Source organism: Nicotiana tomentosiformis, chromosome 2 (genome assembly GCF_000390325.3).
Source record: "Nicotiana tomentosiformis chromosome 2, ASM39032v3, whole genome shotgun sequence".
NCBI lineage: Eukaryota > Viridiplantae > Streptophyta > Magnoliopsida > Solanales > Solanaceae > Nicotiana > Nicotiana tomentosiformis.
In genome coordinates this window covers 130,173,675-130,317,853 of record NC_090813.1, presented here as the reverse complement: position 1 = coordinate 130,317,853, position 144,179 = coordinate 130,173,675, and the positions used below count along the sequence as shown (strand labels likewise).

The 144,179-nt window shown below is 39.0% G+C and overlaps 2 protein-coding genes and 2 long non-coding RNA genes across 6 annotated transcripts; 2 read left to right on the top strand and 2 right to left on the bottom strand.

The window, feature by feature from the left end:
• The first annotated feature begins 52,807 nt into the window (after positions 1-52,807).
• LOC104085170 (protein TRI1-like) lies at positions 52,808-62,487 on the top strand. Of its 3 annotated transcripts, XR_683781.4 has the most exons (7): positions 52,808-53,253; positions 55,986-56,100; positions 56,197-56,371; positions 57,215-57,310; positions 58,619-58,785; positions 60,285-60,666; positions 62,040-62,487. XR_683781.4 is itself a non-coding variant. In XM_070196115.1 (6 exons), the coding sequence occupies exons 1-6, from the start codon at positions 52,898-52,900 to the stop codon at positions 59,215-59,217; spliced, it is 918 nt and encodes a 305-aa protein (XP_070052216.1). In that variant the 5' UTR covers positions 52,808-52,897; the 3' UTR covers positions 59,218-60,226. The 3 variants fall into 3 exon arrangements, 2 of the variants coding, with proteins under 2 accessions (XP_070052216.1, XP_009587440.1); XM_070196115.1 differs by lacking the exons at positions 60,285-60,666; positions 62,040-62,487 and adding an exon at positions 59,209-60,226; XM_009589145.4 differs by lacking the exon at positions 60,285-60,666 and having other exon boundaries at positions 52,809-53,253.
• Positions 62,488-86,238: 23,751 nt separating this feature from the next.
• On the bottom strand, positions 86,239-93,808 carry LOC104085171 (uncharacterized). Its single transcript, XR_011414242.1, has 4 exons — positions 91,188-93,808; positions 89,959-90,078; positions 86,730-88,308; positions 86,239-86,514 (listed from the first exon to the last, which is right to left on the bottom strand). It is a non-coding gene; the product is annotated as an uncharacterized lncRNA (long non-coding RNA).
• A 6,832-nt stretch (positions 93,809-100,640) lies between these two features.
• On the bottom strand, positions 100,641-103,775 carry LOC104102673 (uncharacterized). The gene is made up of 3 exons (XR_004508726.2): positions 103,279-103,775; positions 100,846-100,918; positions 100,641-100,687 (listed from the first exon to the last, which is right to left on the bottom strand). It is a non-coding gene; the product is annotated as an uncharacterized lncRNA (long non-coding RNA).
• A 7,217-nt stretch (positions 103,776-110,992) lies between these two features.
• Positions 110,993-111,565, top strand: LOC138905614 (uncharacterized). Its single transcript, XM_070194134.1, has one exon. It carries the CDS (start codon positions 110,993-110,995, stop codon positions 111,563-111,565), a length of 573 nt encoding a protein of 190 aa, XP_070050235.1.
• Positions 111,566-144,179: the final 32,614 nt, after the last annotated feature.

Here is a 144,179-nt window from a genome sequence, read left to right as displayed (position 1 = left end):
CACTTTGGTTCTTGACTCAACTTCCTACTCTCATGTTGAGGCAGCAGGTTGTGGCTTCGTCTAATAAAGTAAATTTCAGGATACACTTAATTTTGGGTACATAGCAAATCTAACTATCAAGAGTAGACGTCCATCCTTTAATGATGAAATATTCTTTTGTCTTACTTTATATGTCACTTAATCCTGATAAATTAACATAATTTAAGGTAAATTAATTTTCTAATTACAAACAAAAATATTCTATGCGGCTATCTCCAACGCTGCTGCATTTTGCCATAATGCAGACATGTTTTGGAAAAATTTGGCTCCAATGCTCCCCAATCTTTGGCTGCAAAATGTGGGATGATTAGTGATACTATTCATATCCTCCATTAATATCTCATATTAATTTCTTATTATTTTTATTATTTAACTCTTGCAATTTATCTCTTTATATATACCTAATTATATTTATGTAATATCTTTATAATATTAATTTTACATCTTAACTTTGGCGTATAATTTTAATAAATTAATTTTTGTGCATTTATTATTTTTATGTAAAATTGTAAGTTAATTTTATTATAGGTTATAATTGTACAAAAAATATATAATCATCTCAAAAAATGAATGGTGTAAATATAAAATATTATATATTGCTAAAATTGAAAGGTGCGAATATAAAATATTAGATGTTTCTAAATTTGAAGTGAAAATTGAAAATAAATTAAATAAAAATACATTAAAACTGGAAATACATTAAATTAAAATACATAAAAATTGAAACTATGTCAAATAGCATAATAATAGCATAAAATTGAATATACAGTAATGCACCAATTCAAGATGATTGGGAATGTCCGCCTCCAACGGTAGAAATGGTAGTAGATAAAAATCACCAATTTGAATAATTTTTAGCTCGACACAAAATAATTAAGGACAAAGATGCTCATTTTGCACTTCATAATGCATTAATAGATCATTTATTGGAGCATACTAGAGGTGAAAGTTGAATATTTATGTAGTATTTATTCTGAATTTGACCATAATATAATATGTCTTTAATTATCTTGTATCACAATGATTTCACTCTTATTTGAATTATCCATTAATATATATAACCTATAATATTTGCTTATAAATTATATTATTTAAAAAATTATGGTATAAAATAATTTTATATTAAATGATTATATAAGAAAGGAATATAAATTATATGTGATGAATATGTAAAAAAGAAAAAAAGATAGAATTTCTTTAATAGAAATAAGAAAATTAAAATTTAAAATAAAAGATAATAATATAATATTAAAAAGAGAGAAGAATATAAAATGAAATATATTTTTTTTGAGTAAAAAATGAAGTAATGGTTGGAGTAATTTTACTCCATGTTGGAATTTACTCCATTTTGGAGGAGAAAATGAAGGCAAGGGTTGGAAATGGCATGAATATGAACTTTTATCAGGCCAACTACATTAGAGACAATATCTTCAGTTTGACTATGCTACTGACGTAAAACATCTCCTTGGCATTTTAGTTTTTTTTGGTTAATTGGATATATATATATAAAATATCTTCAGTTTGACTATGCTACTGACGTAAAACATCTCCTTGGCATTTTAGTTTTTTTTGGTTAATTGGATATATATATATATATCACTATTAGAAACATTAATTTCCTTTCAAAAAATATTTCTAAGATGTCTGTCCACACTGCATCATCTGCAAACACCGGAGGAACTGCCAAAAATTGGGTCTTGTCAAAAACTTCCTTCCTAGCTCCTTCCTTTGCGAGTAGGTCCGCCACTTGATTCTGCTCCCTGTAGCTATGGCCTATGACTGGGTTCCCCAGCTGCTCCATCAGATACCTGCATTAAAAAATTATAGGGTTGTGAGTTAAGTTACCATGCTTTAACATTTCCAACACCACTTCAAAGTTAGTGTCAATCACAATAGGTGACAAACCTTGATGTAGAGCTATTTTAGCCCCTACCAAAGGGCTTGGAGCTCTTCCTTGAGACTACTAGTGTTTGGGAGCCCTCACATGAAGCCTTAAACCCAGTCACCTCTATTGTTTCTGAATACCCCCCTCCCCCCAAATACCCTATTTCTCTGTGTTAAGAGAGGCATCTCCATTAGGGTTCAACTTATAAAATTCCTTATTTGGTGGTTTTCACTTTAGGTATAAGGTGTTTGTTGTTATAACAGGCCTGGATGTGGCTGCTACATGGTGGTATTCAACAACCTTTGCTATTATTTGGTGTATATTAATGTGATTTCTTTTCTTTTCAAAGACATTAGAGTTCCTAGTGAGCCAGATGGCCCAGAGGCAGAAGGACAATAGTTGTTTCCATTTGATGCAAGCATTATATTCCATATTTTGAAGCCTATGCCATGTGTCTTCCCAGTTTGGCATAGAAAAAGGATTGACACTAAGGTTAGGCTTATGGTTGCACTGGTGCAACAATTATTGTCAGAACCCTTTGACATTAGCACATTCAAAGAAGATGTGGTTTATGTCTTCTATGGCATAATCATAGAAGTAGCAGTAAGGATTAATTCTCAAGCCAATGTGGTGTAAGTGATTCCCTGTAGGCAGCATGTTTTGCTGCATGAGCCATATAAAGAACTTAATCTTATTAGGGGTCTTTAGCTTCCAAATCCAGTTGAAGTGGTCTTTATTAGAATTGTTATTGTGCATTAGTGCATCAAGAAATGAGTAGACTGATTTGGTACTAAACAGACCATTGGGGTTAAGGTTCCAGATTAGCTTATCCTCAACAGAGGTGGAGGTGGGAATGAAAGTATTTTGGATTGTCATGTTGATGTCATGGGGGATTGGATAGGGAATGGAGCTGAAATCCCAAACTCCATTGGAGTACACTTTATTTATCCTGGTGTTCATGTCACTGTGGTGCCATGGACCATTAAGGATCTTATCCAATGGCTGCATCTTGGGAAGCCATGTGTTAGTAAGGAATCTAACCCTATCCCTTTATGAACCACCCATCTAGTGCAATTTATGCATATCTTCTAGCCCCCTGAACATTTTTCCAGGTTTTAGTCTTAGTCTTAACCCTGTTCTCTCGTCCACTACAGTATTTTCCTATGATCACCCTAGCCCAGATGGAGGTAGTATTATCGTAGAGTCTCCAAGTAAGACTGATGTGGCATATTTTGTTCTTTAGATGGGCATGTTGGAAGCCCATCCCTCCCTTGTTTTTGGTTTGGTGGCATAGGTCCACTTGACCATGTGTAGCTTCCTTTTTGTAGGAGTTTTACCCCAAATAAAACTACTTTGGATTTTGTCAATTTGGTTGGTAATTTGGGAGGGTAAATGGATGTATTGCATTGCATGGTTTGGAATGCTACTAAGGCAAGATTTGGCCAGAGTGGTTCGACCAGCCATGTTCAGGAACTTGGTTTTATACCCTATCATTCTACTGTTGAAGTTATCTATGATGAATTGGAAGTCACTATTCCTAGGCCTTCTGTTGAAGATGGGGAAACCGTGGTATTTCCCAAAGTCTTTAGCACCTTTGATTCCTAAAATGGCACTGCATGTTGTGGCACACTCTTCTTGGCAATTTGAAGAAAAGATCACTTTAGATTTTTGGAGGTTGACCTTCTGCCCAGATGCAACATTGAAATTACCCAAGATGGCTAAGATTGTCTCATAGTTTTTCCTATTGGATCTAGCAAACATAGTGAGGTCATTAGCAAAGAACATGTGGGAGATTCTAGTCCCTTACCTATTGATGATGCTGATAGTGAACCAATCCTTATCAGTTACAACATTGTCAATATCTCTAGAAAGCCTTTTCATGCATATGATGAACAAATAGGGTGACATAGGATCCCCCTACCTAATGCCTCTATTGGGCTTGAAGTAATCATTCTGGGTACCATTGACAAGGATGGAGATGGAGCTTGTAATGAGACAGGACATGATTAAGTTGGTTAGTTTAGTGGGGAAATTGAAGAAGAGAAGGGATTCTCTGATGAAAGACCATTCTAACCTATCAAAATCCTTCTCTAAGTCCACTTTTAGGATCTTATTGACATTCTTACCTTTCATGTTTTAGAAGTGGGTAATGTACTCTTGGACCATAATGGCATTATCAACAACTCTTCTATTGGCTAAAAAATTGGCTTGAGTAGGGCCAATGATTTTCTGAAGCAAGGGTTTGATTCTATTGACAATGATCTTAGTGATCAGCTTATACAGGGTGTTGTACAAACCTATTTGCCTGAAGGTTTTCTGTATTGTGGCATTAGGGAAATTTGGGATGAGGCATAGATTGGTTTTGTTTATTTCATGAGGGATAATGCAAGTGGAAAATACAGTGTGGAAGAATTAGATTACCTTGCCAGAAACTATGTGCCAGTACTTCTGATAGAAGAAAGGGTGGAGGCCATCAGGCCCAGTGTCACGACCCAAAATCCCACCTCAGGTGTCGTGATGACACTTAGTCTCAAAGACTAGGTAGGCCGATTTCAATTTTATTTCAAGCCATTATTTTTTCAAAAAAAAGATAATCGAAACCCACAACGAAAATAATTATAACAACCTCCCAAGACTGGTAATACAGAGTCACGAACTCTAACTGAATACATGTAATGATCTCAAGGATCTAATATACAATACTGTTCGAATAAAAATTGACAATACAATAAAATAGAAAGATTCCAAGGGACTGCGATGACCAAGCAGCTCTATCTTGAATCCTTGTGATCAACACACTAACGCTGCCCGAGTCCGATATCTCCAATACCTGGCCCCGCACAAAATGTGCAAGAGTGTAGTATAAATGCAATGCCGAGGGTCGAACGACGCGAACCATAGATGCATCTATCTGCTACCGAGGCGTTCGGCCCGCTCTACAAAAGAGAAAATACATTTACAACAATCATTTCAAGATTTATTAAGGGGCAATTATCCAAAGGAATACCGATTCTCATTAACGGTCAAGAAAATGAAGTTTAACCTTTTACAATTCCTTTATCAAGTTTCAATATGATTATGCAATTAAATTAACAAGTAGGGCACAAACATCACAAGTATAACATGATTTGTATCCTAGACTACCCGAACATAAGCATAATAGTAGCTACGCACGGACTCTCATCACCTCGTGTGTATGTAGCCCCCACAAACAGGAGCACATATTAAATCAATTCGCCTATGGGGTTAATTCCCTCTTACAAGGTTAGAAAAGAGAATTACCTCGCTCCGAAGTTCCATAACAGGCTCCAAAGCCTTTCCAACAATTCAAACCGATGCCCATCGCTCCAAAGCTAGTCAATAAATGTACAAATCCATAAATATATACTCTAATACTCATTATAATTCAATTTACAACAATTTCCAACTTTGTTCGAAAAGTCGATAAAAATCACCCTCGGGCCCACATGCCCGGATTCCGAAATTGTTTGGAGATAATCATTACCCATAACACTACAAACTCAAATATACTATTTATTCCCAATTCCATGCCCGATTTCGCAGTCAAAATCCAAAAATATAAATTTCTAGGTTTCTTCAAAAATCCCCAAATTTCTACTAGTTTTCATGTTAAAATCTATTATATAATCCAAGTATTTAACTCAAAATGAGAAAAAGTCACTTATCCCATAATAGAGGATGAAGATGGCACTCCAAACCTGCTCTAAAATCGGCTCCCATGGACAAAAATGAAGTGAAATTTAGCCAAAATTACTATTTAAAGACCACACTGCCCAACCACGACTTTCGCTTCTGCGGTGAGAAGGTCGCTTCTATGGCTCCAAGTCTCGCACCTGCGAGACACCACGCCAAGGTCGCTGGCCACTTCTGCGGCCCTCATGCGCATCTGCGCCAACGCTTCTGTGGCGACCACTCCGCAGGTGTGGCCCCGCTTCTGCGGCGATATGACCGCATCTCCGGTCTTAGCTCTGCCCAACAAAAATCCGCATATGCGCCTCCTCTTGGCCGCTTCTGCGGCTCCGCACCTGCGGCCAAAACCTCTGTTTTAAAAGGTGTTTCTGGGGCGAGCCCCAGGGCAAGGCGTAGCAAAAATGTCCCGGGGTGATGGTGTGGGGCGAAAGTCTCAAGAGGTGTGCGCCTAGAAATTTGGGGCGTACGCCTGGGCGTTCGAGGCGCGTTGTTTTAGTAAGGAGTAAGCCCCAAAGACTTTTTTAAATTAAAACAAAATTTGTTGAATTAGTCCTTCATATAATACCCAAATTCTCAAAAGTCAATTTGGTAATTACTCAAAAGGTTTAAAAAGGATTCAAAAGTATTACATTTAAAAGTAAAGACCTTTTTATTGATTTAAGCCCTTATTCATGGTTTTCTCAATTTTTTATCGTGTCCGCTATTCTGCTAATATCTCCCAAAAGCAACGAATATTTTTTTTTTTTTTACAAATACAAAGAGAACTACATTATTCTTCATAGCAGCAAATTCAAAGTTCAAATTGCAGGTTAATCATCCTTTTTGTTCCTCCATATAGAAAACTTTATATTTTTTGACTCAAATTACTTGTGCTTGTAAGTAACGTATAATAGATTGTTTTGATTAATTTTTTGTGGGGATTGAGCACACATATATATAGTTTTCTTTAATTTTTATGCAATTTTACCTGTTTATAAATATTTACTGTCATTATATTATTTTATAAAATATTAAAAATTAAATACCTATGGGGCTTACGCCCCGCTGAGGCATATGTAAAACGCCTCGCCTTACGCCCACGTCTTTTAAAACACTGGCCAAAACCTCGCAGGTGCGGTTACATCAGAAGACAGATGCTTCAGCTTTCCTTCCAAGTCCAAACTCGATCTGTTAGCCATCCGGAATCCACCTGAGGCCCTCAGGACCTCAACCAAATATACCAACACCTCCCAAACACATTACGAACTTAGTCGAGGCCTCAAATCACTCCAAACAACACCGAAACTACGAATCACCCTTCAATTTAAACTTAATGAACTTTAAAACTTCAAACTTCTACAATCGATGCCAAAACTTATCAAATCACGTCCGATTGACCTCAGATTTTGCACACAAGTCATAATTGACATTACAGACCTGCTCCAACTTCCGAAATCGGAGTCCGACCCCGATATCAAAAAGTCCACTCCCGGTCAAGCTTTCCCAAAACCCTTTAAACTCCCAACTTTTGCCAAATGACTTACGGACCTCCAAATCCACTTCTGGACGCGCTCCTAAGGCCAGAATCATCATACAGAGCTATTCCCAAACTCGGAATCCCAAATAGACATCGAAAACATTGAAATGCACTTCAACCCAAATTTATGAAATTCTTCCAAATGCCAACTTTCCACAATAGGCGCTGAAATGCTCCCGGGTCATTCAAAATCTGATTTGGACATACGCCCAAGTCCAAACTCATCATACGAGCCTGTTGGGACCTTCAAATCTCGATTCTGAGGTCGTTTACTCAAAAATAACCCTTAACTAACTCCTCCAACTTAAAGCTTCTGAAATTAGAATTTTTCTCTCCAAATCAACTCCGAACTTCCCGAATTTCAATTCCGACCACACGTATAAGTCATAATACCCGAAGTGAATCTACTCAGGGCCTCAAACCGCCGAACGATGCTCTAGATCTCAAAATGACCGATCGAGTCATTTCATTCTCTCGCACTTAAACATACGTTCGCCTCGAACATACTAAGAACTGCTCTAGAGTTGTCTGAAATCACTGTTTAACACCTCGTGCACCTACCCATGCTACCACAACCCAGTTGAGCACATTAGCTTGGGCCAGTCTGAAGATCCTCCCTTTTTTATTTAGTCAAATAAGCCTTAGAGCCAAATTCCAACATCCATAATTCTCCACCAGGCATGTTTCCAACATACGAACACTATATCAATCACTACGCGATGCATCAATACATGATTGCATACCTTTGCTGAATTCACACCATGTACCACGAAATTCACATGACCATAATAACATCCTCCGATAACAATAGTCATAATTCTATGAATTAGTTACCCACAACACACCTCATGAGACATATAAGTCTTGCTCTAATTCTTGCAATGCTGCTAAGACAGAAAAGATGTGCAGAAATTTATAACCAACTGCCGAGTCAACAAATCATTGAGTTTCTCCTCTTGACAAGAACCATTACCTCATTATGAACCCAATAATGATATTTGCTTTTTAATATGCTTCATATAAATCTGATCGCACTGATCCCAGGTCCAATAATCTCGTCTCACCCAGTATAAGCTGCTCAGGCAATAAGCCACCTCAGATACTGCCAAAATCTCATATGATGCCAGAATTTGCCCACAAGCTACCAACTCGAATGTGATACATAAGGAAACGAACTCTGAAAAGAACTACTCAACCCACGTAAATAAATTAACAACCAGAAGGATGTTACGAACCTTCCTCAGAAATAAGAAACAAAACACACAAGAATAGATATGGGGAACTATACTCAACATCACACTGTTGCTGTGTGCAACCCGATCCACGCATGATACCGTTGCGACGTGCAACCCGATCTAACCATGGTACCCGTGGAGGTGTGCCACCCAATCCAAACAATATACCCGTAGAGGCTTGCCACCCGATCCTCACATAAAAATCTATAAGGAATTACTTACCGAGCAAAATGCTCATAACTATGAAATACCCGAATGTCGACCACAAGCACGCCAAATGCATAATACCATCCTTGGGGAGATAGATAGCGCCATACGCTACATATAAATGACCTGCATCTCGAGAGCCATCCTGCTCATATAACATCGCAAGGTACACGGGACCACAACATATGTGCAAAAAATCAAGTCGTCTCACAACCAACATAGCACAATAAAGTATTATATGGAATAGCTTACGACAAAAATAGCATCCAAGGCCCGAAGACTACTTCGTAAACAACGTTATACTGAAATGAACACATCCGGCCTGATATAGAGGATCCACAATACCCATTTTACCTATGACACACAAGATTAACCGTCAAATATGGAACAAACTTCCACAGTTCACAACCAAATAAACCGAGCGCTCTTCGGGCACAAATTCCCATATTAGCGATAGTACCACAATCTCCATACTTGGTTTCAATCTTTGATCAGTTAAATGACTACATGTCACACTTATACAATCATCATGTGGAATATGCTTCCACGACCTTCCGCACCAGGTAACAAGTATGCACATCCATACCATCGGCCATACTAATGCTGTAAAGTGAATCAAGGATCCGCAAATCAGTTTACAAAGTCTCTTACACATGACACCGATCTCCGGTGACGCTGAAGACAATACCAGCTTACTCTAAACATCTAAATCCTTTTCTGCTTATTCGAGCTTATGACATTCTTGTCAACACCGAACCACAACATTGATCCTCAACTTCTAATTCTCATACTACTCACTGCATCTAATCATGCCAATACGCAAGAGTACAAGAATTTTATCATAACACCTGAACCACTAATAGAATAAATACTTCATCATATAGAAACCTTTCACTTAACTCATTTCAGGAGAACCATAGCAACACGCGACTGAATTCCGATAACCGCATAAAATATAATCCTCTAGTAGTGGTATAAACCACCATAACTCTTCCGGGATCCACCTACGCATAACATGCCATAATACTCGAATGCCTCCAAATAATTAAAAAAAATCAATTACGGTGGCCTTCATGCCTCGCACGTACCACCACAAGGCACATGTATAACTTAACACGCTGAAGGAACTGATTATTGCCACCATTATGCCAATTCAACCTTTGCCAACTGACTCCGCCAAATCCGCACTCGTCCTTAGTGACCCCATTTCACAAGACCACATTGTCTCAAAACCTACGAACCATCTCATACCCTCCTTGCGTGCACATTCGCATTTTCAACTGGTACACCCATTCTGATAATTTCTCTATAAGTCCGAAGTTACTTTATCTCATTCCTTCAATGCTACACCGCAGACCGAAGATAATATAGAACACTCCAATCCCCTCTTTCGTAAACCGCTACAATGCTCGATACTTAACCATATTACGGACTCGAAATCCTTAGGCACCGCACTTTAATATATTTTTTTTAATCCACTAGGACCGTTGTTGAGAGTCACCCACTCTGACTTGTTCCCAAATATGATCAAACTCTAAGGCCCTGCTACCACATGAACACCTTCTCAAAGAAGCACCCGACTGACTCAGTTTCCTTGTACATCACATCTACATGAAGCATAAACTCTGAGTCCTCCCAAAGCCTGAACATGAATCGATAAGACCAACTATAGCATACATTCCCCAAATTCTTTGCTTAAATGACCACCAATTATTTCTTTCCTTAGTCATAATAACCCACCAATACACCGATAACCAGAAACCTCATAAGTAGACAACCACGCAATTAAATCGTTGACGGTGGGCTCTCCCACTTAGCTTGAAGCTACCATTGCATAACCCTGGAGCCCACCAGTACTCCTTATTCCCTATTGACATGATCTTGCACAACCAATCCGCCAAATTTCTAGCAACCTTTTTGTTAACCATTTCATAAGCACTCTGAATCACTAGCCACATTCATATATTCGATCCCTTACCGGATAGACGGTATAATTCTTCGTAGAAGCTTCGCCAACTTCATGCAACCGCTAACCTGCTCATCAGAGATAACTCACCTGTGGAAATTCTATGCCGACATCTTCCAACAGCGCTGCACCGAGTACAATTACCACAAAACCAATAAACCATCCTGAGCTCATGCTTATTCACTAGCTGTACAAGTCTGTTCACTCCTCATGGACATTAACTAAAGGTGCGACAATATATTCCAATCCAAAGTCATATTGTATCCTTCTCCATATCATGCAACTTCTTTCCGTCGTATCCAACCTTCCTCCGTATAGTAGTTAATATTCCAAATTAAGCCCGTAGACCTAGTCATTGTCCATCATGAATCCCAAATCACTCAAAACTTTCCTCAACGCGTGTAGCTATCCTACCACAGAACCTATATGACACTCTGCTACTCTCTCACTTTGGTCAAATCCTCTCCTTTAAGCAACTACTCGACTTCTGTTTTGCTTACACTTGGCCTTCTAGAATTTTAACCACCACAAAACACCTTTCACATGTCCTTCCTCATCCTTCGCTGCCCAGTTGTTGCCTTAATCAAAATTCATCTCTGTAGTACCTGAATCAACAGATCGCCGCCAACTTTAAACCTCCCTGAAGATCATCTTCCTTGTGCCATCAACATTAGGATCACTAATTCGATCCTGAACCACGGCACACTGCAGCCTCTGACAACCGCTTCCCCGACACCATTCACAACACTCTTCCCTAAAGGCGATTTGAAGAAGGACATAACACTGACGAACTTAACACATTCAATCAAGGACGACGACACCACATCACAGATGAAGATTCCACCACGCTCGAAAATATCAATTCTTGTTACTCCATCAACCCAAACCTAAACATTCTTAGTCCGATTGTCTTTCCTCCGTTGGAAATAAAACACTGAACCTCTGAATCATGCATTAAGAAAAGTCTCCTTTCAAATCATTCACTGCCTCGATATGTAGACAAGCATCCTACCATTACACAAACATTAAAAGATAGCAACGCACGAATCGTCATAACAATCAATGCCAAATCTCAAAACCTTAGGTAATACTGATACTGAGCTGAAACGACAGAACGACCTTCCGCAAGGTGACGACAATAGCCCAATCAAATACGCAGGGAGAAACATCCTGCACCATATATGTAGTACCATTAAAATTCCTCGATTCCCAATTTTTAACAAGCGCTTCACGTCGCATAATATTGAATAGGAAAGGAATGAAGGCATAAGCCTCAAAGGGATCAAATCGCATGATGAGGAATCAAGAAGGGAAGTTCTCCTAACAGTCATGTAGCCTCTCGAAGATAAGTACAGACGTCTCCATACCGATCCACAAGACTCTACTAGACTCGCGAGACCTAAGTGAACCTAGTGCTCTGATACCATGTTGTCACGACCCAAAATCCATTAGAGGCCGTGATGGCGCCTAACGCCATTGTCAGGAAAGCCAACAATAATTAATTAACTTAATTACTCATTTTAGTATTTTTAAATCCTAATTTTCTTCAATTAAATAGTAAAAGATAGGACTTACAGAGTAAATGATAATATTTTCGCAACTAAAATACTGAACTACCCATAACCACTCCCAAACCCTGGTGTCACAAGTGCATGAGCATCAACTAGGAAGTAAAATAAAATACAACATCTGTCCGGAATACAAATTAGACAGGAAAGATATACAAGTAACTCTGAAGGAGACTCTGCTGGCTGCGGATCGTAACATGGGATGCATCTCACCTAAGTCCCCACAATAACCGCGCATATGCGCTCACAAGGCCACTAGACATATATATACCTGCACAAAAATGTGCAGCAAGTGTAGTATGAGTACGTAAATTAACGCGTACCCAGTAAGTATCCAGCCTAACCTCGAAGAAGTAGTGACGAGGGGTCGACTCTGATACTTACTATGGGCTAACAATAAGATACCGATATTATAATTAAGCATGGATTGTATAAAACAGCTGAAAACCCAATAACAAGAGGTAAGTAAACAATTCCTTTAATAATAGGAAGTTTTCCAGATTTATTTTTCATCATTTAACAATTTATATCTCAAGCCAATGAAGCAATATCAGTTATTATTAGTTCCAAAGATTTATCATGCGCAAATCATGCCGAGGTCATACGGCCGGATCCAACATAAATATTTAAATTGTGCACTACCGAGGGTCGAACGACGCGAACCATAGATGCATCTATCTACTACCGAGGCGTTCGGCCCGCTCCACAAAAGAGAAAATACATTTACAACAACCAATTCAAGATTTATTAAGAGGAAATTATCCAAGGGAATACCAAATCTCATTAACGGTCAAGAAAATGAAGTTTAACCTTTTATAATTCCTTTATCAAGTTTCAATATGATTTAAGCAATTAAATTAACAAGTAGGGTGCAAACATCACACGTATAACATGATTTGGGTCCTAGACTACCCGAATATAAGTATAATAGTAACTACGCATGGACTCTCGTCACCTCATGCATACGTAGCCCCCACAAATAGGAGCACATATTAAATCAATTCACCTATGGGGTTAATTCCCTCTTACGAGGTTAGAAAAGAGACTTACCTCGCTCCGAAGTTCCATAACCGGCTCCAAAGCATTTCCAACAACTCAAACCAATACATCGCTCCAAAACTAGTCAATAAATGTGCAAATCCATAAATATATACTCAAATACTCATTATAATTCAATTTACAACAATGTCCAACTCCGCTCGAAAAATCAATAAAATCACCCTCGGGCCCACATGCCCAAATTCTGAAAATATTCGGAGATAATCATTACCCATAATACTATAAACTCAAATATACGATTTATCCCAATTCCATGCCCGATTTTGCGGTCAAAATCCAAAAATATAAATTTCTAGGTTTCTTCCAAAATTCCCAAATTTCCACTAGTTTGCATGTTAAAATCTAATCATATAATCCAAGTATTTAACTCAAAATGAGAAGAAGTCACTTACACCATAATAGAGGATGAAAATGGCACTCCAAACCTGCTCCAAAATCGGCTCTCATGGACAAAATGAAGTGAAATTGAGCCAAAATTACGATTTAAAGACCACACTGCCCAGCCACGACTTCCGCTTCTGCGGTGAGAAGGTCGCTTATGTGGCCCCAAGTCTCGCACCTGCAAGACACCATGCCAAGGTCGCTGGCCACTTCTGCAGCCCTCATGCGCATCTGCGCCAATGCTTCTGCGATGACCACTCCGCAGGTGCAGTCCCGCTTCTGCGGCGATATGACTGCATGTGCGGTCTCAGCTCTGCCCAACGAAAATCCGCATCTGTGCCCCCTCTTGGCCGCTTCTGCGGCTCTGCACCTGCGGCCAAAACCTCGCAGGTGCGGTTACACCAGAAGACAGATGCTTCAGCTTTCCTTCCAAGTCCAAACTTGATCCGTTAACCATCCGGAATCCATCCGAGACCCTCGGGACCTCAACCAAAATTTACCAACACGTCCCAAAACACATTAGGAACTTAGTGGAGGCCTCAAATCATGCCAAACAACATCAAAACTACGAATCAAACTCCAATTCAAACTTGATGAACTTTGAAACTTCAAACTTCTACAATCGATGCCGAAACCTATAAAATCACGTCCGACTGATCTCAGATTTTGCACACAAGTCATAATTGACATTACGAATCAGAATCCACTCCTGGTTAAGCTTTCCCAAAACCTTTTAAATTCCCAACTTTCGCCAAATGACCCCAAAATGACCTACGGACCTCTTAATCTACTTCTGGATGCGCTCCTAAGGCCAAAATCATCATACAAAGCTATTACCAGACTCGGAATCCCAAATGTACATCGATAACATTGAAATACACTTCAACCCAAATTTATGAAATTATTCCAAATGCCAACTTTTCATAATAGGCGTTGAAATGCTCCCGGGTCATCCAAAACCTGATGTGGATATACGCCCAAGTCCAAAATCATTATACGAATTTGTTGTAACCTTCAAATCTCAATTCCAAGGTCGTTTACTCAAAAATCAACCATTAGCAAACTCCTCCAACTTAAAGCTTCTGAAATTAGAATTTTTCTCTCAAAATCAACTCCGAACTTCCCAAACTTCAATTGCGACTACACGTACAAGTCATAATACCCGAAGTGAAGCTATTCATGTCCTCAAACTGCTGAACTACGCGCTAAATCTCAAAACGATCAGTCGGGTCGTTACATTAATAAATGACAACAATTATCCAATTTTCTACACAAAAATGCCTAAGACTTTAATCCAATAAAATTTTGCACATATAAGGCCGAGTACATACTCGTCACCTCGCGTACATAGCTTTTCACACTTCACAAATCGCACATAAGACTCGATGCCTAAGGGGTAATTCTCCAACTCAAGGTTAGGCAAGATAGTTACCTTTTTGAAGTTAGGCTGATATTCCAAAATAGCTTTCTTGTTTGAATTGACCTTCGAACAACTCGAATCTATCCAAATTAATTGTATAACCTCATTAAAATTTATCGAAAATAATTCCGGATAATAAAATGTCGACTTACAATTTCACATTAAAAAGTCAAACAAAGTCAACGCGGGACTCGCCTCTCGGAACCCGACATAATTTTTATGAAATATAAACACTCATTCCGACACGAGTTCAAACATACCAATTTTACCAAATTTCGATAACAACTCGACCTCTAAATCTTAAATTTTCGTTCTTGAAAAGTTTTGTAAAAATCTTAATTTCTTCCATTTAAATCCAACATAAATGAAGAATATAACCAGAGAATCATGAAGTATAATCATTTTCGGATATAGAACACTTAACCCAATCCATATGATGAAAAATCGCCTAACAAATCTCTTCAACCCGAGCTCCATGGCTCCAAATACGTTAAAATGGCTGAAACCCTCATTTTTAGAATCTGTCCAGGCAAGTTGCATTTGTCATTTGAGACTTATAAATTGCATTTGACACGTGCGATTTTTGCCTCAATCCCAGAAATAATAGCATTACCAGCCTTCGATAAATCGATCATAACTTTCTGTATAAATGTCCAAATGATGAATGGTTTAACTTTCTGGAAACTAGACACCAAGGGCTACAACTTTCATGTTTTGATACTTTTCTAGATTCCTTACAGATTTCGAAACATAAGCTTCCAAAGTCAGCTCTGCGCATCAGAAATCTAGCGATGCTCACTGCTGTAGCCAAAATCTGCATTACTAGCCTTCAGACAATCGATCATAACTTTCTATACAAATGTCCAAATGATGAGTTGTTGTCTATTTGGAAACTAGAATCAAAGGGCTACAACTTTCGTGTTTTGTAAATTTCTAGATTCCTTATAGATTTCAAGATATAAGCTTCCAAAGTCCCAACGCGATTGCACCAGTTACAGCCAAAAACAGCTTCTGCCAACAGAAATTCCAACAGCTTCAACAAGACGCCAAAAGATCTGAACCCCATCCGAAATTCATCTGAGCCACTCGGGACCTTGTCCAAATATACCAATAAGTCCCATAACATAGCACGGACCTGCTCGAGGCCTCGAATCACATCAAACAATATCAAAACTATGAATCGCACCTCGAATCGAATTATGAGTTTATGCATTTTTCAAATTCTATAATTTGCGCCAAAATGTATCAAATCAATCCGGAATGACTTTAAATTTTGCACGTAAGTCTTGACTAAAATAATGGAGTTGTTCCAATTTCTAGAATTAAATTTCAACCCCGATATTAATTAAGTCAACTCCTAGTCAAATTTTCCAAAAATATTCTATTTTTCAACTTTCGCCAAAATGCGTTGAATTGTCCTACGGACTTCCAAATACAAATCCGAGCATACGCCCAAGTCTGAAATTGCCATACGAAGCTATTGGAATCATCAAAATTCTATTCCGGAGTCGTTTGCTCAAAATTCAAACTACGGTCAACTCTTTTCATTTTAGCTTCTAAAATAAGAATTGTTCTTTCAATTTAATTCTGAATCTTCCAAAAACCAAACTCGACGGCACACGCATATCATAATACATATTACCTTGGGATCTTAAGTCGCTTAACGAGGCATTAATTCTTAAAACTACAAATCGGGTCGTTACATTCTCCCCCTCTTAAAACATATGTTCGTCCTCGAACGTGCCAAGAATTATTCTGAGGACATTAAATTACTGAGTGTATTCTTACACACATATTCATGGTGATTCTACGTCATCGAAATTACAACATGGTCCGACCACACCATCTCAGTTGAGATTATTTATGATCATAATAGTTGTTCATAATTAATTCCAGCATCCTCAATTAATCTCATATTAACCAAAATCTCGTTTCAAATTTTTGCAACACTAACAGCAACACGCGAGGCATGAAGACCTCATAATTATTTATCCGAAGTAACAAGTCGCATTTAACACCACCTGAGCACCCACCTTGTAGGCTAAAATTCAATATTTACAGCATGAATATGGCTAAATATGCACTGAAAATACATGCAAAAATTACTAAATAAGCCTAACAGGCATGACTCCATATCAACACTATAGTACATTTTTTATTTCACAAAAAGGAAAATTTAAAACTCATAAACTTTTCACCACAATGACCTCGTCCTTATATAACTTCTATCGCGACTTGTAACCCGGTTTAAATATTTCACATCATATAAAAATGTAAGGATCTCGTCCTCAAATCTGAATCACAAGTATTTTGCACATTGTGCCGACTGAAAATTTTCTTTTTCCTTCATTTCCTCTTTTAAATAAATTCTGTAAATAATTTTCATAACACGTAATGAACCCCCATACCGGCAGGGCTTATAATTCATAAAATTATAATCAATTATCCCAAAATCACATCAAAACCCACTGTAGTGAGTAATAATAAGTCACCTTTTGGACTCATAGCCCATAATAATGTACAAAACAAATGATAGTCATGACTAACACCATCAAGTCTCCCAACAGGGATAAACATGGAAGTAGAGTACAAATTCACAAATTCACCATATAAGGAGCATGAAAGGAGTTCCCACCTCGATAATCGAATCAAAATAAGAATAGTGCTACTTTTATTATAAATTAATTCATACCTGTAACGACACCATCTGGTGTATCGGCCTCAGTCAATTCACATCAATTATATCAACAGGTCAGGCGTCCCCCTCTTGGGTGCCCTCTACCCGCCTGTCCTCCACCCTAACGGGTTGTGCACGTGGGGTATTAACTGGAATAAATCATGTAGCCTAAGTGTTTTGATGAAACTCGCCTCTCTCAAGTCTAGGACAATCTCTCATGATGTGCCTGGTATCACCACACTCATAACAACCCCTCTGAGGTCGCGGTTGCTCATACTGAGTCTGTGCCGGATAACTGAAATAACCACTGTAAGAACCTCATGTTGGTGCTGCACTAAAAGTATTAACTAGAGCACTACGAGTACTCTGAATTGCGGATTAGGCTGAGCGACTGCTCGAGCCTCCCCCATGATGGGTCATAGCTACAGAGTAGAATCTATTGAATCCTCCAGAGCTCCGAGACCTTTTGGTCTCTTTAGACTCATTTTCCTCACTTTGAACACGTTCTACCATCCTGGCAATCTCTACTACTTGCCAGAATGGAATGTCAGTCTGTAATTCTTGAGCCATGCTTATTTTAAAATCATAATCGTGTCATTCAATGAATCTGCGAACTCGTTCTCTAACTGTAGGAACCAAGATTCGTGCGTGTCGGGCTAACTCACTGAACCTGATAGCATATTCTGACAACGTCATGGTGCCCTGATGCAACCGATCAAACTCTGTGTGCCATGCATCCCGGAGAGTCTAGGGAACAAACTCTTTCAAAAGTATTTTCAAAAATTGAGCCCAAGTTGGTGGTGTTGCATCGGCTGGTCTGCCCTCTTCATAAGCTTGCCACCATCTATACGCTGCTCCTGACAACTGAAATGTAGCAAAGGCAACTCCGCTCACTTCCACAATACCCATGGTGTGGAGAATACGGTGGCACCTTCTAGAAATCCCAGGGCATCCTCGGTAGTTGTGCCACTAAAGGTAGGTGGACTATACCTCATAAATCTCTCAAGTCTCTTTTGTTCTTCTTCTAATGCCTCTAGCCTGACCTCAGGCTGAACCGGAATAACAGGTTGTACCGGTACTATACTTGGAACCTGACCAATGTGAACCTGCTGCTCTGGAGTACGCGCAGTCGGAGTCTGAACTCCTCCCCCAATCTGTGAAATATTTGGTTAAACGGAGATTAATCCCGCCTGAGTCAATGTACCAAACATGTTTAGGAACTGTGCTAAAGTCACCTGAAGTCCGGGGATTACAACAGGTGTCTCTGGTGCTTGTCCCCCAACTGGAGCAACTGGCGGCTCCTCAACTGCCCATCTAACTGATGTTCTAGTTGTAACACATGCCCTTCTTCGGTCTCTACCTCGGCCTCGGTCTCTTGCGGCCCTAGAAGTATGCGTGAGTGTCTGCTCCGCTGATCCAATAGCATATGCCCTCATCATCTGTGAGTGAATAGAGATACAAAGGCTCAAATTCCAAATTCAACAAATTTCGCACGACGGGAATGAAAGAAGAGGAAACTTCCTAACAGTTCTATAGCCTCTCGAAGATAAGTACAGACGTCTCTGTACCGATCCGCAAGACTCTACTAAACTTGTTCGTGACTCGTAGAACCTATGAACCTAGAGCTATGATACCAACTTGTCACCTCCCCAAATCCCATCTCAGGTGTCGTGATGGCACTTAGTCTCTAAGACTAGGTAAGCCGATTTCAATTTCATTTCAAGCCATTTATTTTAAAACAAAAAGATAATTGAAACCCACAACGAAAATAATTATAACAACCTCCTAAGACTGGTAATACAAAGTCACGAACTCTAACTGAATACATGTAATGATCTCAAGGATCAAATATACAATACTGTTCGAATAAGAGTTGACAGTACAATAAAATAGAAAGACTCCAAGGGACAGCGACGACCAAACAACTCTACCTTGAATCCTTGCGATCAACACACTAACTCTGCCCGATATCTCCAATACTTGGCTCTGCACAAAAATGAGTAGAAGTGTAATATGAGTACACCACAGTCGGTACCTAGTAAGTATCAAGACTAACCTCAGTGGAATAGTGACGAGGTACAGTCAAGACACTCACTAGTTTAATAACCTGGGCAATATAGTATACAAAAATAATAGAAAATAAATGGCAGTGATGGCAACAACAATCAACTAGTGATGTAAATATCAAGGCAGCAAGAACATCATAATTATTACTCAAACGAATAAGAAACACAAGTACAACCAATTAAACAAGTCCTTCAAATATAAATACTTCACATATAATTCTTTCGAATAAATACCTTCCGAATATATTTCTTTCGAATAAATATCCTTTGAATATAAAACTCTTTCAAATACAAATCTTGCAAATATACTCCTTTCAAATAAATATCTTTTGAATATAAAACTCTTTCAAATAAATATCTTTCGAATATACTTCTTTTAAATAAATATCTTTTGAATATACTTCCTTCAAATAAAAGTCACTCTGTGACACCTCGTTTCAAAATCATAAAATATGGGTCTGACCCCACTTTCATATTTTCACTGCACCTCATGTCCATACTTCTGTCAACACCACATGGACAACTCACGTGCCAATAATAAAAATTATTATATTTCCCCGACACCTCGTGTCCATATTTTATATCACATCTACACTGACAGTTCACGTTCCAATAACATAATTATTATATTTTCCTAACACCTCGTGCCCACATTTTATATCACATCTGTACGGACAGTTCACGTGCCAATAACATAATTCGCCCGGCAATAGCCACAGACTCACAATTTCAACATGAATCAGACTATTATCAAGTTACCAACAACAAGACAAGTTTAACAAGAGATAAAAATAAACACCAGGAAAAAGCACAACATCATATAAAAATCACCAATAAAGTAATCTCACATCATCATGTATCACCCCTGACAATAGCCACCCTTATCTCTCCTATAGCCACCCGTATCACTCTATAATAATAGCCACCCTTTTCCCTCCGCCATGACAATATCAATAGCCACCCTTATCGCTCATATATCCACCTTTGTCGCTCCTATTAATAGCCACTCTTATCACTTCGCCCAGACAATATCCCAACACACATAACCATAGTGAAATGCCACCCTTATACTCACATAATGTCAATAATGGAATGCCACCCTCATGTCCACATAATAATAACTAAAATCACACAACAATTTACACGAAATATTATCACGATAACACGATACAATAATTCATATCACAATTTGCCCGTAGGCCACAACCAATTCTAAAGACACAACAAATTCACTTAAATTAGCCCAAGGCTCCACACAATGTACACAAAATCTCAAAAAAAATAACAACAACAACAACAACAACAACAACAACAATAACAACAATAACAACAACAACAACAGAGATGGAAAATTAACTTAGTATAGGGCAACACCTTCATTAATCCAAATTCTTGATAATTATATTAACGCCTCAATTTAAACTTATTTAATTAATTATTTGCATTACCAGCATTATCATCTTTCGGTTAATCGATCATAACTTTCTATACAAATGTCAAAATGATGAATGGTTTAACTTTCTGGAAACTAGACACCAAGGGCTACAACTTTCATGTTTTGATAATTTCTAGATTTCTTATAGATTTTGAGATATAAGCTTCTAAAGTTAGCTCTGTGCATTAGAAATCTGGCGATGCTCACTGCTGTAGCCAAAATCTGCAGTATCAGCTTTCAGTCAACCGATCATCACTTTCTATACAAATGTCCAATTGATGAATGGTTTATCATTTTGGAAACTAGAATCAAAGCGCTACAACTTTCAAGTTTTGAAAATTTTCAGATTCCTTATAGATTTCGAGATATAAGCTTCCAAAATTCCAACGCGATTGCACTAGTTGCTGCCAAAAATAGCTTCTGCCAACAAAAAGTTCAGCAGCTTCAACAAGACGCCAAAAGATTTGAACCTCATCCGATACTCATCCGAGCCACTCGGGACCTTGTCCAAATATACCAGTAAGCCCCGTAACATAACACGGACCTGTTCGAGGCCTCGAATCACATCAAATAACATCAAAACTATGAATCGCACCTCGAATCGAATTATGAGTTGATGAATTTTTCAAATTCTATAATTTGCGCCGAAACGTATCAAATCAATCCGGAATTACTTCAAATTTTGCACGCGAGTCTTAAATGATATAATGGAGTTGTTCCAATTTCTAGAATCGAATTTCGACCCCGATATCAATAAAGTCAACTCTCGGTCAAACTTTCCAAAAATATTCTATTTTCCAACTTTCGCCAAAATGCGTCGAATTGTCCTACGGACTTTCAAATCTAAATATGAGCATACGCCCAAGTTCAAAATTACCATATGAAGCTATTGGAATTATCAAAATTCTATTGCGGAGTCGTTTTCTCAAAAGTCAAACTCCGATCAATTCTTTGCATTTTAGCTTCTAGAATAAGAATTGTTCTTTCAATTTAATTCTGAATCTTCCGAATATCAAACTCGATGGCACACGAAAGTCATAATAAATATTATGAAGTTTATGAGGATCTTAAGTCATTGTACGGGGCGTTAATTCTTAAAATGACAAGTTGGGTCGTTACACCTAGGTGCCTTCATGGCCTTGAAAGAGAACAAGGTACAGTTGATCTCAGAGAGCCTAAGGGTGGAGTTAATGGTGCTCTACTCCCTGGTAGTTAGGACATTAGCACTATCAGTAATGTGGATCTTGTTCAACATTGAGCTATGGTGTTCAGTGGTATAGATCTTGGTGAAGTAGTTAAGGATTGTGTCTTTAATGTCCTTGGGATCCTGAATATTGTTCCCCACCTCATCTTTTAAATACAAGATCATGTTCATCCTTTTGATGTTAAGTGTGGATATATGAAAGAATTTAGTGTTAGCATCTCCCTCACTTAACCAATTAATTCTGGATTTAAGCTTCCAGAAAACTTCTTCACTCCTAAGAATGATAGAGAAATCTTGCTGGAGCTTGGCTTCAAGCTCCTGAAGGAAGGTACTAAAGGGATAGGCATTGGACTTCTGAATGCCAAAAAGTCTAGTAAGGATCTATCTTTTCCTATGGAAAATATTACCAAAGACATGCTTATTCCAATCGGCCACCCTATTAGTAAAAAGAGGGGTAGCTTTCAAGATATCAATATTAGCAGCAAAACTATCCTCCACAAGAGGGAGGAAGTCAGGGTGGTTGCCCCACATAGATTCAAGCTTAAAAGGCTTGTTGGCCCTGCTCTGACTTTGCTGGATTAGACTTTAAAAAGAGGACAATGATCTGAGTGGGTCCTAGGAAGATGAGTAATAGTTAATTCATGAAACTCCTCTATCCAATCATCAGTTGCAAAACACCTATCAAGTCTTTCTAGGATTAGGTCTTGCTTATTGGAGTATCTTTTTTTAGACCAAGTATATTTTGAACGGGATCAACTAATTTGTAATTGTTCAAGCATTCCCAGAGTCTGTTGATTCTATTAGTGTTCAAGCTATTACCCCCAAACTTATCCCTGGCTTTTAGTAGCTCATTGAAACCCTACCCCCACCCTCACCCCCCAAAAAAAAAGCCAACTACCCCCATAGACATAAGCCAGATCCTCTAGTGTTCCAGAGCTTATTTCTATTATTAACACAACTACTAGCATATATAGCAGAAAAAAGCCATTAAGTGGAGGAGGGGAGTACCTTGACCATGACATACACTCCCTATGGTGTAGTAGCTACTTCCTATAACTTAACCAGATCATCCTTCCACATGAGCACAATCCCACCAGACTGTCCAACAATAGGGGATTGGAATTGAGCATCAAACTTAAGCTCAGCAGTGAGGTATTTGTGGTCTGCCATTCTAGTCTCCAGCAAGACGAGCATGACAGGGTTATGGAGCTTCACCATAGATGAACAGTGCCTACGACACTCTGCACTATTGCCCCCCTAGCATTCCATATTATGAAATTTATTAAGAGGGGGTTTTGGGTTGGAGCCTTCCTTTTGATTCCCTTTCCCTTGCTCACTGGGGTTTGTTTCACCATATCCACTAGAGGAACCAGAGTCACTGCTGAGTTTTTTGAGTTTGGAAATGAGTGCACACGGAGATCGAGTTTGCAACTTATGAGCTTTTTGGGGCACAAAGCAAGACGCATTTCTCCTGACTCCTCTTTGAACTCTATCTCCAGGAGTTCCTGCATGAGGAAGGCCTTTATCTTTAGCATCCCTAGTTTTTCTAGCATGTTCTCAAGGTCCGCATTGGACTCCCTGAGATAGTCCAATGCCATGGTGGTGCCCATTCTCAGTAGATTGATGGGTGGGAGTGGTTATGGTGGTGACTGGGGAACTTGGACTATTGGCGGCCGTAATTGGAAGGTTAGAGATGGGACTGGAGTCTCCAGGTTCATGAGAGGGAAGAAGGGCATGGTCTAGCAAAACTAGCCCATAAGTGTGTTGTGTTCCTCCGTAGATGAGGGTTGTTGGTGTCTCATGTACTAGTCTTGGAATAAGGTGGACATCCATAACTGGTGTCCAAAGTTTACTAGACCCTGGTGGAGGAGATGTGTGGCCAGTTGAGCTGGGTACCTGGGATTTTGGATGGTTATTTCCATCGGGGATAAACCCTACCATCATTTGTAGGTTCTGAGTATGTCCTTGGAGTGACATTTCCAACCATGACTCCGGCATGAGCTCTAGAGGCATTGGGGGTGATGGAGATGGTTAACAGAGTTATGGCTTGTGTTTGGGAAGGGGGATTGTTGTTTTCTATCGGAAAGATTAGAGTGAATGGGACTGTTGGTGTGGCTTGGGGTAAAGGGAGAACATTATAATTCATCTCTTCTTTGGGTTTCGTGTGGGACGATTTACCTTCTGCAATTAATCTTGAGGGATTAACATGGGGTGTCACCTCATTGATAGTATTGGTTATTAGGTTTGTAACAGACACTTGATTACCTTCATTGGAAGAGGCAAGATAGAAGAAGATATGGGGGCAGGTTGTGTGTTGCGCAAGTGAAAGCGTGTTAAAGTGGCCTTTCGTGAACGTGTGGGCCAATTTAGGATGGGATTGTGCTGACAAGAGATCCCTTTCCAAAAAAGAAGATACTCTCTATTTGTGTAAGGGTATCTGATTTGGAGGGAGCAGAGTAAAAAAGGGTGGTGGAATCTACAATCCCATTTTTGTAGATTGTATTTGGATTTTTGGGAATGGATATATTCCCTAAAGTGGCATCTTTTGGGATTGTGCCTGACTTAGGCAGATGTTGTTTCAGCCCAGTCAGCTTTGCTTGTGTGGCTTCTCTTGTTTTGACTTGGCCCACTTGTGAAGATGTGCATTTATCGGAGTTGGGCCTTAAAAACCTCAAGTTTTGTTGGTTCTCCGTATCCCACCCCATAAATACTAAGTGTTCACCTAGGTTAAGATGTTCGTGGGCTTTAGGATTGTTGCCGCCAATGGTGGTGGCAGCTAGGTCGAGGAACGTACCTGTGGCTTCATTGTACCACTTAACCTGGGTCGTGGGCTGCTCCGATGTTGCTCCTGCTGGCCTTTGTAGCGATTTCCTTTATGGATTCCTTTTTTGTTCCGCTTGAATAGGACTGTTTGCCACAGAGATTCTTCGCCAGGAACTGTACCAACATTTGTGGTTGTATGATTTGTGTTAGTTGGACTGTTGGTTTCATTGGCTTTGGGGGTGAATGGGCAGTAGCGTAGCGTATGGCCAATTCTCCCACATCCCTTAAATAGAATCCCTTCCCCCTCATATAAGATAGGTTGATTGTGGGTGCCGATGGTGACATCGGTGGTGACGAAAATGTCTAATGGAACATGGACACATATCCTAGCATACCTCCCCCTAAGGGTGGAGAAGGTATATATATCTATTTTCAGTAATTTGCCAACCCTATTGCCCACTTGATTGAGGATCACCCTATCATATAACTCCGTTGGGAGCTGTGGGAGTCTGATCCAAATTGTTGTAATAGCAAACTTGGATTCCAATCGAACAAAGTTTGCTTCCCATTTCCGTATAGATAGGAAGTGGCATGTCACAAACCAGTGTCCCTCTTCCAGGACTTTGTTCATGATTTCTTCTAGGTTGAATTTGACGATGAAGATGTCCCCACCCATATCGATTAACGTTAGGGGTTCAATGAGATTCCAAAGATGTGCAAGCTATTAGTGAGTAATTTTCCTCCCAAATAGTTTCACTATTTGTGAGTATCTCCAGGGCAGGTATAACCTATTCTTGTCCTCCATTGACAAAGGGATATGGATATTCCCCGCAAATAATTCGAACAGGGGAGGGGAGTGAGTTAGTTCATATGAAGTTGTGGATATCAGGTTCCTTTCCAGTAGGATCTCTTTGAAAGAGTTTTTTCAGGGGTGTCCTCTTCCATCTCAAATTGAGAGGCTTCCGTAAGGGGGTCCGGTGGGATTTTGGAGGATGGATCCTCTGCCAGGGGTGGGGATATTTCTATGTCAATGGTATTTAGTTAGAGAGTGGAGAGAGGTGTGATTTTTCTCTCCTTGGCATTTTAGTTGATCTGCTATGCCTACTTGGCTTTTTTGTCAAATATGATGAGTGTTTTGGTCAAATTTATTTTCTGAATAACTATCCATAAGTTTAATGGTTTCATAGTAATGAAAGAAGATAAGTAAGTGAAAATTAAATATTTTTAAAGTGAAAAAATAAGTTTAATAAATATTTCAAAAAAATCAATATTGTAGCATGAAACCTTGCAGCCCCGGACTTTGAGGATCGGGGCTCAATGTTGATCCAATTAAGCCCCGTCCAATTATGCTTTATGCAGGTTCAAGTTTCTGAAATCGCCAGTCCCTTATAGATTTAGTAATTGGTACTAAAAGATGACGTGGCATTTTTATATTGGAACTTTCAAAAATGACTATAATTTGATAGCTAATTACTCCACGTAGCTACAGTTTGCCTAATTATCATTCGTAGCTAATGTATCATTTTTGTTGTATCAAACGCATACAACCAAACTCAAATTTCGTCGTATCAATCTATTGTCAAGTTGTGTCAATGTATTTTGAATACAGTCAATACAACCTATAAGAGATTGGATACATGCTAGAAAAATGCATTCAATGTGTGAAAACTAGAAAATAATTATCAAATTGCTCAATCATACACTGTATCAAAAGGCAACAACATTGATAAATAAAGTAAAATACATCCAAATACAACTACATTCTCAATGTATATAGGCAGAGAAGAGAAGAAAGTTCGTCGGAGATGACATTATTCGGCCAAGCAAATTATTGTATACGCTGTATTTATACTCAAAATGAAAACAAACAAAAATTCGGCAAGATCAAATAATACACTATATACATTATATTTCTCATTTGAAAATCCAGTAATTTGAGAAAAAAGTTGCGAATTGAACAACAAAGGGTTGCAATTTGTCAAAAGTGAAAACCCTTTTTAACGAGATTTGACTGAAGAGTACATTGAATTTCACTATCTTGGAATTGTTCAAGAACGTGTTGCCAAGCTTCATCGACAACGAGGAAGAAACCCAATTCGTAGGTGATAAATTGAGGAATTCTCACAGCAAGTGAAATAAGAGAGAGTAGAAAGAAGAGAAAAAAAATTAAAAGGAGTCAGACAGGAGTGTTCCGGCGGGTTAGGACGGTGGTGGTTCTACGACGTGATTGTAACACCAAAGATAGTTATACCATGTAAAATTTTCACCATTGAAGTTTGATCACGGCGAACTATGCCTTATAAAAAGGACTAAGCGGTCATTGCAAATATAATCCGATTTACAAGTCCAGAGTCGAATCCCACAGAGAATTAAGGCTTAACTACAGCTGATCAATATAGCTAAGAAACACAAGTCTAAATAATTTTCTAATTATAAAAATTATAATATTTATTTCTAACTAATTAACTAACAATTATTATAAAGTAATAAAATTATCACTAACAAGGATGAAATTTGAGACAAGACTAATGAGGTCTGGAGTTATGATTTTTTCAATTGTCAAAATTCTTCCCGCTATGTTTTCTATAATTTCGCCTACGTATTCTCTACCGATCGTGAGTACTTCGTGTGTTGTAATTCTCTTTCGGGCAACTACAACAATTTACTAGACATATTCTTCCGAACTACGCTAGCTTCCACTAATTCATCGCTCACTAAGATCGCACTAAGGTTTCGTTATTCCTAATCCCACCTTTAAACCCTCTGTATTGATTCCTCACATACGTTAGGAGTGATGTTATTCAACAACTACCTAAATATGTACCCTTTTCCCAAGAAATACATACTAAATAGGCACAGTCAATTGATGGCCATTCAATCAACAACAATAAACACATCGTTAAATAAGTAGAGAAATCCAACGGCTCAATTATATAAAACGCAACAGAAAAATCATCCTTCAAAAGGTTCCATCAAACCCTAGATGAGAAAGTTTAGCTACTCATAACTATATTAACAATCATGATAATAATTGAAAGCATTAAAATACAGATTAAGAAAAAACGAAAGAGAAAACTCTTGTGATTCGTGCTTTCCGGTGTTCTCGTAGCCTTCTTGCCTCTCCAATAATGTCTCCCCTCTAAGAAATAGGTTTAGAACCCCTTTTATACAAGTTGGGGTGTGTAGTGTTGGAACTACCAAGTCCTAATCAAATTAGGATGAAATTCGCCCTTAGCCGTCTCGCTTGGCGCCTAGCGCCATTCAAGATACCTAATTTTCCACTATTTTGCCTTTGGCGTTTTGGTTGGTGCCTGGCACCAACCTGGGCACCAAAATCATATTCCCTCCAAATCTTTTGTTTTTACTTCACTTTGCATGCAAGCTTGCAAAATCACTTCAAATTGACTCCTACACATATAAACACCATTATTAAGCTTGAGTCACAAATATTTATACTAAAATTAACAAGATTGAGGTATAATACAAGGTAAATTACATGCGAAAACATGAATTTTTAGCCTAACATCATAACCCATACTTAAGCTCTTGCTCATCATTGAGAAACCTAAAACCTTGCTAACCAAACACTGCATGCAAGACATCATACAATGGAGGACCCTTTGGCAATTCAACACACTACACTTATGACCATGGTTGATATCTACAATTAAGCCCTTGCATACGCATTCATACCTTTCCCAACTTTTACATGCCGGAATATTAATGACCAATTAAAAACACTCAAATAACCTGCCCATAACTACCCAGCCTCAAAGATCGATTCGTCGCCAATAAGTACTCTCAACACGTGCACTCACCCAACAAGAGATGTTTAATAACGTCACCTTTCCGTCATGGACTCATGTGCCTCACCAAAGAATAAGAGGGTATTTCATCCATACATTCAAATATACATTCGAATATAATTTAAGGACATCACATAAATGAACAAAGAACCACTCACTCTCACAAAGAAATTCATGTGCACTCAATGGTTGTACAATAAGTGTAAGCACGTAATTTTTGACCCACACATTAGAATTACCTTTAATAGTCCTAGTATTTTTTGGAATATTTATTTGAGTTTATTTCTATAGGATTTCATTTTATAATTAATTTTAATTCTATTTTTTAAAGCACAAAAATTGAAAAAATACAAAAATAGTTTCATTTTCTCTATTTAATTTAGGTATTAGGTATTTTTAGAAAGATATTATTTTTATTATTATTTGAAAATACAAAAAAATAATTTTGTATTAATTAGTATATTTTGATAGTATTAGTATTTTTATTTTTATTTTTTTTCTCAATGAGTAAGAATTGAATTTGGGCCAATTGGGAGTTCATTTTCGTATTTTGGTGGCCCAGCAAGACAAAGGCCTATTCTTCCCAATCCCTTTTAGCCCAAACCCTTTTCTCACCCATCAAACCCCTCCCTTAATCATAGCCATTGATCTACTTTCATCCAAAGGCCAATACTCACTCCCCACTACCATATAAAAACCAAATTAACACCCAAAAACCCTAAGCTAATTCCCCCACTTCAGCGGCAAGAGAAAAAAAAAACAGAGACGCAAAAACAGAGTAGGGAGATCTGAAAAACGAAGGGAACAAAAACAACAAAAAAAGAGAAAGAAACGAAAAAGGAGAGAAAGAGAAAGCTTTCACCCAACAAAGCTGGATTCGACCCAATCTTCTTCACGTCCTTTCCTTCATTGAACACCATTTTTATAGCCATGTAAAGCTCCTCTCTCTTTACCCAAACCCAGCTACAAAAACAACTTAAAACCACCATGAATGAGCCTTGAAACTCCATAAAAACCAGCAAAAAAGAGCTTCATTTTTCCAGTAAAATAGCCGTCCAAACAGCCATGAAAGCAGCCCCTTTTCTTCATTAAAACTCCACTGTTTCAGCCCGACGACCAACTGCTAAACCATCCGAAAACAGTCACCAAATCATCGCCCAAGCCCATCCCAAAACCTCTCGCACAAACACGTCCAGAGGTTCTCAAAACAATAAGGTCTTCCATCGAGTTTTATCGTCGAGAAAGCTCCTATTCGAGATCTTTTCCAGTGAGGTTCTCGTTCATCCGCGATCCAGATCCGTCGAGGCTGTTTGAACTCCATCCGACGACCTATCTGCCTTCAAGTTGTAGCCGGCACCATCCTTCGGTAATTCAAACTTGGAGATTTTTATGTCAATAAAGTGAAAAGTTTATTCCAAAAAGGTCCGTCTTGTTCTTCTTTAACAACTCGTCTACTGATTTCCACGATGCTTCTTATGTCAATATTTTAGTTGTTTTATTTTGATTTATAATGTGTTGTCCTAATTGATATGTTTATCCATGTTAGAAAAACTATTTTTTTCTTAATTATTATTTTGAGAACAGTATCTCTCATGGTGGCCAGATGTAATTAGTTAAGTGGGCTTACGTCATTACTATTATTTGTTTCATTAGTATTTTTGTCGTTTTGATTTTCTCGTTAGATTTATCTTAGGAGCTATAAAATAATGATATGAAGGAACTAAGGTCAGATGATTACTTTCAAAGATTTTCTTAGAGTTTAACGGGCAACTTTGGGGCTGGATTCAATTCACTAGATTTTAAGTGCACATCCCATTATCCTGCTTTTGGATTGATTTTTATCATGATACTTTTAATAGAATTGGGTCAAATGAACCTTGCTAGACCATGTCTTTTTTTAGGATAAAGCTAGCCCACTTCTTCCATAATAGATAAATGCCTTGTAATTTCAAAGATTGAGTAGTAAGTTATAAAGTTTTCTAAGTGTAAATAACTTGTCAATACTCTAAGTAAATAAAATATTTCTTGACTTCCAAACAACTCCATTTCCATAATATGTGCCTCTGCAATAATCTCAAAGTTTAGATCTTAGGGAAATAATTTAAATATGCCAGTTTGCTTTAGGCGCGATTAATAAATCATCGTGACTATGGGTACGGTTCCCGTGGCATGGTCACGATACATGAATCCCAACTCAAGTGCGCGTTTCAAGCGACTTGACCGTAACTTCAAATGATAATAAAAATAAGCATGTCGTCAATCACGGGTGCTTTTCATGTGGCGCGGTTTGCGATGTGTGCTAAAACGATAAGTGTACGACATCGTGACTTATTCCAGAAATAATTCCATAAATAATTAAAAGCGTTTTAGAAGATAAAAATGCACACTAGGTTTTAAAACATGTATTAAATCAGATAATTAGGCCAATTATTAATAGTTGAGCGACCGTGCTAAAATCACGAAACTCGGAAGTGCCTCACACCTTCTCCCGGATTAACAGAATTCCTTACCCGGTCTTCTGTGTTCGCAGACCATAAATAGAGTCAAATTTCATCGATTTAGAATTTAAAATTAACCGGTGACTTGGGACACCATAACTTATTCCAAGTGGCGACTCTGATAAAATAAATAATTCCATTTCGAATATTGTCACTTTAATTGAAAAAACACCCCTATCCTTTCGGAAAAAATGAGGTGTGACAGCTCTGGCGACTCTGCTGGGGATCGAACCCAGAATCTCTGGTTCAGGGTTCAGAATTCGAGCTTAGAATAACTGTTATACTTGGTTTTTGTCTATTATCTGATTTTTACGTGTTTGAGCCTAATGTGCTAAATACCGCTTTTTACCGCTTTGATATTATTTGAACTGTATGTAAATTGCTATGAAACCCTCCTTCTCTCTAGGTCATCTAAATCTTCTGGGAAGCGTGCGCTTCATGTGGCTTCTTTTCTGTTAGAGTCATATCCTAATTTTAGAACGAGGTTCGGACAAGTTCCAAAGCCGGTGAAGCTTCTGTATTCCCGGTACGCTGCCCCCCCTCCCCCGCGGCTCGAGTTGTCCGCTCGGGTAAGCCAGGTCTAGAACAATACACCCAGAATTTAAAACTTAGAATAACACAGCCTCATGCCGGATCCCTAGTAGGCACGTTTTCTTGCATCACGTGCATTTGACTTAGGGGACTCAACACAGGGGTTGGGTCCGTCTAGGATAGGTGCACCCAAAAATCAAAAGACCATCCTGCTTGGCTTGTATGTTGACCAGCTTCTAGAGTAAGGAAAGAAAATTAAGAAAAAAAAGAAAAAGAAAAACAAAGAGTGAGGCAGGATAGAAAAATGCCCGGTTTTGATAATCCCAATATTCAAAAATCCCGTTACTCTGCCAAAATTTCAAAAAAAAAAGAGAATCATTTCAAAACAAATCATATTTTTTTCTGTGCATCAAAATTGACCGAACTACGCGGGTTTGATTCTCACCGGATGTGAGATACGTAGGCAACCCTCATCGGGTCCGGCCCCATTTTTGCAAAAATAACCAGAAAATATGAAAATGCGTCATTTTGTCATAAATAAATTTAGGGGAAGTCACTTTCTGTCCAAATAGCCAGAAATGTCCCGATGGGATGCAGGAAGTTTGTTTTACCAGAATAGCCACCTATGGCTCTTTTCCTAATTTTGGCCACTTAGCAAGCACAGCTTTAAAATCTTCATTTCTGAAGGGCTGAAGGGTCGTATTTGCAAAGGTGGCCTTGAGTTGTTTGAGTTTTATTTTGCACAAATAATCTTTCTTTTGGGATCAAAAATCAAAAATAAAATCAAAAATTACTTGTTTTTAACCAGTCGCCATAAATAAAAATGAGCAGGATGAGCACTATTGAAAATATACCTTTTCGAGTCGTAGACGAGATTCCACTAGGACTCCATATGTGGTGGAACGACCTGGGGGAGGTCAGCAAGCGTTCTGTGGCAAAGGCTTTAGGTGGGCTAACTGGTCTTTTGGAAATTAAACCAAGGATTGATATAATCGAAGCTTTGATACCGTTTTGGGACCCGACACACAATGTTTTCCACTTCTCTGATTTCGAGTTGACCCCTACACTAGAGGAGATAGCAGGTTATGCTGGTTTCGAAGAGAAGTTAAGGTATCAATATTCAGTAGCACCAAGAACTGTAACCCCTCATAAGTTTTTGGACCTCCTCAATATTAGCCGGCAGGTTAAAGATGAAAATTTAGCCGGAGGATTCTGCACATTCCGTTTCTTATACAGCCGGTATGGGGACCCCCACGGATTTGAGGCTCCGGACACTGGTTTGAATCATCAGGGAAATAAAGACAAATGGGAAGCACGCAGGGGTTTGGCCTTTGTGGTGGCATTTTTAGGCACTCTGATATGCCCAAGGAGTGACAGACATATAGAATTGGGGCTCGCAGGAGTGGCCGACTTTATGGTCAAAAAGGCCAATGGCACTATCATACCGATGATTCTCGCAGAAACTTACCGAGCTTTAACTGCTTGTCGAGCCGGGACAAAGTTTTTTGAGGGTTGCAACTTGTTTTTACAAATGTGGTTGGTAGAACATCCTTGTCATCACCCAGGTTACATGAACTACGGTCTGACCGGACTCAATTGCATCGAAGAATATGAAAACCAAGTAAACGGTCATGAGTTGCCAGAAGGTACTGAGGCATGGTTCGCGTATTGATTCTTTAAACGCAAATCGAATTGAGTGGACTTTCGGTTAGCTCCCGGTTGATGAAGTTATTTACATGTCCGCCGGAGTGTGCTTTCTTTTATTAATGGGTCTTCGGAGTATTCAGCCATATGCCCCGCATCGGGTCCTACGCCAATTGGGCAAATACCAAATAGTCCCCTATGACGAAGATTTGAGTCCACAGGTTATTGAACTATGCCCAAAAGCCACATTTCCAGAAGAAAGGGTTCGTCAGATTTGGCACCAATGTAGGTTCTTGGAACCACAGACTCAAGTACGAGATTTGTCCACGGGTGAAGTAGGATCCAACTACGCCATATGGTATGGTAAAAGAAGTCGGGTCGATCAAGAGCCAGAACAGGAATTCACCGATGGAGCACGAGAGCAATGGGTTTGGTTAGCTAAAGAAAAGGAATACCGGACTACTATAAACAAACTAGAATAACAAATTGAAAAAATCAAATTTGATAGTAGTTTGCAGGCAGCTGAAGATGAAGGGGAAACGAAGAGGTTGGCTAGGGAAAATGAAGCCCTTCGAGCCCAAATTCAGAGAATGAAAATAGTCGCCGAGACACCGGTAAGAAGTGAGAGAGATGAGAAAATTATAACCAACCTAAGGCGGAAAGTGCATGATTATGGTTTTGACTTGACAAAGGCCGAAAAGGACTTGTTAAATACTCAAGCAAAGTTGGCCAAAAGTGCAGAAGAACATGCTAGATTAGCCCACCAGTTGAAGCAGAAATATGACAAAGAAGTAGCAATTTTACAGAAAAAGCTGGTTGCCCTAGAAAATGAAATGGTCAAGCAAATAAAGGATTTCAAGACAGAAAGAGAGCATTGCTATGCATTGATTTACCAACTACAAGAAAGCCTGCAACAGTTACAAGACCAAATCAACACAGATACACAAGTGTTAGAAGCTCGGGCCCAGCAGATTGGACGTTTGCTTCAAGAAAAGGGTGTCATCAGAATGAGGATTAAAAAGATAGCTGATTATGTTGTAATGAAATGCCATAAATGTGAAGACATGACCAAGTCTATATTTTTTGCTTCTGTAATGACATTCGTTCGACAGGTGATGGTTGACCTAGATCACCTTCAAAAAGATATTGCCCGTAGGCCCGTGCGGAGACCAGCTGATGTCTCGCAAGCCCCCGGAGTACCAGTGGAGGCTCTTATGTATTTTTGATTTTTTTTTAAGTTAGTTTTTGAGTTTGTATTTTACTTTCTTCGAGTTTTGTTCGTCCTTGTCAAGGCTGCTTATTACTTTATTTTAAGTCTGTAGATTTTTCTTTTTTAGTCATCACTACTTTTAAGTCCTTGTAATAGAAAATCCAAAAAGATGTCTTTTATTAATGAAATATTGAAAAAAAATTCATTTTGCATTTATTTCCCTGAACTACGTAATGATCTGATTCATGCGGCGTCATGATACGTAGGCAATCCCCAAAGGATTCGATCAGTCTTAAAAGAAATTAGAGACAAAAAAAAGAGGAAAATAAAAGGAGGGAAGAAAGAAAAGAGGGGCCAAACAAAAGAAAAAAAGGAATGAGAATTAAAAGAGCAAAACACAGCAAAAGGAGAGAGGAAAAAATCAGGATTCAAAATTTGGGAAAAGAGCCGGGATGAAGCACATAAGCCGTCGCAAAGCATTTGGAAACGTTTAACTGCTCAGGTGCATTGCATCCCCAATATGTGATTCCCTATCTGTTAAATGCTTCAAAACTGACCAAGTTATTGTGTGTGCATAATAAGACAGGTTCTGTTCAGGTGGTTAGTTTGTTGGCATCCTGGCAAGTCACCCCTATAATACCAGATCAAAGCGCAAGGCAGTCATGACTAGCAAAGAGTCGGACACGGGTGTTGTTGACCCGCCGAGGGAGATTGTAGAATCAGAGTCTGAATTGAAAGAGGAGGTCCACAGTTTGAAGCATCAAATGGCTGAAATGTATCAAGCCTGGATCAGGGGGCATCCTCCACCTATATTTCCCGCTAACTACACAGAAAATCCCGCTTTCATCCCACCACTGGCACAAGCCCAGAATCCCACTACCGTTGATCTTTCCCCTCAGCATGCACCAGATTTTACCCCTTTCCACCACTACCCTGTCACCTCGTCCCAAACTTTCCATGCTCCACCAGCCAAAACAACCGCATACCCGGCTCCGATATCTGCTCCTGTTTTCGTAGCCCCTCCGCGAGCTACCCTCCACCGATCTTCTAGTGAACCCGCGTTCCAAGCTCCAGATACCCAATATTATGCTCCGGAACCAACTTTTAAAGTCACAGATCCTTATTCCTACACCCCTCACTTTGAACCTCCTGTTGAAACTGAGAAACCATCCCGGAACGTGGAGCAGGATGAGATATTCAGGAAAGTGAAGAGTCTAGAGCAATCTTTGAAGAACATGCAAGGGATAGGAAGCCAAGTAAGTGTGCCTTACAAGGATTTATGCTTATTCCCTGATGTCCAACTGCCCGCTGGGTTCAAGATGCCCAAGTTTGACCTGTACAATGGACATGGAGATCCCGTGGCCCATTTGAGAGGCTTTTGCAGCAAGATGAGAGGATCCAGTGGGAAAGATGAATTATTAATGGCATATTTCAGTCAGAGTTTGAGTGGGGCGGCTTTAGAATGGTACACCCGCCAAGACGCTAGCAGGTGGTACACATGGGACGACTTGGCTCAGGCCTTTGCTCGGCACTTTCAGTACAAAATAGACATTATCCTGGATCGCCTATCTTTGACCAAGGTAGAGAAGAAGCCCAGTGAGAGCTTTAGGGAATATGGTTTTAGATGGAGAGAACAAGTTGCACGGGTCAATCCTCCAATGGAAGAAGATGAGATAGTCGAGTACTTTCTTCAAGCCTGAGAACCTACTTATTTTGGCCATTTGATCTCAGCCATAGGTAAGTCCTTCAACGATGTGGTAAAGATGGGAGGAATGGTGGAAGAGGGACTCAAGTCAAGAAATATCATGAGCTACTCTGCCATAAAAGCAACCACACAAGCAATTCAAAGTGGCACCGGAAGCCTGTTAGGAAAAAAGAAGAAAGATGATGTCGCTATGTTTGTCTCTGGATCAGGGCGTGGCCCAAGGGGTTCGCCTCACCAGTACACCCAACCTCGACCCCAACCTCAAGCCTACACCCAAGCTCCATTTAATCCATCCCAACATTATTTCCCACTACAAGACCCTCAATATCCAGTCAGACCACCCCAATACCATGTTCACCATGCACAGTCATATGCGCAACCCCCTCCTTACCCGTAATGGCGTGCTCCAATTCCACAAAATCCTTATCCACCCCTACACCCATACCGAAACCCTACTGGTCCAAGATTTCGATCGAGGCCGGATTATAGAAAAGAGAGGCAGTAGCAGAAAGAAACCTTCACCCCTCTTGGAGAGTCGTATACCAGTTTGTTTCAAAGGTTGAGGCAGTTGGACGTTTTGAGGCCGATTGAGCTAAAGACACCAAATCCACATCCAAGGAACCTTGATTATTCCCTCAGATGCGCATATTGTTATGATGCCCCAGGGCACGACACAGAGAAGTGTTGGCATTTGAAGAGGGCGATCCAAGAGCTTATTGATACAAATCAAATTATGGTCCAGAGCCCGGAGGCGCCAAACATCAACCAAAATACTTTGCCGGCTCATGCAGAGACACATATGATTGAAATAGTTCATAAGGATGGGGAGCCCAAGAATTCTTCCAAGTCTGTCATGATGATCTGGGCTAGCGAAAGTAATCCATTTAAAGCTCCTGATTTTGCAAAAGCAATGCCCTTGACAGTTGAAGGGGTGTCGGAGAAGCTAAGCTTGCTCGACGTGAAGCCATCTGTATTGGTTATGAAAGGGCCTCTGATTGATGTTGAAGCGAACCAGGAAAAGCAAAAAGTGATTGTACCAGGGGTCCCGGGCAAGCCTGTCATAATCGTGGAAAGAGCTCGTATTACCCCCGTTATTATTAAGCCAGTGACCCAGTTACCAATGGTTGACACAATGGTCGTCCCGTGGAATTACAAACAGGTGATAGTAACATATAAAGGGAAAGAAGTAGAGGAAGAAGTCAATGAAACCGGAGGACTGACTCGTTCTGGGAGATGTTTTACCCCAGAAGAAGTGAGGAAAGCCAAGCCATTCAAGGATGGCCACATCTCAGTAAAGAAGCCGGTCACCGAAGAAGAGGCTGAAGAGTTCCTGAAAAAGATGAAAATGCAAGACTATTCCATTGTAGAGCAGTTAAGGAAAACACCAGCTCAGATCTCTCTTTTGTCTTTGTTGATACATTCAGATGAACACCGCAAAGCCCTGATGAAGATTTTGAATGAGGCCCATATTCCTGATAAGATCACGGTAAACCACTTGGAAAAGATTGCTAACAAGATTTTCGAAGCAAACAGGATCACTTTCTCAGATGATGAACTTCCTATGGAGGGTACAGAGAACAACCGAGCTCTTTATCTCACAGTGAAATGTGAGGATTCTGCTGTCTCAAGGGTACTGGTTGATAACGGTTCTAGTACAAATATCTGCCCTCTGTCCACTTTGCAAAAGTTGAAGATCGGCACTGAAAGGATCCACATGAATAATGTATGTGTTCGGGGCTTTGATGGAGGAGGGAAAGATTCTGTTGGTGATATAATGCTCGAATTGTCAATAGGGCCAGTTGAGTTCATTATGGAGTTCCTAGTGCTAGATGTGGTTGTCTCCTATAACTTGTTGTTGGGCAGGCCCTGGATACATGTTGCCAAGGCAATCCTATCTTCTCTGCATCAAATGGTGAAGTTTGAATGGGACAGGCAGGAAATAGTTGTGCACGGTGATGAGAACTTATCTGCTTACAATGACACAATTGTTCCATTTATTGAAGTTGAAGATGATAAAGGGCCTTGGGTTTACCAAACGTTCGAAACAGTGTTTGTCGAGAAGATTCCTGAAGGAGAATGCATTCCAGGTCCAAAGCTACCCTCCGCGTCCGTCATGGTAGCAAATGAAATATTGAAGAATGGTTTTGTGCCGGTCAAAGGCCTGGGTTCATCTATGCAGGGTATTGCACATCCGGTGTGTCCACGTGAAAGTTTCGGTACATTTGGTTTGGGATTCACACTCACAGAGAAGGGCATGAAAAAGGGTAAAAATTTGAAAAGAAAGGCATGGTCACTTCCTAAGCCTGTTCCACATATCTCCAAGTTTTTTATCAAGCCAGGGGTCGCAAAACGCCCAATATCAGCGGTCCCAAAACCTGTGGTCGACTTTGATGAAGAGTTGATCAAGAGGTTCCAGAGTCTGTTTGATGAGGTTAATATGGTAGAAATCGGGGAAGGTTCCAGTAATGTCGATGTGCAGCTCGTTGGGCCAAATGTGAAGCTTAGCAATTGGAAAGCTACTCCTCTCCCCACCCGGAAGGAGTTTTGGTAGTTTGCTTTCTGTTATCTGGATTATTCCAGGGTTGTAATCCAGATTTTTTATTTTTTGCTTGTTTTGATGTACAAACCCTTCTATCCTTTTATTTTCAATGAAATACAATTTCCCGTTTTCCATTATTCCTGATAGCGTTTCATTTTTGTTTTTTATTTTTTTCTGTACAGTTCTTTTTATGTTGGTTTCAATGACATGACATGCATGAGGAGTTTTTAGCCAAATCTTAAAAGCTAATCTAATTCTGAAACAACAATCCAAGAAGTAGAGTGTGATGATGAAACAGAATATGATGAAGAAGCAGCATTTCAGGAAATCAGTAGAGAACTAAATCACTTTGAAGAAAAATCCAAGCCTAATTTGAATGAAACTGAAGCAATCAATTTAGGAGATCAAGATAATCTCAGGGAAACCAAGATAAGTGTGCATCTGGAACCACAAATCAAGGAAGAAATAATCAAAGCACTGTTTGAATATAAAGATGTTTTTGCATGGTCGTATGACGACATGCCGGGTTTGAGCACTGATTTGGTAGTTCATAAATTGCCAACTGATCCGGCATTCCCTCCAGTCAAGCAAAAGTTAAGGAAGTTTAAGACTGACATGAGTGTGAAGATCAAAGAAGAAATCACAAAGCAGCTTGACGCAAAGGTCATTCGGGTCACTCGATATCCCACTTGGTTAGCTAATGTCGTGCCAGTACCAAAGAAGGATGGTAAGACCAGGGTCTGTGTTGATTATCGTGATCTCAATAAGGCAAGTCCAAAAGATAACTTTCCATTGCCGAACATCCATATTCTGATCGACAATTGTGCCAAGCACGAGATTGGGTCTTTTGTGGATTGCTACGCAGGATATCACCAGATCCTAATGGATGAGGAAGATGCAGAAAAGACAGCATTCATCACATCATGGGGAATATACTGCTATCGGGTAATGCCATTTGGTTTGAAGAATGCTGGGGCAACTTACATGAGGGCATGACTACCATATTTCATGACATGATACACAAGGAAATTGAGGTTTATGTAGATGATGTGATCATAAAGTCAAAGAAGCAGTCCGACCATGTTGGAGACTTGAGAAAGTTTTTCCAAAGGCTCCGCAGGTACAACCTCAAGCTTAATCCGGCAAAATGTGCATTTGGTGTCCCGTCCGGGAAACTGTTGGGATTCATAGTCAGTCGACGCGGTATTGAGTTGGACCCATCAAATATCAAAGCCATCGAAGAACTACCACCGCCAAAGAACAAAACCGAGGTGATGAGCCTTCTCGGAAGGTTAAACTACATCAGCAGGTTTATTGCTCAACTCACGACAACTTGTGAGCCCATCTTTAAGTTGCTGAAGAAGAATGTTGTGGTTAAGTGGACTAATGAGTGTCAGGAAGCATTTGATAAGATCAAGAGTTACCTGTCAAACCCACCTGTGCTGGTCCCGCCAGAACCTGGGAGACCTTTAATCCTCTATTTGACGGTCGTGGATAATTCTTTTGGTTGTGTGTTGGGTCAACACGACATCACGAGCAAGAAAGAGCAAGCCATTTATTATCTCAGCAAGAAGTTTACTCCTTATGAGGTTAAGTATACTCTTCTTGAAAGGACATGTTGCGCCCTGACTTGGGTGGCACAAAAGTTAAAGCATTATCTGTCATCCTACACTACTTACCTCATTTCTCGCATGAGTCCTCTAAATTATATCTTTCAGAAGCCTATGCCCACAGGAAGATTGGCAAAGTGGAAAATTTTACTCACAGAGTTTGACATCATCTATGTGACTCGGACCGCGATGAAAGCCCAAGCCCTCGCCGATCTCTTGGCCGAGAATCTGGTGGATGAAGAATATGAGCCACTGAAGACTTATTTTCCTGATGAAGAAGTGATGTATGTTGACGAGGCTGATCATGATGAAAAGACAGGTTGGAAACTCTTCTTTGATGGAGCTACTAACATGAAAGGTGTCGGAATAGGGGCTGTACTCATCTCTGAAACAAGGCATCACTACCCCGTAATAGCTCAACTTTGATTTTATTGCACTAACAACATGGCTGAATACGAGGCATGCATTCTGGGTTTGAGGCTAGCTATAGACATGGGAGTTCAAGAAATATTAGTTTTGGGAGATTCAGATTTGTTGGTTCACCAGATTCAAGGAGAATGGGAGACTCGTGATTTGAAGCTCATACCGTATCGACAATGTCTGCATGATCTTTGTCAACGATTCAGGTCGGTAGAATTCAGGCATATTCCTAGGATTCATAATGAGATTGCCGACGCCTTGGCTACTCTGGCATCAATGTTACACCATCCGGATAAGACTTATGTCGACCATCTGCATATCCAAATCCGTGATCAGCATGCCTATTGCAATGTGGTTGAGGAGGAACTTGATGGTGAGCCTTGGTTCCATGATGTCAAGGAATACATCAAATCGGAGGTATATCTGGTACATGCCACAGGCGATCAAAAGAGAACCATTTGACGTCTGGCTAGTGGATTTTTCTTAACTGGCGGAATATTGTACAAGAGAACTCCAGATCTAGGATTACTAAGGTGTATAGATGCTGAACAAGCCTCGACTATCATGGCCGAAGTGCATTCCGGGTTTTACGGGCCACATATGAGTGGGTATGTCTTGGCGAAGAAGATTCTTCGAGCAGGTTATTATTGGCTCACCATGGAACGAGATTGCATCAGCTTCATTCGTAAATGTCATCAATGCCAGGTGCACGGTGATTTGATTCATTCCCCATCATCTGAGTTGCACACAATGTCTGCACCTTGGCCCTTCGTTGTTTGGGGCATGGATGTCACTGGACCAATTAAGCCGGCAGCTTCAAACGGGCATAGGTTTATTCTGGTGGCCATTGATTACTTTACCAAGTGGGTCGAAGCTGTAACTTTCAAGTCCGTGACCAAGAAGGCGGTGGTAGATTTTGTTCATTCAAACGTCATTTGCCGGTTCGGAATTCCCAAGGTAATCATCACAGATAATGCTGCTAACCTCAACAGTCATTTGATGAAAGAGGTATGCCAACAGTTCAAGATTATGCATCGAAACTCCACTCCGTATCGTCCTAAGGCAAATGGAGCTGTTGAGGCTGCTAACAAGAACATAAAGAAGATACTTCGTAAGATGGTGCAAGGTTCTAGGCAATGGCATGAAAAGTTACCTTTTGCTTTACTGGGTTATCGCACTACTGTTCGCACTTCAATAGGTGTAACTCCCTATTTGCTGGTATATGGAACCGAGGCAGTTATACCTGTGGAAGTTGAGATTCCATCCCTGCGGATCGTTGTTGAAGCTGAAATTGATGATGATGAGTGGGTCAAAACTCGGCTAGAGCAATTGAGTTTGATTGATGAAAAAAGATTGGCAGCAGTATGTCATGGTCAATTGTATCAGAAAATAATGGCAAGAGCATACAACAAGAAGGTGCGTCCCCGAAAATTTGAAGTGGGTCAGCTGGTATTGAAACACATCCTTCCACATCAGGCTGAAGCTAAAGGCAAGTTCGCCCCAAACTGGAAGGGGCCGTTCATTGTGACAAAGGTGTTGCCCAATGGTGCTTTGTATTTAACAGACATAGAAGGTAAATGTGTGGATATGGCTATCAATTCTGATGCAGTCAAGAGATATTATGTATGATTTCTTTGCTTATCTTCAATCGTATTTTGTACTAGGCATGTTCAAAGTTGGAATGACGAAGGTATTTTATTATGCTATCCCAAACACTTTTATCATTTGTTATCCCTTTTTTAGCCTTATTTATTTTCTTTTATACCCCTCTTTGGAATCAGAAGAAGAGTTAGAAATATAAAAGAAAATAAAAAAAAAGAAAAAAAAGGAAAAAGAGAAGGAAAAGAGAAAAGCAAAGAAAGAAAAGAGAAAAGAAAAGCAAGGTAACAAAAATAAAACTCTTATGTTTGAACTACGTTCGACCTGATTCCTTTTAAGGATACGTAGGCAGACTTACACGGTTCGGTCCAATCAAAATAAAAATTTAAAATTCCCCAGATTCAAAGAAACTGGGGCAGAAGTTTTAGTTTTGTAAAAGGATGTGATTCCAAAAGTTGTAATTTTGAACCCCTTCATCTTAAATTATTTTGAGCCTGCATGCCACCCTTTTTTTCTAACCCTGTCCAAAACCTACACTACAGTCCAAAGAAAGACCTTCTGATCAACTTTGAGGATGCCAAGTCAAGTGAGATAGAGGTATTATTTACATCATGGGTAGCACCTTTGTTCATGGGCACAAGGAAAAGTGAATAAATGAGAGAGTCTTATTGGTGAAAAGCCTCACGGGCACCATATGGTGATGGTGAGTCAAGAGAAAATTCAAATGAGAGAGTCTTATTGGTGAAAACCCTCAGGGCACCATAGGGCGATGGTAAGTCGAGAGAAAATTCAAATGAGAGAGTCTTATTGGTGAAAACCCTTACGGGCACTGTAAGGCGAAAATGAGTTGAGAGAGGTTTGCTGGTGAAAACCCCTCTGGGAATTACAAGCCGAATGAGGTTCATGACTTTACAGAGAAATTGAATTATGGAAAACCCGATTTTGAATTATGAAGACATGGCATGAACTGAAATGTGATTAGTTGGATGTATTAGGCTGATCAGTCCGAAATGCATGTCATGATCATTGGAGCCAGTTGCTTCATTCAGATAAGTCTCTTTTCCATTTTTCTTCAAATAGTCATCTCTGTTTTTTCTTTTTTATTCCTAATTCTCGAAGTCACTTCGCTTCGTTTCTTTTGGGTCTATTTTTCTAAGTCTCTGTCAAATTAGTCTTTTGTTAAGAAAGCAAGAAAGGACTTCAAAGCTCATTACCAGCTTTTTATTTGCACCAAGCGAAATTCGGTCAGGCACATCACAAGGGACAAGATTTAGAATGAGCAATGCGGTGGTAACTGAAGTTCGGGTGGTCAAGTGATTCGTGAATTTGTAGGAAATGCAAAGGTTCAACAGTTGTCAGAATGAAAGTGCCATACGACGAGTTGAGTGTAAGGGATTTAAGTCATTCAGAGGTTTTGTGGTCGAGGTCCTATTGAAAGGTCAAACAATTCTTTGTAGCCCGAAGCATCTAATCAGAATGAAGCGGAATAGTGGCAGAAGCAGACACTTTCAGCAAGGATGCCACAAACTAACCGCCACATTTTCAAACTGACAAAATTTTCTTTGTTTTAAGCAGGGGCAAGAAATCTTTTTTGCTTTGCCAGGAAATCCCCATGAGGAAAGCATGTTCCAGATAAGTTCAGTCTTAAGTTTTCAGGACCCTCCTGGATAATGGGATCTAGTTTTAAGTTTTCAGGACCCTCCTGGATAATGGGATGCAACTAACAATCAATGAATGTTCCTGGTACAAACCGGGGCAGAAAATTTTCTCTGTTTTGTCTGTGTTGTTGTGATAGCAGGCGCCCACCTAGAGAATGAGGGAATTCATTTCAGCTTTAAGTCAAAATCAGGCGCCCACCTGGAGAATGAGGGAATTTATTTCAGTTTTAAGTCAAAATCAGGCGCCCACCTGGAGAACGAGGGAATTCATTTCAGTTTTAAGTCATGAGGCGCCCACTTGGAGAACGAGGGAATTCATTTCAGCTTTAAGTCAAAATCAGGCGCCCACCTGGAGAACGAGGGAATTTATTTCGGTTTTAAGTCAAAATCAGGCGCCCACCTGGAGAACGAGAGAATTCATTTCAGTTATAAGTCATCAGGCGCCCACCTGGAGAACGAGGGAATTTATTTTAGCTTTAAGTCAAAATCAGGCGCCCACCTGGAGAACGAGGGAATTTATTTCAAGTTTTAAATCAAAATAGGCGCCCACCTGAAGAACGAGGGAATTTATTTCAAGTTTTAAGTCATCAGGCACCCACCTGGAGAACGAGAAAATTTATTTCAAGTTTTAAGTCATCAGGCGCCCACCTGGAAAACGAGGGAATTTATTTTAGCTTTAAGTCAAAATCAGGCGCCCACCTGGAGAACGAGGGAATTCATTTCAGTTTTAAGTCATCAGGCACCCACCTGGAGAATGAGGGAATTCATTTTAGCTTTAAGTCATCAGGCGCCCACTTGGAGAACGAGGGAATTCATTTTAGCTTTAAGTCAAAATCAGGCGCCCACCTGGAGAACGAAGAAATTTATTTCAAGTTTTAAGTCATCAGGTGCCCACCTGGAGAACGAGGAAATTCATTTTAGCTTTAAGTCAAAATCAGGCGCCCACCTGGAGAACGAGAGAATTTATTTCAAGTTTTAAGTTATCAGGCGCCCACCTGGAGAACGAGGGAATTCATTTCAGTTTTAAGTCATCAGGCGCCCACCTGGAAAACGAGGGAATTCGTTTCAAATTTCAAGTCAGTTGCAGGCGCCCACCTGAAGAACGAGGGAAGTCATTTCAAATTTCAATTCAAGTTAGAAGTACATAAGGTCGCCTTAAGAATGCGAGCTGGCAGTCCGAGATGACCAAAGGAAGAAGTCTCAATCCAGAATAAAAGAAAAAAAAGTGAATTCAAAATGTAGAAGTAGATGAAAAGATATGGGTTGCTCAAGACATGACTGAAGTCGCAAGCTTTGCATGCCCCGTCTTGATCCGAAGAAGCTAAAGAGATGAATCTGCACCTGCAGCTAGCAAGCATCAAGGTTCAAATCAAAAGTTTGCATGAAGAACCATTCAAGACTCAAGATCAAGCTTCAGAAGACTTATAGATAGGAATCTTGTAACTCATAGCTGACAGGCTTAGTTAGTCTTTTTCATTTTTGATTTTGATGTAATAACAGGATCGCGGACTGGAACCTTGACGGAACGGTATCTCACTCGACTCTCTGATCCTCTCCACACACTCCATCACTTCTGAACTACACGTGGCCTGATTCCTTTATAGCCAAGGATATGTAGGCAGCTCAGATACCAGGGCTCGGTCACAATCTTTTTGAATAAGTGTCGGGTCAGAAATCAATTACGTCGCTTACTTGTTTCTTTGCTCAAAAACACTTTGTGTTTCCAAGCAAAGAGGGGCAGCTGTAAGCACGTAATTTTTGACCCACATATTAAAATTACCTTTAATAGTCCTAGTATTTTTTAGAATATTTATTTGAGTTTATTTCTATAGGATTTCACTTTATTATTAATTTTAATTCTATTTTTTAAAGCACAAAAATTGAAAAAATACAAAAATAGTTTCATTTTCTATATTTAATTTAGGTATTAGGTATTTTTAGAAAGATATTATTTTTATTATTATTTGAAAATACCAAAAAATAATTTTGTATTAATTAGTATATTTTGATAGTATTAGTATTTTTATTTATTTTTTTTGCTCAATGAGTAAGAATTGAATTTGGGCCAATTGGGAGTTCATTTTCGTATTTTGGTGGCCCAGCAAGACAAAGACCTATTCTTCCCAATCCCTTTTAGCCCAAACCCTTTTCTCACCCATCAAACCCCTCCCTTAATCATAGCCATTGATCTACTTTTATCTAAAGGCCAATACTCACTCTCCACTACCATATAAAAACCAAATTAACACCCAAAAACCCTAAGCTAATTCCCCCACTTCAGCGGCAAGAGAAAAAAAAATAGAGACGCAAAAACAGAGGAGGGAGATCTGAAAACCAAAGGGAACAAAAACAACAAAAAAGAGAAAGAAACGAAGAAGGAGAGAAAGAGAAAGCTTTCCCCCAACAAAGCTGGATTCGACCCCATCTTCTTCACGTCCTTTCCTTCATTGAATACCATTTTTATAGCCATGTAAAGCTCATCTCTCTTTACCCAAACCCAGCTACAAAAACAGCCTAAAACCACCATGAATAAGCCTTGAAACTCCATAAAAACCAGCAAAACAAAGCTTCATTTTTCCAGCAAAATAGCCGTCCAAACAGCCATGAAAGCAGCCCCTTTTCTTCATTAAAACTCCATTGTTTCAGCCCGACGACCAACTGCTAAACCATCCGAAAACAATCACCAAATCATCGCCCAAGCCCATCCCAGAACCTCTCGCACAAACACGTCCAGAGGTTCTCAAAACAATAAGGTCTTCCGTCGAGTTTTATCGTCGAGAAAGCTCCTATTCGAGATCTTTTCCAGTGAGGTTCTCGTTCATTCGCGATCCAGATCCGTCGAGGCTGTTTGAACTCCGTCCGACGACCTATCTGCCTTCAAGTTGTAGCCGGCACCATCCTTCGGTAATTCAAACTTGGAGATTTTTATGTCAATAAAGTGAAAAGTTTATTCCAAAAAGGTCCGTCTTATTCTTCTTTAACAACTCGTCTATTGATTTCCACGATGCTTCTTATGTCAATATTTTAGTTGTTTTATTTTGATTTATAATGTGTTGTCCTAATTGATATGTTTATCCATGTTAGAAAAACTATTTTTTTCTTAATTATTGTTTTGAGAACAGTATCTCTCATGGTGACCAGATGTAATTAGTTAAGTGGGCTTACGTCATTACTATTATTTATTTTATTAGTATTTTTGTCGTTTTGGTTTTCTTGTTAGATTTATCTTAGGAGCTATAAAATAATGATATGAAGAAACTAAGGTCAGATGATTACTTTCAAAGATTTTCTTAGAGTTTAACGGGCAACTTTGGGGCTGGATTCAATTCACTAGATTTTAAGTGCACAGTCCATTATCCTGGTTTTGGATTGATTTTTATCATGATACTTTTAATAGAATTGGGTCAAATGAACCTTGCTAGACCATGTCTTTTTTTAGGATAAAGCTAGCCCACTTCTTTCATAATAGATAAATGCCTTGTAATTTCAAAGATTGAGTAGTAAGTTATAAAGTTTTCTAAGTGTAAATAACTTGTCAATACTCTAAGTAAATAAAATATTTCTTGACTTCCAAACAACTCTATTTCCATAATATGTGCCTCTGCAATAATCTCAAAGTTTAGATCTTAGGGAAAAAATTTAAATACGCCAGTTTACTTTAGGCGCGATTAATAAATCATCGTGACCATGGGTACGGTTCCCGTGGCATGGTCACGATACATGAATCCCAACTCAAGTGCGCGTTTTACGCGACTTGACCGTAACTTCAAATGATAATAAAAATAAGCATGTCGTCAATCGCGGGTGCATTTCATGTGGCGCGGTTTGCGACCTGTGCCAAAACGACAAGTGTACGACATCGTGACTTGTTCCAGAAATAATTCCATAAATAATTAAAAGCGTTTTAGAAGATAAAAATGCACACTAGGTTTTAAAACATGTATTAAATCAGATAATTAGGCCAATTATTAATAGTTGAGCGACCGTGCTAAAACCACGAAACTCGGGGGTGCCTCACACCTTCTCCCGGGTTAACAGAATTCCTTACCCGGTCTTCTGTGTTCGCAGACCATAAATAGAGTCAAATTTCCTCGATTTGGGATTTAAAACAAACCGGTGACTTGGGACACCATAACTTATTCCAAGTGGCGACTCTGATCAAATAAATAATTTCATTTCGAATATTTTCACTTTAATTGGAAAAACTCCCCTATCCCCTATCCTTTCGGAAAAAAGGAGGTGTGACAATAAGCTTGCCCGTAGTGTATAATTCCACTAATCTAAGCTCGCAAAGTCTATGATCAATTAGGTCTTTAAGGGTTGTAATGTAGGTTAAGGGACGGGTAGGATATATTTTGGGTATAGTGACTAGCCCTCCTAAGCACTTTAATACACTATAATATACATTTTCATGACCAATTCAATCAATGCCACGAAACCATATACAACTTGGCGCTTCTTCTTTAAGCACAACTATGCATTCACTAGCCCGAATCACGATGAATATGAGGTATATTTTCTTCAACACTCTCTATAAATTTAGGTTGCCCAGCTAATGATCTTCCAAAACATACATGCACCTTTGGTCTTTCTATGGTTCCACTCAAAAGCTACCCCAACTCTCACCTTATTCTTCTAGCGAAAGTGCTTTCGGAGGTAAAGATTCGAAAAGATTTAATTAAGAATAAAATGGGAATCGACTTGTAATGTGGGTGCCAAATAAAAGGCTTATAGGCTCAAATGGGCTATCTATAGATCATTTTATATATGGTGGCTATTGTTCAATAGACAATCAAAGAAACACCTACATCATCTCTTAGACTCACAAAGCTTACTTATTTCGCTTCGACTAACACACAGGGCAAGTTCTAGACAAACACAGGATAACACATAATGTAATCAAAACCTCACATCACACATTGCACATGACCCCAGTCAGACGGTTCCATTCCAACTCTCAAGTTTAGAAAAGTTACACAAAGTCAAGAAGTATTAAACAATAAAGCACTACATGAACAATGAGTCAAGTAACTGAGAGAAGGCGTCACATACAGTCGATTCAATCTTTAACGGCATATCTTTCATTAAAACATGTTAGGAAGATAATTTGCATGCTATGGCCTAACAATGCTAGCATCAACAGGTCAAAAGGCATATAGAACACTCAAGTTTTCTTACCTCGGTTTCCTAAAAATAAAAATTATCCGGTTCAAGTTACATCCCCTGAAAAAGAATCGATACCAAAAAAATAATCAAGGGGGATTATTATCTACTTACGACTAACTAAAAATTAAAAAATAATAAAAACAAAATATTTTTGAAATTTTTTATTGAACCTTAATCCCTCAAGAAAGTTGTCCAAGAGATCCATCATCAGGAAAAGTCCAATTATTTTTTATTTTTTTTAGTCAAACTAACACAACTAAAATATCATAGAAAATCACCCAAACAATCTCTTCACCTCACACTTAAAATTGTGCATTGTCCCCAATGCAAACCATAAACAACAATTAAATACTAAAAAAAAAAGTTCAAACTTGAAACCTACCAATATGTACAACTACAACTACACCATTAGCTCTCCGGCAACAACACTAAAATTTGATCACACCCAACTATGCCTTATAAAAAGGACTAAGCGGTCGTTGCAAATATAATCTGATTTACAAGTCTGGAGTCGAATCCCACAGAGAACTGAGACTTAACTATTGTTGTTTAATATTGCTAAGAAACACAAGTCCAAATAATTTCTTAATTATAAAGATTATAATATTTATTTCTAACTAATTAACTAACAACTATTATAAAGCAATAAAATTATCACTAACAAGGATGAAATTTGAGTCAAGACTAAGGAGGTCTGGAGTTATGATTTTCCCAATTGTCAGAATCCTTCCCGCTACGTTTTCTTTAATTTCGCCTAAGTATTCTCTACCGATCGTGAGTACTTCGGGTGTTGTAATTCTCTTCCGAGAAACTACTACAATTTACTAGACATATTCTTCCGAATTACGCTAACTGACGCTAATTCACTGCTCACTAAGATCGCATCAAGGTTTCGTTATTCCTAATCCCACCTTTAAACCCTCCGTATTGATTCCTCACATACGTTAGGAGTGATGTTGTTCAACAACTACCTAAATACGTACCATTTTCCAAGCAATACATACTAAATAGGCACAGTCAACTGATGGCCATTCAGTCAATAATAATAAACACGTAGTTAAACAAGTAGAGAAATCCAATGGCTCAATTATATAAAACGCAACAAAAAAATCACCCTTCAAAAGGTTCCATCAAACCCTAGATGAGAAAGTTTAGCTACTCATAATTATATTAACAATCATGACAATAATTGAAAGCATTAAAATACAGATTGAGGAAGAACGGAAGAGAAAACTCTTGTGATTCGTTGCTTCCAAGTGTTCTCGTAGCCTTCTTGCTTATCCAATAATGTCTCCCCTCTAAGAAATAGGTTTAGAACCCCTTTTATATATGTTGGGGGCGTGTAGGGTTGGAACTACTAAGTCTTGGCCAAATTAGGACGAAATCCGCCCTTAGCCGTCTCGCTTGGCGCCTGACGCCAATCAGGACGCCTAATTTTCCACTATTCTGCCTTTGGCGTTTTGGTTGGTGCCTGGCACCAACCTGGGCACCAAAATCATATTCCCTCCAAATTCTTCTGCTTTTACTTCACTTTGCATGCAAGCTTGCTAAATCACTTCAAATTGACTCCTACACATATAAACACCATTATTAAGCACGAGTCACAAATATTTATACCAAAATTAACAAGATTGAGATATAATGTAAGGCAAATTACATGCGAAAACATGAATTTTTAGCCTAACATCAAAGTTATACCTACATTACACAAAATCTTACAAAGTGTACCTGCTCGAGTATGAAGTAGTTCAACCTCTTCAATGCAACTTCAGAAATCAAATCTGAAGTTTTTCTATATTTCAAATGCAACTTTAGAAATTTGAACATGAAGTAGTTCAATCTTTTCAATGGAAATTCAGAAATCAATTTTGAAGTTCTTCTATCTTTCAAATGTAACTTTAGAAATTCTAATCTTAAGTAGTTCAATCTATTGAATGCAACTTCAGATTTCGAATCTTAAGTACTGAAACATAAATTTGTTATTCGAATTAAATACATGATTCAATACCCAAATCTACTCCAAATTAGCTCAAATTTGAAACATAACTTTCAATATTATAAAGAACAAATCTTAATCATCAAATTGTCAAAATAACAACAAATTTAACAAACTCATTTTGCAACTAAGAAGCAGAAGAAGAAACTCTAAGCACAAAGAAGAAGAAAATAACATAAAGAAAAAGAGAAAAGTGTATGTATCTAAAACTATCCAAAAATTGGGTATCAGTTAAATTTTTTTGAAAAGTGGGTACAAATTCAATTGATCGTGCAAAATTGAGGGGCACATGAAAATTTTACAAAAGAGAATTATATATTTTTAATTGCTTCAAAAAATAATAGTCGATAAAATATATATTTTTTGAAGGGGAGTCTTGGAACAATGATAAAATTATCTTCACGTGACCTATAGGTTACGGATTCGAGCCGTGAAAATAATAACTAATTCTTGTATTTGGTTAAACTATCTATATCAAATTCCAAGCTTATATGAATGATAATACTTTGTACACAGAACTACTCTTTTATTAAAAATATATTTTATACATATATATTATATACAAATAATATATATATTTAATATACTTTTTGCTAGCAAACACGATTAATAATTTTCTATTTGGCCTTTAAAAAGCAACACTGGGTCGCTTTAAGAACACGTGAAATATCGAGCCCGTTGGCCCCACACTAAAGAAAGGCGAGGGTGAATTTGTCAATTGAGAATACCTCCGTAGCAGCGAAAATGATTACCACAAGTATATGATCACGATAATAGAAAAAAATATCTAATATCTAGTTTGACATAAAATTTAGATCATTAAAAATAAGTTTGTTATTTCTATTGTTATACTGTGTTAGTAATTGTGAGCTTAATACTAAAATATATTTTCAAACTTATTCTAACTTTCTCTCTATATTTTTTGTAAACAAGATGAAATGACGGTATAAGCTTAATCATGCTAATGTTTATATTCGAGCTATACCAAGTTATCATCATTAAATAAATTATATTAATTATAATTAAATAAAAATTCAATAATATAAACATATATTATGCTGCTATTAATTAGGTATAAATAAATTTTTACCATCAGGCTATACCCACTGATCTCATAAGCCTAATCCATTTGTACTTGGTAAAATCCATTAGAAAAGAAAACGTGTAACTTGCTAAAATAAGACAAATTTACACTGGACCGAAATGCCCTCGTTGTTGCTACCCGAGACCCACGTGTTAGACATTACCCCACCAAATCCACGGCAAATTTTCGCTTTACTCCACCTCAGCCCCAAAATTGCCATTTCATATCACCGAGTCATCCATCTTCCTCTCTCCTCTCTTTCTAAACATTCAAACCTAACTTTACCCAAACCAGAGGAAATGGTATCGGACTCGGAGCTCGTCGGCCGGCTGCGTGAGTTCCTAAGCACTTCCGACCTCACCACCACCACCACCACCGCCGTCCGACGAAAGCTCGAAGAGGACTTCGGTATCGATTTATCCGATAAAAAAGCCTTCATCCGAGAACAAGTTGATCTTTACCTTGAAAGCCAGTTTCAACTTGACCAGCAGAAAAATGAAGGAGAAATGCATGAAGAAGTTGATGAAGGACCGTCGGCGGAAGTGAGTGACGAAGAAGAAGATGCGGTGAATGAGGAGGTGGAAGAAGAAGAAGAAGAAGAGGAAGAGGAATCTGAAGCTGTTACTAAAATAAAACGAAGAAGTTCTAAGAAAAAGTATGTGAAATTTTGATATATGTTCATTTGATGTTCAGGTGATTTTTTTTATGCCTTGTTCAAATGTTAAATGATACATTCCGTTGCTTCTATTATAAGACGACATTGTTACAATCATGCATGAGATATTTCATTTCCTTTTGCATTTCTTCTGTGAAAAAAAGATATACTACTAGGTAATAGCTTAGAATAGCTGTTAGACGTGTACACTGCCTAAATAATTAAGGGATGTTTTTGCTAATGATATATATTTCTATATTCTTTTTTAAAAAACGGTGGTGTCCAGACCAATTGAGCGTACCTCACTAATTTACAGTGTACTTGCTACCTCCCACCAGCAGAAGTACCTGCCACTTGCTACTTCCCACCAACAGAAGTACCGCTTCCACTAAGGTTTAGACAGATGTGAAGAAATAATCTAGTGTTTTCTTCCACTGAAATTTGGATACATATCTAGAAATAGCACTTCAACAGTGCTGTTTTTAATAAAAGATATATTACGTTTCTGAAAAAGAAAAAAAAGATAGTACCCCGGGCTTCCTTTTTTGGTTGTTTTGGTTGTTCACATCAGCTCTGCCTATGTGAGTCTTGTATAGCTGGTTACATGCACAGATAAAGGAGAAAGATTGCATTTTACTCTTATCGGAAATAGCCTCTCTACCTTCCCAAGGTAGGGGTAATGTGTGCGTGCACTCTACCCTCCCCAGACCCCACTGTGTGGCATTACACTGGTTTTTTTTTTTTTTTTTTTCAAGAAAAAAAAAATAGGTAAAGGAGAAAGATTGCAGCAAGTTGCCATCATGTGAAAAGATAGTTATAATACATGAATTCTTAAAATTATTCTTGTCCTCTAAACATTAAATGTGAAGTTGGCCACGTAGAGCTGAACGGATACAGAGAATTTATATACTTGACCTATTGGTCTGGGATTGAGGCTTAGTTGATCTATTGATTGATTTTTGTATTCGTCTATGTTTTCTTTGGATGATTTTCAGTTTACTGGTGCCCGTATTTTGTCTTATGTTGGGCTGTTGAACCATTACTATGGTTCTTTTAGTATATTTTCTGCCTGATGGTGTCAATAGGCTCATGGACCACAAATTGCAATGAGTTCTTGAAAGGATGAAAAGATTCCAGGGTTGGTAGGGAGGTGGCCAGTTGGGGGGGAGGGGTTTAGAAAGTCGATATCTTGTGATTATCTGCTGCTGTCTCCTTTGGTTACAAATAGTTCTTGTTGTTGTCAAGGTTGTAGTCTTTGCTCAATTTGTCATCCTTATGTTTCTGTCACTTCCTGTTCTATTAACCAAATATGTTACAGTAGTTAGATTGTGTTATGATTTGCTTGAGGTGGTTTAAACATTTCACCGCTATTATTGATATATCGGCATTGCCTTTCAACTCATTCATTGTGTTCATTGTTTAATTGGATGTCTGAACTATGACCCCCATTTGCTATTGGGATTGTCAAAGTGAAGGGCACTTTTCCAGAGTGTAAAATAATACTAATTGGTGTTGGGCCAGGATATTAATGTTATTTAAAAAAAAAATTTAAAAGTAAACATAGTATTTCAGGATTCATTGGCCTGAAAGATTATTGCTTGTTCCTCCTCTTGTTTGCAGAGGCATTAGCTGCTTTTGCTATCATTCTTTCTCATGACTGCTACAGATATACTGCCAGAAACCAGCATAAGCATCTCCCGAAGAAGTTGTGCAAACTATAGCCAATCCATGCATGTGTTAATTGAAGAATGTATAAAATGAATGAACTAGAGAAATTTACTTGGTTTGTAATAGGCGAAGAGAAAATAAGATCAATTCCTCATATTAAGAGAGAAAGTAGATGCAAACCAAAAATTTAAGGAAAAAGAAGGGAATAGGGAGGAAAGGAATACATAAGAATTACTATCATGCTCATTGTTTCCATTCTATTTCCTTTCATCTATGATCCACCCAATTGACCCCTCAGGCAAAGTGCAAAAGAAGACGAATAGCAGTCTTAAATAAATTCTAAAGTTTGACATCTTACGAAACAGTTAGGAAGATCTAAAGTAGACACCGAATATAATAGTGACCAAAATCTTGCTTCTTCCTTCCAAATAGTCACAATCAGAAAGCTTAGGTAGATTGTATGGTCGGAACCTCCCTTTTATGACCTATGGCTTTATATTTCCTTTTCATGACTTGATAGTTTATCTTGGTGGAACTTCAGTTAGTTTTGCTGAGAGAATGCTCTTTCCTCTCCGGGAGAAGTCACTGCTATATAGCAGGGTATTGATCATGTGTGTGCATGTGATAGTTTACTTTGGTGGTTGTGTGATTTCTTCTCTCATGTTCGGATCTGCATTATACGGTCGTATTAAGTTTAGATGATATTTAAACTAATGAAAGAAAGTTTCTTATCAATAGAGAAAATTGCTAATAACAAAAGGTTGAGGTGGGTTCATCGCTCTTTTCGTTATGCACAGATCATGTCCTTGTTCTTCAGTACAACATTACCGATATCTGACAATTCTCACGTATCAAACACCCCGAACTTGCGAACTTTTAATGTTTGCAGCAAACAATAATTACCATTAAATTTCATCAGCTATGAATCTCATGATGACCCGGAGAGAAAATATGAGTATCTGAATGATTGTGTTTGAAAAAAGTTAATTGCTTAACTTATTGGGATCTCTTTATTTTAGTCTAGACAATACTGGTTGAACTAATGGTACACTAAATCCTATTAGGTCTGAGAAGAAAAATGAAAATGTCAAAAGGAAAGCTGGTGGATTTACCAAAGTATGTAGCCTTTCTCCACAACTTCAGAAATTTACCGGGGAAGCAGAACTTGCAAGGACTGAGGTATCACAAATTTGCATGCTTCTGTCTTCTTTTAAAGCCTCCATTGACATTGATATTATTGTGCATGAACTAAATCCTCACAAATGTTCTATGTAGGTGGTGAAGAGGATGTGGAACTATATTCGTGAAAATGATTTGCAAGAGCCATCAAATAGGCGGAATATAAACTGTGATGACACATTACGGGAGCTTTTTGGTGTGGATAAAATAGACATGTTTCAAATGAACAAGGCCCTGGCAAAACATATCTGGCCCTTGGATTCTGATGGTGGTATGGAGGCACTTCTCTTCATTCTTTCTTTTTTCCTTTGTTTTTTCTTTTTTTCCCTTGGTTTGCTGAATACTCTGTGGTAAACTTTTCTATGACACTTAATTCTTCCCATTTGGCAAATATTGTACATAAATCGGTTTTGTGTTGCTTCTTGCTAAATAATGCTGTAACTAACTTATCTTCAGTTCTTATAAAGTCTTGCTGCAACTGTTCTCAGATTAATTGCTTAGTTTCTGGAGAGGCTGCAATTCTAGATTTGTGTTTGTATGCTGTTGACTTATTAACGTTCTGCCATGTAATAGTGTATCGTGCTTTATGACCATGTAGAAATCAGACACTTTCAAGACTGTATTCTGATCCTTAACTATTGGAAGTAAGGTGGGTTTCTACAAGTTCCTGAAAAAGTACATTCTGTACTAGTTTCATGTCATATTGTGGCCACCTTATTTCTCCATAACCTTGTTCTCTTCATTTATCATTCTGTGCAATTATGAACCTTTTCCCTTTCCCTGTGTTGCAGCCCAAGGCTAGCTTGTAGTCAATAATAATATATGAGGAAACAGTAATCTTATGAACGCAATATTAGCTGGGATGAAGAATGATAGAATGTTTCCTCTTGTAGGATGTTTTGTCTTAATTCCAACTTGTGGTCTGCATGTACATCAATAATACTATTTGAGTAAACATTAATCTTATGTATGTAATATTAGCTGATGTTGCAGCTTGTTAGTTTTGGCCTTTGGGTTTAACAACTAAAATCCTGTTGAATGATTAATTCTTGGCATGTTTAAAGTCTTGCATTTCTAATTTTCCACTTGTCATCTCTATGTGACTATGAATCAGTTTCCACAATAACAACTTCTGGTTCGGTAAATTCTACTGCGAAGGAAAAAAGTTCTACAGCAAAGAAAAAGCGGCGGAAGCAAGAGGAGGATGAAGGTAATAACTTAGCTTCAGCTACTATTCAGACAAAATTTCCCAGCTGCGAAAGTTGTTTATGCTTACTGTCCTTATGCCAAAAAACTTGCTGTAATCTCTTAGACGGCCGTGGTAGTATTTATCCATGCTACTTTATTACAATTCATGATTTATATTTAAAAATACGGAAAAGGGCCAAAAATGTCCTTAAACTATTTGAAATAACTCCAAAATACCCTCCGTTTATTTTTGGTACCAAAAATATCCCTGCCGTCTATGTTTTGGACCACAAATGCCCTTTAAACCGTTAGTCTTGCCATTGAAGCTGACATGGCAGTCCAACTGGGTTAGATTTGCTTACATGGCTATCCACCCAAGCAATCCAGCATGGCAAAATTATTTTTTCGGAAATTTTTATTAAAATACAAATCAACACTTATTCCGAAAATAGTAAAAAAATTTCGGAAAAATTATTTATTTCGGATTTTTTTTATTAAAATACAAAATCAACACTTATTTCGAAAAAAGTAAAAAAATTTGAAAAATTATTCTTGATTGGGGTTATGATTTGATTAAAAAACTCCATTGTTCTCTTTTGTGAATTTATAATTAGTTTGATCTAAATTTTTAAATGCTTATCTGATATAGCTTCATAAAAGGTACACCTCTACTGTAAGTCTCAATTGGTTCATCCGAAGTTCTTATAATTTTTGGAGTTTTCAAGTTTTCAAAAATTCCGAAATTCAACTTCAAGTGAAATTTAAAATTTTCATGGTCAAACACTTATTTCGAAAAAATGAAAAAATTTCCGGAACAATATAATAAAGCACGTTCCAAAATAATTTATTTTGTATATTATATATATTATTTTAAGAAATAAATAATTTTTTCGATTTTTTTTTTACTTTTTTCGGAATAAGTGTTGATTTTGTATTTTAATAAAAATTTTCGGAAAAATAATTTTTCCGAAAAAATAATTTTGCCATGCTGGATTGCTTAGGTGTATGGCCATGTAAGCAAATCTAACCCAATTGGACTGCCATGTCAGCTTCAATGGCAAGACTAACAGTTTAAGGGCATTTGTGGTCCAAAACATAGACGGCAGGGATATTTTTGGTACCAATAACAAACGGAGGGTATTTTTGAGCTATTTCAAATAGTTCAAGGATATTTTTGGCCCTTTTCCGTTAAAAATATTAAAGGGTTGTTGTCTGTTCTACATTGTTTTTGTTGCTAATAAATTTTGATTCATACATAATTCTATTTTTGTCCATACGCCATGCACAATTTGTTAATAATATATTTGATCCCTCGTATATTTGATAATAGATTCAGATGAGCCAAAGAGAAAGGAAAAGCGGCACAACTCTGGAATTCTTGCTCCACTCCAGCTTTCTGATGCCTTAATAAAGTTCCTCGGTACAGGAGAGAGTGAACTGCCACGAGGCAATGTGGTTAAAAGAATTTGGGATTACATTAAGCAAAATAACTTGCAGGTAGACATTAATTTGTGGTATCTGTTCTAATTTCTCTCCGGCTGAATTAACCTTAACATATTCTTTTTCTTTTTATTCCTGAATTTTAAAACTAGCTTTAAGGTCAATATAGTGTGTGTTTAATATTGCGACTTTAGCTAGGTCTTTCTCTATATGGCTTGCGGTAGGTGCTCAACTTTTTCTGCCCTTAGTCGTATTCACTGTTGCTGGTAACAGATATATTCTTAAATGTTGCTTGATTTAGGCAGGTAAAGTTCTTTAATACTTTCATTTGCTAAACAAAATAGCTTTCTTGCAATACTTAGTGACAGGTTCTAAGCGCATGAAGCCAGTATAGGCGTCTACCGTCATTACCTCGCAAGATCTGATTTTTTTTTCCGGGTAAAATAAAACTCTATTACCAAATTTGTATTGTATGTACAGAAAAAGTGACTACTGCTGGACAACAAGCCCCAGCAGCAATCTCGCAGACTTCAGAAACAAAACAATCTATAAGCTATTCAGATGTGTACCTATTTATACAGGATAGAAGTTGAGTTCCTCCAGCCATGCACTAAGCTTCTTCTTCATAGCCCCTCGACAGTGCACTTTTGAACAATCTGCTTGACAATAGATGTGGTGCTCTGTTTTGTTGCTTGGAACAGCCGTTGATTCCTCTCTCGCCATATATAATACACCACAGCTGTTAGTGTCATCCTATAAACTTCTGCATTAGAAGATTTTCCCCTAGCATGTCCCTCTGCCCAAAATACTTCGGCTTCCCAAGTCATAGGATCTCTACTAATGCCTTGCCACCCTAGCAACTTCTTCCAGACCTGCTTTGAGACTTTACAATAAAAAAATAAGCGTGATACACTTTCTTCTTCAGCCTCGCACAAAGGACAGAGTGGATTAATATTCATCCCCTACTTCACTAATCTATCCTTTGTATATAACTTTCCCAATATAGCCAGTCTAAGAATAAAAACCCATTTGGCCATGCCCTGATTATTGCATACCAGCTTCCTCCAAGTAATCTTAGGGAATTCTCCCATTAGTTTTTGATAAACCTGTTTTATAGAGAACCTCTGCATCCTCGTGATATCGAGTATATGATAACCAGCCTCATTGAAGTATTTCTTAGCATTCAGAATCTTCTGCACAACCCATGAAGCCTGTTTTGGTGTTGCTTCCATGAAATCCCCCCTTATCCCATAATAAACATGAATCCATTTCACCCATAGTTTATCTTTTTTGACACATAAGTTCCGCAACAGTTTGCTAACTGCTGCTTTATTCCAAGTAGCTATCCAAAGAAATCTTCTACATGTAGCTTCAACGAGTTTAAACATGAATCCCCCAGCAGAAAGATCCGATTTTAGAAAGCTATAAGTCAGTTCCAAGTAGTTCTGGAAGAGAACCATTCTCAAGAATTTAATTTTCTGTCAAATTGTTAAGAAAATGAATTGTCCAAAACCATATAAAAGACTACAATTCATACCTTCAACTCTCCTCCCTAGGTGCAGGACTGAAGATTTGGAACACGGATAACCCAACATCAGGTTGGGTCTGGATTCATCAACAAAAAATCCAGTGTAATCCCACAAGTGGAATCTGGGGGAGGGTAGTGCGTACGTAGATCTTAACCCCTACCACCCTAGAGAGGCTGTTTCCTATAGGCCCTAGGCCCAAGGAAAGATGAAAAAAGAAGCAGGGATGGATTTGGATTGATACTAAATTATGAAATGGACATTTGGTCAGCTCAACCCAAAAGCTAGCTTATGAAGGGAGGATTATCCAAGAGCATATAACAAAATTACAACCCATGCTGTCAACCAATGTTGGACTTTAACAAAAAATTGGAATCTTTTGAAGGACATCAAAGAATTGTCACTCAATCAGGTAATGTTTGTTTTCAGAGTTTGCTCCCTACGTATCTCCAACATATATATTTTTTATTATATTAGTAACGCGGTGTCAGAGTCGGCTTGCGTGCACGTCCGCTATTCCCCCCGAGTACCTGGTACCTCCTATCGATAGAGTTAGGTAACTCTGTCCACCAAGGCTTATGCAAATAGGAAGAAATCACCCAGTGTTATGTGTCTTCGCTGTGATTTGAACCCTGATCTCCAAGGTTTAATTGATCACTAGGCAACCCTCTTGGGTGCCTCCAACATATTTACTATGTTGGGTTCAACAATGCCAAGAGTAGCGAATATGCTTCTTCATTTCTGCACGAGTTTGGTTACTTTCCCGTCGTGCTTCCTGACCAACAAGGGAATTCTCCGTTACTCCTCTTTCAATTCCACTTTTGTTATCTCCTCCTATCAGTCTATCAAAAAATTTGTGTTATTTAATTGTATTGCCATTTTGGCATGTAGAGAAGTAGTGATTTCTTTTGATCTGCCTAAGGTTCTGTGTTGGTGGGAGGTAGCCGTCATCCGGTAAAATAGTCTAGTGTGCAAAATTTACAAAAATCAGAAACGACAAAGTCATGCATGCTCTCATGCCCTCTCTCACATTACTTTTTCTTATCATATTAACAGTGGTCTGTTTTTGCTTAAAAATGTCGTAAATTAATTAATTTAAGAATGTTGCTTGAGCATTGATCTAAAATGTATAAATAATTGCCTAGGTACATTCTTTATGTTTGGCTTACATTTTCTTTTGGTTCTATCACCAACTTTAGTTATCAGAAGAGTAGATGAGGGTACTCTCTTCATGTGTTAAGCTCCTTCATTTAGACAGTGGAAGTATTTTATCCTGCCAGCTGACTTAATCAAACAATTTTTATTTTCTTTGGGTCAGTATATCATGAGAAGCAAGAGAGTCAATCCAGTAAGTGGAGGATTGCATCTCTTCTCATCCAGGGAACTTAACATTGCATCTAGAAGGAACTTTAGATGAACATGTAACGGGATGCAAATTTCTTATATACGAGGAAGGAACACTGACAGTTCGTTAGCACCTGACAACTTAAGCATTTAACATTTCCTTTTGAGTTCTCTTGAGAAAGATTCCAAACATATTTGGTTGAGGGACATCAGTTGCATTTCCAGATTCAATTCTATGAGATCGTCTGATTGATTGCCAGGTTTATTAAGCATTTAACATTTCCTTCTGAGTTTTCTTGAGAAGCCTCCAAACATGTTTGGTTGGGGGTCAGAAGTTGCGTCTCCAGATTCAATTCTATGATTTATGTTATGGTCTGATTGCTAAGCATAAACTTAATGGAAGTTTGGCATTCGCTAAAGTTTTCTTTGTTTATCTTGAAGGATCCGTCTGACAAGAGGAAAATAATATGTGATGAGAAGTTGAAAGAACTATTTGATGTTGATACCTTCACGGGATTTGGAGTATCGAAACTACTTACTGCACATTTTATTAAGGCGGAACGGTGATATGGTTGGCTTCATTTTGCAAAAAGCTCAAGGGCTTCAGAATTTTGCTTTATGTTTGAAGCTAGATACTAGATACTAACATCTTTGTTGTCTTCTCTGTTGTATATGTTTTTGGACACTACTGTGAACGACTATAGGGGAAGCTAACATTATTTTAAGTTGATTCACGGGTCTTCTCCTATGACAACTTAAAAGGTCGCTTTGCTCAAACTGATTAACTGAGGCACTGTACTTCTGATGAAAAATGTGAATACTCATGTCCTTCCTCATGTACTTTTTTGTGCCTCTGTTTTGAGGATATATGCGGACATCTTGGGGAGAAGATTTGAATGATTGTCCAACAATGTTTAAAGGTTTTGGTTGGTTTTTTCTTTAGTCATCTCTAATACATTTTTTGATGGACGATACTAATTAGTTGCGATTAAAACTTAGTCATGTTGGTATGCTTAACTAGGAGTTATGTTTAATAGAAAATGTAGATAGTTTTCAGTGTTGGAGAACCTAAGTTATTATTGAGACATGTCTAAATGGAACGATATGGATAGTGAAGATTTAATAGTTGGTTTTGACTAGCTTGAGATTGAGGCATAGATATTTTTGTAGTCTGGATCCTGGTTCAAAATGGTTTAGCAGTGCAAGAAGCTAATGAGAGTATTCAGTTATCTTAGTAAATGGAAACCTACAGAATTTGATTCAACTGGCGTTCCAGATTGATTCCGTTTTCTTGAAGATTACCGATAGACATATTCAGGCTGATTTATACGAGTGGTCTGAAGTCCGTAGGGAAGTGGCTACCAGGTTTGAAGTTTCAAATTCAGAACTGGCATTCAGACCATGAGTCTAAAGTTGAAGAAATGATCAACTGCTAACTACAAGGTCACCAGAGTGGCCACATGATGTGTGTATATATATATATATATATATATATATATATATATATATATTCCTTCCACAGTTTGGCCTTTTTGTAACCCCCATCGAACTGTGATTTTAAATATTGATCAACCTCAATTTCTTTCAATCACATGGCTAATTAAGGTTGATCCTTATAAAAAATCACTCACATGGCCAATCAAGTAATTCTCTTTTATTTTTTGTAAAGATCTACTTTTTACCTTAAAATTAAATTATTTTTGAAGAAAAATTAACAATAGAACTTAGGGCCTAAAGCCTTTGCTTCACAGGTTTAGGTTTCACGTGGCACTGGGTTGTGAGGCTTCTGATGCAAATATTTAAGGGCAAGTGTATATATAGCCATTCTCAGGGACATTATTTAAATATTAGCCAGTACATATTTTTTCATGATATTTTAAACTAAAAATTTTAAGTTTAAAATAATTCAAGATATTTTTGTCCTAAAAAAATGAACTGAAAAATTAAAATCTGGCTAATTCCTAAATAGAAGTCCTTTGGAGTGGTTATCCGATGTCATTTCTACCATATTTAAAAGGTTAGAGAAAACATCTTTGTTTACTTTTCTTTTACAATAATAGAAAAAAACAGAAAATAAGCATGGAGTAAAGGATCAGAAATTCCTTATTCAAGTTTGACAGATGGTTGTGGGTAAAAGAGTGAAGCATAGATAAAGCTGTGGGAAAATGTGGGTTTTGCCAGAAAAGGTTAGACAGGATATAGAGCATCAAAATCTCAGATTGGGAGCATGAGAAAGTTTGAATGAATAATCAATTCATTCATCACTTACTCTCATAAGTCTATATAGGCTATTTGGGAATGTGGTGTGTGTACAGTGTACTGCTTCCTTACTTTTATTGGAAATGCTATGTCCTATTCTTTAATGAGATAATGGGAATCAGAATCATTGCCCAAAAAAGACCATTCACAGTTTTATCATGCAAACTTCCTCGTATCAAAATGTTTAGGAAAATATGTACCCCTGCAAAATTGCCCGTCTTCTGTCTTTGTCATGTTGAATGGGAACTAAGAGGTAAAAATACAGTATAATACATAATGACCTGAACACTGTTTCTTCTCACTATAACGATTTTTGCCCAATAGCTACATAAACACATATTACATTTTTACCTTGTTGATTGAGAATCCTATCAACGACATAAGACTCGACTTGGATTTTTTCTTTTTATATTTCTTTTCTCGTTTTTTTTTTTTTTTTTTTGTGATGTTATTTGGGCCAGCCAATGCCCCAACAACATTTATGCACCTGATTAATAGCATATTCCAGCTGTATCTTGACTCATTTGTAGTGGTATTTATTGATGATATCATAGTGTACTCACGTAGCCAGAAGGAGCATCCACAACACTTGGCTATTGTATTGTAGAGGCTGAGAGAGGAGAAACTATATGCCAAATTCTCTAAGTGTGAGTTCTGGCTGAGTTCGGTGGCATTCTTGGGACACATAGTGTCAAGTGAAGGGATTAAGGTGGATCCGAAGAAAATAGAGGCAGTTCAGAGTTGGCACAAACCATCTTCAGCTACTGAGATTCAGAGTTTTTTCGTCTTGGCCGGTTATTATCATCGCTTCGTGGAGGGATTCTCGTATGTTGCATTGCCTATGACTAAATTGATCCAGAAAGGTGCTTCGTTCAGGATGTCGGATGAATGTGAAGAGAGCTTTCAGAAGCTCAAGACAGCTTTGACTACAGCTCCAGTATTGGTGTTGCCTACAGGTTCAGGATCTTATACTGTGTATTGTGACGCGTCGCATATTGGTCTCGGCGCAATGCTTATGTAAGACGGTAGGGTGATTGCCTATGCGTCCAGACAATTAAAGGTACATGAGAAGAATTATCCGGTCCACGACCTTGAGTTAGCAGCTATTGTTCATGCTTTGAAAATTTGGCGGCATTACTTGTACGGTATCCATTGTGAGGTTTATACCTTTCACCGGAGTCTACAACATCTGTTTAAACAAAAAGATATTAATTTGCGGCAGCGGAGATGGTTGGAGTTGCTTAAGGATTATGACATCACCATTCTCTATCATCCCGGAAAGGCCAATGTGGTGGCCGATGCCTTGAGTCGTAAGGCGGAGAGTTTGGGCAGCTTAGCATACTTACCAGTAGCAGAGAGGCCTTTAGCCTTGGATGTTCAGGCCTTGGCCAACCAGTTTGTTAGATTGGATGTTTCTGAGCCGAATCGAGTTTTGGCTTGTGTGGTTTCTCGGTCTTCTTTATATGATCGCATCAGAGAGCGCCAGTATGATGATCCCCATCTGCTTGTCCTTAAGGACACAGTTCGGCACGGTGATGCTAAAGAAGTCACTATTGGAGATGATAGTGTATTACGGATGCATGGCAGGCTATGTGTGCCTAATGTAGATGGTTTGCGTAAGTTGATTCTCCAGGAAGCTCACAGTTTGCGGTACTCCATTCATCCAGGTGCCGCGAAGATGTATCAGGATTTGAGGCAGCACTATTGGTGGGGGTGAATGAAGAAAAATATAGTTAGGTTTGTAGCTCGGTGTTTAAATTGTCAACAGGTAAAGTTCGAGCATCAAAGACTGGGGGGATTACTTCAGAGACTTGAAATTCCGGAGTGGAAATGGGTGCGTATTACCATGGACTTCGTAGTTGGGCTCTCATGGACTTTGAGGAAGTTTGATATTGTTTGGGTGATTGTGGATTGTGTGGCCAAATATGCGCATTTTATTCCAATTGATACTAATTAGTCTTCGGAGTGGTTGGATGAGATTTATATCCGCGAGATTGTTCGCCTACACGGTGTGCTAGTGTCTATCATATCAGATCGGGGAACGCAGTTTACATCACCGTTTTGGAGAGCAGTGCAGCGAGAATTGGGCACACGGGTTCAGTTGAGTACAACATTTCACCCTCAGACGGACGGACAGTCCAAGCGCACTATTCAGATATTGGAGGATATGCTACGCGCTTGTTTCATTGATTTTGGAGGTTCTTGGGATAAATTTCTGCCACTCGCGGAGTTTGCTTACAATAATAGCTACAAGTCGAGTATTTAGATGGCTCCGTATGAGGCTTTATATGGGAGACGGTGCCGGTCTCCGATGGGTTGGTTTGAGCCGGGTGAGACTAGAGTATTAGGTACTGATTTGGTTCAGGATGCTTTGGAGAAGGTTAAATTGATTCAGGAGCGGCTTCGCACGGCGCAGTCTAGACAGAAGAGTTATGCTGACCGGAAGGTTCATGATGTTGCTTACATGACTTGGGAAAAAGTTCTGCTCAAGATTTCACCCATGAAGGGTGTGTTGAGGTTCGGAAAGAAAGGCAAGTTGAGCCCTCGATATATTGGGCCTTTTGAGATACTTAAGAAGATTGGAGAGATAGCTTATGAACTTGCCTTGCCACCTAGTCTATCAGATGTTCATCCAGTGTTCTATGTGTCCATGCTCCGAAAGTATGTCGGGGATCCATCTCATATTTTGGATTTCAGTACAGTACAACTGGACGGAAATTTGACTTATGATGTGGAGCCGGTGGCTATTTAGACTGGCAGGTTTGAAAGCTGAGGTCAAAGAGCATAGCATCAGTGAAGGTACATTGGAGAGGCTAGCCAGTCAGAGAAGCTACTTGGGAGATTGAGCAGGAGATATAGAGCAAATATCCACACCTATTAAGTCGATTTTGGTTAGATTCGGTTTGGCGGCGAAGTTTAGAGGAAAGGCCTCGGTTGAGCTTTGATTTGGTTGCGGAGCGAGGTAAGTGTTGGGTCTAACCTTGATTTTAGGGAATTAGGAACCCTTGAGCTATATGTTATGTGAATTGCATGTGTAATGACGTATATGCGAGGTAACGAGTGTATATACGCAGTTAAAATAATTGTTTCCATGCTTTCTCGTATTTCATGAATTCTCTTATTCTATGCCTTAACTGTTACATGCTTTAATTGCTTTCTATGCCGTAATTTGCTACTTGTCATTTGTTATCCTTGTATTGAATTGTTCGTCCCTTCCATGACTTCGTGGTTAATTGTCTTACTTGCACACCTTAATTGTCGCGTACTTGACTTGTCTTGTTTCTTTTGTATTATTTGTAGCAATCATTTGATTAGTACGTGGTTCCTTTATTGCTTTATAGATCAGGTTGCACGTCACAACAGTTGTGATATGGTGGAATAAGGGAGGATTTTGATATTGATTATAATGATATGGTGAGATCGGGTTGTGCGTCGCAATGGTTATGTATGTAATACTTGTTATTGATAAATTATGACATGGTGAAATAAGGGAGGATTATGATATTGATTCTAATGATATGGTGGGATCAAGTTGTGTGCTGCAACGAATTTTTATATGTGATTCTTGATATTTATAAGTGATGTAATGGTGGAATAAGGGATGATTACATGTTTTCAGTGGGATCGAATTGCGCGCCGCAATGTGTTGTGTATATTGTATTCGTTGTTGTTACTGTTTTGGTTTCCAGCTTTGTAATATGAATTTATGAGTTCAGTTATTCTGGGCTCTCTGATTGCGAGGACAGAGCTCATTTTCATCAATTAACTGCCTTACTTTTATTTCATGTTTCTCCTTCCTTGTTATTATTATTATTATTATTATTATACTGCATACATGTTATTGTGAGTGACCCACCTTAGCCTCGTCACTACTTCGTCGAGGTTAGGCTCGACACTTACATAGTACTCATACTACACTCTACACTTCTTGTGCAGATTTCGGAGTGGGTCCTAGCGGCGTCTAGCAGATTGCTCGGATCCAGTGCTTGACGGAGACTTGAGGTACAATTGCACAATGTTCGCAGCCCTGAAGTCCCCTTCTACATTACCTTAGTTGTTTATTTCGATTCAGACAGTTATGCTTTCATTCAGACTATTATTTGTAGTGCTCTAGACGCTCATGTATTCGTGACACCAGTTATGGGATTTGTATTTGGATACCGCCGTTTATTAGTTTTATCCACTTTATTTTAATTTATTCAGCTTAATCGTTTTCATTTGTGAATTGTTAAAAATGTTTAATAACTATGTCAAACGTTGGCTTGCCTAGCAAGTGAAATATTAGGCGCCATCACGGTCCTGAGGGTGAGAATTCCGTGTCGTGACATCTTTGAGAGTATACTTCTGGTTATATTCTAATGGGGTGAAAGCTGGTTTAGAGGCACTTAGTCCCAGTTCTTCAATGAGTTCCAGTGAATATTTCCTTTGATTCATCAAAATGCCTCTCTTTGACCTGCTGAACTCCATCCCCAAAAAGTACCTCCAAGTCTCCAAGGTCTTTCATCTTGAAAGCTTGCTGCAATTTCTTCTTTGTTCCTTCTATCAACTGGAGATTATTCCTAGTGATTAACATACCATCCATGTAAGGAAAAATGACAATGATATTGGTCCCTATCTTTTGTGTAAAAAGAGAATGTTCAAGAGTGCCCTACATGAATCCCTGAGCTGTAAGTGCTTCTGTGAGTTTAACATTCCATTGTCTACTTGCTTTCTTCAGGCCGTATAAGGATTGAACAAGCTTTCATACTACTGGAGTCTCCCCTGGATTGTAAAACCCTCAGGCAGTTGCATGTAGACTTCATCAGGTAAGTCACCCTGTAGAAAATCATTGTACACATCCATTTGATGGGTGTGCCACCCTTCTATTGCAGCTAGTGACAAGATTGATCTCACAGTGAATATCTTTACAATTGGGGAGAATGTCTCATTGTAATCAAGCCCCTCTTGTTTATTATAGCCTTTAGTTACCAACCGAGGCTTGAACCTTTCAACCTCACCATTAGCTTTGTATTTGACTTTAAATATCCACTTGCAGCCAATAGGGATCTTCCTATTAGGTAAAGAAACCAACTCCCATATGTGGTTATCTTCGAAGGCTTAAATTTCAACTCTCATTGCCTCCACCCACCTTGGATCTTTGGAAGCCTCATGAAATGTTTTTGGTTCCACAATTGAAGTGAAAGTTGCTATGTAGTTCTTATATGATGGGTACAGAGAAGAGTAATTGACTGAGTGATCTATAGGATATGGAATGGTTGGAGAGGTTAGTAGGTATAGTGATGTAGTCTTAATGCCATCCTGGAGGTTTCTTTGTTCTGGTATACTTTTCGAAGTTTTGTCGATCTGTAGAAGCTTCAGAAGCTTAGTTATGGGATAAGTCTTGTAGTTCTTGCTGATCTTCAGAAGCTGCAGTTTGATCTTCATTCTGATGCATCAGTTCATCGTGAGAGTGACTTTCATGTTACTGTTTAGCAACATCTTCATGAATCTACTCATGGTTATCATTGGATTCCTCCTCTTTAATTGGTAACTCCTCCTCTTGAAATGTTAAGTCCTACTCTTGAACTTATGTCAGCTCATTTGTTGTGTACTCTAAGTTTGGATCACTGTTTGTTTTAACTTCTGAGAACAATGATGGTTGTGCAACTGGCTTGTGCTTGAAAGGAAAACTATGTTCCTTGAAATGAACATACCTATTGACAAAGAACACACAATTAGTGATGTCATATAGTATGTAACCTTTGCTGACTGTTGAGTATCCCATCATAACTGTTGTAGTTGCTCTAGATGCAAACTTGTCATGGTTATAGACCTTCTTCGCAAAGCACATGCATCATATTACTCTTAGATGATCTAGCTTTGGTTCATTTTATAAAAAACCTCATAAGGTGACTTCCCTTATAAAACAATTGATGGCATTCTGTTAATCAAATATACTACAGTTAGAACACAATGTCCCCAAAACTTCAGAGGAATACCTCCTTGAAACCTGAATGCTCTTGCAATTTCCAGAATATGTCTATGTTTTCTCTCAGCAATCCCATTCCACTGAGGAGTATAAACACATGTTCTCTGATATATTATTCCTAAAGATTTAAACAAATGAAAACATTTGGTGTTGATGAACTCTCCGCCATTATCAGATCTTAACATCTTGTCTGTTTTCCCAAATTGAGTTTTAACCAATGAGAAGAAAAGTTTGAGCATCACAATTACATCACTTTTAAGTTTAAGCAGAAACAACCAAGTATCTTGAACAATCATCCACAATAGTCAGAAATATTTTATTTCCATCAACTGTAGGTACATTTTAAGGTCTCCACACATCAACATGTAACAACTCAAAAACATCAGAAGACCTACTTGTACTGTTGTGAAATGGTAGTCTAGTATGCCTTGCTAAATGGCATATTGTACAACTATCTATTTCTACTTTACATTCTTCTTGTCCTAAACCTAAGATCTGCTTTATAGCTACTGCTGATGCATGTCCAAGCCTTTTGTGCCACAGTCCAATGTTCAACTTCTCCTTTATTCTAGTCAATCCTCTTGCTATAGTGTTGTTACTTTTGGTAGATTTTTGAAGAAACAGATAAAGTCCTTCACTTTCTCTACCAATTACCTCACCATTCTACTGTAGAGGTCCTAGAATATACAGAAATATGGAAATAAAAATACTGAGCACTGTAGCTCTTTGGTAATTTTAGAGACTAGCAGAAGATTATACCTAAACTCTGGTATATATAGAACATCATCTAATTCAATGTTATTAGCCAATCTAGAGAATCCAAGATGTGTCACAACTGTAGTCTCACCATTTGGCAGATATACCTTTTTTCTTTCATTCTTATCATTTTTCCTTTTTGTACTCAACATATTTAAGTAAGCTACAATATAATTTGTGGCTCCAGAATCAACAATCCAATATTTTATGTGTGCATCTGCTAGAAAAACATTAATAGTACTTGCCATGTTGTCCATGCCAACTGAATTTGAACCTTCACCTGTATCATCATTGCTGAGCAACGTTAGTATCTGATTATATTGTTCTGGTGTGAAGTATGATCCTTGGATCCCATATGTGGTGCTGAGTTTGTCTGCTCCTCCACTAGTATTTGCAATGCATCATGCCTTTTTTGATCCTCCACTACAACATTGTGAGCAACTCCAACACAAGGCTTCTTTCTCTACTTAAAGTCAGCAGGATATCCTATCAGCTTGTAGAATCCCTCTCGAGTGTGCGCTTTGAAATTGCAATAATCACAGTACAAGTTGTAGTTCATTTTCCCTTTCTGAGTAGGATTATTGGATCTTGTTGTTATGAGTGTTGTCACCTCTCCAGTATCAGCATTTTCCATGCTCCTCTGTCTTTCCCTTTTCATCAACATCGAGTAGGCTTAGTTGATTGTAGGCACCGGCACTATCATTAGAAGTTGGCTCCTTGATTGTTCATAAGACTCATTGAGTCCCATTAGAAACTCTAACAACTTCAGCCTCTCCATGAACACTACAAATTCACGTGATTTGGCACAATCACAGCCAAGAATTGGAGCTAGACTGTCAAACTTAGCCCACAACAGATACAACTTTAAAAAATAAGCAGAAATGGAACTGGTTCCCTGAGTTATAGTAGCAATCTCCTTATGTATTTGAAAAATCCGAGAGCAATCGATTATGTCAAATCGTTCCTTTAAATCTCCCCAAACTGAGAAGGCATTTGTTGAGTATACTATTCCACTGTACAGTTCCTTCGACATACAATTCATGATCCATGACAGAATAATAGCATTACATCTCTCCTAAAGATTAACTAAATTTGGCCCAAAATCCTCTCTTTTATAGGTGTCGTCTATGAATCCTAGTTTGTTCCTTCCTAGGATTGAGATTCTCATAGCTCGACTCCAAATAGAGTAATTTTCTGGCCCAGTCAATTGAAGAGAAATTAGTATTGTACCTGAAGTGTCAGTGGAGTGCAGGAACAATGGATGATTGTGACTCAATATTTCCGGCTTGGTATCATCAATCACCATGTTTCAATTTGTGATTGCTTCGAAGAAAATGAGATTTGAAGAATTATATCGTAGATACAACTACACTAACAGTCGTAGTGCTATGATACCATGTGAAATTCTGCACACTCAGCTCATACTCAACTCAAGCTTTCTACTCTACGTTAATGGAGGTGTAGAGAAGAAGAAGAACATTTGTGAAGCATCGAGAACATAGTAGAAAATGAAAATGAATGAGCTTAGATTCTCATTGATTTGATCCTCTCTTTATACAAGTAACAAACTCCTACATCTAACTGACAACTCATTGACAGTTGTCCAAACTACCACTAACTAATTAACTACCCTTCCAATAACTAGTTACAAAACTAACTCTAGTTTAACTCCTAACTGCTTCTACTTAACCCTGGTTCCCAGAACAACTTCAAGTTATTCCATCTCGAACAATGTCAATCCGAGAACATGTCAAATTGGAAGGCATGGAATGCGCTTCTTTGATTAACTACAATTTAAATAGAAGAAAATGATTCTATAAGAGTTTTTGTATTTTATTTATCAATTTTCTGCATTACTATTTGACCAAAAAGTATAACTTTCGCTTAAAACAATTGTATTTATGTAATGATGGGCTAAACCTAGTTAATAATAATATCTCTAAATGAGAATTCTGAACATGTGGATAATGTGGAACAAATCTGGTGGGAGACTAACAATAACGTGCATTAAATATTCCAAAAGTTATGAGCAATAATGGAGGAGTAACTAGCAATAAATAATAATAAATAATATTTAAATAAATAGGAGAAGTGGTTCACCCAATAATGATTGAACTAGATGATTATTCTTCCCGACAATGATGAGTGACAGATAAATCCTAGAATATTCGAACTATTCTCGGATCTAATGAAAAAGTGTGGAATAGTATGAATAAGAATCTTGATGAAAATGTAATCTTTGTATCTTTTACAAGGGATAAAATCTTTATCTGAAGTCTGTTCTTATCCTGTGAATATCACATGCCCCCTTTCATTATCTCTTTTCCTTTTTATATGGGATATCTCCCTAAAAAACCCTAATAGTACATAGTACATATGCCCAGAATATTCTTTAGAATATTCCCTTTATTATACTATTCTCAAAACTAGCAGTTACAATCCTTTCCACGGTGCTCGAACTCGGTCATTGTTGACATCCCGACCATGAGCTTCGCCATTTCCTGATCGACCTCGATTGACTTTTCCCTCGATTCTACCTCGCCCTAAATGTTCGGTGGTAGATTTTGACCTATACAGTTAGTCCCTCCGTTTATTGAGGTTGTCCTCATACGACCTCAATGAGCAGATTTTGTTAGTTATAGTTGAGTAGAGTAGACGAGTGGGTCGAGCAGTTAAGTTTGAGATGAGCTGGCAACGTGTACTTTTGGGGTTACGTCGTTTCTGCACTAGAATGACATCATGACATCATGCGTCATTATGGAACATTTTCCCGATGCTTTACGTCGTTTCCCGTGCGACTGTCAGTTGGGGCCGCCATTTCGATTTCAACCTTGGGTAATGATGGCATAATCTCTTGGTTTTGATGCTAGAATTCTTATAAATAGAGATGTGATGATATTCATTTGTTCTTTACGTGTTTTTCTCATCAAAACCTTGTGCCTTCTTCTTCTTACTCCATTGTTGTGTGTCTTCTTTCCTAGTTTTAGTGATTCCCGTTGCTTCTAATCCTTCTTTGCCTGAATATCCTTTCTCTCATCAAAATTATGGCTAATGTATCCTCTGGTTCTGGTGTGGGAATTGACCCTGTCCCTTTAGCGGTGCTTATGCCTCCTCACGCTGATGGCGTCTCTGTCGTCATCGAAGATGAGAACATTCCTATGGTGGAGGAAATAATTCCTCGTGGCGAGAAAGTTAGGTCTTACTTCTCAAAGGCGCCTGAAGACGAGCCCGAGGTCTCTGAGTCGGCGATGAAAGAGGTCGATCTAGCAGAGCTTAGGGCAAAATTCAACATTCTTGCCCCCATCGATTTGGTCCCAGCAGGGCGCGATATGGTACAAATCCACCGCCCCGGGTATTGCGTGTTCTATGCATATCCCTTCAAGGTTGGCTATGTTCTTCCTCTTCTCCCATTGGCAGAGGAATTCTATCACTACTATGGCGTGTGCCCAGCTCAACTTGCCCCATATATCTACAAGCTCATCAAAATGCTTACTAAATATGCAGAGTTGGCCGGGGTCGAGATCACACTCCGACATCTGATGCATCTCTTCTCCCCTAGTTTCTATAGGGGGACAATGTTGAACCTTCGCCATCGAGGATGCAAATTCAAGGTGGTGAAGATGGATGACAAGGCAAATCGTCCATTCTGGAACAATGTTTTCTTTGTCAGAACCGAAGATGTGGTGGCCAATGCGGATGGCTTCCCCGAGACTTGGAATTAGACTCGTAAGCGTCTATTCTTCTTTTTTTTTTTAAACATTTGATCTGTCTATTTTAGTTGTAGGCTCTGAACTTTTGTCCCCTCTTCGTGTAGCCAAGACTACGCCCCCTCCTCTAGTCAGGGACATTTCTGATTGGGTTGGCCGGGTTCTGCCTCACATCATGGGAATTCATGAGTGGATGGGCTTTTTTAAGAAGTTCGGCCATGCTCCTTCCTTGGCCAGTGAGTTTATCTACATATATTTTTGTTATTTTGGCCTCATGGTCGCCTACTTATTATAGTTTTCTCTTGGTGGTGGTAATAACCTTACTTTGATTTTTCTTTTCCAACTCGAGGATCTTCGAGGAGGCCGAGGGCTCCTCCTCCTGCATTTCGTAAGAGGAAGGTTGCCTCCTCTTCGGCGTCTACTCCCACTGTGACTGCAGCTAGGCCTGCTCGATTATCTACTTCTGTTCCTTCCTCAACCGCGGCCAGGTCTGCTCGACTGTCGGCCTCATCTACTGCTACCTCAGCATCAGTTTCTTCTCCGCATGCGGATATTTTGACAGCGGAGCTTTCGACTTCCCCCTTGCAACGTCTTGTGGATGATGAGGAGGAGGAGTCGCCAAGTGGTGGGAATTTGGTTCCTCGTAAGAGAAGATCGGTGAATGTTGGTGATGGGGTCTCCCGGTCAGTAGATTCAATAATGGATGATTTTGTCATATGTAAGATGGCGACCATAATAATTGAGGATGACGTCGAGCCGGCTTCTGATGTTCCAATATCGGCAGAGGCCGTTGAGGGCGTACCTCTTCTCTTTGCGGCTGTAGGATCCGAAGGGTCGGCCGTTGTGGTAGGAGGGGTCGTACTTTGCAGTCGGCTAACGATGCTTCTTCGCCAGCCGATGGGAGAGGCAAAGGCGTTGCCGAGGATGGATACGAGATGGGTTCTGATATCGATGGTGACGAGATGGGGATGATATATGAGGGATTTACCCAGCTGGAGGTGCGACTGGAGGGGTCCACGCGGACTATTGCGATACCCATGGATCGGGATTTGTTAAAAGACACAGAAACGTTCCTACCCTCGATCCCCTTTGCTCCGACATGGAGGGTCGAACTCTCCAAGAGCTGAAGGATTCTACCTTATCGAGGAGCATAGCCGGCCTCGCTCTCAGGGTAAGTTTTTCGACGCTTCTTATTTATGTTCGTTATGTTCAACATTTAGGCTTCGTTCTTACTCTGTCTGTTTTCTTTTTCTTTCTTTATTCAGACCGTGATCTTGGAAATTGAAAGCGCCCGAAGAGAGGAGAAGCGTAAGGCTATTTTTATGAAGTTGCAGCAAAAATACCGCGAGTACCGTGGAAAGCACCGGAAAAGTTGTAGGCGGTTTGGTGAGAGTGGAAATTTGAAGGCCCTTCGAGATGAACTGAAGGAGAAGGATGACGAGCTGGTGAGGGTCATCGAAAAGTGCAGCATCCTTGAGGGGACGCAAAGAAATAAAGAGGAAGAGCTCGAGGTTAGCAGGGTCGTGGAGGCTAAATGTGGCAATCTCTAGGCATAGGTGGTCGAGTTGCGCAGGCAGTTGGAGGAGTGTCTCCTGCAGATGGAGGTTCTTCACGGCGAGATTACTGAGAAGCAAAACGAGTTGGAAAGGGCAGAGTCTGCTCGTTCACCGGCTTTGAGGAAAGCGGAGTCCCTCGAGGTGGTGATCCGGATTCTCCATTCTGAGCGAGAGAATGATTTAGAGACGGCAAGACTTAAAGAGGAGCGACTCGATGAGAGGATTGGGGAGTTGGAGAAAGACAACTCCCTCCTTCAGGACCAGGTGGTCGCCTTAGAAGCTGACAAGGCTCAAATGCTTGCGCATCCGTCATCTTCTCACACTTCAGATTTCCCAAACGTTCCCCGGGGCCTATATGAAGAATGGATTCACGCTGAGACTCAGTTGGATGTGTTCCAAGATTTGCTTGTGGTGGGATCTGTTCCTGGGACCGCCCTTGAAGATGCTCGTGTCAAGGCCTGTGAAGCTTGAATCACTTGCGTGTATGATCCTGCTACGCCAGAGGCCAATGACGATGAGAGGGACGTGGGTGTGGATCAGATTGAAGAGGACGCCTGGTACGAAGACGCGTACCCTGAGGGAGGTGGTGATGGTGAGGGAGCAGATGGAGATGGACCAGATGGTCAAGCCGATGGTACTGATGGGCCTGATGGCGATTGGTAATTTTTCTTTTTACTTCTTATTTTTTCTGTGAACTTGTGCATATTTTGTAGGCGTCTTTACGAGCCTTTGTAAAAATATTCTAAGTATGAAATGTCAACTTTGTTATTTATACCTTATTCTCTTCATGCGGTTCGTACTTGTATGTTTTTTGATTTTGTCACTTGGTTGGCTTGATTTTCTTAGCCGTAATCACTTAGTTCGAATAAGGTCGAGCAAATCCTATGTTTAACTATGGCCGAAGGTCGGTAGATGTTGGTTCGAAGGTCGAACATATCATATGTTTGACTATGGCCGAGGGCCAGTAGGTGTTAGTTCGAACAAGGCCGAACATGACCTATGTTTGACTATGGCCGAGGGTCATTAGGCGTTAGTTCGAACAAGGCTGAAGATGACTTATGTTTGACTATGGCCGAGGGCCAGTAGGTGTTGGTTCGAACGAGGTCGAACACAACATATGTTTAGAAAGATATGCTTCTAGATGCGGAGTTTGTCGGCATCGTAAACTTTAAGCATTGTTGCCTTGGTTATACATTTGGAGAAAATAGAAATAAACTTCGTGCATTGTTGTTTTGTTCATACACTTGGAGAAATTTACAAATATTTGGGTGTTGGTTGACGTTCCAGTCCTAGTCTATCTAGTCCCTTCATTGGTTGCCCTGGAGAAGGCTTGAGAGGTCGGGCAATGAACTAGCCGTTCTGGGCCTCCAATTTTGCGTACTTCGACTTGAAGTGTCCCCTTCGTCGCCTCGTTAAAAACCTCCTTCAGAAAACCCAATTGGGACAAAACTCAAGTGAGGGAAAAAAGAGTACGACTGGGGGATGCCTTACCTCCTAAAAGTTGAAGTACTTGAGGTGGGTAATATTCCACTTGTTTGGTAGTAGCTTTCCTTTCATTGTTTCTAGTTGGAATGATCCTTTGTTCGCTGTTGCCGTGATTTTGTATGGGCCGTTCCAATTTGTTCTCAGTTTGCCTTCCCGTGGGTCCTTGCTTGCTTGTGTTTTGGCTTTAAGCACGCAGTCCCCGACTTTGAGCGGCCTGACCTTTTCCTTCTTGTTATAATAGTGTTCTGCTTGTTGTTTTTGGGTGATCATCCTTATGTAGGTCATGTCTCATCGTTCTTCGACTTCGTCGAGCTCCTGTCTTCTATGTTCGACATTCCTTGGTCCGCTCTCGTGGGAGTATCTTAGGCTGGGCTCCCCGACTTTGACCGGTATTACTGCATTAGTCCCATAGACTAAAGAATAAGGTATCTCTCATGTGATTGTCTCCGGCATTGTACGGTAGGCCCAAAGTACTTCTGGTAACATTTTCGGCCATAGCCCTTTGGCGTCTTCAAGTGTTTTCTTCATGATGTTCAATATCGACTTGTTGGAGGACTCTGCTTGTCCGTTGCCAGGGTTGGTATGGCATTGAGAATATTCTTTTGATATGCCACTTCTCAAAAAATTCAGTGACCTTCTTTCCTGTAAATTGGGGTCCGTGATCGCAACAGATCTCTTTGGGGAGGCCGAACCGGCATACGATGTTTTTCCATATGAAGGCGATCACTTCATGTTCATGTATTTGGGCAAATGCTTCTGCTTCTACCCATTTAGAGAAATAGTCAGTTAAAACTAAAAGAAATTGTATATTACCTCACCCCACCGGGAGGGGGCCCACGATGTCCATTCCCTATTTGTTGAATGGCTAAGGGGAAGTGACTGAGCGGAGGTGTTCTCCTTCTTGGTGAATCATTGCGGCATACTTTTGGCATTGTTCGCATTTTTCATGAAGTTCGCAGCCTTTTTGTTCATGGTGAGCCAGTAATACCCTGTCCGTACAAGGCATCTGACCAAAGCGCGATTGTCGGAATGAACTCCACAATGTCCTTCGTGGACCTCTTCGAGGACGCACCGTGTATGATTTGGGCCCAAGCATTTCACTAGAGGACCGCCGTACGTTCTCTTGTATAGGTCGTTATGGATGATGCTGTACCTGGTTGCTTGCATTTGCAATTTTTTCGCCTCTTTGTTATCACCTGGGAGTATGCCGTCCTGCAAGTATGTAACAATACGGTTGTGCCAGTCCCAAGTAAGGTTTATGGTTCTTACCTCGATTTGGTCTATCGATGAATTTAGAATGTGGACTATACTTCTGTCTCTGGTTGTAATATTTTTTCTAGATACGACTAATCTGGCGAGGCGTCTGCCTCGGTGTTCTGTGCTCGAGGGATCTGGTCAAGTTGACATTCGTCGAACTCGGGCAGCAGCTTGCATATTTCGATCTGGTATTTTTGCAACCTTTGTTCCTTGATTTGGAAAGTCCCTGCGACTTGGTTGACAACGAGTTGAGAATCGCAGCTTAGTCTTAACCGTTTTGCCCTGTATTTGAGTGCTAGCCTTAACCCTGCAATTACGGCCTCATACTCGGCCTTGTTGTTAGTCATATGCGGGCACCTTATGGACTGGAGAATCACTTCACCGGTCGGAACTTCGAGTACGAGTCCCAGCTCAGACCCGGACGCGTTGCACGCACCGTCAATGTACAGGACCCATAGGTCCTGTATTTGGGGAGAAGCGTGGTCGGCCTCTCTTTCAACTTCGGGCATTATTTATGCGCTAAAGTCGGCAATGAAGTCAGCAAGAACTTGTGACTTTATCATTGTTCGTGGTTGATATGTGATATCGTGCTCGCTTAGTTCGATGGCCTATTTGGCCAACCTGCCCGATAGCTCGGGTTTATGTCAAATACTTCTTAGGGGAAAATTCATAACGACCGAGATGGGATGGCACCTGAAATATGGTCTAAGCTTTCGTGAAGCTACGACTAAGGCCAGGGCTAGTTTTTCAAGGTGAGGGTATCTCGTCTCGGCGTCGATTAGTGTTTTGGTAATGTAATACATGGGAGATTGCGTACCTTTATTTTTTTGGACCTGGACGGCGCTCACAACTACTTCAGATACAGCAAGGTAGACGAGGAAGCGTTCCCATAATTCTGGTTTTGAGAGCAATGGTGGCGATGACAAATACGCTTTTAACTCCTTCAAGACTTGGACTCACTTAGAAGTCCATTGGAGGTCGTTATCCTTCTTGAGTACGCCGAAAAATTTGTGGCACCTATCTGACAATCACGAAATGAACCTTGAAAGGGTGGCGATACGGCCGATCAACCTCTAAACTAGTTTTTTGGTGGTCAAGTGCTCTGGTATCCCTTCAATGGCTTTTATTTGATCAGGGTTGACCTCGATACCTCGTTGTGATACCAGGAAGCCTAAACACTTTCCTGAGGCCATGCCGAACGCACACTTTTTGGGGTTCAATTTCATTCTGTATCGCCTGAGTATGTCGAAGGTTTCTCTCAAGTGGTTGATGTGATCTTCTTTCTTTTCGAACTTGACCAGCATGTCGTCTATGTAAACTTCCATCATTTTGCCGAGTTGGTCTTTGAACATCCTCATCACTAACCTTTGGTAAGTCGCCCCTGCGATTTTCAGCCCAAAGGGCATTACCCTGTAGCAGTATGTCCCCTGATGGGTGATGAAAGTGGTTTTATCCTGATCTTCTTCTTCCATGAGGATTTGGTTATAATCCGAGTAGGCATCCAAGAAGCTCATAGTTCATGTCTGGTCGTTGCGTCGATGAGTTGGTCGATATGGGGTAACATAAATCCTTGGGGCATGCTTTGTTCAAATCTGTGAAATCTACGCACATCTGCCATTTCCCATTCTTCTTTTCACCATGACCACGTTGACCAACCATTGGGGGTATTTCGACTCCCTGACGGAGCCATTTTCCAATAGGTTTTCCACCTCTTCGCGTACCGCATCATTAATTGCGGAGTTGAAATTACTCCTAACCTGCCTCGCCTGGGGGTAGAATGGATCTATGTTCATCTTGGGCGTGGCGATTTCCTTTGGTATTCCTAGCATATCTGCATGGCTAAAAGTAAACAAGTCCACATTAGCAGTTAAGAATTGACGAAATTTACATGGTTCCTGAAGTTTGCAGCCGATATAAGTTTTCCTGTTGTGGTCGTTGCTGTCTAATTGGACGGGGTCGAGGTATTCTATGTTCGATCCCGCGACTTCGACCGTATAGGGGTCTCTGATGACGTCCTCGCTATCATCACATATCGACCTCGACCCTGTTGATTTCTATGCCTCTTTTTCTTTTTCCTTCATTTGTTGAGTGATTATACAATCTAGGGCGATGCGGTAGCATTTCCGGGATGTGCGTTGTTCCCCTCGTAAACTGAATATCCCCCATGGAGTTGGGAATTTGACGTCCTGGTACAAGCTGGAAGGGATGGCTCTCATGGTGTGTATCCATGGTCGCCCTATTATGGCATTGAGCATTGTGTCTTGGTCCAAGATATAGAATGTGGTTTCCAGAGTGACGCCACCGGCCAGGACAGGGAGTGTGATTTCGCCGGATGTTCACTCAACTGTGTTGTTAAAACCCTTTAGTGTGATGCAACGCGGCACTATCCTATCTTCGAATTTCATTTGTGCAAGCACTTGAGGGTGGATAATTCACGCGCCGCTCCCATCGTCTACCATAATGCGTCTCACATCGATATCTAAAATTCATAAAGTGATAACAAGGGCATCATAGTGAGGGAAAACCAAACCGTTGGTATCTGAATTATCAAAGATGATACTTTCTTCGAGTTCAACATAATGTTTGTAGGTGATTGACCGTTTGAGTTTGTGGGTTGTGGTGAACTTCACATTGTTGATGGAAGCATCATCACTGCCGCCGATGATCATGTGGATGGTGCGGGTCGGCAAGGGCGGTTTCGGCGGTCCTTGATGTTGTTCACGACCTCTGGCAAAGTTGGTCCTTCCTCAGTCTCTCAACAACTCTTTGAGGTGTCCTTGTCGTAGCATGTTTACCTCCTATCTTAGGGCGATGCAATCCTTGATTTTGTGCCCTCTCTCTTGGTGGAACTCGCAAATAGCGTCCGATTTTTAGTACTCGGGTCCGACCTCATCTTTTGTGGCCACTTCACCTTTGGTCCGAGCTTCTCCAGGGCTTGGACTATTTCTGTAGGTGACACACAAAAATTGTGAGCGGATAATAGAAGGGCATACCTCTTTCGTTCCGGTGAGTCCCTGTCCTTGATCTGGGTGGGCCCTCTTCATGCTAGTGCCAGAAGCATCAGTCTCAACTGTAAATATTTTGTTGAAATCGGGCAGTGCGAGAACAGGAACAGAGCTCAAGGCATCTTTTAACATAGTGAAAGCTCTGGTTTCTCGATCTGTCCAGGAAAAAGCATCTTTTCTAAGAAGATCAGTCATAGGAGATGCCAATTGAGCGTAATGCTTAACAAATCGACGATAATATCCGGTAAGACCCAAACATCCCCTAACATCTTTAACAGAGGCTGGGGGTGGCCACGCGGTAATGGCATGAATTTTTGCCGGGTCAACTTGTAATCACGCTGCCGAGATTACATGTCCCAGATAGTCTATGGAATTCTGCCCAAACTTGCACTTGGAGCGCTTCACAACAAGGGGATTTTGGCGAAGGAGATCAAGGACCATTCGTAAATGAGAAAGATGATCCGACCAAGACGGGCTATAGACCAAAATGTCATCGAAGAAAACTAGGACAAAACGGCGAAGGAATGGTTTAAAAACAGAATTCATAGTTGCCTGGAAGGTGGATGGCGCATTTGACAGTCCAAAAGGCATGACAATAAACTCATAGTGGCCCTCATGTGTGCGAAAAGCAGTCTTGGCAATATCAGTCATCAGAAGGATGCAACCTTATCTGATGATATCCAGCCAATAAATCAAGTTTAGAGAAAAAGCAAGCTCCATGGAGTTCATCAAAAAGCTCGTCAATGGTGGGAATTGGGAACATATCTTTGACAGTGATTGAATTCAAGGCGCGATAATCCACACATAAACGCCATGTACCATCCTTTTTCCTCACCAAAAGAACTGGGGATGAACATAAACTAGAGCTTGGACGAATTATCCCAGCTTGAAGCATCTCATAGACTAGTCATTCAATTTCGGTCTTTTGAAAATGGGGATAGCGATAAGGACGAACCTTTACTGGAGCAGAACCTGGAATAAGAGGAATACGATGATCTTGAGGCCTAGGGGGTGGCAAGACTGTAGCCATAGCAAAAAGGTCAGAATAAGAATCCAAAAGCTCAGTGAGATCAGACGACAAAGCCGGAGAAGATGACTCAGCCATCGAAAGCAACTCCAAACGGAAGAATCCCAAAACGGAATGAGTTTCGGTTAAACGCCTAAGCGAGGTAAATTAGACCTCCTCAACAGATTGAATAGGATCCCCAATCCAACGGATCGTCTCACCATTAGAATCAAATTTAAATAATCGTTTTGCATAATCAGTGACAGTGGGACCAAGAGTCGCCAACCATACAACACCTAACACTAAATCGGCCCCATGAAAGTCAATAACATAGAAATCAGTACTGAAGGTGAACCCTTGGATGGTAAGAGGTAGCTGACGCACAACACCGTGGTATTTCAACAAACTGCCATTGCCGATCATTACCTGAAAATTGGAGGAGCTCTCACTGGAACTTTAAGAAATTGGGCAGCTCTAGGGTGGATGAAATTATGTGTGATGCCGCCATCCAGAAAAACTTTTACGGAAAGACCCTTAACCTGAGCTGTAAGGCAGATTGCAGTAGGAATAGGACCACCTGATAAAGCAAGATAACTGATAGAAGGCAATAACGGGTTATCGGAGGTAGGCGGAGATGAAGATAGGTCAAGTGTATTATCGGAGGAAGGAGAATGTTGCTCGTCTGGTGATTCTTCACTAGTGAGAAGAAGAAGAAGCTGGGATGTTTTTGAGCAGCGGTGACCTTTGTGGTACTTCTCATCACAATTAAAACACAGATTTAAGTCCCGTTTTCACTGGAGCTCTGATGGGGACTTCAAGGTCTGTGAACGCCGACAGATCTACCTTGAGTCTCCGAACAACGGACCAATAGCAAATCTCGATCAACCTAAGCCGGTATCAAAATCTGCACAGAAAGTGTAGAGTGCAACATCAGTACAACCGACCCCGTGTACTGGTAAGTGTCGAGCCTAACCTCGACGAAGTAGTGACGAGGCTAAGGCAAGGCACCTACGAATCAACATGTACAATTTAACAGTGTATACGCAAATAACAGGAATGAAGGACTAAACAGGAAATGTCGGGAGGGGAAACATACTGAGGGGAATACAAGATAAAGAACTACAACAGAATGATCACTGAAGCAGTCAATATACCATGAATCAACATGAATAGTGAATATAGTAAGGAAAAATGCACGGCATCACCCTTCGTGCTTTTACTCTCAATCTCACCATAAAATTTATAGAAACGACACGGCATCACCCTTCATGATTTTACTCTCATATCATGGCACGGCATCACCCTTCGTGCATTAACACTCATAATATGACACGGCATCACCCTTCGTGCATTAACACTAACAATATGGCACGGCATTGCCATCACCCTTCGTGCATTAACACTCTCCCTTATCATAATGCAATGCATAAATAACAACAGGGAGATAGAATAACATGTACAAACCTTACTTCCATTTGGTTCCATAATATCAATCTCAACTTTGAAATAAAAACTCAGTTATCACCAGAAAATTCGTAAACATAATAAGAATGATAATTTGGACAACACTAGTATAACACGTAGCAATTTGGCATAGGAATGAGACAATATCAGAAAAGCAGAGAAACATGGAAAAACAGGTAAATTGGCGACACATAGGTACTCGTCACCTCACATATACACCGCTCACATGAATTTCACTTAGCAAATAATCTAAGGTTCCTAATTCCCTCAAGTCAGGGTTATACACAACACTTACCTCGCTCCGAAGGCCATTTAATTCTCAATCACAACCTTTACTTTGGAATTCACCTCCAAACCACTCGTATCTATTCAAAAATGACTCAGTAATATCAAATATTGCTAAAGTAATCAATTATATTGCATAAATTAAATTTCTCAAATTTTCCTCCAAAAAGTCAAAAAATCGACCCCGTACCCGCTTGGTCAAAACCCGAAGTTCGGACCAAAATTCTTTTACCCATTCACCCCGAGCCCGAATATGTAATTAGTTTTGGAATCCGACCTCAAATTGAGGTCTAAATTCCCAAATTTCCGAAATCCCTATTTTCTACCCTAACCCCTAATTCTACCATGAAAACTCTAGATTTTAGGTTTAAAATTCAAGAAATGCAATGGGTAATTGAAAGAAAATGATTTTAGAATCACTTACCAACAATTTGGGGAAGGAAGACTCTTGAAAAATCGCCCCTCACCGTTTGGTTTTTGAGAAAAATGAGATGTTTGGCAAAAATCCCGTTTTGGGTTCTGTTAAGTGCTGGGCGATAGTGTGCACCGCGTTCGTGAGGCCACTGTCGCGTTCGCGAAGAGTTCAGACTGCCAAGCCTTCGCGTTCGCGAGACGTTACTCCCCCTGGCCTTCGCGTCCGCGAGACGTTGCTCGCGTTCGCGATGAAGGAACGACCAAAGCCCCCCCTCCCCCCAGGTCCCCACATGCTTCACGTTCGCGTTTAGCCGGTCGCGTTCGCGAAGGGTAATTCCGCGACCAGGCCTTCGCGTTCGCGAAGATGAAGTCTCAGCCTCATCAGATTACTCTTCGCGTTCGCGAGAGGACCTTCGCGAACGCGAAGAAGGATATGAGAGACAGCAGAATCTGCAGAAAACCAGATTTTTCCCAAGTCGAAAACATCCTGTGGCCTATCCGAAACTCACCCGAGCCCTCGGAGCTCCAAACCAAACATGTACACAAGTCCAAAAAATCTTACGAATTTGCTCGCGCGATTAAATCGCCAAAATAACACCTAGAACTCTAAATTTAGCACCAATTCAAATGAAATTCTCAAGAACACTTTAAAACTTCTAATTTCTCAACTGGACGTCCGAATCACATCAAATCAACTCCATTTCTCACCAAATTTCACAGACATGTCTTAAATATCGTAATGAACCTCTATCGGACTCCAGAATCAAAATACGGACCCGATACTAACAATGCCAAATATCAATCAATTCTTAGAAACAAATAATTTTCAAACTTTTAATTTCATCAAAAATTCATAACTCAAGCTAGGAACCTCCAAATTCGATTCCGGGCATACGCTCAGGTCCCATAATTTGATACGGACCTACCGGGACCGTCAAACCACGGATCCAGGCCCGTTTACCAAAAATGTTGACCGAAGTCAACTAAAATCAACTTTTAAGGCAAAAATTCTTATTTTCATTAGTTTTCAAAATAAAAGCTTTTCAGAAACCTGCCCGGACTGCGCACACAAATCAAGGAGGATAAAAATAAAATTTTTAAGACTTAAAAGCTCAGATTCGAATTCTAAAACATAAGATGACTTTTTGGATCATCACAAGCACTCAAATTAGTTGGCATGTATGAGTCCTTCCCTGAGAATAGCTTTCTGTTGATCCTAGGCTTCTACTTTCTTTATTCCTCTCTTCCATTGAGCTCTTCAAACAAACTATGGATAAAACTTGATGTTTTTTAATCTCTCAGATTGTAGAAGGAAGAAAGCAAATTCAAGCCACAAAGGAGATAAGATTATTGTTGAATCTTTCAACAACTATTTACATTAGTTACATGACCAATATACTTTATTGAGTAGCGAAATATAAATGTACAAGCTACAAAAAAGTAACATCATCAGAAGCACTTTATAAATGTACACTTCCTTTCAATCAAATAGATCCATCTTTGCGGCCTGAACCTTATAGGGTAATACATGACAATAGACCCAAAGGTTCCATTTGATTTTCCTTGTCCTTCATTTTATATACAATATGTTACACAGGCCTTTTTTTTTACTTTTCCTTTTTAATGAATTTCCTACACTAACCAGCATTGTGCTCCGCTAGTGCTCTTGGTTTCATGCAAACAAAAAAAAACATGGTTCATGGGCAAGACTATTGAGATCCCCCTTATATATGACATTACACACACCATATATTCTAAAGAACCTTAATAGAATAGTAGAAGTTAATCTATAACAATCTATAAAAACTGTATATACACAAGATAGTTTCTTCGCATTCGGAAATAAAATTAATATACATCCTCGAGGTATGCAGCAAAGTGTAACGAACCAGGTATACACATGTAAGAGATGCTAACAAGTGATATATTGTACATCTTTCCCGAAAAAACCAGGTCTAACAAATACAACAAATTCCTGCATAAGAGAACCACAGAAGATTTAAACTTTGCAACTCAAACAAACTACACTCCCAACTTTTAACAAGACATTGACCTTCATAGAGTAAATATTGACATTTTTAAATTTAAAACAGACCTCAGGGAAGAAGAGGAAGAACGGAATTTTTTTCGAGCAGGGCATGCGAGAGTCAAGTAATACTTTTGACCTGGATATTACGTTTAGTATAATCCTTCCTTCGGCGAGGTATGCTTTCGTCCTACCCCTTTTATATTGATGCAAAAAACTACTCACAAAACAGTGAAACACAACTTGTTCAACCAAATTAAACTAATTGAACTCTATTTACTTAAGACATAATCACGCATTAGGAAAGTTAACTACCAAAAAGTAACATAAAATAATTTGTTCAACAAGATAGTCCTTAATGTCAAATGACTAAACATCTATACTGAATTCAACTTGCTAGAGTAGTGATTCACAAGTTTCAATATGCTAGGTATTGTTTACCATCAAACCTGGAAAAGCTTCCACCGTGATGAATCTGTCTCCCATGCCACAAGGAGGGAGGGCCAAAACAGGAACAAATATATATGTAAAGAATGTTCATTTCCATGAGGTCAAAGTAGCGTCAAATCAATGTCACTGTAGAGCCAGCCAACAAATCTAGAATAAGAGAACAATGTTTTCGATCAATGTGCACTGGTTGGAGGAAAGTTTTTAAATTGAGATGAATGCGTATATTAAAATATTTCGGGTAGTGTTTTCTCAAAAAAGCATTTCTGGCAGTTATATTTTGGATGATAGAGCTTCTCGGATAAAAAATGAAATTTTGGTCATCGGGTTCATTCTAACTCCTTGCTTGGCTAATAATCAAGAGGTTTCCTCAACATAAATAACTAAAGGTTAGAGACAGAAATTCAGGTTGGAAGGCTCAAACGCTTTTTTGATTCCTCCAAAAGCAAAGCCGGCACTCGAGCATGTCCCTAAACATCAAGCTCTGCGTTGGAAAAATGAAAGACAAATGCTCGGCAAATTATCCTTGTTTCAATATTCTCCAAAGTCACACGCCTATGAAAAGATTCTACCAATCCATGGACCAACTTGATTTTGAATCTCCAAAGAGATCAATCAACGCGACCCAAAAATAAGAAAGCAGAAAGCAAAAGCAAAAAAATAAAAATTGCACAAGGAAGGAAAAAAGAGACCGGCGAACCTAACAATAATAGAATATATTGGATCTCTTTTTCGTTTTCTTACTTCACCAAGAAGATACCAGATTCTTGAGAGAATAATTGGTAAGTCTAAGCTTGTCCGCTTTTCTACTTCTGATGTTGCGCTTACGAAGTGGTATGGTATCAATAGGTGGAACCAATCAGATCCTTGCAAGAAGGGTTAGATAAAGGAGCTATTATAGCTTATGTCGTTTGATGGCAATGAAATTTAACAATTCTTCTCCTTGTGATCACTTGATCAATTGGTCTCTTAAAATATTCAGCCTCTTACTCAAATGTCTCCTCCTTGAATTAAGATCAGGAATATCTCTAAATAATCCCTGTACATCAATCTTTCTTTGACATTTGAGGAGAATCTGCGTGGTCATTTGAAAAAAAAATTTATACTTGTAGAGTTCTCAAAACGATTTTAATTTCTGCAGGAATTACTCAGAGTAGATCAGTGACACAACAACAAAAGCAAAAAAATTAATATTTGTTGAGAGAAAGCAATGCATTGAGGAAGTGTCAGCAGATTTATTTAAACAGACGAAATGCACAAGAAATAAAAAGAATTTAAAGCACCACAATAAACTCTGCAACATATGATGCAAACACGTCCCTCATATGATCCTAAAAGGAATTTATGATCCTGAAAAAATATTATTTTATTGTTGGTCAACACTATTACAAATACGTCCCTTTGAGAACATCAGATTATATTTGGAAGGATACATAGAAGACTATTACAAACACAATCATCTAGGTAAAGAAGCATGCGGCTTGCCTGCCAACACAAGCTTATATCCAAATTGCAGGGTTCAAGTCCCTCTATCTTTATCTTCAAAAAGAATATTTCGTTCACTAAATATTTATCCACTGCGCCTTTTCTAGCCAAGACATTCACCTTTCTAAGTCAATTATTAATGGTGGCTCACCAGGTATGCTAGGGGTTTGACGTTGCAGTATGAAAGTGATTTTCTCAAGCGTCCTACTACATTCTATTTATTCTCCTGTGTCAATTTGGGGTACGGTCATTCACTGGGAAGATTGTCTGTAATAATTTGTAGGGGTGCTTCTATTAAAAGACCAGAATAAAGGAAAACTTGAAACAAATGAAAAAGAATGGAGTTGGCTAAACTTAGACTATCGGTAAGTCTTGACAAGAAAATTGGGGCCCGAGGCCATGCAGATGCAAAATGATCAGTAAGAGGAAAATAGTGGCTATTAACAAGTTCCCCATCTTGTTGACTAAGACAACAATAGCGACAATAAATAAAGCCAAGGAAAAATCCACTCTAAAAGCTAGTAATCATTTATCTAAAGAATCTGATGTAGTTCGCAAGAATCATGTAGTTCATTTCGGAATGAAATGCAATTTAGTCATCCGCTTGAACCTCCAAGAAAAAGTTGGGAGTCACCATCAGCTCAATTGAGAGCTCCAAATAAGAGAAGCGAACCAGACTCTCATCCCTAGAATAAGTCTATTCATATATATGCATATGATAATTTCAGCATTTCAGATTGCCAAAGTTTACTCAAAACTGGAAAGCTGTTTTCACAGAATAACTAATCAAAGAGGAGTGTCACTCCAGTTGCTTCAAAAGCTTCTACTCGCCTATAGAAGCCAGTTAAACGGCAACCTTTGAGAGCAAATAATAGGGAATTCCAAGTATACCATTTTTATCGTCCTACTCTGAAATTGAAAGTTTCCTCCCAATCTCTCCCCAGATCATATTTTTTCCATAAGATATTTTACTTCATTCATCATCCATATTCTTAGCATACAGGGAAGGCAAATCCAATAGCAATAAAGAACACGGTCTCAAGATTCAATATTCTAATAAAAATAAATTTTGATAATTTTAAATTCTGAATCAATAGCTATCCAAGGTCAGAATCAATTTAAAATTCCACTGCCCAATGAAACCTATCAGGAAAACCTATACAAGATACAAGAATCACATAAAAATTAGACCTAAAAACAAAACAAAAAAAAAAAAAAAGCAACAATTGAGAAAAATTACCTGGCAGCCGCTTTGGTTACCTGACATTCTCCTTATTCATTTCTCACGCTGATTAAAAACTCCCAAGACAGGATACAAGCAACTGCTCTTAGTGAAATACTGTTAGCACCATCAAGCTATCTGACACATCCACAATTGCAACGTTTAATATGTACAACAATTATATGATGTTAATATAATTCAGACCAGCTTTAGCACTTCTAAATAAAGAAACTTTCAGGCACACACCTGGAGACTAAAACAGCCAATACAATCATAATTTATGTCAAGCACCTTTTATGAAATTAAGAAACAATAATTTTAAAGATTATCAAAAATAGTGTGTAAAATTTCTCACCTCTTAACAGGATACGGTCTTATAGTACTTCAAGTTAAATTAGCCTATGACCCTCTTGGTGTAATTCAGATTTTTTTAAGTCCCACTAAGCCGCAAAAATATGGAAAAAACTCGGTATAAGAATGAAACCAACCACTTTCTTATGATGCTAGAAAAACAGAAGATGCAGAATCATAACCGATTCAGCGATCTAAAATTGATTAATTTAACGCAATATCAAAGGCATATAATTTGTAGGCCCACAACTTCTAACGAAAATGGACATAAGACCCTTCCCGTTTTACTAATAACACAATGTTATTGTAATCTGGTTAAGGGTCAATTAAAAATCCTTATAGCTTCTTCAGTCATGCCATTGCGGGTCAATGCCTTAGTACCTCTGTATTGAGTCGTCGTATTCCTATTCAATCTCATCGTATTGCCAGGAAAAAATAATTATTATTTATTGCTACTTTTAATAATTTACATTAAAGTAATAATATTCCACCTATTATTTACTCCCAAAAAAAATCAGTTTCAAAATTTTTTCTTGCAATAAATGGATAAATTCATGCAAAAAATGAACAATCTAATTTCTAAATTTCAAGTTTACGCTCATGGTAGTGCTAAGGACAGAGGAGTATCAATGTGATGCTATCATAGCCATCTCTAAAAGAACATACCAGATTTTCCGAAAGAACATTTTATCAAACACTTTATAAGTGTCAATACCATTCTTTCATCCTTTTAATTAATTTAATACCAATTGTGTTGCCGTTCACCAATCAACGTCTGAGCATAAAAAAAACATAACATCACAATCATCCGAAAAGTCACCATCACCACCAAAATAACAATACAGTAAGTACATAAAATACATTACATAGAGTGCACATCCATACATTACACTTACTTGGGCATATACAAACAGACTCATCACAAGTACCCATTTGAAGTACGGTGCTTGTTCATATGCATTCAATGATTTCCATAAAACCCATCCGAAGCGAACTAAGCAATAAACTACTCTTCAGTATCTCTGAGTCTCCAATCAACGGTACCTTTAACAACTAATCAATATTCGGAGACGACAAACAAAAACAATTAAAATTCGATATTCGAAACCCTAAAATTCATCTAAATGTTATATTAATATGAAGAGCTTCAAGGTCGTATTTGCTATTTGCAGAAAGACATCGGAATCAGATGAAAAACAAGAGGACGATGAAACAAGCACTTTGCTTATTCCTCCGCCTCTTAGGGCTGTTTTGCGAAGACAGAGCAGAAGGGAAGAGGAGAACTAAGAAAGAGCGGATGAGGTCATGACTCATGAGCAACACGAGACACTCGGTGCTTCGGCGGACAAAAATGTTGACCAGCAACAGAGAGAAACAGAGAGCAAATGATGGAGGGCTGGTAGGCCACCGCCCAAGAGCAAAATAATTTTACATAAATGGGCCTAAGAAAATGTGGGTAATAAGAAAACCTAAGGGTATAAATGTAATTACACCCGAGAGCAGGACGCCGAAGAGGAGCTTCACTCCCGCTTCTAAATAGTACTAGTGAGGATTGGCCCGTTCTGAGCCCGGGCCCGAACCTGATAACTTCTAGTATGTCGTATGGTTAATCTGTGAAATTAAAATGTATGAGTTTCAGGTAATCATTCTGAAGCTTTGTTATTTGAGGTATCGTCTCGATTGGCTCATTGGAGAGATCTTGTGAGAAGCTTAAAATGTACATGAAGTTTGGTCCGTGATGTAAAATTAGTGTCTTATTAAACTTACCCATTTGGGTAGCAATATCGTCTGCGACATTAAGTTTGTTTTTTCAGAATATTTCCAATTTTTTAACAGATTGAATTATTTTGATAAACTCTATTTCATTTGCACATCTAAATATACAAAGCAAAACCAAGCTGAAATGTTTTAGATTTCATGTTTCAAATATCTTTTCAACAGTAACATTTTCTTGATATTTAGAATGAGGTAAGATCGTTGTATGGAGTTCAGGATACATATGGTCAAATTGTTATTTAACTGAAAATGCGAGTTTGAACGTATAGCTTGCTAATTGTATGTCTTTCCGCATATGTTTCATTCACATGAACTAACTAATGAAATATAAAACTCGATTACATTAATATTTATTTCATACCAGTTCATAGGTTCTCCAACTTAGGAATATGGTGAATTTATCAGTATGACCAAGTTGTACCTTGCCGACAATAATAATCCCATATTGTTTAAATTTTGTTAGTAAAGAATTCATAGCAGTTCTCTACGGGTACAAAGAAAGCTCTATTCTTTCCATACCGGCATAGTTGGTTCGTGCAACTCGTTTTGCTACAATTACTGGATATTCAGCAGCCTGTGCAGCTAGGGTGCTTCCGACAATCTGAGCGAAGTCCTCCCATTACGTCAAGATTGTAGGCTGCTTACTCCAAGAAAAGGAATAGAGAATAAGTGGCACTGTGCAAAAACGCCGACATAATTCTAATAATGTCACCAGAAAGAACAAAGAAATGATGTAAATATACAATTAACCGAGCCAGTTCGGTAAAACCATCTAGTTACACACAACGCATGCCCCAACAAATGCTGTGTCAATTTTATAATTGCAGTGCAGTCAGCCTCACAATATTTTTCTATGCAATGCTACTTTTGTTTAGATTAAATATGCAATAGCAACAAGGGATACTGAACTGGCAATATGGATTCAATTAGCTACTATGTGTGGTTGGTATTTTTAATATAGTCATGGCTAAACTATGTATATTGCCCCATCTTAAGAGATAGGGATCTATCTATTTCTCATCCCATTCTTTAATTTCTTCAAATTAGCAACATTGCTTTGGATAGCCCTGTCAGTCAGATATTCAATTTTCTTTGGAGATAGAAACAGTTTTAAATAATCTATGCAGTCGGTGTTTAATAAATATAAAGGTCTTATATTAACTATATGGATTCTTAGGACAGGTTCCACGTGGGATTAGATATTGAAGGTTCCTCCCAAGCATTTTGGATATGGAATCTATATTGTCGGAAAGGTTCTCTCTAACCCGGGCAACCTTTCTTCTTATAGATTTACAGAATGGAGTTTACCTTCATTGTTGTATTCTACATACCAATCGACGGAATGAAGCATTGATTGACGGTAAGAGAAGATAGATACTTCTGGTTTACTAAATAACATGTGGAGCTCCCAACCTCATGGGTCATACTTTTAAGTACAGGGAACTAAAGCATCAATAAGTTTAACAGAGTTTTTTGAGCAAGAAGGACATTGTTTCGGAATTTAGCTGTAGTAATGTATATTTTATATTTCAAGTGAGGCATAAGTCATCAATAGAATATTGAGAAAATGACTTGAATATCGAGAAAATGACTTAGTCGCAACAAATCTTCAAAAACTTTGATCATTGGAAGCACAAAATTGTCTAACCTTTGCTGCCACTTTCTTGCATCTAGCAAATCTACTTTGATCCAGTAAGTGACATAACTATGTTTGTATTACCTGGTCTAAGAGCACTTCACAATAGCCTGAGTCATATTCGCAAGATTGGGCCTTGCGGCTTCGATTACCGGACGCTCTTCATTGCCTGCCATATCTATTGGCTGTGGTTGGATTGCGATGTCCAAATCTCTTTCTATTCTCGTTCTAGCTTCGTGTTCCCTTCTCACTCTATGTAATGTTCGTTCGATTTCTGGATCAAGAGGAATGAGGTTGTTTGCACTTCTACTCCTCTGCATTCGAGAGTAAACCCTGCGTTGACACAAACCAGGCAAACTGAAAATTAAAACTTGAAAACAAATATCTAATAAAAGCTTAACTTAGTCACGTAGCTAATTTCTAAGTCCCCGGCAACGGCGCCAAAAACTTGTTGCGACCAAACACACTCACGCAAGTATACGCGGTCGTCAAGTAATAAAGTGACTAAAAGTCGGATGTCGAACCCACGAGGACTTATGATTAACTATTAACTAAATTAGACTATCCCAATTATCTAAACAAGAATTAAATCTAAAAATATTTTATTCTAAACTAATTAAATAAGAAAAATATAAATAATAAACTTTGAACAGAGAAAGAGCAAATTTTAATGATATCAATGTAATGAAAACGATCTAGGGTTATGGGCTATCTAACAATCCTATTGTATTCTTCAATTGAATTGACCGACTAATTTATCTAGCTTATTGGTTGACAGGGTTAATGCTCATAAGAATCTGTCGAGTTCTTACTCGCCTATTCAAGCTAACCTAACGCCTATATGTCTATGGAGTTAGAATCAACAAGAACGCATTTATAATTCCTGTAAATCAACCAAGCAAGGCAATTAGGTATATGTCTATCCTAACTACGAATCCGTTCCCCGATGCCCGAGTTCAAGAACTTGCCCTACTCAATCCTATATGCAATATAGAATTCCCACTTTCGAGTTCAATTCTAGATTCGTAGATAGTATTCAATTGGTGATCAAGCAATTAAATAATTAAGCGCAAGATTGAATAAATAAACTAATATGATAAATCAAGAAGTCAAAATCAATATCCGAATAACAATAGTCATGAAAGAACCACAACCCTAGAACGTGAAGTTTAGCTCCATATAGACATGGTAGCCAAACAACAAATCATATAAAGAAACATAAAAATTACTAAGTTTGGTGGGAGAAAGATGGAACTTGATGAATTCCGGCCTCCACAGCTTTGTCGTGGCTTTTTCCCCCTTCCCAATATGTTAGATGACCTAAAAGAGGCGTTTTTGGCTTATATATTGCGTACCAAAGTCGTGGGCCAAAGTTCTCCTATTTCTAATCCAAATCAGCTTCAGGGATTGATGCTAGGGTGGATGCGTCGCATCCACCTCGTCCTCCACTTCTCAGCTTCGCATGCTAGGGTGGATGCTTCGCATCCACCTCGTCCTCCACTTCTCAGCTTTGCCCAGGTGCGGATGCTAAGGCGCATCCACCCTTCTCTTCTACTTCCCAGTCTCGGATGCTATGGCGGACGCTATGGGCCGACTTCACTGCTAAGGGTGCACGAAAGATGTAGTTTTTCTAGGTTGGATGCGACGCATCCAACCCTTCTTCCTCTGGCTAGACCACCTTTTCTTCATATTTTGCACTCCAAACACCTTAAATCGTCACACATAACTTAATTAGTCATAAAACCAATAATTAAACCATGTTGGGAATTTTAAAGATCAAATAACATCAAGAAGTGGTTAAAACATGGGTAAAGTAACATCAACACATATCGAAATATGCCAAACATCACTACCCCACACTTAAACCTTTGTTCGTCCTCGAACAAACCATCCTATAGTAGACGAAACAAAATTAAGCTCTTATCATTCAAAGCACACTGCACCTATGACCGTGGTTATTTGCAACAATTAGGCTCTAGGCTATGCATCACATACCCTTCCCTTTACTTATGCCATTCTTTAAAAATATTCGAACAAAGACAACATGCTCACAACAATCCTAACCTCAAAAACCGACTCAATGTCACTATGCACTCATGGCTTGAACACCCAACATCATAGAGAAGTCTAATAACGTTACCTATCCCTCGTGAAACCATGTGCCCTCACAACAAGAACAAGAGAGCGAGTTCAATCCACACATTCGAATCTCATGATCAAATATATTTTAATGACTCACATATATCAAAGAAAATCGCTCACTCTCACAAAGAAGTCACATGCATGAAATTAGTACCATAGGCTTGCCCTTAATGTAAATCTCTACTAATGTAAGCTCGCTCGATCTAAAATCAATTAGGACTTTTTCATGGTTGTAATGTGGGCTAAGGGACGGGTAGGATATATTTAAGGAATAGTGACTCACCCTCCTAAGCACTTTAATACATCACAAAATTACTTTAAGCATTTTTTTTCTTCAACCCCACTTCAATTTCACAAACAATATCACCCCCAAAACAGTCCCTTTTTCTTTAAGCACTACTTTAGTTCATACCTACTAGCAAGAACAAGATAACAATTTATTCATTTATATTTTTCTTTCTTTTTATTCCAGATTTTTCTCTTTTTTTTTTTTCTTTCAATTTCCGCTAGTGGTGTATTATTTTACAAAATAAGTGTACCCTTCTTTCTTTCATTGGTTCCACTCAAAAGTCACCCCACACTTAGTCCCTTCTTACTTCTTTTAGCGCTCATCTAACAATTAAAGTGCTTTAAGAGGTAAAAGGATCAAAACAATATCAATTAAGAATAAAAAGGGTATAGGCTTGTAATGTGGGTACCAAATAAAAGGTCTACAAGCTCAAAAGGGTTAACTAGGGATAGATTTTATTTGTGATAAGCAATAAGCTCAAAAAGATCAAAGAAATCCTAAAATCATTTTTCAAACCGAGCATCACCTAAAATTTCGCTTCAACTCACATACCGGGCAAGTTCTAGACACAAGTACAATACATGGACAACACAAAAAACCTCACCACACATGGCACATGACTCACTAAGGACGATCACATTCCGACTCTCAAGCAATGCAAGTATTCACGGAGCCACGAGATATTAAGTATTAAACACAAGGTGAACATAAGTCATGTAAACGAGACATAGGCGCCACAAAACATGCTATCCAATTTAACAAGGCATCATCAATAAATTCAAATCATACAGAAGATACTACACATGCGAAAGTATAAATATGTTACTATCAAACAAGTCAAGGGCGCCTAGGTTCATCATTCTTGCTCCTTTTATTCCCTAAATTCCTAATCTACTCGGAAAGAAAAAAACTACCCGGTTCAAACTACATCCCATGGAAAAGAACCGAGGCACAAAGAAAAACCACAGGGGATTATTACTACCTAAAGAAAGCTAAAAGACATATTTTGAATTTTTGTTTAGACTTTAATCCCTCAAGAAAACTGTCTAGGAGATCAATCGTCGGGAAAAGTCCAATTTTTCTACTTTTTCGTTTTTTTTTTTTTAATTTCTTTTTTTTTTTTTTTTTTTTTCACAAAAGCTACTACACTTAAGAATGAGTACTACAACTAAGCTAAAATAGCACAGAAACTCATCCAAACGATCTCCTCACCCCACACTTAAAATTTTGCAATGTCCTCAATGCACATTATAAATAATAAGAGGGTAAACGAGACTCCCTGGTAGGCCAAAGGCCGAAGCAATAGCGGCTCACGAGGTACTCAGACTTCCCCCAGGCATCGTCCTTTGTGTGGGCACCCCACACTTAGTCCTCACCATCTAGCTCGCTTTTGCACTCTTCTAATGGCTTTGCTTCCTATGCTCATAATCCTACAAAACAAAAATAAATACTACAAAATAATAAAAATAAAATAAAATAAAAAGTAAACAAAAATAAAAGAAAGCAGTAACGCTGGGTTGCCTCCCAACAAGCGCCTGATTTAACGTAGCGGCACGACGTGAACCACTTTTTGCCTCCACCTCGAACTTATGAATTGAGCCCCTAACATGGCATCCAGTTTGCGGCTATGCTCCAGTGGTGGGGCTACAAAGATAACCAGGCCAAGTAATAAATTTTTCACTCTACACTTCTCGGCCTTTAGATGAGGAATGTATTTTTTGCTTTTTGGCATGACAAATTCAAAAATATAGGCATCATGTTCCTCTTCCATTGACTCCTCCAAAGGCTTAGATGACTCGATTTCCATGTCATCATCCAAATACAATGTCGAAAAATGTTTAGAATGAGGACCAACACGCCCCAACTTTAGAATTGTATTACTATTTATATCCTCATATGTGCACACATTAGAGTCTTCAAATATAACATTATCTGCTACCTCGCATGGCTCTAGTGTACTTTTCTCAACATGGGCATCATCAACAGAAATATGCTCGAATGATTGGCTCTCCACTTTTAGCTCCTCAATTTGGCGTATAAGCTCCTTTTCAGCTTCTGACAACTCATTACTATTTTGTTGGGCGATAGACGCAACAACCTTTGCATTTAATTTATCTTGCAAGTCGTGAATAGTAGTGACAAATTTATAGATCCCTTGTCCCAGTTTAGATCTTCCCTCTATAAAGTGTCTCATCCCATCAGTAAGTTCCTCATGTTGAGCTTCATATATTTCTAACTTTTCAGCCTGTTCTGCCAGCCAAGTTTGGCTCAAAATCTCCTCTTTTTCAAAAATTTTCTCTTGCTGGTACTCGCTCTCTTCATTCAATTCTTCCATATTGGCCTTCATTCTTGTGATTGCTGCCCTCATTCTTTTCATATCTTTTTTGAGTTCATCCTGTTGCTCTGCTACTTGCCTCAGAATATCCCTAATATATGCATCAGGCTCCATATCCTGCACTTCATTGCCCCTATCAAACTCAGAAATATCATTAGAAAGATCATAATAAGGGCTCAGAGAAGGATGAACAAAATTAGGACAACCATCCCAATGGCCATCTTGACCACCACACATATTACAAATATTCCACTCAAAGGATTGAGATTGTGCGCACAACTCGCTCCTGGGAACATTCTGACAATTTTTCCACCAGTGGGGTCCTCCACAATATGGACAAGGATCATCAAAATAAGAATAACCATCATTCGAACAATTTTTATTCCAAGATGCCATGCTAAAATAAATAAAAAATACTAACTAAAATAAAATAATAAAAAAAACATGAATAGATAAAAAAAATGTCTAATCTAGAAAAATAGCAAATTTCTAAGTCCCCGGCAACGGCGCCAAAAACTTGTTGCGACCAAACACACTCACGCAAGTATACGCGGTCGTCAAGTAATAAAGTGACTAAAAGTCGGATGTCGAACCCACGAGGACTTATGATTAACTATTAACTAAATTAGACTATCCCAATTATCTAAACAAGAATTAAATCTAAAAATATTTTATTCTAAACTAATTAAATAAGAAAAATATAAATAATAAACTTTGAACAGAGAAAGAGCAAATTTTAATGATATCAATGTAATGAAAACGATCTAGGGTTATGGGCTATCTAACAATCCTATTGTATTCTTCAATTGAATTGACCGACTAATTTATCTAGCTTATTGGTTGACAGGGTTAATGCTCATAAGAATCTGTCGAGTTCTTACTCGCCTATTCAAGCTAACCTAACGCCTATATGTCTATGGAGTTAGAATCAACAAGAACGCATTTATAATTCCTGTAAATCAACCAAGCAAGGTAATTAGGTATATGTCTATCCTAACTACGAATCCGTTCCCCGATGCCCGAGTTCAAGAACTTGCCCTACTCAATCCTATATGCAATATAGAATTCTCACTTTCGAGTTCAATTCTAGATTCGTAGATAGTATTCAATTGGTGATCAAGCAATTAAATAATTAAGCGCAAGATTGAATAAATAAACTAATATGATAAATCAAGAAGTCAAAATCAATATCCGAATAACAATAGTCATGAAAGAACCACAACCCTAGAACGTGAAGTTTAGCTCCATATAGACATGGTAGCCAAACAACAAATCATATAAAGAAACATAAAAATTACTAAGTTTGGTGGGAGAAAGATGGAACTTGATGAATTCCGGCCTCCACAGCTTTGTCGTGGCTTTTTCCCCCTTCCCAATATGTTAGATGACCTAAAAGAGGCGTTTTTGGCTTATATATTGCGTACCAAAGTCGTGGGCCAAAGTTCTCCTATTTCTAATCCAAATCAGCTTCAGGGATTGATGCTAGGGTGGATGCGTCGCATCCACCTCGTCCTCCACTTCTCAGCTTCGCATGCTAGGGTGGATGCTTCGCATCCACCCTTTGTTCCTCCATTTCTTAACTTTGCATGTGAGGGTGGACGCGACGCATCCACCCTTCTGTTCTACTTCCCAGTCTCGGATGCTATGGCGGACGCTATGGGCTGACTTCACTGCTAAGGGTGCACGAAAGATGTAGTTTTTCTAGGTTGGATGCGACGCATCCAACCCTTCTTCCTCTGGCTAGACCACCTTTTCTTCATATTTTGCACTCCAAACACCTTAAATCGTCACACATAACTTAATTAGTCATAAAACCAATAATTAAACCATGTTGGGAATTTTAAAGATCAAATAACATCAAGAAGTGGTTAAAACATGGGTAAAGTAACATCAACACATATCGAAATATGCCAAACATCACTACCCCACACTTAAACCTTTGTTCGTCCTCGAACAAACCATCCTATAGTAGACGAAACAAAATTAAGCTCTTATCATTCAAAGCACACTGCACCTATGACCGTGGTTATTTGCAACAATTAGGCTCTAGGCTATGCATCACATACCCTTCCCTTTACTTATGCCATTCTTTAAAAATATTCGAACAAAGACAACATGCTCACAACAATCCTAACCTCAAAAACCGACTCAATGTCACTATGCACTCATGGCTTGACAACAACTTCATTCATGCCAAATAGATAGCTCCCGAAACCTCCTACTCATCCAAAGTAACATGAACAAAAATCAAGTAAGAGTAATTGAATTTGAGATGCTACTATCATTCTTAAAAAGAAATATGGAAACAGTTGCACATCTTTTCAAATAAAGGCATGGAAGAAAAATGGTGAATAATAAGACGTAGAGAGGGGATACATTCTTATGTTTTCCGAAAGCAGGACTACGAAGATTCCTCTCTCACTGCAGCTCGTTGTCCCTTTTTATACTCCTGTTATTTCAAAATGTATTTTACAAGTTAAGAAAACAACAAACTATCTGGATATTAGTAGCGGACGACCATCGTAATGGACCCAAAATAAATGCATCCATCAAGAATGAAATGCATGGAGTAAAAAGAATGTAGTTACTATCATCATATTTCCTCTATGATTTTATAAAGTATAGATACTAACCACTTAAAATATCATTCTGGCACATTAGCCGAAACATAAGTGACCAAGAATCATTGCTCATTTCAAATGAAAGTGCAACAGTTAATATAAAGAGATGTACATTTTGGTTCACTCGACTCTTCTATCTTGAGTAACATTATGAGAAACTTAGCCATATGGTTCGATTTAAGGCATACCCCTCTTTTTTGGTGGCAACCAGCTTAGTAGAATCTCTATTCTCAAAATAGAATTGCGCTATTTAGGTACAGTGCACAAATCATATGTGCGCATTCATTGGCATGTGAAACTCGATTACAAGGAATATTGGAGAGTGAAGATTACTATAACAAACTTCAATTACCGAATGAATTATACATAATGGAACTTAGTTGTCCAACATCTAAACTTTGATAACCTCACTATGTCATTCAGCTTTAATTACAAGTCACTGACTCCTTATGGAACAATTAGTAAGTCCTCAATCTGATTGTAAACACTCTGACATTTAGTTGCTATTATTTCATTTGTGAATCAGATAAATTAGCAGTTTCCCTGTCCGGCTGATTATATTCTCGCTATAGCTTGAGTAAGAGCTTAAGTTTCCTCGTAAAGAATGAATTCACACATATCTATCAACTCCCTTTGTATAACATTTAAACTTTTCCTAAGTAAGAGCTTAAGTTATTCAATTTGAATCTCCTTGTAAGCATAGTCGTTATCATATATTCTGGACTTTCCAGAGCACGAACTCAATTCTGATTCCTTATTGTATCAGACTTTCGTCTAATCTAAATTTCATACCACGCGTCATAACTTCTGCTAATAAGATGCAAAACTCTATCCAAACTCATGTACAGCTAGACAGAAGAGCCATATCAATATCTGTATATATGTGGTCTGTATTTATTTTTTTTATTTTTTTGTGAGGTCGAAGGAAATTGATCTTTGTCTAGTGCGATATATATAGCTATAATTTAAAAGAATTTCTGGTGGAAGGGGTACAACTTCCTTCCTATAGCAATGTAAGGAATATAAAAGGTTTTTTTTCCTGTTGTTCTTTCTATTCCTGCGATTCATATGGTACTTTATCTTATAATCATGTTAACTTTTATTGATGACTGATTTAACTTTCGTTTATCATTAAGACTACAAGGATCTAAAAAGGAGCCTAAAATTGGAATAAGAAAAATAGAGATGGAAGTAAATGTTAAAAATGTCTAGAGGAGCTTTTTAAAAACTCTTTACGAAATCCATAAGCAGGTCGGTTAGATCTAAAAGAGGAGGTGAAAGACGAAGGCTAGAGTACTGACAGTTGATGTTATATTTATTCTCAAATACAGAGCTTCCTTCTTACACTTGGAGAACTTGTGAACCATCAATTTGCTTTACAGTTCTTTCCTGCACTCCATCTGCAGGAGGTTGTCTTTTCATAGCTTTCGACCACTATGGATTGTGTCGTAAGCAATAGCAAAATACAAGCTTAATAATCAGGAGATTCCTCCAAAGATATTAAAATCTAGCCTAAATCAACTACAAAAGAATTATATTTAAGTAGTCAACCAAATAATGTGAATATAGTGAAGTTACAATGAATTCTCTGACTGAATCAAAAGAGCAGAATGAGCACATATGATGCACACAATCCGCCCAACAACGATTAGTGGTGGAGTCAGAATTTTGGATAAGGGGATTCAAAAAAATGTAAGAATGTCATAAATAAGATATGAACCTATGTCAAGGAGGCTCAATGGTTGGTATATACAAAGAAATTTGTTTTTACCCTTTTTTCAAGATGTAACTTTCCACCAAAGGGGATTCAATTGAACCCCTTCACCAAAGGTAGCTACACCCCTGAGTGGGAGTAACCATTGCGCAAGACCAGGGTAAGCGCATGAAATTTCAACAAGGTCGAATTCAAATCCAATTCTCTCTTGGACGCAACTACTCTGAATGTTTCAGCAAAATGGGTCTCTATTTCCAAAATCAAATATAAGAAATTTCTATAATCAAATTACAATGCATCCTCTGAGGCTCTGACTAAATCAACGGAACAACATGGATGCAGATGATTCATAGAACAGTAAATTAGTTCACATATCAACCATTAGGTAGTGGGTAAAAGTTGTCGAGCCTGCTGCGGTCCATTAACGCAGCCACACAAATCTAAAGAATGAGACGAAATACGAAGAGTACTCACCTTTCAGCCACCAAACAGAAAGATAGCAGCAAAATGAAGCTACAAAAACAAGGAGGAAACCCAAGCAAAACAGAGAGATTTATTGGGTGATCACAGCTAACCAGTGCGGTAAACTGTCCGATATAACGTTGAGGTTAAAGAGCAAATATGCAGAAGCAAGGGGCACCAAAGTAAACAGATTTCAAGCATAACGTTAATTATAGATAACCACCAAAAACGCAGGTGGTGCAGAGCGAGAAGAACAGGTCACAACGCCAAAAGCAAGAACCAGTTTATCTTCCACGTCAGAAACGAAGGAGACGACAAAAAGGCGCGCGTACCCAAGAGAGAGGAACATAGTGCGGAGGGAAAGGAAAAGAATTGAGCGATTTCGCGTCCACAAAATCGGCTTGTAAAATATGACAGAAGACCAAAATAACCCCCGATTTTGATACAAAAAAGGGAGTTTGTCGTAATTGCAGAAGCAGGACGACGAAGAGCACCTCAACTCCCGCTTCTAAATAAGTAGAAATTCTAGTATGGATAGTCCGTGCTGCGCACGGTCCCAATAACAGTATATTTGGCGGCAGACCTACAATTTCATTATGGATTAAACTCAAAAGTTTTTGTTCAAATTTTATATTCTCTTCGATAATTTATTGGATATGTATAAAATATTATTTTAGAACTCCAATAAATTAAAAAAATTAAAATTCATAACTCATAAGTTTTAAATTTTGATTGTGGCTATAAGCAGGGGTGTCAATGGATATTCAAAAACCGACTAAACCGACCGAACTGTACCGCACCGAACCGATTTTTAATTTTTTATTAAAGAAACCATAACTTTTTATATAAATTTATAACCGCACCGATAATTAGGGTAGGTTTTTTATTTATGAAAATAAACCGAAAAAATACCGAACCGTACCGAATAAATTTTACATGTGGAAAATATATTTATATAGTAAGTTTAAAAATAATAATGCATTAAATTTTTCTTTGGGCCTTGGAATTATGAAAATTGTTACAAGCCAATAAGTAATTAAACTCAAAATGCTAATTCCTAAAACCTATTATGCTACTTCTACTTAAACTAAGTTATTTCAAGTATTTTCATTAGCAAGACACAAAGTATTCTAGCGATTATAAGTAGCAAACTACAATGTATTGAATATGTTTCCTTTCATATAATTTAGATTTATCTTTTTGAATATTTAATCTTATATAGACTTTATTCTTGAGTCTCAGCTTGGTTATATCTTTCCACTCGTGTGATTTGTAATTTTTATTTTTTTTTTGCCTTTGCTTGGTTTCTTTTACGTTGTTGTAGAATAGTTGATGGATCTATACTCTAGCCATCTTTCATTTTTTTAATTCATCATCATTTAAACAGTAAAAATGTCTAGAGAGTTTTGCTAAGTCCTATAAAAGGACATATGTTATTGCATTCTACTTCTACTGGTGAATTTTACATGATATTTAAAAAAAAATTGAAAATTAACTGAACCGTACCGATACCGAAGAGAAACCGACATGATTGAGACGGTTTTGAAAAGTCTAATTTTGGTTATACATAATAGAATAACCGAAAAATTGGTATGGTATAAATTTTATAAAATAATCGGCCGAACCGAACCATTGACACCCCTAGCTTAGAGTATGCTAAACATTTGAGATCTTTTATAAATGAACTCTTATATGAGAGTCCATCACCAATTAGCATGAGTAAATTTTTGCTTAACTTGTATATATTTATTTAAAATAATTGTGCATAGGTTCTCCGAAAATTCTATCTATACCATTTATGATTTTGACACATATAATTAGCATTAATATAAGAATAATTTAACTAACTAATCTCTTATATCTTCATTTTGGGACTTATAAATTTTATTTTTAAGCAAATCAATGGATATGTGCATTTCTTCATTGAATTTTACGATTCATCCTCAAACGATTGCAAGCTGAAGGAAAATGAGCAACAGGACAAGCATTTCAAGCTTTTCCATATTCAAAATAGGTAGAGAACTCTATAGCAGTTACTGTGGATTTCCTTTGTCGTTTGAATATTTTTATAATACAAATCCTAGCATTGGAACATAGCAGGAACTTATTTGCTTACTAATTAAACTGAAAAATATAAATGAAGCTCAGACACTCACATGGCCAAAGAAAGTAATATAGTTACCGTAAATGGCCACATGTTTCAAGGAAGCCTTAAAAAGTGAAGGTGAAAATTTGAGTTAATTAAAAGGTTTTTCAAGTTTATCTAAGTATAAAACCAACCACATTTAAATTATACGTTGATATTTCAATGAAACTAAGCATCTATTATAAAAAATATATTCACTAAATAATCTTGTTATTATTTAATTCTTGTGTTATAATCTTCGTAGTATAATTTGGATATAATTTTTGCGTAGACCAAACGATCCCTAAAATAAAAAAAATTTATAATCCCATGAGCAACAGTGGAATAAACCTATATAGTGAGGTATTTATCTAGAGTTTAGTTTTAAATCTTTTGAATGTTAATCTAATGAGGTCCTTTGCTGATGATGGTGTAAGGGCACATTTTCCAAAGTTTTCTTTTTGCTAATTGAGAATCAGAGACAGTGTACAAAAAAAGAACAGTTAAAAAATTGGAAAGCTCATCCAATTAATGACAGGCCACTTGGCATTTAGATAGTAGATTAGCTTTTGAAGCTAAGCAAAAGCCTGACGACAGCTAAGGAAAAAAATTGGCGTAACTCAGTCCAAAGCAGAAGGGTAAAATAGTTCAAATACAAAACTACTTCTGAAGCGGCTACAGTGAGATTCTTTATTGACCAATCATATTGTCCAATTTAGGGTAAATAACAAATATAAATTAAATTAATAACTAAATTAGTAATTACCTTAAATGTTAGTATTTAAAAATAAATAAACTCATGACAATATAAGGGTTAATAGGTTAGAAATAATATCGTAAAAGTTAAATTAGAAGCTAATTTTAAAGTTGCAAAATTAATGTAAAATTTTACAATAAATTTTATTTACATAATATTACTTTTATTAGAAAAAAAGGTATGTACATTCCTTCGTATTGAAAGAGTTGGCGCCCAAATAATTGTACTACTATTTAAAAGCATTACAAACTACTTAAATTGCAAAATGTTATATTTACTTTCTTTCATGAATTTATAATGTTTAAAATTTTAGATGAATATAAATATTAATTATTAACTTATTGACATAGGTTGAACTTAAACCTAGCATATGTAAAAATTATTCTTTATTTAATGAAATTATTCTGCTATATTCTTTTATTTAGTGAATTTATTCTGCTACATTTTTTTTTATTTAGTGAATTTATTCTGCTACGTTTTAACTTGTCAATTTCATTTATTCAAGCTTAACTGTTGATTTAACATATTTGCTATTCAAACTCAGCAATTAGTTATCTATTAGGTCCTAATTGCATAAAACAATTTCTGTGCTGGAAATAAATGAGCTGCTACATATACTTGATTTAGAAAATCTTAGATTTGGTTGAAGTATTTGTATTATGTGCTTATAAACAGATATAACTTTCAAGGAATAGTGGTCCGACAATAGTGGTCCGACAATTTGTACTTTGCATATGTGGAGAAGTCTTGGGTAAATATGTGTTCAAATGGGTCCCACGTTTTGATACTATGCATCTGTCGAAAATTCTTCAAATTTTCCTTTGTTCACTAAATTGTGGGTCCCACGTTTTTGTACTATGCGTTTGTGGAGAAAAAGTAGGCTTTGAAATTGCGTCAACAGTTCTTTTTATTTACTAAATTGTGTGATGGCAGGTAATGTAATAATATTGAAAATCAGGGGTAAATAGATAATGATGAAGCTCGTGATGAAACAGCCATGTTGACTGAGAGCTCTATCGGATTCCGGGAAAAACCAAAACCATAGGTGATATTTGGCTTTAGATTCAAAGTCATATATATTCTTTTACATAGAGCATTAATAGTATATTTATTTTAATAAAGTGATACACTTTTAGTCATAACATTGAAAAAACTCAAAAACATACATTATCTTTGACTTTAGACTCAAAGTCATACATATTCTTTCACTTGAAACACTAATAGTCTATTTATTTTAATAAAGTGATACACTTTTAGTCATAACACTAAACACATTTTAATTTTTAACAGAAATCTAAGATCTGACAAAATATTTGTTCCCTTTATTTTCTTGTTTACCAAAAGAATTAAAGATGACAGATTTATCTAGATAGCAAATAGTAAATATACATAGAATTTATTTACTATTTATCTATTTATTATACGTAAAATATATATTTTACTAAGAAATGTTAAACACCGTTAATTTTTATTTGCAATGATTTTTATCTAGATAACCTCAAATGGTATCTAGATTTTTTATTATATACATAATATTTATTATACGTTGACATAAAATAAATATATATTTTGAAGATTTTGAAGCCCAAAGCTTGTCTTAAAGATTTTGAAGCCCAAAGCTTAGAAAAACAGTAGCCCCACTTTCAAAAAGGAAAAAATCAGACCAGAAACACGAGTCTTATCTCCAAAAAGGAAATCAATTTATTTCGAAAATATGAAGTGCTATCGTCCCAAAGGATTTTCAACAAAAATGATTTTTCTTCAAGTCTTGAAATCAAGGTATATCTTAGGCTTACCCCATCTCATTAGAACAAAATATACGCCCCTTGCTTAGGAAGAAGTGTTTAAACCTAGTTCTCCTTTCATATACTTTCTCAAATACAAACATCATATATCTCTTTTCAAAAGCTCTTTTCAAGTATACGTTATTTTCCTTTATAAATTCATTCCACTTTTAAACTACATCCTCCCTTTGTAAGAATCATGTCCTAATATACGTTAAGCCATATCTCTAGAACACTAGTTAAGGCATAGTATAAATAATTGATTCCAAATTTAGTCTAAGTCCTATGGAGCTACCTCAGGTAGATTTTAAGGGGTGCCTAACACCTTCTCCTTAGAAGAACAATAACCCTTACCCATAATCTCATCGGTTAGCAGACTAATAAAGAATACGATTTAGTAATTAAATAGGTGCCCTTGTATACCTTTAAATATTAAGTGGCGACTTTCTTTTATTAACAACAGAGAAACCACAAGTTGAATCTTGTTTTGACTAATGCAAAATAGGGTGCAACATCATTTGAAAGGCTATTAGAATTTAGTTACTCATTTCACATAAAAAACTATTTAGACAAAAATACCCTAATTACAATACAAAATAATTTCAGCAATCGGTTCTAGATTTCGAAGCTTAGACAAGTGAAATTCCATCACACTATACTGGAGTTTGAAAATTCCTTACATGTAAAACTCCAGCACTGTATGCTTGAGTTCGAACCAGTTTCAAACTTTCTCCAAGACAAATATGTTTAGTTCATGGATTAACAAATACGTAATCTACAGTGAACTATTAATTTTTACAAGGTAGACAATTCAATTACTAAAGGAACTTTAGCATCCAAGGAGAATATAACCTAAAGAAGTCATGGAGAAGGATAAGAAGAACACCAAGTTAGTTGGGCTTTATCTGTATGGGCTAAAAATGTCATATAATCCGAGCCTAATCAATATTAAGAAGGCATTCAAAGGCCGCCACGTATCATCAATTTGACTTCAACGAAGGATGAAGGCGAGGTCGAGGACTCAACGGAGGTCGAGGACGAGGATGAGTACTTCCTTTAGCAGAGCAGTAACGTCTAGTTTTAGAAATAAGACTTTGAAGAGAATATTCTTCCGATCCGTACTATTAGAGTTTTTGTGGCCGATGTGCCCTTATAAATAGAAAGATATGTAGTTGTAGGAGGGGATTGGACACTCATTGTAAAAAATAACGCATTGACATTCTCTGAAAATTCTTGTTTTATCATACACATATAAAATACACTTTTTTTTAAATCTTTATCTATATTTTCTCCCACGATCCAAGAAGAATCTGAATATTCAAAGGTTTACCAATCATGTGTATTTGTCATAAATAATATCAAAGAACTCACCCTTTTCGGGTGACTCATATGCATTTATTTATATAAATGCCATTCATTGCTATTTATTGTTATTTAATGCTACCTCCTTTATTTTTGAATCATTTAATATAGCATTATCGTCACCATTTATTGCTACTCAAATAGTATCCGCGATATCTCGCTATAAAATCGGTTAATCTATCTTTTGGATATTAACATTGGCAAAGATTAACTCTATTTATTAGAAAATCTAATTGTTTAAACCTAGATCTAAATTTTGGATCAAACAGTTTGGCGTCGTCTGTGGAAATTTTCTCCGCCATTTTTATTGTTTCCATTAGATACGCAACTCATGTGACTTGTTAACCTAACAAACCACCAAGTTTTACTTTTCTCTATGCAAACACAAGTTTCCATGGAAGGTAACTAAGGAAACAGGACCAATGCGGCAGAAAATGTCCCCATTAACCTCAAGAATTCTATCAAAGAAGGCTATGACTCCTATGATAAGAGGATAACGCCCACGACCTCTCCCAGACGAGAAACATCACGTCTACCTTTCTGCAGCACAACAAAACCAAATGGGCAAGGGGCCTCCACGTCCATGGGAGAGGGGGCGCCACCCGCTATGAAAAAGCTCCTCAAAGCATGGCTAACTGATACTCTAATCAGTGTGCTCAGTAAACCAGCTCCATTCACGACCACAAAGACCACGTGAGTCCATCTAGCACAATGCGAGAACGAACATGACAACCAAACAGACCCTCTGACTTCAGGTAAAACTCACAATATTACTAACAATTCAGGTGACAACGTCCTCACCTCCATGTTGAAAAGAATGGAGGAAATGGAAAACGAGAACAAGGCGCTCAGAGACCAAATAAAAGAGTACCAGGAATGGGTGGATAAAATACTTGGTGCCCCCAAATTGCTACCAAAATGGGACGCCGGCAGGTTCGTAGAACAATCGTATAGCGAGGAAACGACTCCACATGCAATACCAAAGACCTTCAAGATGCCTCCATATCTCAGAATCTACGATGAAATGACCGATCTTGAAGATCGTTTGACTTACTACGTTACCGTTGTGAAAGGCAACGACCTCACCAAAGAGCAGGTGTCCTCCATCTTGCTGAAAATATTTGGCGAAACCCTCATTGGAGGGGCATTGACGTGATATTTATAGTTACCAGCTCGTTCCATAGAAACATTCGAAGAAATGGCCGACAAGTTCGTGAAGGTACATGTCGGGGCCAAGAAAGCTGAAACAAGAGTAAATGACATCATCGAAATCAAGCAATCCCTAAGAGAGGGACTATGGGACTTCCTCGCCCGATTCAACAGGGTGAGGATGACTTTAACAAATGTTTCCGAAGGGATGGACGTGGCAACCTCTTAGAATGGGTTGAGCAGAAAGGGTTCGAGAGCAACCTAAAGGCTACTGAGTCGGTTGATGAAGTATCCACCAACCACTTGGGATGAAATCCATAATGCCTACTAGGCCGATGTTAGAGCAGACGACGACGACCAACTTGACGACTCACCTTGGTACAATCCGAACCTAGGAAAGAACGCAGGGATAATACAAGAAGAGACCACCCAGTATCGTGGCCAAGCAAGGAACGACACCAACCCTATGTCAGGACACCAGTCCCCCTTTTCTATTATGAAGATGGCCTATCTAGGCCGAGATCAGGCCCTCACAGGAAAGACCGAGGTATGCCCCCTTTATTATCTACTCACAATTTTTACGTATCGCCTAGAGAAGTGGTCTACGCTTTCGAGAAGCTAAAAAAAGTCAAAAGGCAACCAAAGACGTGGTCGGACCCAAACATAAGGAAATCTGATGCCCTCTACGAGTTTCACCAAGAACGTGGATACAAAATAGAAGATTGTATCACCCTGAGACAAGAGGTGGCGAACTTGCTGCAACAAGGGCACCTCAAAGAACTACTCAGTGACAAAGGCAAGAATACCTTAGCAAGGGGTCGAGAATGCCCAGGCCCACCAAAGCCCACTTCACCAGCTCGTACCGTCAATATGATTATTAGTGGCTGCGATAACACTTCTATCAACGACATCAAATTCACTGCCACCCACAAGCTCAAAACATCGATCACCTACGAACGATATGATGGACTCGAAGAAAGTATCATTTTTGATGAGTCAGATGCCGACAATTTGACTTTCCCTCATAATGATGCACTTGTAATTACTTTACAAATTTTAGATATTGATGTTAAGAGAATTATGGTAGATGACGGAAGTGGAGCATGCATCATCCATCCCTGAGTCCTCGCACAGATGAGACTCGAGGTTATGATAGTGCCACGTTACATTACACTAACCGGTTTTAACAATGCAGTTGAATGGATTTTGGGAGAAATCACACTCCCTGTTCTCGCTGGCAGAGTAACTCTAGAGATAACATTCCATACCATGGACCAGGACACCGCATACAACGCTATCGTGGGATGACTATGGATATTCCCCATGAAAGTCGTCCCTACCAGCTTATACCAAGTGATCAAATTCCCAACACCTTGGGGAATATTCAGCGTACGAGGGGAACAACGTACATCCCAGGAGTGCTACCGAATCACCATAGACAACACGATAACTCAACAAAAGAAAAAAAAGAAAAAAGAAGCATAACAATCAACAAGGTCGAGGTCGTCGTAGGGCGAAGCCAAGGAAGTCATCATGGACCCCGAGAAGGTCAAAGCCGCTAAATCACCCATAGAAGACCTCGACCCCATTCAGCTAGATCATAGCGACCCCAGCAAAAAGGCCAACATCGGCTGCAAATTCCGAGAACCGGGTAAATTTAGTCAATTCTTAATAACTAAAGCAGATTTGTTTGCCTTTAGTCATGCAGATATGCCAGGCATCCCCAAAGTAATCACCACACACAAGCTGAATGTCGACCCCTTCTACCCCCCGGTATGGCAGGCTAAACGAAAGTTCAACCCCACCATCAATGAGTCTGTCCCCTAAATAGATTGCCAATGTAATGATGGTTAAAAAGAAAATGGGAAATGGAGGATGTGCGTGGACTTCTCAGACCTAAACAAAGCATGCCCAAAAGATTCATTTCCACTGCCTCACATCGACCAACTCATCGACGCAAAGGCAGGACACGTGCTGGTAAGTTTTCTGGATGCCTACTCGGGTTACAACCAAATACTCATGGAGGAAGAAGACCAAGAGAAAACTACATTCATCACCCACAGGGGAACGTATCATTATAGGGTCACGCTATTTGGGTTAAAGAACACAGGGGCTACCTATCAAAGGTTGGTCATAAGAATGTTTGAAGAACAACTCGGCAAAATCATGGAGGTGTATATCGACAACATGTTAGTCAAGTCCGAGAAGAGAGGACCATATCGACCACCTAAAAAAAGCTTTCGATATACTAAGAAAGTATGGAATGAAACTGAATCTCAAGAAATGCGTGTTTGGCGTTGCATCGGGAAAATATTTGGGCTTCTTGGTATCACAACGAGGGATTTAGGTCAACCCAGATCAAATTAAAGCTATCAACGGGACATCAGAACAACTGACCACTAAGAAGAAAGTTGAAAGACTGAACTATTGAATTGCCGCCCTATCCATATTTATCTCGTGGTCATCCGATAGATGTCATAGGTTTTTAGCATACTCAAAAAGGACAATGGCCTCGAGTGCACGCCTGAGTGTGCACAAGAACTGTGAGAACTGAAGGTGTACTTGTCATCATCACCCTTTCTCTCAAAGCCCGAGCCCGGGGAGTGCCTCCTCGTTTACCTTGCCGTCTCAGAAGTGGAGTAAGTATGGTCTTGGTTCGAGAAGACAAAGGTACGCAATCTCTAATTTATTATATCAGTAAAACACGTGTTGACGCTAAGACGAGGTACCCTCACCTCGAGAAACTAGCATTGGCCTTGGTCGTAGCTTCACGAAAGCTTAGACCATATTTTCAGTGTCACCCTATCTCGGTCATCACCATTTTTCCTTTAAGAAGCATATTACACAAACCCGAGTTGTAGGGGAGGTTGGCCAAATGGGCCATCAAGTTAAGTGAGCATTATATCACTTATTAGCCTCGCATAATGATAAAGTCGCAAGTACTCGCCGACTTCATCACAGACTTTAGCGCGTAAGTAATGCTTGAGGCTGAAAAGGAAGCCACTCAAGCTTCTCTTGAGACATAGGACCTTTGGGTCCTGCACAACGATGGCGCATCCAATGCATACGAGTCCGGGATGGGTCTCATACTCGAGGTTCCCACTGGTGAGGTAATTCGCCAATCCATAAGATTCCCAGATATGACTAATAACGAGGCTGAGTATGAGGCCGTAAATGCAGGATTAAGACTAGCACTCGAGTATGGAGCAAAGCGATTACAACTTCGTTGTGATTATCAGCTTGTAGTCAACCAGGTTATTAGGACTTTCCAAATCAAAGAGAAGAGGTTGCATAAGTATCAGACTGAGATCTGCAGATTGTTACCATTGTTTCGAAGAGTGCCAACTCGACCAAATTCCATGAAATCAGAACGTCAAAGTAGTTGGTCTCACAAAGTTGGCACCGCCACAAAAAGTATAACTCCTGGGGATAAGAGTGTAGTTCACCTCCTCAGGTCGACATTAGACCAAATCAAGGTAAGATCTGTAAATTTAACTTGGGACTGGCGCAATTGTATTATTATTTATTTACAGGACAATATCCTCCCAAACGACAAAAATGAAGCTAAAATGTTAAGAATACAAGCCGCTAAATATGCCTCATTCACAACGACTTTTACAAAAGAACGTACGACGACCCCTTAGCAAAATTCTTAGGCCCAAACTAAACCCAACGTGTTCTCGAGGAAGTCTACGAACGTCATTAGGGTGCTCATTCCAGTGATCGAGCACTCGTCAGGTGCCTCATACGGGCTGGGTATTATTGACCCACCATGAAGAAAGACACCTCAGAATTCGTGAAGAATGCAAGCCGCTAGATACGCCTCCATATGAAACAACAAAAAGGAAGCTAAAATGTTAAGAATGCAAGCCGCTATATACGCCTCCTTCACAACGACTTATACAAAAGAACGTACAACGACCCCTTAGCAAAATTCTTAGGCCCAAACTAAACCCAACGCGTTCTCGAGGAAGTCTACGAAGGTCATTTCGGTGCTCATTCCAGTGATCGAGCACTCGTCAGGTGCCTCATACGGGCTAAGTATTATTGGCCAATCATAAAGAAAGACACCTCAGAATTCGCGAAGAAGTGCGAGCAGTGTCAGAAGTATGCCCCAATAATCCACTAAGCAGGCGAACATCTCCATTCGGTCACCTCTCTATGGCCATTTATTAAGCGGGGAATGGACATCGTGGGTTTACTTCCGCCGGGACGAGGTAATGTAAGATTTCTTTTAGTTTTAACTGACTATTTCTCTTAGTAGGTGGAAGCAGGGGCATTCTCCCAAGATCGTGAGCAAGAGGTAATCACTTTGATATGGAAAAATATCATCAGCCGATTCGGCCTTCCTAAAGAAATAAGTTGTGACAATGGGCCCCAGTTCACGGGAAGAAGAACCACTGAATTCTTCAAAAAATGTCATATTAAAAGAATACTTTCAACTCCTTACCACCTAGCTGGCAACGGACAAGAAGAATACTCCAATAAGTCAATACTAAACATCATGAAGAAAAAACTCGAAGAGGCAAATGGACTGTGGCTGGAAATACTCCTAGAAGTATTATGGGCGCACATAACTACCCCGAAGATTAGCACATGAGAGACACCTTACTCCCTAGTCTATTCTAGTCGAAGTCGGAGAAAGCAGCCTGAGGTACTCCCATGAAATCGGCACCAGTAATGACGAGAATATGAGATAAGATCTCGACGAGGTCGAAGAGCGACGAGACATGGAATACATAAGGATGGTCACTCAGAAACAACAAGCAGAATGCTACTACAACAAAAAGTCAAAGGTTCGATTGCTCCATATCGGGGACTACGTACTCAAAGCCAAAACTCAAGCAAACAGGTATACACAACAAGGCAAGTTGGGAACCAATTGGGACGGACCGTATAAAATTATAGGCAAAGCAGACAAGGGCTCATTATAATTAGAAACTATGGAAGGGAAGCTCCTACCAAACAAATCGGAATATCAGCCATCTTAAGTACTTCAACTTCTAAAAAACAAGAAATGCCCAGTAAGTTGCACTCTTTTTTCCCCACTTGAGTTTTGTCCCAATAGGGTTTTCTCAAAGAGTTTTTTAACGAGGCGACGAGGGGGACACTTCAAGTTGGAATGCACGAGAAACTTATTTTTTCATTTCCTAACTCCTCAAGAATCTCCAAGACGAACAATGAAGGGACTAGATATACTAGGACTCAGACGGGGATGCCAGCCAACACCCGAAACTTGTAATTATCTCCAAAAATTGCCTAAGGGCGAAAACGATGTAATTGAAACAATAACGTTGAAATAATAAATATGCATGTCTGTCAAAAATACTCTCCAAAATAGTACGTTCGACCATCTCGAACAACACATTTTGGCCCCTGGCCTCGACTTAACTTAAAGGTACGTTTGACCAGCTCGAACAACACATATTAGCCCCTGGCCTTGACTTAACTTAAAGGTATATTCGACCAGCTCGAACAACACCTATCAGTCCCTAGCCTCGACTTAACTTAAAGGTACGATTGACTAGCTCGAACAATACCTCTCGACCCCTGGCCTCGACTTAACTTAAATGTATGATCGATCAGCTCGAACAATACCTATCGGCCCCTAGACTCAACTTAACTTAAAGGTACGTTCGACCATCTTGAACAATACATATTGGCCCCTAGCCTTGACTTAACTTAAAGGTAAGTTTTACCAGCTCGAACAACACCTATCGGCCCTCGGCCATGACTCAACTTAAAGGTGTGTTTGATCAGATCGAAAAACACTTATCGATCCTTGGCCACATCTCAACTAAGAGACATACTCGACTAGTAACAAGGGTCGATACGGTTCATGACTATTCGATCCAAAGGCTACGACAACCTAGAGGATAACAACAAAAGGAATACAGAAGCAAAACATGCAAGTACATAAACAAAAGGCAGAGATAAAAAAGGTGCGTGTAAAGAAAAGTCAACTTTGATATTCAGATGAAGAGTTTTTACAAGAGCGCTCGAAGACGCCAACAAAAATATACAAGAAGTTAAACAAAAACTAGTGTCCATAACCATCCCGGCCTCTGATGCCCTCTTTATCCTCACCTTGACCGTAAGTAGAGTCATACCAAGAACTGTCCGCAAGCGGGTCTACACCCTCATCCTCATCCTCCTCGGAATCAGGCTGAGGCGTGGTAGGATCATAGTCACAAGCGAGCCGAGCCTCACGAGCTTTAACTCGAGCCTCGTCGAGGGCCGTCTCAGATATAGCGCCCGCCTTATTCAAATCGCATATCACGTCCAGCCGAGCTTCAGCATGGATCCACTCCTCGTACCGTTCACGAGGAATATTAAGACTCACAAACATTGGACGTAGAGGGCTGCACAAGCACCTGGGCATTCTCGACCTCAAGAGCTGCAGCTCGATCATGCAACTCGAAGTTCTCCTTACCCAAATCCCCAACTCTCTCCTCGAGCCTGGACTCCTTAGCTTTGGTCGCAGATAGAATATTGTCCCGCTCTGAATGGAGAGCCATGTTCGCCAACTCCAAAATCGCTATCTCTTTTCGAGCCTCCGATTGAGAGGACTCTGCCTCCATGAGCATCCACTGTTTCTCGGCAACCTCCCCCCTTAGAACATCGATCTTGAGCTGGCATCCGTCTAACTGGATTCACAGTTGAACCAACTGATTCTGAAGGTCACTGCATTATGCCTCCACACCCTTACTCTGCTCAAGCTCCTCTTTTTTTTCTCCTTAATGCTCTCTCGAGAACGCTGAATCTCTCAACGGCCGCCATTAGCTCCTTATATTTTTTCTTCAGCTCTTCTCTCAAGGCTGACACGTCACCCTCCTTGCGAAGCTACCTCTGAAGGTCCCGGTACTTCCCATAGTACTCCTCGTACTTACCCTTCAACTTCACATAAATGTCTTTCCGCCTCTTATTTCTCCGAGCACTCTCAATCTCCAGAATAACAATATGCAAATCAAAGGAAGGCAAAGGTTATAATTTTGAAACAAGTAAAGACGAAGAAAAAAGAATGAAAAACAACCACACTTACCCTGAGAGAGAGAACAACAATGTTCTTCGACAAAGTACTATCGTTCAACTTCTTGAGAGTCTCACACTAAACCTCGGAGCAAAGAGGACCGAGAATGGGAACCACTGCCTTGGTATTTCGCAGCAAATCAAGATCCATTAGAATCGTGATGGTCCTTGAGCCCCCCTCCATTCTCACCTCGATCTGAGTAAGCTCCTTATCAATCATCTTCAGATCACCAAGGTGCATGTCGGAACCTGACTCATTGCCCTCGTCGGTAATGTCCTTTTCTTTGTCCTTGTTGGCCGGGGAAGCATCCACAATCGGCTTAGAAGATGAGGCCTCTTCTTGCCCTGCGGGTACAGAGCTTACACTAAGCGTACTCCCCACAACCATCTCCTCCTCGGGGAGAAAAGACACGCCCTCATCAGCCTCTTCCAGTTGTGGAGCCTTGGAGGTCGCCCCAGTATTTTCTCCAATGTGTATCGTCGTCATCGTCTACCAAAGCGTGAATTCACCTTCTACTGAATCGACGATCAAAGGAACTCCCCCTCCTACGTCCACAACCTTCCTTTCGCAGGGCCTCATGTCCCCATCATGGGGAGAGACTTCATCATCTTCATCGATGAATGAAAATGAGGGAGGAGTGAGCGTAACAACGGAGATGGGGGCGGAGGCAGAAGGCGCAACAGCCGAAATAAGAGCGGAGGCAGATGACGTAGCGGTCCTTCTCCTCCTAAACGTGCGCACGAGTGCCCTGTTCCTTCTTGTTGCCCCCTTTACTCGACCTAAAAAAAGAGATAGAGTAAGAATTGAGTGCAACGACACAAGCCGATATGAATACGATAACGACCAAAAATAGGAGATTACCTATCGAGGGGAGGGCCGATTTGAACTTCTGAATGAAGCTCGGCCAGTCATGAATCCCCACGATACAGGGGAGAACCTACTTAACCCAGTCATCGAGACACATCGCCAAAGGAGGACGAAGACTAGTAGTTGTAGAAGAAGAATAATTACTCGACAGGTTGAACAAAGTACTTAAAAGGGTAAAAACAGAAAACACGAATACTTACGTGTGTGGTTCGAGGCCTGGGGGAAACCATTAACATTGGCCGCAACGGCCTCAGTCTTGACAAAGAAGTAGTCGAGCTAGAACTGACGACTACCCTTATCGTCTATCTTCACCACCAAGCATTTGCCTCTACGATGTCGCAGGTTCAACATCGTCCCTCTATAGAAACTAGGCGCGAGAAAATGAACTAAGTGATATACCGTGACCTCGACACCGGCAAGTTCGACGAACTTTGATAGCATCTTGATGACCTTATAAATATAGGGGGCGAGCTGAGCGGGGAAAATGCCGTAATGACGACAAAAATCCTCCACCAGCAGGAGAAGGGGGAATGAGTAGCCAATGGTAAACGGGTAGGCATAGAGGGCACAATACCCAGGACGGTGAACGTGCACTTCGTCCTCACCAGCAGGGATTAATTCTACATGGTTGGGAAGACCAAACTTGGCTTTGAATTTAGCCAAGTGCCTAGACGTCATTGACAATTGAAATTTTTCGGTCATCACATCCGGCGACTGTTGAAAATCGGATCTAGCATTAGGGTTAGAGAGGATAATCTCCTCCATTGAAGGAAGAGCTTCATCCTCAGCGGCGGCGACAACATCTACCCCATGAACAGGGAATACAACAACCAAGGGAATAACGTGGTTCTCCTCATCAACATTAGAAGAAAGGTTAGATATAGCTATGAAATTTATAAGAAGCCTGGATATAGAAGATGAGAATATGAGAAGAAGTTGAAGATCAGAAAGCAAAGAAGGTTCAAGAATAACAGAAGAGCTTGTGTAGAACAAAGTTGATTCCAAAGAGTAAAATTTGGATAATAGAGGAACGATCCCTATTTATAGAGATGAAGGCACGAGACCCGAAACAGTTCATCATGCTTGACACAAGAATCGAAATGACAAAGCCAATCAAAAACTGCACATAAATCGATGTGACGCTTCGGGAACAGACATCATCATGACAAGTGACGTCATGACGTTACTCCTTTTCATGGATGAAACGGTTCCAGGAAGTCACCCGAGAAAATCAAGAGTTTGAAATATATGGTCCACAACAAGCCATGTCGCCTGTTTGTGATAACGACCATGACCGTTGTTATCCGCTCATTGAACTCGCCCACGAAAACAACCTCAACAAGCGGAGGAACTATTTGTATGTGCTAAAAATTGTAATAATTATATGTGAGCCTAATCAATATTAAGAAGGCCTTCGAAGGCCGCCACGTGTCATCAATTTGACTTCAACGAAGGATGAAGGCGAGGTCCAGGACGCAACGCAAGTCGAGGACTCAACGCAGGTCAAGGACGAGGAAATAAGACTTTGAAGAGAATATTCCAGTGAATATTTCTCTGATCTATACTATTAGGGTTTGAAGAGAATATTCCAGTGAATATTTCTCTGATCTATACTATTAGGGGTTTTGTGGCTCATGTGCCCTTATAAATAGAAATATATGTAGCTATAGGAGGGATTGGACACTCATTGTAAAAAATAACACATTGACATTCTCTGAATATTCTTGCTTTATCATACACATACAAAATTCACCTTTTCTTCAAATCTTTATCTATCTTTTCTCCCAAGATCCAAGAAGAATCTGAATATTAAAAGGCTTACCAATCATTTGTCTTTGTGAGAAAGAATATCAAAGAATCTCACCCTTTTCGGGTGACTCATATGCATTTATTTATATAAATGTCATTCATTGCTATTTACTATTATTTAATGTTATCTCTTTTATTTTTGAATCATTGAATATAGCATTATCGTCACCATTTATCCGCTATATCTCGCTATAAAATTGTTTAATCTATCTTTTGGATATCAAATATTGGCTAAGATTAACTCTATTTATTAGAAAATCGAATTATTTAAACGTAGATCTAAATTTTGGGTCAAACACCATCTAGGAGAAGTAAAAGAGAGAAGCTGGATAGTAATATCGACAATATATACCTATAAAGCAAATAATAAAGGCCTATCGATGACATTTTTGAAGTATTTGCGAGAACTCCCGGGTAAATTGTCGAGGACAGTAATGAGTTTGGTATTTCTGAACCATGAAATCGACATGACAAAGATGATGCCAAAATCATTGCACCTTTAATGTTTTCCTAAATCCAGCATTGCGGAGTTTCACCTTTAAAAGTATCAAACTCCAGTATATAATGTTGGAGTTTTACCTCCTACGGAGAATTTTAGAACTCCAAGAACAAATCATCTCGTTTGAACTAATGAATATTCAAACTCCAATAGTGATCATTTATGGAGTTCTTTCTTGTTTTAAGTAGGAGTATTTTTATTCAAATTTTACTTTTGTATTTAAAAGTGGCTATTTTTTCATTACATTTCAAATAATAGCTAAAAATTCATAGCATATCCAAAAAATGGTCATTCAACCTAATGTTTTCGCTAAGTTGGATGGTTCCAACCAGTAGTGGAGCTACAAGTCTAGGTACGAGTTTGGCAGAATCCAATAGATTCGTCTCGAGCCCTATATTTGTGTTAAGAAATTTACTTAATATGTGTGAATACTCTATCTGAACCCAGTAACTTATCCTGTCCTAGATTTCATAACCCATATACTCAAAGTTCTAACTCCTCCTCTGGTTCCAACACCCTTCCAAATTCTCCATTCAACCTTCAACGTAAATTACTTTGCACCTAGAGCAAAGGCAGATCTACCATTATGGGACTGGGTTCGACTGAATTCAAAATTTTTGACGCGAAATATAAATTTATATGTAAAATCTACTTGAATTGCAACAAGCAGTAGATAAATTTAAAAGTACAATGAATTTAGTGATAAGAATCTTAAAGATTAAAATCATAAAATTTAAATCCTGAAACTATTTCTAACATTGAGCATATGGAATGTATAACTCATTGCTGGATCAATCAATGCTTAAAAGGGAAGATCCTCAATCGATTAATGGTAACAATCAATGCTTAAATTGGCAAATTACCCACAGTTGCTATATAAATGTCATTCATTGCTATTTACTATTATTTAATGTTATCTCTTTTATTTTTGAATCATTGAATATAGCATTATCGTCACCATTTATCCGCTATATCTCGCTATAAAATTGTTTAATCTATCTTTTGGATATCAAATATTGGCTAAGATTAACTCTATTTATTAGAAAATCGAATTATTTAAACGTAGATCTAAATTTTGGGTCAAACACCATCTAGGAGAAGTAAAAGAGAGAAGCTGGATAGTAATATCGACAATATATACCTATAAAGCAAATAATAAAGGCCTATCGATGACATTTTTGAAGTATTTGCGAGAACTCCCGGGTAAATTGTCGAGGACAGTAATGAGTTTGGTATTTCTGAACCATGAAATCGACATGACAAAGATGATGCCAAAATCATTGCACCTTTAATGTTTTCCTAAATCCAGCATTGCGGAGTTTCACCTTTAAAAGTATCAAACTCCAGTATATAATGTTGGAGTTTTACCTCCTACGGAGAATTTTAGAACTCCAAGAACAAATCATCTCGTTTGAACTAATGAATATTCAAACTCCAATAGTGATCATTTATGGAGTTCTTTCTTGTTTTAAGTAGGAGTATTTTTATTCAAATTTTACTTTTGTATTTAAAAGTGGCTATTTTTTCATTACATTTCAAATAATAGCTAAAAATTCATAGCATATCCAAAAAATGGTCATTCAACCTAATGTTTTCGCTAAGTTGGATGGTTCCAACCAGTAGTGGAGCTACAAGTCTAGGTACGAGTTTGGCAGAATCCAATAGATTCGTCTCGAGCCCTATATTTGTGTTAAGAAATTTACTTAATATGTGTGAATACTCTATCTGAACCCAGTAACTTATCCTGTCCTAGATTTCATAACCCATATACTCAAAGTTCTAACTCCTCCTCTGGTTCCAACACCCTTCCAACTTCTCCATTCAACCTTCAACGTAAATTACTTTGCACCTAGAGCAAAGGCAGATCTACCATTATGGGACTGGGTTCGACTGAATTCAAAATTTTTGACGCGAAATATAAATTTATATGTAAAATCTACTTGAATTGCAACAAGCAGTAGATAAATTTAAAAGTACAATGAATTTAGTGATAAGAATCTTAAAGATTAAAATCATAAAATTTAAATCCTGAAACTATTTCTAACATTGAGCATATGGAATGTATAACTCATTGCTGGATCAATCAATCCTTAAAAGGGAAGATCCTCAGTCGATTAATGGTAACAATCAATGCTTAAATTGGCAAATCACCCACAGTTGCTAGCACAATTAATAAGGGAGGCCATCTTCGTTTCTTTTCTGGGTACATGAGCACAAAAAAGACAGCTGTACCGCTGAACTTTCTCTATATACCCTGTTTGCCTCTCATCTTTTCAACGTCTAAAGATTTGCCATATCATATAGGTTCATCATTCATGGGATTATTATTCATGTAAATATCTCGTGATGTTAAACGTGGCATTTGCTCTAGGTTATTTTTTATTATCCCTTGGTTGCTTCTCAATTTTGACTAACAGGTGTCTCACATATGTATTGGTTTTACTTTACTATATTATATACTAGTAGTCGTATCCGTGCGATACGCGATCAATATTAAAAAATATTAATTAAATTAAATTATAATCAAGCTTGTTTGAACATATTAGATCATATTACTTTAATAAATTTTAATTATCATTTTATTTGTTAATACGATATACCCAATAATAAATTTTCTATTAAATTAAAAGAATTTATATAGTAATCGAATAACTTTTTCGTTCTATATTTTTTTTATTATATTATCAATATTTAGTATTATTACATTATTAATAGAAATTTTTATTAGCATATTACTTTGTTTAATATTGTTGTTTGCTCACTTTCTTTTTGTAATATAAGAGAAGATGTATATTTTATTAATCTTGAAATATTTTTTTATTTTAAATTTTATTCTGTTGTTCTCAATAATATTATTTGAATTTTAATGAATAAAATCTCTATTAAATTAAACGGACTTATATAGGCATTGAATAACTTTTTTATTATGTATTTTTCTTTATTATATTAACTAAGATTAAAAATTATTACATTGTTAATAGAAATTTTTAATAATTAATATATATATATATATATATATATATATATATATATATATATATATATATATATATATATATATATATATTGTTACTTGTAAATAATTTTTATTTTAAATTTTATTCTATTATTTTCAATAATATTATCTGGATTTTAATGAATAAAATCTCTATTAAATTAAAGGGACTTATATAGTCATTGAATAATATTTTTGTAATGTATTTTTCTTTATTATATCATCCAATATTTAATATTATTGCATTGTTAATAAAAAATTTATTGGCATATTACTTTCTTCAATATTTTTGTCTACTACTTTCTTTTTATAATATAATAGAAAATATATATTTTATTACTCTTGAAATATATTTTTTATTTTAAATTTTATTATATTGTTCTCAATAATATTATCCGAATATTAATGAATAAAATCTCTATTAAGTTAAAAGGACTTATATAGGCATCAAATAAAATTTTGTTATGTATTTTTCTTTATTATATTATCAAATATTTAATATTATTGCATCGTTAATAGAAATTTTTATTGGCATATTGCTTTGTTTAATATTTTTTTCTGCTACTTTTCTTTTATAATATAACAGAATATTTATATTTCATTGCTTTTGAAATATTTTTTATTTTAAATTTTATTTTATTGTTCTTAATAATCTTGTCTGTATTTTAATGAATAAAATCTCTATTAAATTAAAGGGACTTTTATAGTCATCGAATAAATTTTTTATTATGTATTTTTATTATATTATCCAATGGTTGGTATAATTGCATTGTTAATAAAAATATTTATTAGCATATTACTTTGTTTAATAGTTTTGCCTGCTGCTTTTTTGTTTGTAATATAATAGAAGATATATATTTTATTACTCTTGAAATATATTTTATTTTTTTATTTTTAATAATATTGTCTGAATAAATACCTTTTTTATTTTTAAAAAGAAAAACGAAAATGATTTAAAAAAATAAAGAAATTAACTAACCTAAACCAGCCCTCACCCATGTTTGAGTAGTTAATTTTTTGTGTCTTTATTTCCTTTTCTCTCTTTTTTTAAAATAACTTTTGAATCTTCAAATTTGTTAGAGTTTTATCTTAAAATTTAACACTTATTAAATTTTTGTTGTTACACTTTATATCATCACATTAATTTGTTTCTTCTATTCTATAGATAGATTAGAAGCGGCCGTTTGGAATGACGGTACAAGGAGCAACCAGCGTTGCATTCCCGAAATTGTAAATTTTTATAGGGTTAAAGTGGTAATTTGACCATCATTCCTACATAGTGTGTTCCAAAAAACACGTGTAATGCGTTTTTATACACGTGTACTGCTTTTCCTATTCTGTCCCAGTTACTAAAATGTACTTTACCCAACAAAACTTATCTTCTGCTTTTCTCTCTTTCATGGACCAGATTTTTAGAACTTCCGTGGCAGTGCTATCTAGCCTTCAACGACTGACCAAAATTTCACATCACGTCTCACTCATAGGCCATAGCATCACCTTTCGTTCCTCTTAAGCTCTTTCATTTATTCATAGTTATGTATTCTTATTTTGGGAATTTTCCCCTCTTTCATTTCATTTGTTTTTTTGTGTATCCTTTATTTTTCACTATTCAATTTCTCCTATACTTCGTGCAGGCGTCCAACATCGCCGCTAGGTAAATCAACGGTGAACTAATTATGTGATTACTCCTTTTAATAGGTTTTCAAGTAACTAATTTCTATTTATTAAAAAATTTAAAAAATAAAAGATTTAATAAATAAAACGAAAGCAACTGAGTTCAATCATAAATATATAAATATTTCAAAACTATAAAGTCTACTAAAGTGTGTGCCAAGATCTGGTGTCACAAGTGTATGAGCACTATTAAAATATACAAAACTCTAACTACTGTCTGAAATAACATAGACAGAAAATTAGTACAAAAGAATGGCTCTAGGTACTGCAAAACGGCTCAGGAAGCACCTCACCACTAGGCTTCGGGGTATCGGGGATTCGCGTCGGTGGGACCGCCAGATGCACCTGCCTCAGATGCTGCACGGTTAGTGCAGAAGTGTAGAGTGAGTACATAAACAACATGTACCCAGTAAGTATCAAGTCTAACCTCGAAAAAGTAGTGACAAGGGATCGACATCGACACTTACTACAGGCTAACAATAGGGAAATACATAATTCTAAATAAGAATGGGTTATGTAATTAAAAATAATAACTCAATAACAAACAAAAAGTAAATATTTCTTTCACACATGGTAAGTTTCAAATATATTTTTGTCTTATATAATTTTTGCCTCTCAAGACATGAAAAGATATCAAATATAATTACACTTAGAGTGTTATCACGCACGATTATGCCGAGAAAGTACGACCCGATCCAGAATAATGTATATACTGCCGAAGGTCGAGCGACACGAACCATAGATGCATCTATCTACTGCCGAGGTGTTCGAACCGCTCCACAATAAAAGAGGATACTTAATAAACAACCGGTTTAAGAGCTAATTCAAGGCTAATGTACAACAAAATACAATTGTCATTAACGGTCAAGTAACCCGCCAAAACTCAAGTAAGTAAAATTCGGTCTTTTACAATTCCTCTAATAAGTTCCAATATAATTTAGGTACTTTAACTAGCAAGTAGGGTGCAAACATTACAAGTATTTCATGATTCGGGTCCTAAACTACCCAGACACAAGCATAATTAGTAGCTATGCACGGACTCTCGTCACCTCGTGCGTACGTAGCCCCCACAATTAGAAGCAAATAGTAACTTAAATCACCCATGGGGTAAATTATCTCTCACAAGGTTAGGCAAGAGACTTACCTTATCTCAAAGCTCGCTTTCTGGCCTCAAATTCACCCTAAAGCCTCAACTCGATGGCGAACAATCCGAAACTAGTCAAATATTGTATAAACTAATCAATATACGCTCAAAAGTAAATGATTTAACTATTAGAGTAATTACCCAATCCAAATTGAAAGATTCTTAAAATTTACCCTCAGGCCCACGTGCCCGAATTCCAAAAATTTTCAAAGAAAGTTGTTACCCATAACCTCACAAACTCAAATATATAATTTTCACTCAATTCCATAACCATTTTCAATGGTAAATTTCATTTTTATCAAAACTTAGGGTTATTCATCTAAACCCATAATCACAAATTTTCATGTTGAAATCTATCTATAATCTATGTATTTAACTTACATTGGGTAGAAATTACTTACTTCCAATAGCTATCTGAAAATCTCTCTCTATGAATCTCCAAAATCGCACCAAGAAGTGAAATAAATGAACCAAAAATGACCTAAGTTCGAAATAAATGGACCTCACTTCCTCCAGGACTTTCGCATCTACAGTCCTTGGCCCGCATCTGCGGAAGGTTCATCGCAGATGCGGTCCTCTCTTGGCTGGCCTAAGTCCGCATCTGCGGAAGAATGGCTCGCTTCTTCGAGCCCGCTCATGCGACGCTCAAGCCGCATCTGCGGCCATCCGCGCTTCTGCGGTCGCACATCTGCGCCCACGCATCCGCATCTACGATTTCTCGGCTGCCTTTGCTAGGCTGCTTTTGCGGCTGCTAGCTCGCTTCTGCGAGCTTGGACCTGCGCCTGGCCTTCCGCGAGCTCGGACCTGCGCCTGGCCTTCCGCATGTGCGATTATACCAGAAGTTGGATGCTTCAGCTATCCAACTAAGGCCAAATGACTTCCGCGCATCGTCCGAATAGCATCCGGGCCCCCCAAGGCCCCGCCGAAATGTACCAACAAGTTTGAAATCATAAAACGGACTCACTTGCACCCTCAGAACACAGATGATAACACTAAAACTAAGAATCATACGCCAAAATCAATAGAATCAACTTCAAGTTCGTCCTACTTACTCTGAACGCACTGAATCATACTTAAACTACTCGGAATGACTCTAAATTTTGCGTGCAAGTCTTAAATCACCATACGGAACTATTCTCAGGCTCGGAATTCCAATTGGACCCCAATAACACCAAATCCTACTTCAAACCAAACTTAAAGGACTTTAAAACCTTCAATGTGCCAACTTTCAATATTAAGCGTCGAAACGCTCCCGAATCATCAGAAACCCGATCCGAACATATGTCCAAGTCCAAAATCATCATACGAACCTATTGGAACCGTCAAATCCCGATTTCAAGGCCGTTTACTCAAAACATTGACTCAAATCAAACTTAGCCCTTTTAGCCAACCTTAAGGAACCAAGTGTTCCGATTTCAACCCGAACCCTTCCAAATCCCGAACTAACCATCCCCACATGTCATAAAACAGTAAAAGCGCATACGGGGAATATTATTTAGGGAACAGGGATCTAGAAATAAAAACGATCGGTTGGGTTATTATATTCTCCACCTCTTAAACAAACGTTCGTCCTTGAACGGGTCTAGAATCATACCTTGAGGGCTAAATACGTATGGATATCTATTCCACATGTCCTCCTTGGCCTCCCAAGTCGCCTTGTCGATTGGTTGGCCCCTGCACCGAACTTTTACCGCAGAAATCTTCTTGGACCTCAACTGGCGAACCTGCCTGTCAACAATGGCAACTGGATCATCCTCATAACCCAGACTCTCAAATAGCTGAACCGTGCTGAAGTCTAACACATGCGACCTGTCGTCATGATACCTTCGGAGAATAGACACGTGGAAAATCGGATGAACTCCCGATAGTCTGGGAGGCAAAGCAAGCTCATAAACAACCTCCCCAACTCGTCTCATCACCACAAAAGGACCTATAAACCTTGGGCTCAACTTGACTTTCTTCCCGAACCTAATTATTCCTTTCACTGGAAAGACCTTCAAGAGAACCTTCTCTCCTACCATAAATGATATATCACGCACCTTCTGGTCCGCGTAACTCGTCTGTCTGGACTGTGCTGTGCGAAGCCGCTACTGAATCAACTTTACCTTTTTCAAGGCATCCTTCACTAAATCAGTACCGTATAACTTAGCCTCGTCGGTCTCAAACCATCCGATGGGCAAACGACATTGCCGACTATATAAAGCCTCAAATGGAGCCATCTCGGTGCTACTTTGATAACTATTGTTGAAAGCAAACTCGTGAAAAGGCAAGAATCAATACCACTACCCTCTGAAGTCAATCACACACACTCTAAGCATATCTTCCAAGGTCTGAATTGTCTGCTTCGGTTCCTCGCCAATCTGCAGATGAAAAGTGGTGCTGATCTCTACCCGGGTCCCCAACTCGCTCTGTACTGCCCTCCAGAAATGCGAAGTAAATTGAGGGCCTCTATATGATATAATGGAGACAGGCACATCGTGCAACTGGACAATCTCCTGAATGTAAATCTGAGCCAACCTCTCTGAAGAATACGTGGTAACAACCGGAATGAAGTGTGCTGACTTGGTCAACCTGTCGACAATGACCCAAACTAAATCAAACTTCCGCAAGGTCCGCGACAACCCAACTACGAAGTCCATAGTAATGCGCTCCCATTTCCACTCCGGTATAGCCATCTGCTGGAGTAGGCCACCTGGCCTCTGATGCTCATACTTAACTTGCTGGCAATTAAGGCACCTCGCTACATACTCAACTATGTCATTCTTCATCCATCGCCACCAATAATTCTACCTCAGGTCGCGATACATCTTTGTAGCACCTGGATGAATAGAATGCCGAGAACTGTGCGCCTCCTCTAGGATGTTCTCCCTCAAGCTATCAACATTAGGAACACATAGGCGACTTGGGAGTCGCAGAACACCATCCTTACTGATGGTAACCTCCTTGGCACCACCCTGCAATACCGTCTCTCTGATAATCAGCAAGTGCGGATCATCAAATTGGCGAGCCTTGATCTGCTCGAATAGTAAAGACTAGGTAACAGTGCATGCCAGAACATTGATGGGCTCTGCTCCGCTGAAATAAATGCCAAACTACCCATGCTCTCCGCATTTCTGCTCAAGGCATCTGTAATTACATTCACCTTGCCCGGATGATAAAGGATGGTAATATCATAATCTTTTAGTAACTCAAGCCACCTGCGCTGCCTTAAATTGAGATCCCTCTGCTTGAACAAATGCTGCAAGCTGCGATGATCGGTGTAAACCTCACAGGACACCCCATAAAGATAATGCCTGCAAATCTTAAGTGCATGAACAATCACAGCCAACTCCAAATCGTGTATAGGGTAATTCTTCTCATGGGGCTTCAGCTGGCGTGAAGCATATGAAATAACTCGCCCCTCCTGTATTAATGCACAACCCAAAACAACACGTGAAGCGTCACAATACATAATATACATCCTTGAACAAGAAGGCAATACTAACACTAGTGCTGAAGTCAATGCGGTCTTGAGCTTCTGAAAGCTTGCCTCACAATCATCGGACCATCGGAATGGAGCACTCTTCTGGGTCAATCTAGTCAAAGGTGCTACAATAGATAACAAGCCCTCCACAAACCGACGATAATAACCTGCTAACCCTAGGAAGCTCCTGATCTCAGTCGCCGTGGTAGGAAGAGGCCAACTCTAGACTGCATCGATATTCTTGGGATCTACCTTAATACCCTCCCCTGATACTACATGTCCGAAGAATGCCACAGAATATAATCAGAACTTATACTTGGAGAACGTAGCATACAACTTTTGTTCCCGCAAGGTCTGAAGCACCACTCTTAAATGCTGCTCGTGCTCCTCTATGCTACTCGAGTAGATCAAAATATCATCAATGAAGACAATGACAAACGAATCAAAATATGGCCTGAACACTCGGTTCATCAAATCTATAAATGTCGCCGAGGCCTTAGTCAAACCGAAGGACATCACTAGAAATTTATAATGGTTATATCTAGTCCGAAAAGCCGTCTTCGGAACATTGTAATCCCGAATCTTCAACTGATGGTACCTCGATCTCAAGTCGATCTTAGAGAACACCCTAACACCCTGTAACTGATCAAACAAATCATCAATACACGACAACGGGTACTTGTTCTTAATGGTAACATTGTTCAACTAGCAGTAATCAATGCACATCCGCATAGTCCCATCTTTCTTCTTCACAAATAATACTGGTGCACCCCAAGGCGACAGAGTCGGTCTGATGAACCCCTTTGCTAGCAACTCCTCGAGTTGTTCCAACAATTCCTCTAACTCTCCTAGAGCCATGCAGTATGGTGGAATAGAGATAGGCTGGGTACCTGGAGCCAAATCAATATAGAAATCAATATCACGATCGGGTATCATGCCTGGAACATCAAAAGGAAACACATCGGAGAACTCCCAGACCACGGGCACTGAATCAATTGCCGGAGTCTCTACAGTAGTATCCCGGATGTAAGCTAGATAAGCCAAACAACCCTTCTCGACTATGTGTCGAGTCTTCAGAAAGAAGATAACCTGACTGGATGTACTGACATATGAACCCTTCCACTCCAATCTAGGCAATCAAGGATGGCGTCATATGGAGACAACCAATCTATTCCCAGGATGATGTCAAAGTCGGTCATATCGAGCAACAGAAGATCCGCTCGGGTCTCATAACCACAAAAAGTAATGATGCATGACCGATAGATCCAATCCACGACAACAGAATCGCCCACTAGCATGGACACATAAATAGGAGTACCCAAGGACTCAGGAGGAACTCCTAGGAAATAAGCAAACAGAGATGAAGCATATGAATATGTAGACCCTGTATCAAAAAGTACCCAAGCATCCCTACCGTAGATAGAAATAATACATGTGATCACGGCATCTGAGGCTACTATATCTGGTATGGCTGGGAAGGCATAGAATCTGTCTGGACCACCTTCTAGCCGGCCTCCACTTCTAAGACGACCCCTAACCGCCTGCCCTCCGCATCTGGGCAGGCGGACGACTGGTAGGGCAACTGGTGCTGGAATCATAGGCTGCCGACCCTGCATCACTGCCTTGCCTCGAAGCCTGGTGCAGAACCTCCGCACATGACTAACGTTCCCGCACTCGAAACAACCTCTCGCTACGGTGGGCTATTGACCTGAAGTCTGACCCTGATGGCCTGAATACCCACTGGAGGATCCCTGAATAGCTGGTGGGCAATAGGAACTCTCTGGCATGGCATTGAAATAAGGTCACACTGGAGCACCCCGAGGAGGCGGCGGTGCTGGATATGTGGGCATGCTAGACTTACCCCTCACGAACTGACCCCTACCCCCAGTCGGGGCACTACCGAAATCTCCAGAATATCGAAACCGCTTATCCCTTGTCTCCTTCTCTCGGCTCCGCTGATGTACACCCTCGATTCTTCGAGCTATCTCCACAACTAGCCCGTAAGAACTCCACATCTCCACCTCTCGAGCCATGGTGGCCTGGATACCAGAGTGCAAACCGGTAAAAAATCTCTGATCTCTCCGCATTAGTAGGAAGTATTATAAGTGCATGGCGAGATAACTTAGAGAACCTCACCTCATAGTCGGTCACTGACATCTGATCCTATTAAAGCTGCTCGAACTGAAATCGCAATTCTTCCCTCTGAGAGGGTGGAATATACTTGTCGAAGAAGAGGCGTGTGAACTGATCCCAAGTCATGGGAGGAGAACCTGCTGGTCTGCCGAGAAGATATGACCCTACGGGCCCTTCCCTCCAGCTGGAAAGTAGTAAAATCTACCCCATGAGACTCCAATATCCTTATGTTGTGCAGTCTGTCCCTGCACCGATGAATAAAGTCCTGGAGGTCTTCATGACACTCACTTCCAAAGACAAGAGGGTGTAGCCTAGTCTATTAGTCTAATAGCTTCTGCGGATTGACGGTCGCAGTTGGTCTGGGCTCAGGTATAGCTGCTACCACTAGCTGGGCTCCGCCCACGGGTAGTGCGCCCAGGGTCTGATATACGACAGTTGCATGCCCTGGAGCCTGAGCAGTAGGGGTCTGTGCTCCCCCTCCCGCCTGAGATGTGGCTGGGTCTGTTGAAAATAAACTAGCTTGAGTCATAGAATCCATGAACCGCAGCATACGACCCATGACATCCTGGAATCCCGGTGCGGACATAAAATCCACCGGGGCTGGCTCTGCTGCATGCACCTCACCCTACTCCTCAATAATAGGATCTACTTCTGGATCCACTAGTTGCATGACTGGAACAACGCTGGGATGCCCACGTCCTCTACCACGAGCTGGAGCCCTCCCTTGGCCTCTAACAACAGGAGGAGTAGCTCCACCATGATCGGGTAAATCTGCCGCATGCATTCTCACCATCTGTGAGAGAATAAGAGAATGACACTTAGCACAACATCAATTGCACGATAGGAGATGAAGAAAAGAGTAGTTTCCTAATACCCTATAGCCTCTCGAAGATAGGTATGGGAGTTACCGCACCGATCCGCAAGACTCTATTAGTCCTGCTCATAACTTGTGAGACTTACATGAACCTAGTGCTCTGATACTATGTTATCACGACCTAATTTCTCCTACAGGCCGTGATGGTGCCCAACATCGCCGCTAGGCCAGCCAACAGTGAACTAACTATGTGATTACTCCTTTTAATAGGTTTCCAAGTAACTAAATTCCATTTATTAAGACATTTTAGAAGTAGAATATTTAATAAATAAAATGAAAGCAACTGAGTGCAAACTTAAATATATAAATATTTCAAAACCATAAAGTCTACTAGAGTGTGTGGCAAGACCTGGGGTCACAAGTGTATGAGCACTAGTAGAATATTCAAAACTCTAACTACTGTCTGGAATAACATAGATAGGAAATAAGTACAAAAGAAAGGCTCTAGGTGTTGTAGAACGACTCAGAAAGCAGCTCACCACTAGGCCTCGGGGTATCGGGGATGCACACTGGTGTGACCGCCAGATGTACCTGCCGCAGATCCTGCATGGTTAGTGAAAAAGTGTAGCGTGAGTATATAAACAACATATACCTAGTAATTATCAAGTCTAACCTCGAAGAAGTAGTGACGAGGGGTCGACATCAACACTTACTACGGGCTAACGGTAAGGAAATACAGAATTCTAAATGAGCATGGGTAATGTAATTAAATATAATACCTCAATAGCAAGCAGAAAGTAAATATTTCTTTCACATATGGTAAGTTCCAAATAAATTTCTATCTTATATAATTTTTGCCTCTCAAGCCAGGAAAAGATGTCAAAAATATAATTATACTTCGAGTGTTATCACATACGATTATGCCGACTACGTACGGTCCGATCCAGAATAATGTGTACACTGTCGAGGGTCAAGCAGCACGAACCACAGATGCATCTATCTACTGCTGAGGCATTCGGCCCGCCCACAAGAAAAGAAGATACTTATAAACAACTGGTTTAAGAGAAAATTCAAGGCTAATATACAACGAAACACAATTTTCATTAACGGTCATGTAACCTGCCAATAATCAAGTAAGTGAAATTCGGTCTTTTATAATTCCTTTAACAAGTTCCAATATAATTTAGGAACTTTAATTCGCAAGTAGGGTGCAAACTGTAACGACCCGACCGGTATTTTTGAGCTCTAGTATGTTGTTCGACGATTTTATGCCTTGAGTACCTTCACTTCAGGTATTGTGACTTGTATGTGATGTTGGAATTTAATTTTTGAAAGTTTGGGATTGATTTGGAAAGAAAATTCTAATTTCGGAAGCTTTAAGTAGGAAGAATTGACTAAGATTTGACTTTTGAGTAAATGAACCTCGGAATCAGGATTTGAGATTCCAATAGGTTCGTATGATAATTTCGGACTTGGGCGTATGTTCGGGTCTAGTATCGGATCACCCAGAAGCATTTCGACGCTTATTATGGAAGATTGGCATTTTAAAGGTTTAAAAATATCATAAGTTTGGTTTGAAGTGGAATTTGATGCTATCAATGCCCGTTTGAGGTCCCGAGCTTTGGAATAGCTTAGTTATGTCATTACGGATTGATTTGATACGTTGCGACACATGATATAGAATTTGTAAATTTGAAAATTTATAAGTTTTATTCAAGGTGTGATTCATGATTTTTATGTTTTTGACATGATTTAAGGTTTTGACTAAGTTCGTATTGAATTTTGGGATGTGTTGGTATATTTGGTTAAGGTCCTGAGGGCCTTTAGGGGTTTCCGAATGGTTAACAAATTGATTTTTGGATTAAGAAATGCTGAATCTGGGCAGCAACTGGTGTGATCGCTTCTGTGATGTCTTGGTCGCAGAAATGACATCGCAGAAGCGAGGTCGAGCTCGTAGAAGCGAAATGGAAAGGGATTGGCAGTTCCACAGGAGCAAAGAATTTCCAGCATCTGCGTGACCGTAGAAGCAGCCCAGTGGTGACGTAGGCTTGAGGTGCAAGTGTGAGGTTTGTCCCGCACTTGTGGGACCGCAGAAGCGGATACTTGGTCACAGGTGTGACTCCGCAGAAGCGGATTCTTGTCCGCAGATGTAAAGGCTGGGGGGCTGAACGGTGACCGCAGAAGCGGTATTTAAGCCGCACCTACGGAACCGCTGATGCGGTCAAGTGGTCGCAGGTGCGAGAGGTCACTGGGTAGTGTATTCTTTTAAGAACGGGATTTGGCCTATTTTCTTTCATTTTTAGTTGGTTGTGGCAATTTTGGAGAGTTTAAAGGGGAGATTTTTATCAAGCAACACAACGTAAGTGATTCTCACCTATTACAAGTTAAATACATGGTTTGTATAAGGATTTAAACATGGAAATCAGTACAAATTATGAGGTTTCGGTAGAAAACATAGAATTTGATACTTTTGGAATTTGGCCATGAAATTGGACATTGAATTTGGAATAAGTTATATATTTTAGTTCAAGGTGTTATGGGTAAAGTTTATCTTTAAAAATGTTTGGGATCCGGGCACGTGGGCCCGAGGGTTGATTTTATCGAGTTTTCGAGCAGAATTGGGGATTGTTATTAATTGATTAAGTATGGGTAATAGAGTATATATTTATGGATTTGCTCATTTGTTTGGCTAGTTTTGAAGAGACGGTCGTCGATTTGAGGTGTTTGAGAGGCGTTGGAGCCAGTTTTGGAACTTCGGAGCGAGGTAAGTCTCATGTCTAACTCTGTGAGGGAGAAACTACCCCTAGGTGATATATTTGTTATATACTACTTGTTGCGGGGGCTACGTACTCACAAGGTGATGAGAGTGCGTACGTAGCTAGATTCATGCTATGTTCGGGTAGATTTAGGTTCCCGCCATGCTATAACTGTACTATTTGAGTTGTCTCTTGCCTATTAAATTCCTTTATTTTACGTTGTGACTTGAGACTAGACTTGTGTAGAGTGATAGACGTGCTATTGTAGAGATTCGATGGGCTTCATGATTAGCCGCGAAGTAATTGTACTCCTCTTAGGACGTTCTCCCACGTTATGCGTTCTCATAGAATGGTTTTCCTTAAAATTTATAATTCATACGTCTAGTCGTGAGTGGGGTCAAGGACCCATCAAAGCTTCTTATTCTAATGGGGTCGGTCTGTTCACCTCGGCAAGAGAGATACAATTATAGTTCGTGTTGTTCGACCCTCGGTAGTGCGCACATTATGATGGATTGGGTCGTACGCCTCGTCAGGATTATGTACCACACTCTCATGGGAGCGTGTTGTTTGTCTCGGCAATAAAATAGATGTATCTATGGTTCAGCAATGTTATGATGGATCGGGTCATATGCCTCGACATTTCTATAAAATACTCTTATGAAATCGTGTGTAATGATTGGCAAGAAGCCAGCATATCTATGAGCTTTTCCTGATTGAATTGTGACGACCTATTTGGTAAGGCCCAGAATATATATACTCTAATTGAGGAGGTAATTACTAGTTGAGAGTTTGAGTTATTGCTGAGAGGAGGATTGTGCCACGTATTATACTTGTTATTTCGCTTATTTACTCTAACCCACACCTGTTTACTTCTACTGTATCTGTCTTATTGCACCACTAGTAAGTGTTGATGTCGACCCCTCGTCACTACTTCTATGGGGTTAGGCAAGATACTTACTGGGTACACGTTGATTTACGTACTCATACTACATTTGCTGTACTTTGTATGCAGGTACATATATGTCTGGTGGTCTTTTTGCATCGAGGCACGGCTATTGTGGGGATTTTACCATGAGCTGTATTTCATGTTACAATCCGCAGCCTGGAGAGTCTTCATCAGAGTTATTTATATTCTCCTGTCTAATTTTTATTCCCAACAGATATTGTATTTTATAATATTTCCTAGTTGATGCTCATGCACTTGTGACACCGGGTTTTCTGGGTTCCTACGAGTTGTTCATTATTGTAGTTCGTGTAAATATTACCCTTTACCCTCTAAATTCTATTTCATACAATTTCATTAATGAAAGTTATGGTTTCAAAAATACGAAAATGAGTAATTTAGTGATCAACTACCGTTGGTTTACCTGATGCCGGTGTTAGGTGCTATCACGACCTTTAGTAAATTTTGAGTCATGACATCTTGGTATCAGAGCGTTAGGTTCACTTAGGTCTCGTGAGTCATGAGCAATTCTAGTAAAGTCTCACGGATCAGTACAAAGACATCTGTACTTATCTTCGAGAGGCTACCGGGCTGTTAGGAGCACTTCCCTTCTTGATTTCCTGATCGTGCGTTTTGATTCCATTGAGGCTTGTGCATTTATTTCCTTTCTACTCAATCTTATGCAACGTGAAATTCTTGTTATCAATTGGATGTCGAGTAGTGGTATTGGTACTGCAGACGTGGTGCAGGATATTTTCCATACGTGTTCGGGCATGATATTATCGTCGCCTTGCAGAAGGGTGTTTTGTCGTTTCAGTTTAGTATCCGTACTTCCTATAGTTATGAGGCTCTGCACGGATTGCTATGATGTTCATGCATTGTTATCGCACCGTGTTAGTGTAATGGTAGGGTACTCATTTATGTGTTGAGGCAGTGAATGACTTGAAGAGAGGATTTCTCAAAGCATGATTAAGGGGTTCAGTATTTGATTTCAGCGGAGGAAAGACAATCAGACTATAGAAGTCCAGGTTGGTTGATGAAGTAATGATACTTGATATTTTAGAGCGTGGTAGAATTTTCATTGTGATGTAGTGTCGTCGTTCTTGTTTGAACGCATTACAGTTCTCTGGTGTTATGGTCTTCTTGATTTTTGCCTTTGGGGTAGGGTGTTGTGAAATGGTGCCTGAGGAGCGGCTGCCAGAGATAGCGGTGTGCATCGGTTTAGAATTGAATTGGTATTTCTAATGTTGATGGCTCGAGAAAAATGATCTTCTAAGAGGCTTAGAGTTGGTGGTAATTCATTAGCTCCGGTGCTACATGTATGGATTTGATTTGAGGAAACATTTGGGCGGCAAAGTATGAGGAAGGATATGGCAGGAGGTGTCTCGTGGCGGATGAATTACTAGTAGTTCAAGCATGAGAAGTAAAGGTCGAGAAGTTTCTTAAAGTAGATGGTTTGACCGAAGTAGGAGTGGCAGAGTAGCATATGGATTCTGTGGTTGGATAGTCACGTACGTTGAGGAAGATTAGAGCGATTTGGGAGGCATGGTGGAAAGTGACTAGGTCCACATATTATAACTGGAATGGTGGTTACTGTTCAGAGAAATATTGAATGTGGAAGAAATGAGTTTTCTTGAAATAAAGAGGGGTGTGAAGATTTGATTATCATTTCAGAATTAACATGACTTCGAGTTTGGGATGTGTTGTCGCCTTTTAGTTGATGTCAATAGGCAATGAACAGACTTATACAGCTTGTGGGAGAGCATGGGCTCAGGAGAACTTACTGATTACGTGGTAGTAGTACCCAGTGCAGCGTCGTTGAAATATATCGGTAAGAAATTCCACATGTAGGTTATCTCCTGTGAGAAGGTTAGCGGTTGCGTGATGTTGAATAAGCTTCTGTGAAGAATACTACTTGCTACCTAGTAAGAGATCGAATATGTGATTGTGACCGATGATTCAGAATGTTCATGAAAAGCTTAGCAAAATACTTCGAGAATTTGATGGGTTAACGGTACGAGATCATGGTAAATGAGAAGGAGGAATCGTTGTGGCCTCTACATTATGTGATGGTAGCTTAAAGCTAAGTGGGGGAGCCCCACCGTCTACGATTGGATCGCGTGGTTGTCGGCTTGTGCAGCTTCTGGTTATTGGTGCATTTAAGGATTATTGGTGGCTAAGAAAAATGAAAACATCAGGGGTAATTTGAGCAGAGAAATTGATAAATATGTACTATATTTCGCCTTATCGATTCACGTGCGGTTGTTGGAAAGACCTAGAGTTTATGCTTTGTAGATATGATGTACAAGGAAAGGAATTCAGCCGGTTGCTTCTTTGAGGAGGTGTTCATGTGCTAGCAGAGCGTTGAAGTTTGGTTATATTCGGGATAAGGTCAGAGTGGGTGACTCTCAACAACGGTCCTAGTGGGTTCCAGAATTAAATTGCAGTGCCTAAGGATTTAAGGCATGTTGTGTGGTTAAGGATTGAGTTTTCACAGTGGATTAAGAATGGGACTTGGAATATTCTACGTTATCATCCGGTATGCGGTGCAGTATTGGAGGAAGGGAAGAGATGGCTGCGGATTCGCGTAAGGTCTTGCAGAATGGGTGTACCAGTTGAAGATGCTATTGTGCGGGTAATGAGGTATGGGATGATTCATGGATATTGAGACGATGTGGTCTCGCGATTCGGGTCACTCGGGATGAGTGCGGATTGAGTTCATTCTGTTGTGAATGAAGCTATTATATTTCTTAGTCAGGTCAAGGGTAAATTAAAAGAAGTTGGGTCGGTTAGTAATGGTTGGATCGACATGATTATGGCAACGATCAGTTCCTTCGTGGTGTGAAGTCATACTTGTGGTTGTGGTTGTACCTGCAGGCTTGACAACCACCATAACGTGATTGATTTAGGAGGTGTTTGATTCAAATGACCTTGTTGTGTAAATGGATTCTGGAAAAGAGTCATGACAGTTCAGATCACGGCTTGAGGTTGTATTTTTTGCGGTTTGGGACTTCAGTTGCGTGTTGTATAGGCTCTTCGAAAATGAGCTAAGTGAAAGGTTTCTAGCCAATGAAGTGTTATTCTACTGGTAGTTTAGGGGTTATGATGGATTCATGTATTCTCGCGTAGCAGCATGATAGGTACAGTGATCGGCATGAGAATTTGAAAGTTGAGGACTAAGGTTGCAGTTCGGTGTTGACAAGAATTTCACGAGCTCGGATGAGCCGGGAAGAATTTAATGTTCAGAGTTAGCTGACATTATCCTAGTGTCGTTTGGGAATGGTGTTCTATGAAAGGATCATTGTGTATTGATTTGTGGATTCTTGATCTACTTTACAGAATTTATACAGTTGGTAATACGGATGTGCGAACTTGGCTACCTGGGCGAAAGGTCGTGGGAGTGTACCCTACAGGAAAATTGTATGAGTGTGACATGCTAGCCACTTGATTGTTAAAGATCAAAACCAAGTAAGGAGATTTTGGTATTATCGTTATGCATGCAAGGCGCTCTATTCCTTTGGTTGTGAATTATGGGGGTTGTTCCGGATTGAGACGACTTGATTATACGCACATGTGTTGATGTCCCATGTAGTTTGTAGTGTCATATGAACAGGATGGCTCTCGAGATGCAGGTCATTTATCGCACCTTAATCGTGCTTGGGTTTTGTGGCGTATTGAGTTGTCTGTCTCCCCAGTGCTGTATTTTTGCACTTGCCGTGCTTGTAGCCGATATTAGGTATTCCGTAGGTAGAAGAAATATGGCTTGATAGGTATATCCTTATTTATTGTTATGAGTGGATCAGGTGGCAAGCCGCCATGGGTACGTTATTTGGATCGGGTTGCACGCCGCAATGGTATCATGTTTGGATCGGGTTGCACGCTGCAACAATGTTATGTTGAATACGGTTCCCTATATCTATTCATGCATATTTTGTTTATCATCCTCTGAGAAGGGTTCATAACATCTGTTCGACCGTTTTATTCGTTACGCGGGCTGGGTAACTCTTTTCCAGAGTTTGTTCCTCCTTTTATGTCATATTTGAGTTGTAGCTTGTCGGCGCATTGATGGAGTTATACGAGATATGAGTTAGTGTTTGAGGTGGCCTATTGCCTGAGCAGCTTGTACTGGATGAGACGAGATTATTGGACCAGAAATTTGTGCAATCAAATTTATACAAGGTACATTAAAGGGGGAATATTGTTATTCAGTTTAGAATGAGGTAGCGGTTCTTTTCAGGAGGAGAGACTCCATGAATTATTGATTCGGCAGGTGGTTATGAGTTTCTACATGCCTCTTTCATCATGGCAGTATTGTGAGAGTGGGAACAGGATTTATGTATGTCCTGAGATGTATTGCGGGCATCGAATTTGTGAAATTTCTGCTATTATCGTCAGAGGATGTTATTATGGGCATGTGAATTATGCGGGGCATGGTGAATTCAGCAAAAGGTGTACGATTGTGTTTTGGTACGGTATTCATATGTTAGAATAAGGTCTTGTAGAGAAACTCAAAGGTTGGAATATGGTTCTAAGGCTTATTGACTAAATAAAAGGGAGGACCTTCAGTCCGGCTCGAGCTAATGTGCCCAATTGGGTTGTGGTGGCACGGGTAGGCACAAGGTGTTTCACATTGAGTTTGGACCACTTAGGAGCAGTTCTTAGCACGTTCGAGGATGAACATATGTTTAAGTGGGGGAGAATTTAACGACCGGACTGGTCGTTTAGAGCTCTAGCACATCGTTCGGCATTTTTAGGCCTTGAGTAGTTTCACTTCAGGTATTATGACTTATACACGAGGTCAGAATATAATTTCGGGAAGTTTGGGATTGATTTGGAAAAATAATTCTAATTTCAGAAGCTTTGAGTTAGAAGAATTGGCTAATATTTGACTTTTGAGTAAACGACCTAAGAATAGGGATTTGAAGGTTCCAATAGGTTCGTATGATAATTTCGAACTGGGGCGTATGTTCGGGTCAAGTATCGGATCACCCGGGAGCATTTCTGCGCTTATTATGGAAGGTTAGTATTTTAAAGGTTTAAGAATTTCATAAGTTTGGTTTGAAGTGGATTTTAATGTTATCGATGTCCGTTTGGGATTCCGAGCCTTGGAATAGCTTTGATATGTCATTTGTGACTCGTGTGCGAAATTTGAAGTCATTCTAGATTCATTTGATACGTTTCGGCACGAGATATAGAATTTGGAAATTTAAAAATTTATAAGTTTGATTCAAGGTGCGATTCATGACTTTGATGTTGTTTGACGTGGTTTAAGGCTTTGACTAAGTTCATATTGCATTTTGGGACATGTTGGTATATTTGGTTAAGGTCGCAAGGGCCTCAGGTGGATTCCGGATGGTTAACGGATTGATTTTTGGACTTAAGAAATGCTAAAGCTGGGCAGCAGCTGGTGTGATCGCTTCTGCGATGTCATGGTTGCAGAAGTGACATCGCAAAAGCAAGGTCGAGCTTGCAGAAGTGAAATGGGAAGGGACTGGCAGTAGCCGCAGGTGCGAAGATTTTCCCGCATCTACGTGACCACAAAAGCGGCCCAATGGTCGCAGAAGCGACATGGAGTAAGGCAGGCTCGAGGCGCAGGTACGAGGATGGTGCCACACCTGCGGGACCGCAGAAGCAGATTCTTGGTCGCAGATGCGACTCCGCAGAAGCGAAGTCTTGTCCACAGATGCAAAGGCTGGGAGGCTGAACGGTGACCGAAAAGCGGTATTTTAGCCGCACTTGCGGAACCACAGAAGCGTCAAATGGCCGCAGGTGCGAGAGGTCGATGGGCAGTGTGTTCTTTTAAGAACGTGATTTGGCCCATTTTCTTTCATTTTCACTTGGTTGGCGAATTTTGGAGAGCTTCAAGGGGAGATTTTCATCAAGCAACACAAAGGAAGTGATCCCCCCATATTACAAGTTAAATACATAGTTTGTATGTGGATTTAAACATGGAAATTAGTAGAAATTGTGGGATTTTGGTAAAAAAACCCCTAAAATTTGGTATTTTTGGATTTTGGCCACGAAATTGAACATGGAACTTGGAATAAGTTATATATTTTAGTTCGTGGTGTTATGGGTAAAGTTTATCTTCGCAAATGTTCGGAATCCAGGCACGTGGGCTCGAGGGTTGATTTTATCGACTTTTCGAGCAGAATTGGGGATTGTTATTATTTGATTAAGTATGGGTAATAGAGTATATATTTATGGATTTGCTCATTTGTCTGGCTAGCTTTGAAGAGACGGTCGTCGATTTGAGGTGTTTGAGAGGCGTTGGAGCCAGTTTTGGAACTTCGGAGCGAGGTAAGTGTCATGTCTAACTCTGTGAGGGGGAAACTACCCCTAGGTGATATGTTTGTTATATGCTACTTGTTGCGAGGGCTACGTACTCACAAGGTGACGAGAGTGCGTACATAACTAGATTCATGCTATGTTAGGGTAGACTTAGGTTCCCGCCATGCTATAACTATACTATTTGAGTTGTCTCTTACCTATTAAATTCCTTTATTTTATGTTGCGACTTGAGACTAGACTTTTGTAGAGTGATAGTTTTGCTATTGTAGAGATTCAACGTTCTTCATGATTAGCCGCGAAAGAATTGTACTCCTCTTACGAATTTCTCCCGCGTTATGCATTCTCATCGAAAGGTTTTCCTTAAAATTTATAAATCGCATGTCTATTCGTGAGTAGGGTCAAGGACCCGTCAAAGCTTCTTATTCTAATGGGATAGAGCAATTCACCTCGACAGGATAGATACATCTATGGTTCATGTTGTTCGACCCTCGGCAATGCGCACATTATGGTGGACCGGGTCGTACGCCTCAGCAATAAAATAGATGTATCTATGGTTCGGCAATGTTATAATGGATTGGGTCGTACGCCTCAACATTTTTATAAAATACTCTTATGAAATTGTGCGTAATAATTGGCAAGAAGCCATCATATCTGTGAGCATTTCCTGATTGAACTGTGGCGACCTATTTGGTAAGGTCCAAAATATATATACTCCGATTGAGGATGTATTTACTAGCTGAGAGTTTGAGTTATTGCTGAGATGAGGATTGTGCCATGTATTATACTTGTTATTTCGTTTATTTACTCAAACCCACACCTGTTTACTTCTATTGTATCTGTCTTATTTCACCACTAGTAAGTGTTGGTGTCGACCCTTCGTCACTACTTCTCTGGGTTAGGCTAGATACTTACCGGGTACACATTGATTTACTTACTCATGCTATACTTGTTGCACTTTTTGTGCAGGTACATATATGTCTGGTGGTTTTTTGGGCGATGAGGCGCGGCTATTGCGGGGATTTTATGATAAGTAGGGATTCTGACCGCTTATTTGCTCTCTTTTACTCGCGTATTAGCTCAAAAATACTTAAAGGTATTCCCGAGAACTAATGAAATAAGCTTTGTTGCAGGAATATTGGGAAACTAGCCAAAGAAGTGAAAATCAACTCAAAAAGAGTCAAAATTAAACAATGACCAAAACAAGGCAAAAATGCTTACAGTGCGGACCACACAATACTGTGTGCGTCCGCAAATAATGAAGAAGCCCTGTCAGATTAGCTTCAGAGTACGCAGACTGCATAATTTTGGTGCGACCGCA

What these genes read in the sequence shown, in the direction of transcription:
- LOC104085170 (XM_009589145.4), top strand. Translation starts at nt 52,898, where the DNA reads ATGGTATCGGACTCGGAGCTCGTCGGCCGGCTGCGTGAGTTCCTAAGC. An exon ending in GAAGCAAGAGGAGGATGAAG is followed by an intron (nt 57,311 to 58,618) that starts GTAATAACTTAG and finishes ATTTGATAATAG; the next exon opens with ATTCAGATGAGCCAAAGAGA. An exon ending in TTAAGCAAAATAACTTGCAG is followed by an intron (nt 58,786 to 62,039) that starts GTAGACATTAAT and finishes TTTATCTTGAAG; the next exon opens with GATCCGTCTGACAAGAGGAA.
- LOC138905614 (XM_070194134.1), top strand. Translation starts at nt 110,993, where the DNA reads ATGCCCCCTTTATTATCTACTCACAATTTTTACGTATCGCCTAGAGAA.